Source organism: Chelonoidis abingdonii, chromosome 2 (assembly GCF_003597395.2).
Source record: "Chelonoidis abingdonii isolate Lonesome George chromosome 2, CheloAbing_2.0, whole genome shotgun sequence".
NCBI classification, from domain to species: Eukaryota; Metazoa; Chordata; order Testudines; family Testudinidae; genus Chelonoidis; species Chelonoidis abingdonii.
This window is the reverse complement of record NC_133770.1, coordinates 218,137,112-218,281,290: the sequence shown is the minus strand read 5'-3', so window position 1 is coordinate 218,281,290 and position 144,179 is coordinate 218,137,112. Positions and strand designations below refer to the sequence as shown.

Genomic DNA, 144,179 nt, shown 5'->3' with positions numbered 1-144,179 from the left:
CTTGAATGGTCCCTTACAATATGTGCTAACTGCTTATGCTAAGCAATCTGCTCCACCTTGCATTTTGCTGTGATGCTGGGAGATCCTTTCCCAAACCTGAAGAAGAGCTCGGTGTGGCTTAAAAGCGTGTCTCTCTCACCAACAGAAATTGGTCCAATAAAAGATATTCCCTCCCCTACTCTTGTAAAATATGATGCTCACAACATCTACATGGAGCTGTTTCATGTACAAGACTTGTCAGGTCTTCTTAATGCAACAGCATCCTGTAAAGAATGCTAATGCTATACTGCACATAAGCGGTGGGTTGCTGTAATAAAACCCTGCCTGGCTAATATAATGTACAGCTATAGTTCTGTGGAACAACAGTGACATCCAGTGGTCAGTTAGGACAAGGCAAAATGTGCATTTCATGTAACAGGAGTTTCTCAAGGGAAAGTGCATCTCCTACTTGACATTTCTTGTAAAGACAACAGTTAAAATACTAATAAGTATGTCACACATCAAAATCACTAATCAATTCTGAAAAGTCGGGCCTCTCTTTTTAACTGGAAAACTTCAATATAATACAGTAAACTACATCTATATATGAGAAATTCAGTAATCGAGTAAAGCCAAGAAGGAGAAGCTTTGGGTAGTACAAATTGAAAATATTTCAAGGGGATGGATAAACCACATCTTTTGAGGAGGTATGGTCTCATTGTAAGCCCCAAACCTCAGTATGTCCAACCTCAAGTGCTCCAAAATCATGTCAACCCTTCTTCACTGCCCCATCAGGTGAGCTTTTGTAAATTGAGTTCTTTTTCTTTGCCTTGTGTTTTCTAAGCCTTAAGATTACAGTCAGGTCACATTTTCAAGCTTTTCTCTACAAGCACAAGGGCTATAAAATGACTTTTAAAAAAAAATGAAAGCCAAGATTCTCATATTATCAGGTAATTCCAGGAGCTGGGTTTTAAGGAAAACACTAAATACTGTGAGACTCACAAAAAAAAATCATGCGAGTCAGCAACACAGAAACCTCTTTTTCTTTTCTCTTTTTACCTGAAGGCCCAGTCTTTCCATGTACATGGATTAAAAGACATTAACGACTGTAAAAAGGAGGACTTCCTGGAAAAATAGACCTGAGGCCTAGTGCACAAGAGACATTTTTGCCAGTATAGCAATGTCAGTTAGATGGGTGGGAGAGTTCTTAATTACATGTTTTACCAGAAAAAGCCTTAGTATAGATACAGTTACACCAGCATAAAAATGCTTATTTTATTCAGGGAACTGGTATAAGCTATACTGGCAAAAACATTCCTTTGCCAGTGTAAACCGTATCTATACTAGGAGGGTTTTCCGGTATGTCTATGCCAGCAAAGCTTTTCTAGTGCAGAATAGGCCTAAATCAGCCCTAATTTACCATTCCCACACATTCAAACTATCAAAAATTGCTAGGACTCCCCAGAAAAGGGAATATTTTGCCAGTGGAAAGTTATGGTCCTTGGCCTCTGCTTTGGCCTTTTCCTAAAATTTGAGAGTAAAAAGGCTTATCTACTTAAAGGACAATTTCACTGCAGCAGAGCCAGAAGGGCACCCAAGGCTACACTATCTGAGCCACAGTGCATTTGTTAAAGCTCTTGAGGATTATGGTAAATACATCATAATCCAGTTTTTCAATTTAAACTTTCTGGGCTTTCCTCTGGATGTCATAGCTCTAACATTAACACAAAAAAATGTAAATGGGCACAAAGAGAATCCATAACAAACAAGCAGGGGTAGCTCCAGGCACCAGTATGCAAGCGTGTGCCTGGGGCAGCAAGCCACAGGGGGTGCTCTGCTGGTCACCGCGAGGGCGGCAGGCAGATTGCCTTCGGCGGCTTGTCTGCGGAGGGTCCGCTGGTCCCACAGCTTTGGCGGACCTCCCGAAGGCTGCCGCCGAATCTGCGGGACCGGGGACCTCCCGCAGGCAAGCCGCCGAAGGCAGCCTGCCTGCCATGCTTGGGGTGGCAAAAAACCTAGAGCCGCCCCTGCAAACAAGTGTAAAGAAGTGATGTCCTAACTCCTGACAGGAAAGGAAATTAGCAAGTTCACTGGGGTCACTAGTAGATTTACTCCTTGCTTTTCCAGTGGCCAGAGTTATCCACTGGCTGAAAGAAAATTAATAACTAATTGAGAAGCAAGCATTATAAGTGTCACAAGCCACTTGTCTAGACCTCCTACAGTAGAGGTTAAAAGCTAATACTATGAGAATCCTATTCCTTCCTAGACTTATCCCTTTCAGAAAACCTGGAAAGAGATTTCTCAAAGTCAGTCTTCTTCAGTTGCTAACAGTTAGTGGGATATAAGACATATCAGAAACCCTACTAAAGCATAAGCAATCAGGGTTGCATTGAGTGTGGAAAGCTCTTAGCAATCTACTGATAATTCAGGAGATTCTGCACATGTGGCATTTTTTTAAACATTTCAAGTGGAAACTTTTAAAGATGAATATGTAGAAAAAATTCAATGCAATACAGTCCCTTGATCTTATGAAGAAAGAACTAAAATTGCTTTTTGCTGCTGCTGTTTTTGGAGTTACAGTCACTGTCTCCCCGAGCTGATGTTTGGAGAAATATACATCCTGTGTCTTAATCAGCAAAATCCTGCTGCTGCAATGTGTTTGTGAGTGACCTGTGCCTGGAAGGAGAGGAGGAGGAAGATGTCAGCTATTCCATGAGTCATTCAGAACCAGGGTAGAATATGGCTCGCAACAGTACCAGTTTCGCCTGTATAGCAATAGACTTCTAATAAGTTTGACTTGATATGTACTGGCTTCTTTTCTTCCCATGCTTGGCTGAACAAGAGCCATGAAGAAGCAGCTACTGATAAGTGCACAACAGCTACAATTACAATTAGGTCCCTCAGTCAGTATCAACACTGTGTTTCTAATCTAGAAATGTTCCTGCAACAGTTCTGTGGCTGTCAGCATGACAGATGTATGCCAAAGGTATGCCAATGCATCATTAGCCCAGAAAGACAGCTGTGGACAGAAGAAGAGCCAAAGACTGCAGAGCAGGGGGAAACCACCATGGTACCAACATTGAAGTACATGCTATAAGTGACAGTGCCATGTTATCACATAGGCTCTGAAGAGAAATGTCCTCCCATCAGGAGAAAGGAACTGCAGTTTTCCAACAACCTGTCTCCAGCTTTGCCTGCCTTTTCATGTGCACCATCAGAAGCAGAATCTCCCGTCAATTGCTGACAATAAATCCTACGGGGATGGTGCAGATGCTGTGTAACGGAGGAACAGCACAACAGGCTAGCAGTACAGTAGTGTGGCGTGTGTCAGCTTTAAAGGAAATAAGTTCTTTTGCTGAAAGAAAAGAAGTGGGTAGTGAGAACAAAGAAGATGAAAGGCGGGAAAAGGCAGGAAGAAGAAGGGAAACCTGATCTGAGGAAATAAGGGAGATGAAGCAAAGGGGGTGAGGCTAGTGATATTGGTGTGGTAAATAATAGTTCCTTTATTCATTACTGCCCCTTCCTTGGTTTTGGCTCTGTACTGATTCTGCTGATTATTCTCAGGGATCAAAGTGGGGAGGGAGGGAAATGTGATAGAATTCTACTGAAGCTTCATCACCAAATCCCTCATCACATCCGCCATCCCATAATTCCCCACTCATCACGCTGACAGTCCTGTAATTCCTCATAGACTCCCCCGGTGCCCCCCTCAACTTTGGAGATTTGTGTAAGGAATTTAGATTATTGTGCTAACAGGATTGCTTGTGATTTTGAAGCACAGGTTATCCAGATTCATACTAGTCTGAGCAAGTGTATATATGGCCCATGCTCAAAATATAGAGATGCTGTCTTTTTTCTTACAGGCTCAAAAGTCTGCTCATAGTCATCCTCTTTCATCTCTTTTCAGCCAGCTCAGGATCTTCTGTCATGACCACAGCTCTTCTAGTTCTAAATTCCCATAGCTGTTTCTCATAACCCTTTCTATCTCCCTCAGCCTGTCAAACCTCCAAGTACCTCTTACTTCCCTATATACCACCCTTTTCTCTCATCAGTTTACTCTACAAGTGCAAACTTTGATCTGTTCCATCAGCTTCTATGTCCTGCTTACTTCCTCTACTCTGTAACCTTGGGCACAAATCTCTACTACACCTCGGATTTTCACCAGCTTTGTTTCATATAGCCATGGCTCCTGTTGTTCACCTGGAAAATTGAGCCTTTTGACATTGAATTTCCACCTTCCCAGAATCCAGCAGGCTCCAGCTAGTGAACAATCATCATTTGGGCTCCCTCTGTAGAGATAATGTGCTAATTTATACCCAAAACCAAACATCTCCATTACATGTGTGCTGCAGATAGTGTGGGGGGATTTGAGAGACATTCAGGTTTTGCATTAACTGGGGGAAATCTGATTTATTCCGCTTTCACTGCAGTAGTTATTAAAGTGAGTGTGGTTGGATTCCCCTTTTCATTGGGTCTTGGAGTCTAGGTGGCACATTTGGTGAAGAAAATTTTCTCACTGAGTTATTATCTTATTCAGCCTACTACCCCAATGTTCTTTTCCCACTATCCAGAACGCACAGGTGCACAGACAGACTCTTGAGCTGAAGACGTATGTTTTTTATTTGCTGCTTCAGTGAGTGATCACTCCATCGAAACAGAGCATGGCCTAGGGTTAAATGCAAGTGCACCCCCACATTCAGAGAAGTGCCAGAGATTCCCTGAGTCCCTTAGGGACTGACTATTGCAGTTGGTTTTACATGGAAAACATTTAGGTACTATGGTGAAGGGTGGCAGTATAAAAGCTTAAGACAGACGTATAAGATAGATCTGAGCCACTATCCACTCCTCTTTCTAATCTTGCCACAAAACAAGGCTCTTTCACGATACCTACAAGATGGGATAGTTTGAAGGGGAGTCAGGAACAACTGAGGTGTTTTCTTTTATTCATTATTTTCCCAAAGTCTGTCATGTCACTATTTAAAACATCAGTGTTGTAAACTTTTTTGCTTTGTGTTTGTACAGCACCTAGCACCATGGGGGTCTGGTCCAGGACTGGGACTCCTAGGCTTACTGCAATATGAATAATAGTAATATATGATTTCCCTTCTCCTCACCCTCCATTTGTTCCTTATCTTCATAGATTGTCAGTGCCTTCAGGCAGGGACCATGTCTTCCTGTGTGTTAGCACATTGCCTAGCACAATGGCCCCAGATCCTGATTGGGATGTCTGAGCACTGCTGCAGTACTAATCAAACATAATAATATACTACAAAGCATGACTCAGACCACATTTTTCTACTCATTCTTGCCACAGGAAGTGTTAGAAAGAACAGAGGCAATGATAATGATGATGATAGACTTAATGCTGTACATATATGAGGGCTGTTAGTGAACACAACAAGGTGAAAGAGCCCTTGTTCCTGCTGTGGTCTATTTGCTCTGAGTCATTATTTACCCCAGCTCTTCACAATCCCCACTGTGCTAATGTTGTTTCAACAGTGAGTTTTAACATTTGATGAAGCAACCATATTAGCATTTACCCAACTGATTGTTAAGTTCCATGTAGCTAAATCTAATTTTTCCCCCTCCAATTTCTTCTTGAAGCTAAACATCACATTTTATTTCAGCCAAATCACTCCCTTAATAGACCAAATTTTAAGCCTGATGGAGCTTTTTGATGACTTCTCCACCAGTGGAACATAAAACAGTGTCTAGCACATATATGTTTTTGCAATTTAATTCCAAACAATAAATTAGGAACCAAATTGAAAAGAGGGTTGAATCAGATCAGGGTCTCTGTCTTAGGAAGTATTACATCCTTTCAAAAAGGTTGAGAACAATTGATCTACAGAATGAGCCAGACTGTGAATGGCCCATGCACAGGAGCATGAGCAGGACTCATGGAAACTTCCCCTATCTTCCACAGCCCATGTATATGATTAGCTACACTTACAGACCTTCTGATCAGGGGAACAGGTGGGCCACGCCCTGCATAAATCCTAATCTGGGTGGAGGGATGGGGAAGAGGCATGTCTAGTGTACCCCTGTGTGAGTACCAGTAAGTTCAGGGAGGGATAATGCATCTATGTTTGTTTACCCTTGGGTGCAGCAATGTTGCATTGCTGCATATAGGTACAACCTAGCCTAATGTGATTGTCAGTTCTTTCTACTATGTGGATAAACAAGATACCATGCTAACTTTTCTGGCATATATTTCAACTGCTTCTCCATTCTGCAACTTTAATTATCCCCAGGTAGTGTCCAAGTGCAGTTGCCTGGACTACCTTGATCTGGCACATTTGCTTATAAAATAGTCTGGTTGGTGGGTTCTTTCTGTTAAGAAAGTTGTGCTTTCCTGGCTACTCCTTAGGAAATCATTTATCTCCAAAGATCTCCCCATGTCTCTAAACTGTGTGATGGCTAATCAAAGTAATAACCAAAGCCAGCTCTGAGAACTGAAAATGTTGTCTTAGACTATCATACAATATGTTCAGCTTCACTAATCTTTCTAAACCATACAGAGAGCCGATAAGGTCTCCTCTTGTGCTGAACATACTTATCCTCTTTATTTTTCTCTTGAAGTTTAGAAGGATCAACTGAACTTTTCAGGTAGTTCTAACACCACCTACACCAACCAGGGCTTCTCTCAGAAGTTGGTTGCTATGGTTTTACACATGCCCTGGATTCACTTTCCACTCAAACTATTCAAATAGGTAAATTTAAAAAAGGAAAACAAAAGCCCTGATATAACACAAAATTAGCATCACTATTAATTTTATGAAATAGCAAGAACAGTCAAGATTCCCCACAAACCAGTGTAATTCTGCTACATCATGAGTAGTTTAAATTATTACATCATTCATATTCAGAAAGTCCTAGATTTTGATATCAACAAATATCATCATGAAAATAATAGTAATGTGACTAAATGAACAATCTTGTGAAAGGAAAAATAGCCTAGTGGCAAAGACACAGGAGTGGGATTCAGCAGGCTTGGCCGGCATTCCTGGATTTGTCACAGACTTCCCATGTGACTGGGACAAGCTGCAGATGGTCTGATTCAATTCTCATCTAAAGCAATGGGAATAGGAGTCAGTCTTAATCCCTCCTTGCCTCCGTTTCCCCAGCTGTCAACTGAGGATAACAAAATATTTACCAACATCATAGGGTGTTGTTTGACTATATTAACTAATGTTTATAAAGTTCTTTGGATTCCTGGGATAGAAGGTACAAAGGACTATTATACATTACTTACATGTATAATTATTATAGCTAAAGAGGCTTAATAATAAAATAATGTTGGAGCAATAACATAAAATTCTGGGATTGTTTTCTGTGTGGAGGGACAGCATATCCATAGAGATTAGATTTTAGGCAAAGGGATAATTGAATGTTTATTAATTTAATTGAGGGGAATTGTAAGCTTTTTTTCTTTGTAATTACAGGATCATTAGGATTAATCCATTGTTGTTATTGTTTATTAAACACTGATTTATTAATGCTTAGATGCTATAGGGATGCATGCTGCTGAAAACTCCTCAGAATACATGGATGTTCTTGGCACTGTGTGAGACTCTGAATGAAGGAAATCTCAGCCCTGAAGTGCTTACAATCTGTTGGATGGAAATGGAGAGAACAAGACACACAGAGAAACCCAGAGGTAGTGATATTATTTTTGTGTGGATTTTGTTTTGTAATACAAATATATCCCCCTTTTAATGTCCAGTTACCAGGTAACTACCATTATGTCAGAACTGACAATCAAGCAACAGGAAAAACCAGATGTTGATTTAATGAACTTAAATAAAAAGTGATCTCACAAGAACCTTTTCTTTAATTAGCATTTCACTTTACTTTTTAGCAGAATAAACCTTATAATCGTTGAAAGAATGTAAGGATGGAAAAGGACAATGAGAGTATCTGGTCTCACTCATATATTTTCGAGGATTTTTTCCAGTTGAGTTGTAGAAGTCACAAGGGATGGGGTTCCCACCATTTCCCGAGGGATACTATTCCCTGCCTAAATCATCTCACTGTCATTGACGAGTAAAATGTCAGACGTAGTTAGGACAGTAGTAATGCATTGTGGAAATAAGTTCTGTGCCCTATAGTTACTATTCATTGGCTCAGTTATAACTGAGCTCTAGTAGACAGAGGAGTGGGAGAGAGGATGTAACACAGTATACACATGCACACACGGAAACTTTAGGCTTTTGATATTTTATGATACTTTAAAAATTAAAAGATCTAGTTGACTCACATCTGAATCAACTTTAGAAGTAGTTGGAAGACCCCTGCATAGAAATTATAGAGCAGGTATTTGAAAGGTTACTGACTAACCGTGAAATTAAGGATTTATGTCCATTCAACTGCAAATGTGAAAACTTAGAATTAGTGTCTGTACAGATGAAAGATATTTTACATTTGTGTCAGAATTTTTTTTTTTACATCAACTTTGGATCCTATTCCTGCAAACACTGACTCACATGCTTAAGCATATCCACATGAGAGGATCCATTGAATTCAATGAGCCTATTCACACATATAAAGCTAAGCACATGCGTATTTGCAGAATTGAGCCTATCTGTCCCATCCATTATACACATAACGTACAGTATCATCTGAGGTTGCAGGGACAAGTTTTCATGCTTATAACTGCACAGCAATCAGTGTCCCATTGCTCATGGGCATACAGAACATCTCCAATTTGGGTCTCCATTTCCACAATGTTTTTCCCCCTCTAAATTCCCTTTATACGGTATTCTTACATCAGTCACAGTAATGTGCTATGTTGAATTCTTGTGTCCACTCTGAGTGTCTACTTCAGCCGCTCTTAACTTTCTCAGACAAATTCCTTTATATTGTCCAGTCTTAGTCCCAGCCCAAAGATAATTTATTTTTGAGGACTAATGGCTCAAAATTACTTCAGTTGTATTTAAATTATGCATGTATGGGGGAAACTGCTCTCTTTCCTTATGATCTAACTGAAATTTTTGTGATCACCAACTCAAGCATTGCTAAAGTTTGGTTTCTGTGTTGGCTTCCCCACTGAGGAAGAAAATACAGACCAGAACCCTGATCCTGCAGTTCAATCCCTGTGGGCAGATTCTTGCTCCTATGCAGAATCCCGTTGAAGTCAGGAGGGAAGGCTCCAGAAAAACACAGGTAGGGGCCGCTTCCAAGGATGAGATTCTGAGATCAGGGTCCTAGTTTGATAAACATTGATTAAAACATCCCTACGTATATATTTTTAAACAAAAATCAAATTTTGGCAAACATAGACTACACCCTTTCTCATTTCTTAGTTCATTTTGAGGATGAATCAATTTAGGACACTGAAGACGCTGTGAACCAGTTTAGATTTGAGGCAACCTAAATAGCTTGCGTGTGCCATAAATCTTTAAGATAGCTTATTAGTGGTCAGCAAGACTGTTACTAAATTGCATTAAGGGGCTTATAACAGTTCATGATCTTCTATTGCTTTAAATCCTTAAAGCACCTTAAATTCTTACGCTCACCTAAGATCTCAGAATGAATTAAGGAACTTCTCAAAATATTTAGTGAAACAAGACATGTAAATAAAAGTCAAAACTGAATTTTATTAAAGAGATGCTGATATAAGCAATACTGTTATGAGAGTCAATGGCTTTGACTTGACTTCATGGAGGCAGCCAAGTTCCATGTGAATGGCAAACTTAAGGGATGTCAGTCATTTTAGTTCCAAAGTTATGTACATTCCATATAGACTGGGTTACCACACACTTCCATTGCTTAAAAATTATTTACACCATAGAAGGCGGCTGTAGATATTTTTATACTAAATGAATCTCAGAGCACTTTAAGATTCCTTAAACTTATACTCAGCATAGCTGTGAGAGGGAGAAAAGCAAAGGTGGCTTTATGTGACCTTTGCAGCTTACTGATCCTGGGGCCATCTTGGCCCCCAATATAACTTAGAGTAGGCTCATAATGGCTCTAGGTTATGCATGGCTACCCACAGGCCCAAGAAAATCACTGTGGTATGTGTGTGCTAGAGCTGGAAGGTGTAACTTCCAACTCAAGAAGATATACCTGTGCTAGCACTAGTAGAGTTAGCATGTTAAAAATAGAAGTGTAGTCGCAGCGACGTGAGCAGCAGGCAGGGCTAGTCGCCATGAGTATGTATCCATGGCCTGGGACAGGATCGTACCCAGGCAGCTAGCCACTCATGCACCTGTGGCTATACTCTATTTTTAGCTCACTAACTCCATCCGAGCTAGTGTGGCTATGTCTAAGTGAGCTGGGAATTACACTCCAGTTTCAATGTAGGCATATCCCCACAGGCACTCCACCCACCTTTGTTGTGGGAAAGCCCTCTCTACTGGAGTGGGAGGAGGTGGTGTACAGCCAGCTGAGCTATGCCATCTCAAACTACCTGAGTGTTCCCCTCTACCAGGTACCTCCTTAGCTGGGAGAATCTGACAGGCGTCTGGCTGCTTTATGCCACTGTAGCAATGCAAAGGTGGTAGGACAGGGCTAAGGAGCTGGCTCTCTGTTTGGACAAAGATTTTCTATTTTTTTGTCTTCCCTCTCCCTTAACACCACTTGAACACAGTTGCTCCCAGCCAGCCAGTGGACAGTTTATGGTCTAAAAAACCTCATGAGACAGCAGTTCAGGCATTATTCCCAAAGCATTAAAGAGGAGGAAGTGCCTTAATTTATACTCTGAACCAGGAAGTAAATGTGACTTTCCAGGCAATAAGGAAACACCTGTTTTGATAAACCTAGAATAGATGTGATACTGACAAAAATAAACGAGTCCACCACTCAGCTTTGAACTCGTGAGGCTCAAGAGAGTTGTAAATTAGGCAAAACATGCTCTCAATACTAGTTTTACATACAGCAATGATTCAGCTTTAGAATACCTGAAGGCCTGGGATGCAAAGTTCCTTAATACACAGTGGACTCAAACTGTATCATGGACTTTATTTCATGTGACCTGCTTCAGATCTCTCTCCATCCTCCCTTGGGCTTGGTTACCGCTTTCAAAAATCACTTCATGGCCACTCAGCAGTTTTCGACTATTAGGAAAGCTAAGTTGGATGCTAAGTGGCCCGACTGCCTGCAAAGCGCTGATAATGACAATGGGCAAGGGGACAGTTTGAAATGCTGCCCTTCTCTTTGTGGGCTGCTTATCTGGCCAGAAGGCTCACCACAGCTCCTCAGGCATCTTGGAAGGTTGCCTTTCACTTAAATAAATCTAAACTGGGAGCAGTTATGGAAGAGGAAGAATTATTCATCTTGGTCAAAAGGGGGCAAGACAAAGGCTAATGGCCTGAAGCTAGGAATAAAGACAATCCGAGGTAAAAGGAATCCTAACAGAACGTCAACTGAGCAATACCGTAATCCCCCAAGGGAAGTCATCAAGGCACCATCATTGGATGTATTCCAGCCACGACTGGATTTAACACTTGCCATAAGCCAGAGTAACTCCTGCACTAGTGGTTCTGGGGAGCAAAGAGAATGGAGATGACCTAGATGGACCCTTCCTCTCCCTAATTGTATGATATAAACAGAACCAGGCTAGAATTTAACAAACGCTGCAGACGTTAAGCCACCCCTTTTTAGGTGGGGAAGTGCATAGCCTTCTACGTTTGTAAAGCTGCATTACTGTACAACAATAACTGATGGGAGGTTTTATTACCTGTTTTTTCTCTGGACATCTTATTTACATATCCAATGTATTGAAAACCAAAGAAACCATCTTTTGAGCCACTCCAGTTTCTAATCTCTCTTTTCAAAGCAAATCAACTGAGAAGTTAGTAAAGAAAAGCCAGTTTCCAATTAACCCTGTTAGCTGCCAATATCCTGGATCCCTCCTAGGCTGGTTTCAGGCCAGGCTATGGTATTGAGATGGCACTTTTGCTCACCTCTTCCTGCTTGTAGACAAGAGAAGTACATCCATACTAAATTAGTGGGATTTAGGCACCAAAGTAACTTAGAGGAACTGGGACTCAGATATTATAGTTTTGGGGCAACACGTAGGTAGGGAGGTAAATAGGTCTGTTTGTAAAGAGCTGACCAGGTGGTTAACTCTGATGCTATCATACTAGAATGTGGCTAGTGCTTTAGAGTCTGCTGTGACATGACCAAAAATACAGTTGCCCAATCAGAATTTGACACTGGACATTTGTGGCTTAATCAGAATAAGATTAGCTAATGTCTAATAAGATCAACCAGTTTGAATTTGTAGAAAATCGAAAGGAAGAACTGTGAATGTAAAAATGAAACTATAAAAGCAATGCAATAAATTTATCTGAAATAGCAACAGTAGAACAGATTGAAAAAATGTGTTGATCTGAATACACCAGAAATAAGGGGTAAAATATAATGCAGACATTTGATTAAACATGAAAGACCACATTCATCCCATGACTTCAATGGCATTATTCCAGGGATGAATTTGGCCCCTGTAGCGTAATTATGATATTTTAGCTGACATATTTTGTTTCCATTTGTTGGAGCTTTGAATCTACTTGCAAATTTCAAAAGCCAAACCGGCATCTGCAGGGCTTCTTTGTCAATATTAGGATATGGCTACACTTGATGCTGGGGGAGTATAATTTCCAGCTCAAGGAGACATACCCACACTAATGTACTCAAAATAAAGTGCAGCCACAATGGCTCGAGCAGCAGGAGGGGCTAGCCACACTGATTATGCATCTGCTTGGGGCCAGTTAGCCCCTCCTGCTGCTTGTGCCCTCATGGTTACACTCTATTTTTAGCACCCTAGCTCCATCAGAGCTGGTGCAGGTATGTCTCCACATGCTGAAAATTACCCAGTTGGCTTCAAGTGGAGACCTATCTTCAATGTCTAAATATAATTCTTTCCTAACCCCAAGGACCTTCTGAGTGAAATTAGTGGAGTTTCCGAATGGTTCTGTACTTCTCAGGAGCTGCTCAGCTTCTTGCAGGATCAATCCCCCAATGCACAGCTGTGAGTATCCCTTCACAATGGCAAATCACACACATAAGTCCAGAACCTCATCTGGTGTAAGCTGGTGTAGCTCTATTGGTTTCTTTCCCTAAGGAGCTGCCCTGCACAATCTACTTTGGGAGAAATACACTTGTCATAAGAGGAAAAGAATATATTTTTTCCAAGCTCAAATTCCAAACATCTATATTTAGCCGCATATGGCTCAAAACCCAATGCTGAGAAGTGACCTTGGGGTTCAAATGCAGAATGCAAGGCAGCTTCCACACTGGAGAACACATGAAGAAGTTCCATATTAGGATATGATTAAATGCTTCCTTTCTTTACCAGGATAATGTGTCCCCCACTAATTTTTTCTTCACCAGACTAAATATAAAACAAAATATAAAAGATTTGGTGGCTTTTTTTGGCATAATTATATCAGTCTCATTATATTACATTGCATAGGTGTTGTCTGTTGAATGACCAGCGGATCTGCAAGGTTTAAAAATACCATGTAGCGCTAGTGACATCTACTGGGGGTAGCCTGCTGAAACAGTGATAGGAAAACACTAGTCAAACTCAAGGCTCTTGCAAAAGCCTCACTCACCTACACAGCCCTGCAATTTGGACTAGAGGGATGTGAATGGCTGTGCTGTAACTCCCCCATGTGGGTGCTGCTGGTTTGAACTAAAAGGGACCTAGTTCGCATGAATGTAGTCCTGTTTGAAGAGGACTTTGTTAACACGAACTAGGGACCTTTCAATTTGCACTACCAGTGTCCACATGGAGACGTTACAGCACTTCACTTTGGTGCATGCTGCAGTTCACACACCCCATAGCCTGCACTGGGGCACAGTATTAGACATAGCCTAAAATTCAACTTTGAACCAGATTTTGTAAGCACAAGTCTATTAATACATGCCATGTCAGTGGAAGCAGCCTTGCATGATCTATCTCTACTTTATACTAGAAGAGCTATTTGTGAGAAGTAATAGAATCATCTTCAGCAGGTGTTTGTGTTGCTTCCTCCGTCAGTCCCAGAGAGAGTGAATCACAATAGACTAACATGACAAATACATGAATCAACCTTGCCAGATCCTTGTCCAAGAAGAAAGGGCAAAAAAAAAAAAATTAGCCTAAATTTATGTTTTCCCAAGGCTCAAGGGAAAAGAGGCCAGTAGAATATCAACCAGCTAAAGTATATTATTTCCATATTGAGGAGGAGGATGGATAGCAGTGCAAGGTTAGGCAGTGTGATGGGGTGCTCATCCCACACTGGTCCGGGAAGGGTTAAGACAGACTGAGAAGGGGGCTAATTAAACAGCAACTAATTAAAAAAAGTTAAGAAGAAATGGGAAAGGTTAAAAGAAAACAAGTAACCGCTCTCTGTGGGCCGGGGGAACCACAAACAGCCATTCTAGAATATAAAGTTCACTGTCTGTTCCTCACATGTCCCAGGCCTTCTTCCCAGGCCCTGGCTGTGCTTCAGGGATGCTGCGGGTTGGATACTTGCTCTAGGGGTGGCCACACGCCCTCAAGTTCTAGGTGGCAGGACCCTTCTTCCCAGCATTGCCACCCACCCCGTCAGGGTCACGATCCCCCTCTCAGTCCAGCCTGCAATACCTCTTGGCTGGTGGCATCTCCCTGCACGGAGCTCTGCCCATGGCCCCCTCACTCTTCCCAGCTGCTCACCGCACCTGGGTCCAGACTGCTCCAGCCCCAGCCCCACTCTATATCCAGCACAGCTCCCTGGGCTGCTTCTCTGGCTCTGGCTCTAGCTCTGGCTCTGGCTCTGGCTCTGGCTGGCAGGGCTCTCTGCTCCCTAGCTCATCTCAGACTGATGCTCTCTCCTTAGCTTGCCTTGCCTGCTCTGGCCCAGGCAGTTCCAGCTCACATGGAGGATGGGACCCGAGGCCTCCTGACTCCCTCTTTGGCCTGCCAACCCCGTCAATCAGGCTGACTTGGAGTGCTGGCTTCTCCCCATTGCCCCTCAGGTATGGTCAGTCTCAGGGTCCTGATTTCTCAGCAGCCCTTCCTCTGCCTTTTCATACTGGGAGAAGGCCAACCAAAAAACCTCACTAAGTTTCAGTAAGGGGCCAACAGTCCAACAAAGATGGAGGATGTATAGCAGCAGGGCAGTCGAAAGTGGGTTCGGGCTCCGGTGAAAAAAAATTTTCAGGCCCCCCAGCAAGGGCAGGCTGGCTAAACAGGACCGATGAAGCCGGGAAAGCCAGGCGCTAGGCCCCATTCTGGATCGCCAGGCCGCGGTAATTTGTACCGGCTTCCCTCCCCTCTTGTCGGCCCCGGATAGCAGTGCAGCGCTGTATGGTTTGATGGGATGTTCACCCCACACTGGCCCTGAAAGGGTTTAGGCAGACTGAGAAGGGGATTAATTAACCCAACAGGCCACAGCTGAGGGGAGTCAGGTGACTAAGCAATCCCCTGATTGAATGAGGAGACTCAGCTGAGGAGAAAGGAGCTGGGCTGGAACTATAAAGACAGGGATTTGGAAGCAGAAGGGGCTGCTGGGAGAATCTACAGTCATGCCCTGGGAGAAGGGAGGCATGTTTGGTGGCTGCAATGATAGGCTGCCTGTAGTCACTCCCTGGGAAGAGGGAGTAGTGAACCTGGCAGACCCAGAGAAGGAAGGGAGAGCCAAAAGGTTAGGAAAGAGATCAGGGAAATGCAGCATGATCTGGAGTGGCACAAACCTTGACTGCTGACTAAAGGGTCACTGAACTGCAACCTGAAGTAAACTGCGGGCCTAGATTCCCTAACCAGCCACTGGGGAAGTGGTACTGGTGGGACAGTGAATGGGAATACTGTGTAGTACTGCTGGTGAGGAAAGACTTTCCAACCCTGGAAGGAGAAAAGACATATAGTTACCTGGCCCAAGGGCTAAGTCACAAAGAGGCAGCAGCAGCTCATGCAGTCAGAGGGGCTGCAGACCCACAGAGAGAGGCAGAGGATGGGTGTGCAACTGCAAGAAGAGTTGTTGACCTTGTGAGCTATTTCCCAGAACAATTAGGAGGAGATGCCATCCTAGCAGTGAGTGGAGCACCCCATCACATGTGGGTAGAAAAACTGTGATATAAATAATGTAATTACACATGACTGTTGGGGCATACTGCGGTGAGCATTGTGAGTGCTGAATAGTGCACTGGACAATTGAACATCTGTAAATTCACATTGTTCCTTTATCTGGTTGCTAAACTACTGAATTCCACCTTCCCCCACCATACTGTGCTGCTCCAGCATTGCAAAGTGCATATCCAGTAACTCTCAACCCAATCAATAATCACGTATACCATTCTACAATAAAAGAACTGGACAAGCTTTATTCTAACATTACTAACAATCCAATTAGACCAGAACTTTTAAAGGTATAGCTCCAGAAAATCAGAAAGACCTCTGAGAGTAACTGAGTGCTTTCTCAGTTTGGACACATTTGTTGTGTTTCTTTGCTTAAAATGCTTTCTGCTCTTTTTGAAGACAGGACAAATTTTTGTTTAATAAATAATTCTTTTGCACATATATAGTGCTTTTCATCCAAGGCTTTCTTAGAACTTTACAGATATTACACCTGATCCTTAGTGAGTATAAATTGGCACAGCTGTATTTGAAATAAATAGTGCTGAGACAATTTACACCAGCTAAGAATCTGGCTTACTAAGTCAAAACACACCTCCCCTGTGAGGCAGGGAGGTATTATCACCATTTTATAGCTATATTGAAGCACAGAGAAAATGATTTGTTAAAGATCACACAGCAAGTCAGTATGAACACTGGGAATAGAACCCAGAAAATCTGAGTCCTCCTGTTTGCCCCCTTTCTTCATGAGCCATGGGAGAACAGGATTGCTTACACTGCCTTCAACATGCTCACGACACTTGCTGCTCTGAATTAAGATAATGACAATTGACTAGATGTGTTTTAGGGTAAGGGTTCACCTTCCTCTGCAACTTCAGAGATTGTCTGCAACTGGAGCTGGCACACCGGATTGGGTTGACCAGTGCTCGGAAGTGGGAAAAAGAATCTTCTTTCTTGATGCCTAGCTGATGTGTCCAGCCCACATGCTCAGATTTCCATACAGATAACCAGATTTGAAATCAGAAAGGAGTTTTCCCCCCAAGTAGATTGGCAGGGACTTCAGGGTTTTTCACATCCCTCTGCAGTATGGGGTGTGATTCATTTGCTGGGATCATGTGGGCCTATCTCACATAATTAATTCTCTGCAATTGCAGGGACATCAAGCATTGGTGCCACCTCAGTCTCCTCTGTTCTCTCCCTGTGGTACATAGTTTACAGCATTTCAGTCCTCAGAAAACTAATCTATCATTATTTTTATACAATCTAACATGACAAGCACTGTACAGAAAAAAATTGAAAGATGTGGTCCCTGCCCCATAAAGATTAGTCTAGTTTTAGACAAACAAGACAAGATGGGGATGACAAACAGTAGGGAGAGTGAGGAAGGATGACTGTTACAACAATATGATCCCAGAGTTACTAAGCCTAGGCTTGTGAAAATCATTATTTCAAAGATTAATAGATCTTTTAAGGCCAGACGGGTCCAATAGATCATCTGTCTGACGTACTGTATAACACAGGCCATAGAATTTCACCCAGTTATCCCTATATTGAGCTCAGTAAGTTGTTTGACTAAAGCATGTCCTCCAGAAAGGCATCGAGTCTTGATCTGAAGACACCAAGAGATGGAGACTCCACCACTTCTCTTGGTAGTTTGTTCCAATAACTAATCATCCTCACAGATAAAAAATGTGTGCTTTGTTTCTAATTTGAATTTCTCTAGCTTCAACTTCTAGCCATTGTGCGTTGTTATGCCTTTCTCCACTAAATCAAAGAGCCCTTTAATAACTGGTATTTCTTTCTGTGAAGGTACTTATACCAGGTTCAAGTCACCTCTTGATTTTCTTTTTGCCAAGCTAAACCGACTGAGCTCATTAAATCCCCCAATGTAATTTCCTAAAGCATTGCTTACTGAGTGAACAGCACTTGCTCATGCTTGAGGCCAAAGCAAAGACTTCTTTGTGCAAGCAAGGCATCCTTTTGTGCCTTTCCTGAATTTAAGAAATTATCTTAAAATTAATAAGAGCCAATCTCTGTGAAGAACAGAACTGATGAAGACAGTACTTTAAAGAAGACAGCTGGTTACATTGGGCACTTGATTCAGTTTCTGCCTTGTTTAAGATATTTTCTGCAACTATTAGTGAATATCTTTTTTAAATCTGGTATTTATTATTGTGTAGGTATGATACTTTAGATCATAATACAGTAGAATACTCTTGATTGGGACAAATCAATGGATGGCCAATAACCATGATTAAATGAAAGTTCTAGTCAAAATGAGACCCTTAAACAAAGGAATTTGCAATGATGTCAAATGGCAGAATACTCTTCTAAATAACAATGAAAGAATAAAATGGATATTCACTATAATTTACATTTAATATTTCTTTTTTTCTTCTTTTAATATTTATTTGGCAACTTCTGCCTCAATGCCAGTGTAACGGGATGCAGCTACTGTACACTGAATTCTAGACAGCTAGGTCTGCTTATGCCTGTGGTGAATTTGGCCTTAGATTTCAGAATTTACTCCATTAATACTTTGGAAACTGGTCCATTATGAGGAATTTAGGCTCATATTGTCCTAGTTAAACAGCCATCATTACAATCCTATATCATTAGGCTAAATTGGATCTCTAGGAGTAGTGTTAATTAGGCACATCCCCATGATGGATTGTATCCTTCATTCCTTGTACAATTAAAACTTATTAGTTATATTGTACCCAAAATGTGTAAGTGCTGAAGTGGTTAGAGCGGTGGAGGGGAGGTTTCCTCTCCAGGATGAATGGCCTGATCAGCTGATATGTGTGGTGGTGATGATGGTGCTACTGCTTCAGAAGACACAGTCTGTGCAGCTCCAAGGTACTGGGGGAGGGCTGGCGGTGGCTGCTGCCTGCATCCTGCCAGAGGGACAGCCCGCTGAGAAGCACTATTGAAAAAATCCAGTGTCCTCGGCTGTCTCCTCCTCACTCCCAGTCTTTACTAATTGAGGATACAAAGGAGTTGAGGGGGTCAATGAGGTAGAGGGATTTGATGAGGTAGTTTGGGTAAGGGGACATCCAGATGTCTTGCATTTAGTTTTCAAATCCTGTACTTGGGTTTTTAACTTTTTCTGGGAGTCCTTTAGACTCTGCACTTGAGACTCATGGAGTCTCTTTGTGGCTTCCTCCCAGCAACAGACAATTGTTCCCACTGTATGTCAAGGATTTTTGGTGATTCAAGAGCTCCTCTAAGATGTATGATCTTATCTAAATCAAAGGTACCTTCTAGTGGAAACTGTTTAGATGGATTATCATGTGTGTAAAAATTCCAGTTGTCTAGATACTTACAAGCCCTAGGACCATAATGCACATACATGTAATATGCAGGGGTGCCTTTTGGCAGTGTGGGAATGTTGTTAGATTGACCACTACCCATTTTTCAGGCACTCAGGGAAAGTTCACTGGATCACGGGGTTCCGCTGACTCCCCTTGCTTTCAGAACTCCTGCATGGGGTAGCCCTGGGGCTGCTGGAGTCAGCTTAAGTCTTAGACCTGGTCAGCGGCATTCATTCTTCACTCATTCACTCAGTCTTCTTCATTTCCCTCATACCTGGATACATCTCGTTTAACCATAACCTTAATTCCTTATGTCTGGACTTATCATAACCTTTCCCTTATTTGAGGCAGCAATCTCCTCTGCACCGCTTTGCATCTGTCCTTGTTGCAAAATCAATAAGTTCACATGGCCTGAACCCAAGACAGAGAGGGCCCCACAGGCAGTCCTCCTCCAAACCCCACTAGGGATTTCATAAGGTCTCTTACCTCTTGTCTGGTGCCTTGGGGTTCAAAGTGATTTCCACTGTATCAGCTGGGTGTTGCCATCCAAGTCATGGCACTGAATTGTGAAAGAAAACCAGTCCTCACTCTGTGTTTGTTAGCAACAAGTCAGAGACAGTTTATTAGGAGCAATTGCAAGGGAAGCCTGTGATTGGAAAGGGGGCCCCCCTGACCTTAGGCAGATCTTCATTCTACAAGCAGCATAAGACAAGCATTTATGCCTTCTGGTTACATACATCAATCAGCTAACAGTTATCCTTTGTTTATACAAACTCCCTCCAGACACTGCCTGATCTCAAGGTTTCTGCTTAAATCAGCATTCCATTCTTATCAACTAAAGAGAGGTGAGCAGTGAGGCGTGAAGCAGCATCTCTTACAACTCTCACGTTATTAGGGTTAGGGTTATACTTCACTCTATCCTTAAACCTGACTAAAACATTTGCCCTGCTTTAATTTTGCTTCCACAGTCTCTTTCCCAGGGACACTTTTGTAGCAGCTTTTGGAAATATATGTCTTGTGTTGTCACAATTTTAAATAAACAGTATTAATAAAAGAAAGGGAGCCTGCTCTGTGCCTGTGAATAAAATTCATAAATTAAAAGGACAGTGCACAATCAGGCAAAAGTTGCCATTGAATTTAACATGATATTATGAAGAGAAAAGGAAACTAATGCTTTGAAAATTATCAAACTATTGACAAATTTACATATTGCATCCTTGACTAATGCCATCTATGAAACAAACATATCTACTATATTATTGAAGATGAGATCAGAACAAGCTTAATTAAAATAAGGTGGAGGAGCTTCTGTTGTAAGTCTTCTAGTTTGGCTCTCTAAGAAGAGACTGGCAGGGCTGGTAGCTATGTCATAAACATTTTCGGGCACAATATTTTCATGAAAGCCTTCCGAAACCTAAAATGGCAGAGAGGGTAGAGGAAAGGATTTACAGAGGAATTAAGCCACAAAAGCCAAAATGTTATTTCATACAAGAATTCGTTGACACACTCTCCACAGCATGCTGCACGAATTATCATAAGTAATGAATATGGTGCCCAGCAAATGGCAAAGACACAGACAATTATGGCAAGTGACTTCGCAATTTTTTTGTCCCTGTTCAATTTTGACCTAGTCTTCGCTCTGAGGGCTACTGACTGATCATTGTCAGGGGTTATGGAATAGCCTCTGGACTGATGTGAACCGTCAGTCACCAGTGACTGCACCTGTGTCCTGGAAGTAGAAAGACTGTCCTCTGTTTCTGAATCAGGAGAAGAAACTTCTTCCTTCAAAGAGCAATGGTCAGCCATCAAGACATTTTTTCCTGTTGGAGGTACAGACACCTGTTTGCTGACGTTGACTGTGCTCTGGAGCCTGTTTCTCTTGCGTTTTTGTATATCCCGGTAGATGTGCATGTTGAAATAGGCCACAGAGATACAAGGTGTGAAGAATTCAAAGGTTGAAGCACACAGGAGAAAGTACCAGTTGTAGTAGAATTCAGCATTGCATTCTCCATCAAGTATGATGCTGTAGCCAGCCACAAAATCCCAAATGAGGATTGCGGGGCCATAGATTAAGAATGCAAAGACCCAGACTGCCACCATTTTAACAACAGTCGTTGACATCATTCCCTGTTGATTCCTATATGTCACCTAGAAGTAAAATTAAAAGACCCCATGTTAGTCACACATTGCGTTCTTTATATAACTAGTGTAAGTACTTTGTAAAAACTTCTGGGAAATTAAGAATAATATTTGTACTGTAGGTTTCCAGATGTCCAGAACATCTGTATTTTTTTAAAACCCTGAAAAACTTTATTAATCTTGGGCTCAAGCACTATAGCATACTGTATGCTTGAGATTTGGGGGGGGGGGGGAACATTTGAGATGGATACACTATTCACTGGAATGAATGAATAATAGGAAATGGTTTGATGGCATCACCACTGCAATAAGGAAATAACAAGGAGTCAGCTTCTGATTCATGAAAACATTGAATCTTAGAGGGGAACTAAGAGTTAGGGGTGGGGATGGTTACTCCCACTGTAATAGAAATGTAACATGACTGCTTCCAAGCACTAGATAGTATCTAAATGTGAATATTTGTTTTTCTTTGCCACAGAATAAAATGTATCACCCCCAGATCCCCTTATATTTCTTAAAGGAAGGAAATTCAATCATTTACATGTTGTGTTATGGTGCTTTCTTTATCATTTAAATGGCACTCAGATTCCTTTAGTTGTTTAGGTTTTTATGCCTTTCCAGATTTTATTTTTTTTAAGTATCCAGCAGCAAAAAAGAGTTGCCAGTGTAACCTCAATTCAGATCCCTTGTGTGTAAGCACTATGACATAGTCTTTAATTACATTATCTCATACTATTTTTTCCACAGGACTCCAACTCACTCAGTGCACAGGATGTATGATACTTCCTGAATGAGCAGCTTTCAATATTTGGGGTTTTTTCCCTCATTTTTCAGTGACTGGCCCCAGATAATATTTACTGCACATTATTCAAACCCAGCTCTGAAGACAGAATTAGTAATTTCCTTATGGGCTTGTCTGTGGTGCTAATCACTACAGTATCTGAGTGCTTCACCTGCGAAGTGAGATGGTATTATTATTATTCCTTTTTTACAGATGAGGAGCTGAGGCACAGAGACAATGACAAAAGCATCCAATTTTGGGTGCTCAGTCCAAAATGCCTATGGACTGGGATTTTTTTTTTTCCCAGAGACCCGTCCATTTTATAATACTTCTATTTGTTCGAAGTACAGCTCCCATTGACTTCGGCTATAGCTGCGAGTGCTCAGGACTCTGCAAATCAGACCCCAGGTGTTTCAATTTGGGACACAGACAGCAAAGAATACACAGTTAAGTGACCACCTGTGAAAAGTCTGTGAGTGTAAGCGGCTTGCCTAGTATTACATATGAGCTCTGTGGCAGAGGCAGGGGTAGAATCCACATTCCCAGGACAGCATTCAACTGCCTTAACCAGGAGACCCTCCTTTCTATTCCTGCCATCACCTGCCCCATCCATTACACACCTTCCAATCCTCCCTCTTAGCAGAGCGTGTGGGCCTTTGGTTTTGGGCAGGCCTACATCCACCTGTCCCGGATCTGCAAATAGTACACACCTTCCGACTTCTGCAACATAGGAGACAGAGGTCCTGCAGACAGCCTCCTTCACTACACTACCCTGATTCCTTTTCTGAGCAACAGCCATACTGTGCATTCATTGAGGCATAGATCCAGAAGAAAAAATAGCCTGTGATCATATAATTAAAGATTGTGTCATAATGCATATACACATATGCATTTCTCCTAACTTTGAGGGCCAGATTCTGCAACTTTAATGCTCCTTAAATATAGGGCTTTTGTGTGCAATTTCATAGGTTTTTAAAAAAGCAAACTGAAAAAAACCCAGAATTCCATCATGGGGTATTATACTGACACCCACATGGGTCATCAAAAGGGTTGGACCCTTTAGATCCAAAGCACAGAGCTCCTTGAGCTAACACAGTAAGGGATATCAGTATTAGGCTGTCATCCTCTATATGGACCAGACACTAGGGGGAGGTGAGATCCACTTTGCCAGTGGGTTTCACGGACATTTGCTGTCCACAGAGAAATGTTGAGACTCAGGAAATATGGGTTTTATTCGAGGTGGTAGATGTACTAAGGTGGTTACAGATCCTTCTGGCCGCTCCAGTCTGTCCTTGGTCCAGTCCTCCTGCCCTCCCTTAGATCTTCATCCAACATTTCCACTCACTCCAGCCTCTTGCTTGGCTCCATTTCCCAGTACCAATCTCACCTGACCCTCCATTTAGCTCCTTGTCTCACTTTCCGCCTTCCTCCACTCATCTCAGGCCCTGTCTCCCCATCACCACCCTCTTTGAGGTCTTCATTCTCCAAGCTCCTCATTCCAGCCCAATCTCCCATCCCCAACTTCTCCCTGGCCCTTGTCCCAGCCTCCCCTCTTGCCACTGCTACAGGCCTGATTTTCCACAAGTCTGCCTGCTAGGCAAGCAGCTTTCTCCTTCTCACTGAGAGCACAGGAGAGACAGTCTCCCCACTCTCAACTCTAGTGCCACAGCAGCCCCCAGCATCCATATACAGCAATTGCAGTAGAAGACCTGCTCCACCCCTGCAAGATGTTCACTGTAGACGGAATTGTCAGAGAATTTAGTTGCCAAACTAACAACTCTCTACCGAGCCTGTGCAAACAGATTTTCAGAGGCTCTTAAGTTGGACCAATTTTCACAGGAATAGCACAAAACGCACTCCTGAAAGCAGGGCAACCCTCATACCAAATTTCAAGTCTCTGCTCCAATGAACGGAGAAGCTCAAGCTTCTCAATTAAACACTCAAGAATTTTTTTATCATTGTCAAAACAAAGTATTGTTATCTAACCTTATTCAGAGAAATGGCTGAACTGTTAGCTGAAACTTTCAACAACAGCAAAAAAATTCACCTTGAAGAAGACAGCCAACACAGAAAACTTCAGCCTGGATGGTGAAAGTTTGGCAAAGTTATAAGTTACATGAAAATAGGATCTTATAATGTCAAGCAACCTTAACTATAGGCATTATTACATGTGCCACCTATAATTTAGATTAGCCAAAGTCACTGGCCTGGGAATCTGGAAATCTATTTCCAGTTCTGCCACTGACTAATTGTGTGTGACTTTGGACGAGTCACTTAAATTTTTTGTTGGATAATGCTTATCCACCTTTGTAAAGTACCTTCCAATCTATGGATGAAAAGTGTTATATAAGTGTTAAGTATTATCATAAATACACAATTACATCTAAACATCATGAGACATGCAAAGCTAACTATGAATGTTCTACTCACCGCTTTGGTAACTGACAGGAACCGATCATAGCTGATAAGGACGATGCTAAATGCTGAAGCTGTGCACATAAGATAGTCTACAACAAGCCAGAGTTTGCAGAGAAGTCTTCCAAACATCCACTTGCCTGTCAGGATGTAAGGGATATACAGGGGGATACAGAATGCACCTATAGAGAAAAATCATAAATAAACAAGTTGTTATAATCAGGACTGCAGATGATACTAACAAGAACACAGAACAATTTTTGTGGTACCCAGTTAAAAAAATGTCAGATTGGAATTTACAGATTGAAGTTCTTGTGTTCTCATGAAATTAGTTAATGAGTTCCTTACACTCAGGGCCAGCTCTAGCCATTTTGCCGCCCCAAGCACGGCGGCATGCCATGGGGGGCGCTCTGCCACTCGCCGGTACCGCGGCTCTGGTGGACCTCCCGCAGGTGTGCCGGCGGATGCTCCACCAGAGCCGCGGGGCCAGCGGACCCTCCGCAGGGACGCCTGCGGGAGGCCCACCGGAGCCGTCTGCCGCCCTCCCGGCGACCGGCAGCGCCCCCCCTCGCATGCCACCCCAAGCACGCGCTTGGTGCGCTGGGGCCTGGAGCCGGCCCTGCTTACACTTGATCTCCACAATGTTTTTATGCACTGTTAATTCTCTGGTAGGCATAATAAAGTATTTTCCAGACTTGGATCACAACTTAAAGGAAAGAGTAGCTAGCCAGTGATGGGCAACCTGCAGCCCATCCCGGTAATCTGATTGCGGGCCACGAGACATTTTGCTGACATTGTCTGTCCACAGGCACAGCCCCCCTCCCAGTGGCCGCGGTTCGCCGTTCCCAGCTAATGGGATCTGCGGGAAGCAGCGGCCAGCACGTCCCTATGGCGCACCCCTTCCCGCAGCTCCCATTGGCTGGAAACAGCGAACTCAGCCAACAACAAAAGACAAAAAGAGTCTATAGTTTCCTATACATACTCAGCCTAGCATTTTCCACTGATCATAATCCCCTTTTGGCACTGAGCTGATAAGGTATTAGACTGGAACACACATAAAACCGTCTCAACACCCATTGTTGAACCTAAATTTAGGTTCCTAAAATCACATGTAGGCACTTAAGTCTGCTTTTCAAAGATGATGAACACCTGTATTTCTCATCATCTACAATGGGATTAGATGATGCTTAGGACCTCTGAAAAATCAGGTTACTTTTTATTTAGATGCCTCGATAGGGATTTAAGAACCTATCTTTATACGTGTAAGTTTGAAAATGGTGGCCTCACTTGCAATCTCTCATCCTTAGCAAACAGGATGCACAAGATGCGAGTTGTCTGTTTCTAACACTTCTTACTGACTCAGAAGATTTCAGGCTCACAGGAAATTTGAAAGGAGAGTAGGAAACATTAAGGCAGCCTGAGGGGACTTGGAGATCTCTGCTTAGACCTTGAAACAAAAGTCTCTGAAAAAACTGTCAGCCACTGAGAAGAACAGGTCTGTAAAGAAAGCCTGAAATGTGGAACAGCAACTACAGATGGGAAGGTGGTCAATGTGGAGCCCAATCAGGGCTGGTGCTACCATTAAGGCAAACGAGGCAGTTGCCTAGGGTGCCAAGATTTGGGGGTGCTAAAAAGCAGTGACCCCAATATTTTCTTTACAGCAGTTCCTCCCCAAGCGCATGGTCGCTGCTCCACTTCTCCCACCTACCAGACTTGGGAGGAGAATTAGAGTGGGGGCAACGTACTTGGGGAGGATGCAAAGCAGAGGTGAGCTGGGGTGGGAAGGTACCGCGTGACTCCTCTGGGGGGGAAAGCTGCCACGAGGAAGGGGGGCGCCTCATGGTGGAGGGAGGGGTGGGGAGCTGCCACAGGGCTGGGAGTGGGGGGCGCAAGGTAGAAGTTTTGCCTAGGGTGCGAAACTTCCTTGCATCGGCCCTGAGCCCAATGCCCAGGATATCAACATGGACATTCTTGGTTTCACCTCTATGCCAGTTCCAGAATTAGATGGAAAGCCATCAGTAAAGGGATGCAGGACTGATGCCCAAGGTTTTAAAGGCTAAAGTGGAATGACAGATACTCTGATGAAAAGAGGTGCTACATATTCGGAACATGCATCGGGCACTGCTTGAAGTGGTATAGATGGCTCAACAGGAGGTTCTCCTTCTCCTGGTTCAGTGAACTAATGACTCTGCATTGCACTGGAAAATGGAAAGCACTGGTCTGCAGAAAGGGCTATCTTGTGAATTAGCTGAAAATCAAGGTGCCCCCATCAGGACATGTATGCCACCTCAAAATATGGTGCCCTCTCTAAACTCCTAAACCAAAAGTTCCAAAAATGGCAGTTGCCTGCTTTGTCCACTGCTTGCAGAAAGAGCAGCCCATTGGAGCTAGTTGGTGGGGGCTTGGTTCCCTGTGTGGCTGTCGCCCAGCAAGCTATCAATTGCCTGGCAGTTCAGCTGTCCCTTCCCCCACTGCCATGTGCTGATCCTGCCTCTGCCTTGGAGCTGCTCCAGGGAGCCTCCTCCTTGCTACGTGGGATGGGAGGGGGAAGAGGGCAGCTGGGCTAATGTCAGGGAGTCCCCCTCCCTCCTGCCCCCTGCTTACCCCATCTCCACAGAGCAGGAGGTGGACACGACAGGGCTCAGGACTGAGGGAGTTTGCTGGCAGCAGCTGCTGTCTCAACGTACTGATTTACTCAAAAAGGCAATGTACTTACAGTGGGGTCAGCGTACTTAAAGGGGCAATGTGCATCTCTCTCACACACAGGGTGTATGTCTCTGTCTCTGTCTGCCATGCTGTCTTCCCTCCCTCCATTTGTTCTGCCTTGTAGAGTGTGAGGCTACATTAACGTGTTAACTCTTGAGGGCTCAGCCAAGTGCTAGTTCATGATTTAGCAGTAAAGCATTCCCTGGGAAATATCCCACTCTCTTCCACCCTCTGACTTCCCCACCTCAACCATGCTTCACAATCATCATTGCTGTGTACAATATTAAATTGTTCATTTGTGTGTGTGTGTATGTGTATGTGTGTATATATATATAATATAGTCTTTTGTCTGGTGAAAAAAAATTCCCTGGAACCTAACTCCCCTGTTTACATTAATTCTTATGGGGAAATTGGATTCGCTTAACATCATTTTGCTTAAAGTCGCATTTTTCAGGAACATAACTACAACGTTAAGCTGCTGTATAATATTTAGGCATGATAATAAGTTGTCTGAATTTCAAACAAATTTTCAAATTTTAAAATGCATTACAGCAACAGGACACTGTGCATTCCTAGTGCTCCCTTACTCATCAGTACAGTATACTCGAGCACTAGGGTCTAGATTGGGGTGGGCAAACTATGGCCTGGGGGCCACATCCAACCCTCCAGCCGGTTTAATCCAGCCCTCGAGCTCCTGGTAGGGAATGGGGTCTGGGGCTTGCCCTGCTCCCACACTCCAGCCAAGGACCAGGGTCGGAGGCTGCTCTGTGCATGCGTGCCGAGGCTCCTGGGAGCAGCAGCACGTCCCCCCTCCGGGTCTTATGTTTAGGAGCATCCAGGGGGCTCTGTGCACTGCGGCCAATGGGAGCTGCTGCGGCGGCACCTGCAGATGAGTCAGTGCGCAGAGCCACCTAGCCGCACCTCCGCATAGGAGCTGGAAAGGGGACATGCTGCTGCTTCCAGGAGCTGCTTGAGGTAAGCCAGGAGCCTGCACTCCTGATCCCTTCTTGTGCCCCAACCTCCTGCTCCAGCCCTGATCCTTCTCCCACACCCCAGCCCCCTGCCCCAACCCAGAGCCTTCTCCTGCACCCTGAACTCCTCATTTCTGGCCCCACCCCAGAGCCCGCATCCCCAGCCAGAGCACTCATCCCCACTGTGCCCCAGCCCCCTGTCCCAGCCGTGATCCCCCTTCCATGCTCCAAACCCCTTGGTCCCAGCCTGGAGCACCCTCCTACACTCCAAACCCCTCATCCTCAGCCCAGAGCCCACACCTCCAGCCGAAGCCATCCCCTTCCCCCCTGCACTCCAATCCCCTGCCCCAGCCCAGAGCTCTCTCCCGCACCCTGAACTCCTCATTTCTGGCCCCACCACAAAGCCCACACCCCCAGCTAGAGCCCTCACCCCCTCCTGCACCCCAACCTCAATTTTTTTCTTGAGCATTCATGGCCCACCCTACAATTTCCATGCTCAGATGTGGCTCTAGGGCCAAAAAGTTTGCCAACCCCTGGTCTAGATCCACAAAGGGATTTAAGGTGCCTAACTGCCACTTCAGGTGCCTAAAATCCTGAGGTGTCTAAGTTTCCATGAGCAAAGTCCCCATGGCACCTACATTTCTACTGGTACACGTGTGCAAAGTCACCTAAGTTCTGATGCCCAGCTCACACCTAAGCCATGTTGGGATCCTGAAGTTGCATTCCCCTGCCTACCTCACCTGTGGGGCCTGATCCAGTTGGCAATGTGAGATGCTGCCTACAGGCAAGCCTACTGCATCAGGCCCTGTCCACAACAGAGGAGGAAGTATCACTCCCAATTATACACAATAGGCCAGTGGTTAGAGCACTCATGGGAGACTGCAACTCAGATCTGATTCTCAGAACTCTGCCTGATTCAGAGCAAGGACTTGAACCTCAGTTTCCTGCTTCCTTGCCCTAACCACTGGGCTATAGAGCATTCTGAGATAGGTTTCTCTCAATCTCTGACCTGTTTAGGTGCCTAACTCCAGGAGGGGTTCACAGTTGTGAATCTCAAGTGGAGTTAGGTGCCTACTTCTGATCCAGACTTAGGTGCCTAATCCCCTTCGAGGGATGGAATTTAAATCACACTCCTCTTTTCAGCATTTCACTCCTCATTAGCTTAAGTGGTTTCTTGCTCAGCCTGCTGGCTTCTGAGAATCCCATTCCTAGGCACCCGTCTCAACCCATGCATTGTGTAGGGAGCCTAGACACCTAACTGGGGGCTGAGGATCCAGTGGGCAGCAGGACTCCTAAAGACAAGAATTGCAGCGAGGAGCTTATATCCTTCCTACGTCTTCAGCCTCATGCCTCTGAATACCACCTGGCGCATGGAATAATCACCCAGAACTTCATTGCTGATCTTGTGTTATTGCTTAAGTAAAATAAGCAGGATATAAATATGTTAATTACAGAAAATTCATTTGTGTCTTCGAAAAATATGTAACATTCTTGAAATATTAATTCTTGTTAAAAACTATTGTTCTGCGTTCACAATGATTTAATTCTCTTCTGCCAATGATAACTCTTCTACATATTTATTTAAATACTATGGTGGTGTAATTTTGGATTCCAACAATCAATTTTAATTTATTTCAAGCATAGGTTTTTAAAAGGGGTGAGTGTGTGTGTGTAGCATCAACCCGCTGAAATGATTAATAATTGATTATTTATTTTTTTCATATGTTCTTAAGCCTGCAGCCAGATACAGAGATGAACAGCAGAATACTTGCAAAAACTGCCTAGCATTAGTCAGTTGGCTGACTCAGTAAATGGAATGATGTAGTGTATGTACTCCTGGAAAAAATAACCAGTAATTCTTAAACTTTTGGCTACTAGTTAATTTCAACCGAATACAGAAAAACTGAATGGAATTTGCAGTATATACAAGATCTACTGGTTAATATATACTGTGCTCCACCTGACAATCTATGATGAAAAGCAAAATTCCAAGTTTTAAAGATGAGTGGAGGTTAATTAAAACCAGTTACAAACAATAAAACCTAAGCAGCAATGGTTTCACATCCATTCTACATAGAATAGTTGCTCTCTTTTCTGAAGCAAACATCTTTCACTTTGCTAAAAGATCGGTTTCTCTTTCTAATACATTTCTGAGAACTAATAGCCTGCTAAAGTACTTTATGCAGCTTCCACCCCATTATCTGATCTTAGGCAAATGTTCAGGAAATTTGCTTAAGAGAAACAACATAATGAAATAAATCTTTCTTTGCTGTAAACTATAAAATGAATATTACATTTGCTTCATTATTGTAACTTACCAACTAAAAAATCTGAAATAGCAAGATTAAGGAATAAATAATTACTCCGATGCCGAAGATCTTTGTTCACCAAAAAAGCCAGGATGACCAAGCCATTTCCAAGCACTGTAATAAGAGCTATCAAAACCATAAGAACTGCCAGTAATACCAAAACAACCAATGTAAATTTAGGTTCCAAGTTTGGTGTGGATGAAGTCATGTTTCGACCTTCGCTGTACATATTGTCCATCCACTTCAGGCACTTTTCTGAAGAAACAGTACAGTAACTGTTTCTGTTAATGAAGATAAAAAAAATTAATAAGATGCTATATACTGAAAAGCAAATATTGAGCATCCAAAATGATTTAATAAAGTAAAAAAAAAATGATTGCAAGATTCTGATGCTTGGTAAATCTAGATTTTGCACAGCTTCCTTGTTTTCAAAATCATGGTCCATTTAACTGAAATGTCCCGAAAAATGAATCTGCAGAAGTATCACCAATAAACAGGAAGCAGAGTTTTCAAATGCTAATTTTAAAATGCAGTGACTGTGTGACGTTCCCCTCTGGTGTTGTGTGGACCGGTGATCTGCTAGGTCACTCCAATCCTTGACTCTGGGAGCCAGCCTTACCCTGCTCTGCTGTCAGAACCCCCACTCCTGGGCTGTTCACGCACAGCCTCTGCCATGTAAGCCACTCCCAGCTACTTGCAACTGAATGACACTAGCCAATATCTCTGGTCGCAGACACAACCCTAGGAACCTCCATCTTGCAGTGTCCAGTTGTGCACACTAGACGCTGCAAGCTTATATAAGTTCATCAATTTAACAAAGACATTGATATGTACCAGTCTTGTTATCTCAAGGGGAGTCTCTGACACTTCTCAAACCAAACACATTGCTTCAGGTAGAATAAACAAACAGATTTATTAACTATAAGATAGATTTTAAGTGATTATAAATCAAAGCATAGCAAGCCAGATTTGGTCAAATGAAATAAAAGCAAAACACATTGTAAGCTGATCTTAACACTTTCAGTGCCCTTACAAACTTAGATGCTTCTCACCACAGGCTGGCTGGTTGCCCTTCAGCCAGGCTCTCTCCTTTGATCAGTGCTTCAGTCGCTTGGTGTGGTGTCTGTAGGTGTAGATGTAAGCAAGAGGAAGAGCATTGCAAATGTCTCTCCTTTTATTGTGTTCTTTCTTCCCTCTTGGCTTTGCCCCCCCCCCCCGCCTTCAGAGTCAGTCCCAAACTGACCAAAGGGGGTGACTCACTTGACAGTTCAAGAGATCCTCTGTTGCTGCCTAGGTCAGTCTCCTTTGTTCCTGTGAGACTGGGCTGGGTTTGTCCCATACATGCCCTGATGAGGTGTGAACTGCCTCTCAGCTCTTGGAGGGTTTTTTCTGGTCTTGTTTTAAAACATGAGGACTCATTTTCAGCCTCATAACTATATACATGAAATTACAACCTATCATAGGTACTGACTCCATGGGTGCTCCGGGGCTGGAGCACCAACAGGGAAAAATTAGCGGGTGCACCGCACCACCAGCGACCAAGCTCCTCCCTCCTCATCTCCTTTTCCTCCCCTCCCAGCGTGCCGCATCCCTGCTCCCCTGCCTCCCTCCCAGCACTTCCCACCCCTCTGCTGCCTAACAGCTGTTTGGTGGTGCTTAGGACTTTCTGGGAGGGAAGGGCAGGAGCAGGGTTTTGGTGCGCTCAGGGGGAGGAGGCAGAGAAGAGGCAGGGCACGGACGGGGACTTGGGCAAGGGGGTGGAATGGGGGTGAGATGAGGGCGATGCAGGGACGGAAAGAGGCAGGGCTGGGGGAGGGGGGTCCAGCACCAGGCAGAGGGGAAGTTGACGCGTATGCAACCTATAATATTATTATAACATCAATGCTTAGTGTATTATGACCCTTCTGAAGACACTCAACATGACAAACTTTGCATTGGATACCATGCAATCATTTTATAAGGATGAACATGAGGGTGCTGGGTGTTCCCTTGAGGTACAGAATGTCACACTGTGTTTCCTTCAGGATGATCCTTATCAATGGAGGTCAGAAAAGCTGGCTTGAAAAACTGCTTTCTTGCTCACTCTTTTTTATTATAGACAAGAATTTTTGATGTTTAGCATAGTGCGCGCACCAGATTTTCTCTGGAATTTGTTTCCCATTTAAATGTATTTGCAGGAACTTAATTCTAGGGAAGAAAAATAGGTTTAATTTCTAATTTCTTCAGTATTTATTTAGCAACAACAAATTATTATTTCTACTGCTGTAGGACTGAGGTCCCATTTGCTTGATGATGTACAACCATATAAAATGATGTTGTCCATGTCATGGAGATCAGAATTTTTTATTTTTTTTTTTAAATATTTTCCTGCTTATGCAGTCTCTATAGTTCAAAGCTCATATACAGAAAAATTATATCTGATATCTCTTGGACTAATGTTAACCAATAACAGTCTAATCCTGCACCCACTGACAGGCATTGACTTCAGTGAACCAGGATCAGAAGTTTACTTCCTAAAAACGGGAGAGAAATCCTGGCCCTGTTGAAGTCAATGGGAGCTTTGCTTTTGGCTTCAATGGGGCCATGACTACGTAGGGCTGGTGATAGAAATGGAGTGCCAATTGTGTGCACACAGATTTTTATTTGTACATAAGCCATTCATTGGAAGCTGTGAAACACCTCTGAAAAATCAAGCCACTTTTATTCAGAAGCTTAAAAATGGTTTATCGGGTCTAACTTTAGGTACCCAAGTTTGAAAATGCTGTTCTCAAGCTTTGACTCAGTTACCCATCTTCAAAATGGGAATACAAAGATTTACTCTATAGAATGTTGGAGTAAATTCATTATTGCTTCCAAAATGCTTTCACATAATCATTGGCTAGAAGGCACTATAGCAGGAGTTGGCAAACTATGTCCCACGAGCTGGATCCAGCCCATTAGGAGGTTTAGATCTGGCCCACGGGATTCCAAGCCCTGTGACGCCGCTCCCTGAAGCAGTCAGCACCATGTCCCTGCGGCCCCTGGGGGAGACGAGACAGAGGGCTCCAGGACAGAGGGGAAGCTTGTCCTAGCCCCGCTGCGTCCCACTGCCACCCAGGAGCCGCTCCAGGTAAGTGGTGCCGGACTGGGGCCTGCACCCTGAACCCCTCCTGTACCCCGCACCTTAACCCCCTGGTACATCCCTCCTGCACTGAGCCCCCTGCCGCACCCCTCCTGCACCCCAAGCTCCTGCCCTGATCCCCCTCCTGCACACCAAAGCCCTGCTCTGAGCCTCTGCCACACCCCACAGTCCTCCTGCACCCGAACCCCCTGCCCTGAGCCCCCTGCTGCACCCCACCCCGTGCCCTGAGCTCCCTCCCACACTCCTCCCTGCACTCCTGCCCTGAGCCCTCTCCTGTACTCTAATCCCTTCCTTGAGCCCCCTCATACACCCCGCAACCCTCCTCTGCACCAACCGCTTCCCCTGAACCCCTTGCAGCACACCTCACCCCCTCCCACACCTGTCATAAACAGATAGCTAAGGGTTAATGTTTCTTTTACCTGTAAAGGGTTAAAAAAGGGAACCAAACACCTGACAAGAGGACCAATCAGGAAACCGGATTTTTCAAAGCTTAAGGGAGGGAATTTGTGGGTGTTTCTTGGTCTTGGGTCTTTGTCTGTTCTGTGCTCTCTCAGCTATGAGAGGATCTATTTCCAGTCCTTCTAATCTTCTGTTTCCCAGTTGTAAGTACAAAGGTAGCAAAAGTTTTGCATTCTGTATGTAGCATGGGCTTCGGTGAGTCTTTATGTGTTTTGCTATGTGAGTAGGGGGTCCCCTCCCCCACGCTCCTGAGACTGGGCATAGGCTAGGACCCTGCAGCCCCGGGCAGAGCCCAGCCTATCCCCGCCCCTAGGAAGTCAAGGGGCGGATGGAATGCAAGGCCCCCTCGGCCTGTTCCCGCCCCCAGAAGCTGGGGCGGGACAGAAGTATAAAAACCGGTCCAGCCCTCAGTTAGAAGAGGCTGCGAGAAGGCAGATGTGGGTGCTGAGCTCCCGCTGGGCCTGGCTTACCCCTTGCTCGGTATCCAGAGGGTCCTGGCCTGACCTCCCCGGGCCAGCACCCAGAGCAGCGGCCGCACCTTTGGACGCTCGCCCTGCGGAGAAGTGGACCGACGCCTGGGCCCCGGTACCCGAGGACTGGACCAGACCGCCGAGCCCGGTACCCCCGAGGACTGACCGGACCGCTGAAACCCAGGATGCTGGACTGGACCGGACCCCTGACCCCGGTACCCTGAGGACTGGACTGGACCCCTGCTGCCGAGCCAGCTGAGGAACCGATGGTCTGGGGAATCCTTGTATGCCGGCGAAGGCAGGTACCCAGGGAGGGGGAGGTGAAGCAGCCCGGGGGCACTGATACAGTCGAGCGCCAGAAGGCCCCGAGCCGATGGTCGTGTGCGTTGGCCAGGATCCCCACTGACCCTCCGGTCAGTGTGTTTTGGTGGGAACCCTGCCGCCTCACCTGGTCAGTGTGTTTCGGGCCAGGATCCCCACTGACCCCTTAGCGGCGACCGCTGCTACTAGGGCCCCGGCTGGAACCGCAGTGGAGTGGGAGGGCCTGCGTTCCCCCTGCACCCTCTAAGGTGGCAGACCCCCTTCTTTACTGAACTGATTGCCTCCAATTGTCCCTTGCTCTGCCCTGCCCCAAAGGCTGGAGCCCCTGGACTTGCTTGTAGCTCTGCCCGCCCAAAGGGCTGGAGCCCTGGACTGCTGTAGCTCTGCCCTGCCCCAAAGGCCGGAGCCCCTAACCTGTTTGTTCGCTGTCCGCGCCCACCTAAGGGCTTGGACTACAGACTCCATTTGCTCAGCCCTTGACCCGGAGCTAGCCCCGGCCAAGGCCGTTACAGGCTATAAGTACTTTAATTGATTGTTTGGGTAAAGCTGTTTATCCCTTTTCTATGTTTATTCATTTTCTATAAGTTAAAACCCTGTATTTTACATCTAGATACAGAGAACTGTTATTCTATTCTTTCTTTTTTATTAAAAGTTGCTTTTAAGACCTGTTGATTTTTTTTTTTTTTTCTAGTTGACCCACCGAAGGGGAATTGGTGAGAGAAAGGAAAGACGGGGGGAGGAGAAAACTGCTCTCTGTGTTAACTCTCCTAGTGTCCAGGGCGGGAAGAAGCTAAGGGGGGGAGAGAGAGAATCTTTTCTGTTTCCTTGTATTTGGTTTGTTTTCGGAAAAGAGGAGACATGCTTCTTGGGTATTGTGATGTAAAGAGTTGCATCAGTAAACTCTCAGTTAGCCCAGAGAGGAAATTCTGGGTGGGAGAGAGGTGGAGGGATAGTATTTCCCTTTGTTAAGAGACTCAGGGCATCTGAGTCTTGGGTCCCAAGGAAATTTTGGGGACCCAAGTGTACCAGGCACTTGGGATTCCTGGTTGGTGGCAGGCTATCAGATCTAAGCTGGTAATTAAGCTTAGAGGGGTTCATGCTAGCTTCTCAGTTTATGAACGCTAAGGTTCAAATCTGAGAAGGAAAGCTACGACAACGCCCCGTACTCCCTCCCACACCCCAGCCCTACATTATGGCCTTGCATGCACTTTCCCCACCCAGATGTGGCCCTCAAACCAAAAATTTTGCCCACCTCTGCACTACAGACATGCAAAACATTATTATTCATACAAAATCTGCACATTCTGAAAGTAATATCAGAATGTAAACTATATAAGAAGATACTCACATCTACTTTGAGCATTATCTCATTTCCAGGCATCATTGTACAAACCACAGATCTTAACAACTGCTAAGCAGTGCTGCAAACTGTTTTCTTCCACCTGCTACCATATACTGAAGTTTGATCTAAAGTAAGCTAGCTGGATCTAATTCAACATGGGATTATCTGGTTGAAAATGAAAAGGAGTAGCATCCCACTATTTCCATATATAGTAATAGAAATAACAGCTTTCATTTAGATGTGAAAATTTAAAAGATCTGCTTACCATTAGAATTTTTCTTCCTATTATGCGTACATTAGCAAAGAAATCCATTAACTTAGACACCCAGGTTAACCTTGTCAGGAGTTTGGAAACTTCTTTCTGTTGGATGTTTGATGATAAGACTCAGGCAATGCTTATAGGACAGAAAAGGCCAGTAAGCAGCCATCAGATGGATCAGCAGTGCTGGAAAAGGTATTGGGAACAACAGACTGTCTATACTAGGGCTCCCAATACTGTTAGCAACAGTGAAAAATGTTTCAAAAATATTCCTAATGTAGTCACAATTTAATCAGAGATCCATTCTATTAGTTATTAGAAGAGTTCTGCTGCAGCATTGTAACTATGATGAAACTGGGAGAGAAAATTATTAGCTAGACAATTACTAACTATACTTGAAAGCTTAGAATTAAATAAAATTGTAAATAACAAGGAGGATTTCTAAGGCAGCTAACTGGTACCTAATAGATTGCTGAACATGTGCCTCCAGCAGGATATTGTGTGAAAAGTTTAGTGACAATTCTATAAAAAGAGCAACTTTCATTCAAATAAACATGCTAGATAGTAGATGTGAAAATCTAATATGCTCAAGTGAGCACAGTCAGTTATGTAGATTTTTTCCTTGCAGGCATTCTTAGTGAAATTATTCCTGGGGGAATTCTGCACCACTGCACATGCACAGAATTCATATCCCTGCAGAATTTTTTCACCCACCAGGGGTACCTTGGTGCCAGAAAAAAGGGAAGCCGCTCCTGGTAGGGAGCAGCCAGCTGCAGAGAGGGAAGTGGGAGCAGTGCCTTGCTGATGGGGCCAGGTGAGGAGGCACAGAATATGGTGGGCACAGACAGTGTGGGGCACGTTGGGCTGCTGCAGGGGGTTGCAGACTGGTTTAGAATGGCTATAGCAGTGACAGACAGGGGTGAGGGCTGAATATTGGTGCAAGGGCACATGGGGACGGGGCAGATGTGTCTGACTGAATGATAGGCTATGGTTAGCCAGTGTCTGCATGGAGGAAGCTCTGCAACTCCCTAATAATCCCTTCCTCCTCCCCCAAAAAACTGTTCCATACTTCTCCCACCCACATCCAACGACCCTGCAGGTCCACTCCAGGGCTTCTTCCCAGCAATTACTTCCCTCTCCCTCACTACTCCATTAGCCCTGATTCCCCCAAACCTTTGCACTGCAGGAAATACATTTCTATATTGTAGTTTAAATGAATTATTACTCAAAGTTCAGTATTGATATTCTTATTAAGGAATCTATTTGTCAAAAAACATTTCCTAAATCTTTTTTTGTTGTCTCTATTATTATAGACATACTTGCTGACAGGTATTTTGAAATAAATTACCAAAATAATTGAAACTGTGATTATATTGTGGTGTTTTGACAAATAAAATATGCAGAATTTTATAGAATTTTAAAATGTTGTTGTGCAGAATTTTTAATTTTTTGGTGTAGAATTCCCCCAGAAGTATGAACTGCAAATCTAAAACTGCACAGTAATAGGTAACAGAGCTGCACTGAATGCCTTTTCAAAGTATTAAGACATTACAAGACCAAACTATTTCTACAATTCAAAATTTAAAATTTGTATGTTGGGATAATGAAATGATTTTATCTCCTGTAAAAAATGAAAATGGTTTAGGAACAAACTAATCCTTTTTAGATTTATGTACTGAAAAATTCTGAGTACATGGTAGGAGTGTTGGATTAAATGTTTATGCTTTCTTTTTTTCAACCTAAATCACTTTGCACTGAGGGTAATCAAAGCACATCCTGCATACCATCTGGCCGCAGGACCTTGCAGTTTATAAGACTAGCAGGAACTAGCTCTCAGTATTGTCATTCCTTTTGAATTCACTTTGGCTCATGGAGAACCCAGAACTTTGATAGAAAAGGCTTTTTTTAAAAAAAAAAATCTGTATCGGAGACCAGACTATAAATGTCAGAGGGGCTGTTGGCAGAATGACAGCATTTAACTTTTCAATTTAAACACAAAAAAAGAAATGCAGATACTGTTTCTAGGCACTTTGGGGTCCTAGAGTGGTCAGCTGGATTTCAGGTGCAGTCTGATTTCCTTCCAATACAGCAAAATCATTGCAATCAAAATAATAAAAACATTTTAAAGCACCCTTCTCTCCCCCTCTGTTCTCCAACTGCTGTTTGCACGCTTTTCTGGGCATATTTATATGGAGGAGGTGGCTGTATTTAATGACTTGAGTAGGGATTAATGCCATATTAATTTCTCTCTGAATGTTTTTCTAATAAACAGATCACTCAATTTTTCAAGCCTGCTGGAAAATCTTTTCACATTTATTGTATGAAATATGTATTTAGTCCATAATTTGGTATCTGAATTACAGTGGTAGGGGACATTTAACAGCATTTTGTTTCTTTGCTTGTTTAAAAGCACTATTTTATTAGAAGTATAAAATATTTGGATAATGGGTTTTAATATAAAGGAATTAGAATGACTTTTGCACATTTCTTCTTGTTTGATCCTATTTAAAAGTTAAAGTCCTTTAAAAGTTAAAGTCCTACAAGATTTGTTTAAATCTAGCTGATCCCACAGTAAATGAAGCATTGTTGTGTTCAGAGGGGGAGCATTGTTAAATTAAATTTTGTTTTGTTAATTTTTAAATTCATCCATCCAAACCCTTATGAAAATACTGTAACATTTTGCAGCCAAGTTCCAAAGTACCAAAGCTTGCAATAGTAAGTAATGCTATTGCAATGTTTGGGGCTATTACTTTAGGATACTGAAATTCACCTAATAAAATGTTTCACTATTAAAGTGAAATATAGGAACATCTATTTATTTTGGACTAGATTGTGTCTTTGCCAAAAGCCCTGATGAGTTAAGGTGCAGACCAGGGACCAAATTCTGACTTAGTCTCAACATACTGCCTCTTTCATCCCTTGCTCCATGGTGGGAGATTACACTGTGCCAACCCTATCCCTGACCCAGATTGTTTCCCCCACATGCTGGCTGGCACAGCTAAACTGGCATGGAGAGAGTAGAGTGAAATCTCCATCCATTCCCTGCCAATCTGTATGGGAGGGGAGAAAATCAGCCTTGCAGAGGCTGCTGTTCCCTTAGATATCCTGATCTCACACAGAAGAGACAGAGGGTGTTTTACTCCTCTCAATGGGTGCATACTACAGACCACAACTGTGCCTTTTATTGCCTATAGCCATATCTCAAAATCACAAAAGTTGGATTACATCACAACTGTAAAAACGAACAGACTATCACAGCTAGAGAGATTAAAGCTAGAAAGGTTCCCTATAACTTATTGATCAGAACAAAACTGACATCCATCTAGAATTTACAAGCACATTAAACTTGAATTAAATAGCACATTCTCAGAGTTACACAAGTTGTACTCCAGCAGAGTATTCTGGAACACCATGCACATCGTTATTGTCAGATTTCAATAAATATCTCACTTGTCTTGATACCTACATCAATCCTAAACCTTTTGACATCTGACCTAGGCTGCCCTTCTCTGCTTTAAAGGACAATGAAGAGACAGTTGTATGCAATCAAATGATTGAGCCCAACTCCCTTGAAGGTCTGCCAGCAGTCCAGAGTATCACAGGGAACACAAGTTCTTTGTAAGATACATTGAAGCGATGTTTGGAACAAAAATCTACTCTCATGCTTTGTTGCAAAACAAACGTTTTGTGGAAAGCCACAAGTAAAACTTTGTTCTCAATCAAGGCAGCTTTAAATTAGAAAAATAGTTTTTTAAAAAAAGAGGTGTGAAGGGGCAAGGCCAGATGGCTACAGTAAAGTACTGAGAAACAGGTATGTTAGCCTATTGGCATCCCAGGGGTGGGCGGGCGAAGCCCGTCCACTTCTAAAGGACCTCCCCCCAGCCTAAGGGGAGGATCCACAGGGCTAGAATACCAAATAATTACGTGGGACAACGAATGAAAAAAACCAGGATCAGGAGTGAGGTCATAGGGCTAAACTAAGGGAACCGGATGGGGACACCGAGCAGAGAACCCCGGACAACGCCCACTGCTCCTCAAAGGCGTCAAGGGAGCCAGTGGACGCCGCCCAGAGGAACTCCGCCCGGATGCGTGAACAGACGGAGGAACGGAAATAGGCCCTACAGTCGCAGGAAGTCCCGTCGGCCAACCTCCTCTCCCGGGTGTTGTAGATGGCTAGTTTGGCCAGGGCCAAGAGGAGGTTGAGAAGGAGATCCCGCGACTTCGTGGGCCACGGATGGGGAGTGCATAGATAAAAAGGTGAGGGGAAAAGTGCAACCAGAAACGTAAAAAGATATTCAGGAGGAGCCGGAACAGGGGCTGCAACCTGGCGCACTCCAAGTAAACGTGCGCCAAGGTCTCCTTCACGCCACAGAAAGGGCAGGTGTCGGGGACAGGGGTGAACCGCGCCAAGTACACACCCGTGCTCACGGCCCCATGAAGGAGCCGCCAACTGACATCCCCAGCGGGCCGCGGGACCAGGGCAGAGTACAAGCTGGCCCACGGGGCTTCTCACCCTCGAGAGGTGGCAGGAGGTCCCGCCATTTGGTATCGGGGCGGGACGCGAGGGTGAGGTAGTGAAGGGTGTGGAGCACGAGCGTGTACACAGATGTTTCCGTGGCGCGGTCTGGAACAGAACCGGCTGCTGCACATCGTGCAGCCGGCTTGCAGAGAAAGGGTGAGGGGGCCGATTGGGTCCACGGGGCAGGGGCCCTATAAAAATGTCCATGGGGCCCGGGGTGGAGGGTGGGCGGGGCGTGCCCTCTCGTAGGACCCGGTCGAGGTAAGCCCGAGCAGCAGGCAGCAAAGCGGCCCTCACCTCCTGAAGTACGCGCCTGGGAGTATGAGGTCTGGAGAGCCCCATGCGCCGGGCGAGCGTCAGGGGATCCAGCCAATCTCCCCGCTCGTAGTCCAGGAGGTCTCCGACCCTGGTGACTCCCGCCAAGACCAGCCTCCGGCGCACCGCGGGGGACTCCGCCACCTGCACACGAAGCTGGGATTGTGTAGCAGGGGCTCCGCGAGGAGGTCGGCCCCCACGGTGGCCGCCACGGACCTGGTCGCGGAAAAGAGCTTCCAGGTCCGGAGGAGGTCTTGGTAGAAGACCGGCAGCCCGGAGAGGTCTCGCGGAAGACCTCTCGGATGGAGGTAAAAGAGCTGCCGGTCGTATCGGAGCCCTCGGAAGCGGCGGAGGAAGGCGTGCGCCAGTACGCTCCACGCCGGACTACCCGCACCATACAGGAGCCTCTGCAGGGCCTGGAGGCGGAAGACACGGACCTGAGTGCGAAGGCACTTCAGGCCCTGCCCCCCTTCCTCCAGGGGCAGGTGGAGGACCCCTGCAGAGACCCAGTGCGTCCCTGGCCAAAAGAACTCCAGAATCCTCGTCCGGAGGTTGGTCAGGAAATCCGGGGCCGGGACCAGGGTGTTGAGCCGGTACCAGAGCATGGACAGGACCAGTTGATTAAGCACCAGTGCCCTCCCCCGAAGGGAGAGGCACCGGAGTAGTCCCGTCCATTTCCGGCCGCCCCGCCACCCTGCCCTCCAAACCGTGCCAGTTTCTCCGGCGGAGACGGATGCGTGGCAGAGAGGTAAACGCCGAGATAGAGCAGCGGACCCGCGCTCCACCGGATGGCCTGAAGCGCGGGTGGGAGGGAGCTCGCCTGCCACCCGTCCCCGACCACCAGGCCAGAGCTCTTGACCCAGTTAACCCGGGCGGAGGAGGCCGCCGAGTACACAGCCTGGCAAGCCTCCACCCGCGCCAAGTCGCCCGGGTCCTGGACCACGAGGAGCACATCGTCAGCGTACGCCGACAGGACCAGCCGCAGCTCCGGCTCCCGAAGCACCAACCCCGTCAACCTCTCGCGGAGGAGACAGAGGAAGGGCTCGATCGCCAGGGCGTACAGCTGGCCCGAGAGGGGGCACCCCTGCCGCACTCCCCTCCCGAAGCTGACCGGCTCGGTCAGGGTCCAGTTGAGCCTGACCAGACACTCCGCAGAAGCGTACAGCACCTGGAGAAAACCCACAAAACGGGGTCCGAAGCCGAACGCTCGCAGAGTACCCAGGAGATACCCGTGATCCATCCTGTCGAACGCCTTCTCCTGATCCAGGGACAAGAGGGCGAACGACAGACCATCCCTACACCCTAATTCCAGAAGGTCCCGGACCAGATACAAGTTATCAAAGATAGTGCGGCCCGGGACGGTGTAGGTCTGGTCTGGATGGACCACGTCCGCCAGCACGGACCCTAGACGTAGCGAGATGGCCTTTGCAATGATTTTGTAGTCCGTGCTGAGGAGCGAGATGGGACGCCAATTCCGTAAATCGCGGAGGTCCCCCCTCTTCGGCAATAAGGCGAGCACGGCTCGCCTGCACGAGAGAGGGAGGACCCCGCTCTGCAAAGACTCGGCCCAGACGGTGACCAGGTCTGGGCCGAGAACGTCCCAGAACACGCGGTAGAACTCCACGGTCAGCCCGTCCATGCCCGGAGATTTATTGGTGGGCATGCGACGGAGGGCTTCCGAGAACTCGGCCAGAGTGAGAGGCAGCTCCAGCCGGTCCCGGTCGCCCCGTGCCGACCGTCGGGAGCCCGTCCCAGAGTACTCTGCAAGCGTTAGGATCGGTCGGATCCGGGGAGAAAAGGGCCGCGTAGAAGGCCCTGGCCCTCCCGCACATCTCCGCCGGGTCCGTGAGGGGGGTGCCGTCCTCCGCCAGGAGGCAGGTGACGTGTTTCTTGGCCCCCTCCTTTTCTCCAGGGCGTAGAAGAAGCGGGAGCCGCGGTCCATCTCCCGAAGGAGGCGGATGCGGGATCGAACAAAAGCTCCCCGGGCCCGATGGTCCTCGAGGGCTCGAAGCTCCTCCCGCTTCTCCCGGCACGCTCCGCAGAGGGATGGATCCTCGGGGCTGGCGGCCAGACGCCTCTCCAGCTCCAAGACCTCCCGCTCCAGCTGCTCTATGGCCGCATCCCTCCGCCGGCTGGCGCCCGGGTGTAGTCACGGCAGAAGAGCCGGGCGCGCACCTTCCCCAGATCCCACCACCGCCGCGCCGAGGAAAAGGCGCGCCGCTGCCCTCGCCAGGCCAGCCAGAACTCCCGGAAGGACGCCACGAAGCCCGCATCCTCCAGCAAACTATTATTAAAGTGCCAATAGGCCGGCCCCGCCTCTCCGCGCAGAGAGAGGCTGTCACGGTGGCAAGATGGTGATCCGAAAAGGGGGCCGGCCGAACGCCGGAGGAGTGGGCCCGTAAAAGGTGGAAACGTGATAGATAAATGCGGTCCAGCCGGGAGTGGCACGACCGATGGGCCTCCACCCGGACGAAGGTGAACGTCGAAACGTCGTCCGGGTGGTGGTCGCGCCAGACGTCCACCAGGGAGTGGCGTTCGACAATCTCCCGGAGGACGTCCGCGGCGGCCGGGCACTGCTCGGTCCCCGAGCGGTCCCGTTCCTCAAGGGTGGTATTAAAATCCCCTCCCAGGACCAGGCACTCACGAGGATCCAGGGAGCCGAGGAAGGCGGACGCCTGCTGAAAAAAACGCAACCTCTCCGGGCCCGATGTCGGGGCATATAAACATTGACGAGATTAACCACAAGCCCCTCCATGCGGACCCGGAGGTGCAGCAGGCGGCCGGCACAGCCTCAGCGACCCCCAGCACCTCGGGCCGTAGGTCGGGGGAGAACAAGGTCGCCACCCCCGGCCGCGCAAACCGAGAAGTGGCTAAAGTAGCCTCGTTCCCCCACTCCAGCCGCCAGCTAGCTTCAGCGGCCGGATCCGTATGGGTCTCCTGCAGGAAAATCACAGAGTAACCCCCCTCCCGAAGGTAGGAGAGCACCTGGTTCCTGCGGAGACCCATCCTACAGCCCCGGTGTTTAACGTTGCAAAGATGATCGGTGCCATGAGGAGGGCTGGGGGGGATCCTCGCCAGCAGACACGCCCACAGCCTCCGGCAGGCCGCGCAGCAATCCGTGACCTACCCCATAGGTGACTAACGAGTCACGGAAGAGGCGGACCCGCTGGTAGGCCGCGGCGGCCTGCTTCCCGTCCTCTTACCCTCCCCCATGAGGGCCCTCGCGGCCCGGAGGACCTGATGGAAATCCCCCCAGCGCTGGAGCGCAAGATGGACTTTGTTACGGGAGCCACGGACGTCGTCGAGGAACTCCCGCAGCTCCTCCCTCAGCGCATGGGGGGGTGGGGTCACCGACCGATGACTGTCCCCCAGTGGGGCCCCCGTCACAGCCCCGTGGCCCACCGAGGCGGGCAGGCAGGGGGCAGACCCCCGACGTGGCGTCCGATGGGCCGACGCCACGCGACCCGCCCTGCTCCCCGGTTCAACAAGGGGTGGCGGAAGGAGAACAGCAGCCCCTGGTGGGTCGGGAAAGGAAAAACCAAGCGGAGCCGCACCCTGGGGGGCATTCCCAGGGGCGGCACTGGCATCACAGGAGGTGGGGGGACAAGGACAGGGCTAACAGGAGTAGGGCGGGGATCAGGGAGAGAATCTGGGAAGGGGGCAGAGACGGGATCCTGAGCCCCTATAGGTGAGCCACTGGACGGTGGCTCCTTCTGGTCAGGCTCAGGTCTCTGGGAAGTGGGAAGGGGACCCCTAATGATGCCGGGCGCAGCCAGAGTGGCACGTGGGGCAGCCTCGGCATCTGGAGATAGATGTTTGTCAATGGGGTCCCCGCCTAGGAAAGAGGGCGGGTTCTCCACACCCAAGAAGGATACCCCCTGGGAACCGGGTCCCGGCAGCGGGGCACTGGCCGTCGCCTTAATGGGCTCGGCGGCCAGCAACAGAGGGCCACCCGCAGCCGGGTCGATGGAGGAATCCAGGGGACCCTCAGAGGTGGGAGCAGAAGTAGCGGTAAGGGGAAAGGAACTCGGGGACAGGGGGACCGGGGTGAGGTCGCCCAGATCGAGGCCCGCTGGCAGAGGGTCGTCCTCCCCCTGCGTGACTGGGGTCAGACCCAGGGCCTCGATCTCCTCAAAGATGGAAGGGAGATCGCCCTCCACCACCCCAGGGCCCTCCTCGCTAGCACCCGAGGTGACACCCACCTCGGCACTCGCAGAGACGTTGAGTGGGAGGGGGGTGAGAGAGGCTCCCTTGGGGCTTCCACGGGAAGGGACCCGGAGGAGGGGCGGCGTTACCCTCCGGTGCTGCCACGATGTCCCCAGCCGGCACCACAAGTGGGAGTCATCAGGGGGCAAGGCGGAAGGCTCGTCATCGGCGCCCCCCTTCCTGCTCTTCCGGGGGGCCTCCGAATCTGCAGGGTTTAACGAGACTCGAGCCTTCCGCTTGCCCCGCTTCCCCTGCACTAAGGACCAGCCTCCATGGCATCATCCGGGGGCTGGCTAACAGGGGTCGGATCGGGGGGCAAGGGCAATGGCTCAGGGACTCCAGGAGGCAGTGGTGGGACGGCAGAAGTGAGGGAAGATTCCCCCTGGGACGAGCCCTCTCCCACGCCCGGCGGTATCCCCGCTGCACCCTCCTCTACAGCGATGGACCGAGAAGGAGGAGGAGGGGCAGCTTCGGGTGCCTGGCGGCCAGGGGTGCCGGCGATGACAGGGCCGGCACCGTGCCGGGGCTCAGGGGTCCCGGACGCTCCTCCGTGCTGGGCCAAGGGGCAATCCCCGGAGTGCCCCATCGCCCGGCAGAGGTAGCACCGGGCCTCCCCCGTCGAGTAGTGCACCCGGTAGTGGCCCCCTGGTAGGGGACCAGAAAGGACCCCTCGAGCGCCTCCCCGCCACGCGCCGCCGCGGCAGTTGAAGCTGCACTTGCCGGCGGAACGAGAGGACGTGACGGAGGGCGGGGTCCTTGCAGCCCAAGGGGAGAGGGCTGATGACGGAGATGGGGCGCCCCAGGGCAGAAAGGGCGGGCAACAGGGCGGCATTGGGCAGGAAAGGAGGGACGGAGGTCAGGACCAAGCGGACCCCCAGGTCTTCCAACGGCTCAGGGGGACGAACACGCCCCCTACCGCTAGGCCCCTCTCTACCGCCTCCTGTGCGGCGGCCTCCGATGCGAGGAAGAAGACCACCTTCCCGTACATTTTGGAGGCCGCCACGATGGCCGTGGGCCCCACCACCCTCGCCAACGCCCGCACGTAGGTCTCCACGTGGGGCGAGGCGGGCACCAGGAGGCAACGGACGCCGTGCTTCCTGGTCAAGGTGGGAAAGGGTCCCCGGCCGCTGTAGATGGTGGTGGGAAGCGGTGGTCGGAGGAGCGGTGGCAGGCGGGGGGGCCGCCGCCACCTGGGCGTATGCCTTGGGGGCCGGGGGAGGGACACCCGCAGAGCTGGTGGAGGGAATAGCGGGGAGGGATGCCGCAGCCGGGAGCGGGGCTGCGGCAGTGGGGGCAGGTTCCGCCATGGAGGGCCTGGCCTTTTTAGCGGGGCCCTTACCCTTCTTCCCACCCCCGACCCTTCCCACCGGCTGGGGGAGCTCCCCCCGAATCGGAAGGGGGGAGGGACGTGGCAGCAGCGGAGGTCTCCCCGGTACTCGCCGCTGCCAGTGCCCCAGCAGGGGCGGTGGTAGGTGGAGCGGCAGCGGCGGTTGAGGTGGGGCTAGGGCAGTGGACATGGGGGCAGGTGGAGGAGGGGCAGTGGGAGCATCGCGTGGGGCCTCCCCCGCCGCGTCCCCCGCCATAACGAGAGCGGGGAGGGGGACAAACAGCGAGGGGAGGGGAAGGAGAGGAGGCGACCACCACCCTCCCCGCTAGGCTGCAGGCAGGGGAGGAGGGTGCCAGAAAGGGAAGGCTAAAGGGGTGCGGGGAGCAGCCAAGGACCTAGGGGTGGAAGGGTGACAGGACACCGACGCAGAGGGGAGTTCCGGCTCCTCCAGTTGCACTGGGGGATCAGGGGGGACAATGGCAGATGGGCGGGGGTGCAGTGAACAAGGGGAAACTCAAATGGGGGAAGGGCACAAGCGCATGGGGGGGCGTGGGCGCACGAGGGGAGGGACCAATCAGGGCAGGGGGAGCACAGGGTGGGGGAGAAGGGCTAGCTGGGAATGGGGCAGAGGGACCACGGGGATAGCTGCAGGGCTGGGGCAAAACTAGCAGGGCCACAGAGGGAAATAGGTGGGGCGGACAAAAAAGGAAAGGGGCCAGTCAGGGGAGGGGGAAGGTGGTGCGCCCACAGGCACTTGTGCGAAAGTCAATTAATTATAGGCTGCTGCTGCTGCAGGCCCAAATGATGGCAGTGGGCGTGGTGGATCAGGCGAGCAGCTCAGTCCCAGAGGCAGGAGTCCAAAGGCGAAGGAAAACAGCCAGCAGGGGTGGTGGAGGGGGCAACGATGGTGGTGGGGGCGAAAGGGAACACAGATGGACCCGGGGCAGGCTCCCCGCCACACCCCCGGTGTCCAACAGACACAGTCCAAACCCCCACCACAAGAGCACAGGTTGAAAAAGGACTCAGTCCAGGAATACCCCCTCCACAGTGGTCTTCACGTGGTCTCCAACAGCAGGCGGTCTCCTCCTCCTCCTTCACCTCCTCCGGGCTCCAACAGCTCGCCAGCAACTGCCCCAGTAGTCCCAGCAGCTCCAGGTGGTGGTGGTCTGGTGTCCAGGCAGGAGGGACCCCGCTCAGAAGGTGTCCTCAGCAACAAGAGCTGGGGTCCCTCACACCCCCCTCTCGGGAAGCAGGCCAGCAGCCCCCCCTCCCCTCAAGGGCTGTAGGTGGAGTAACAGCAGGAACGAGGGGGGGGGGGAATCTACTAGCCAGCCAGCAAGCTGATAGCAGGGAGGGGGGTGGTGGTGGCGTCTAACCCAGCCAGGGGAGCAGCAGAAGCAGGAACAGCAGCAGCAGGAGCAGCAGCAAGCAGCAGCAGCAGCGAGGGCCCAGCGCCCAGCAGGAACAGCAGCAGCAGCAGCAGCCCTCTCCCTCTTTCCTCCACAGCAGAGCGGTCGAAAAGGAGAGGAGCTACTCCTGGCCCCAGGAGAAGCAGGGTTCTGTTCCCTCACAGGTATGTTAGCCCCAGGCTAAACAAATCCCTAGGACCATGGTAACCAAATGGCAGTTGCTCCAGGTTAATCAAGGCACCTGGAGCCAATTAAGATCTTTCTAGAAGGCAGTAGAGAGCTACTTTAATTAGAACACCTGCAGCCAATCAAGGCAGGCTAATCAGGGCACCTGGGTTTAAAAAGGAGCTCACTCCAGTCAGGCAGGGAGGAGCCAGAGGAGAAGGAGTGTGTGAGGAGCTGGGAGCAAGAAGGCAAGGAGCTGAGAGTGGAGAGAGTGTACTGCTGGAGATTGAGGAGGACAAGCGTTATCAGACACCAGGAAGGGCGGGCCCAGGTTCCCCCCAGACCTCCCAACTCCTGATCAGACACAGGAGGAGCTGATCCAGACTGTGGGTTCCACAAGAGGGGAAGATCACTGAGGTGAACAAATCCGCCAATAAGCGCAGGACCCACCAAGGTAGAGGAGGAACTTTGTCACAGAGGATATAACTTCTCTTATCTTATCAGTCCAGAAGAGGTAGTTCACCAGCAGCTAATATTCTGCAGAAGAAACAAATGCAAGCATGATGGCCACCGTCCTGGAGGTGACACAAAGGGTACTGAACTGGGAACATCCAGAGCTAAAAGCAGGAGCTGCTTGAGCTAAAGAGACAAGGCTCAGTAGCTGGCTGCTGTAACAAGTCATCTCTTCTCTGGACTGGCACAGAAGGGGATTTACACACCAGCGGTTACACAAACACATACATATTGTCATTTTGACTATTTGCTCTCAGAGATGTCATTTGCTACCTCAATTAAATGGGATTGTTTTTGCTCACTACTTTGTTGACAAACTTTTGTAATAGAAAAATAAAAGGCAACCACCACTTATCTGAATTTTCAGCTGAATAATTATTTGGGCAAAAATTCATGGAGCTTTTGGGATTCTCTAACATCTTCATAAATAAATTGGCATTGGTCAAGGTATTCAAACAACAAACCATATGACACCATGAATAAGAGCTTAGCAAAGTTACCACATTTATTCACTAAAATATTTGCAAATCATTTTTAGTATTATTTGAACAGCTCTAACTTGGAGGCTTCCATGTTAACCTTTCCTAAGGATTCTCAAGTCTCTTAGCTTTGCTAGTCTGCTTTCCAATCGCCTTCAACTTGAGGGTTGATTTGTTATAGTTTATTTTAGGAGGAATATAGACCTAAATTTTTAGAAGTGACCAAGGATTATGAGTTCCTCAATTTTGGGGTGCCTGACTTGACACTCCAGAAAGGCACTTGCTTTTTAGGGGGTAGGGGCTCAGCATTTACTGAAAATCAGATCCCTTTAAGGTATCTCAACTTGGGCATCTAAAAACTTAGACTCTTGAAATCACTAGTCACTTTTGAAAACATAAGCTAAAGTGTGCATTTTGGAAGGAGTGTATGAAACAAACATATCATGGGACTAGAATCAATAATGTTTGTAAAATATCTGAAGCCCAACCCATTTTTACATAAAATAATTGGAGCAATTTCTATCTCTAAGGAAAACACTGGAATATTGGGAATATTTGTCAACAGTTTACCAAAAGTAAAGGACAGTGTTTTGGCTTCAAATGACTCCATCTGTAAGATAACTAACCAGCTGCAAAGGGCTCTGTGGGTGTTCCATTCTTTTGGAAATGAGGCCATTAGATGACTTATCCATAACTTTAGTATGACCAAACATGTTATGAGACTTCTCCATTGCTCTGTAACACTCTGGTGTAACTAGTTTAATCAGCCCAGGTCTATGGTAGAAAAGGTTTGTGGGTATAACTGTACCACCAACTCAAGGGCAGATTAAAGTTATACTAGCAAAAAATTGCTTTTGCTGGTATGTTTTATACCATTTTGGTGAGCAAAATAAACTATACTGTCAAAGCACCTTTTTTTCCTGATACAACTACATCTACACTAAGGCTTTTGCTGATCATAGCTCTCACTGACGGTGCTAAACCACTAAAATTTTCTAGTGTGGACCAAGCCTATGAAAGTGGCTTTACTGTTAGAACTCAAACAGAAATGATCAACACCAGCAATTAAAGATCATAAAAGTTAGAGATGAAAAAGACCCTCAGCAAGTGAGAGATACAGGAAAAAAACCTCAGGATCCACATGGCAGGTCCTTAATGCACAAGAGGAATCCCATTGACTCCCTTTGCAGGATCAAGACCTAAATTTGCAGTACAGCAGAGAGAAATCTGGAAGTTCTATGAGAAAGGAAAAATTATCGGCATGAAAGATTCTACACAGTTAACAAAACAGAACCACTTGTACGGATACTTGATAATTAATATTCATTATTAGGTGCAATACATGATGATTTCAAAATTGCTGTTTCCTGTTTCAAAAACATTGGCTTTTCTAATTTTAAGGCACCTCACCTACACAGGTTTCAGCCTGACATACATGCAACAAATTCTCAGTGGACTGACAAAGTGACTTTTATAGTCTGTGGATTGCCACCTTTTCTTTTTTTTCTCCGTGATAGTTCTTGAGACTCCATCAAGCAGACTCTGAATTGTATGTTCAAGGACTAGATACACAGGAGAGCCTATCTGCTTTTTTTTCTTAGGTACAGAAAGCTTTAAAAGACAATATTCTTTACCAAAGTTTTCATGTCTTCATCCCAATGCTGAAGAAAACTGCTGACTGAGTCCCAGTCCAAGACAGGCACTTGACTAGTGACCTGATGGTATGAAGGCCAGTTAATCCATGTTCTGTCTGAATCAACTGTAGTTGACAAAAAAAACCGGCTCTGGGTACACACAGGACCCAGTTTAAAAGTATGAGTATGGAAAACTCATTTGTTTAAGCTCTCCATTCCAGAACAGCTGAGGCAACCACAGAACAGAAAGAAAACTGTTGAGTTTTCTGCTGAATAAACATATATATTTCTCAGGATCTTTTCTACAGAGAAAAGATTAATGTTTAATTTTATATAAATATGTGTAAACTCAACTTTTTATGTTATTTTTAAATGAATTAATGTTCAGTTCTCTTCTTGTCCTTTCTTACGCTTTTGTTCTTTCCCAATTGCTTAGATGATTCTTCCTGAAAGAAAAAAATTCACACAAGTATGATTTCAGGAATCTCTTGCCTTCTAGTAAAGTACACCTTGCTTTTCTGTTCACTGCTCACATTCTTTTGAGGTGACTCACTACACTACACGTAATAGTGTAATTCATTTCAAATATTCGTAATTCAGAGATTTTGTGATCATTCAGACTTGCATATTTAACAAGCTAACTTGCTTATTTAGTAAATTTTTGTCTTGAGCAACTCTAAAACCTTTATTCATAGTTACAAAAGGAATTATTGCCCTGGCTCTGACCTCACTTACAACAGCTAAGCTCTTTAGGACAAGGATCTTATCTTCCTCTGTTTGTACATCAACTAACAGAACGGACCACTGAACCTAACTGGGGGCTCTGGGCACCACCCCAATAAGCACTCAGATACTAAGGAAGAGAGCTGAATGAATAGATGAGAAACATAATAACTTCACACTGGTGTGACTTCACTGTGTTAACTGGGAGTGGATCAACATGTGTGCGTCACTATCTTGCACTTCAGGACCAAAAAAGAACGAGAGTGCTCATCCCAATAGCCAGTTGGGGTTTTAGTGGAGGTAGACGCAGTGGAAACAGTTCTCAACCAGAAGCAGCTAATGCAGTGTTCCACATGCCCCCTTACTTCCTACATTCCCCTCACCTCTGGTGGGTGGGGGATGATGCTTCATTCTTCTCCTTATTTCCCTTTCCCCAAGCTGCCTCTCCCAAGGGTGGAGGACCTATATGTTGCATCTTTGTCCAAGCTGTGGGGCATGACAGGCTCACTCCTGCTGCCACTGGATAGGTGGACGAAAGAGGGGTGCAGGGTTGGATGATTGGCTCCCATCTGGTGCAGTGGGGTAAAGGGAGTGACAAGGTTTGCTTCCCAGGTGGGGAAGCCTTGCAGGCTCTCTGTTTCAGCCCCACTTTTAAGATACTAATGCTGGATCTCCTCTGATGCCAGGGGCTAACCTGACTGCCTGTTCTGGAGGGGAGATTTTTCTCTGAAATTAGCAAGTTGCTGTGTGAGTTTTTTCACCTTCCACATGGCATCCAGGAGGTTTGGCTGTGGGAGATTTAATTACAATTGTTAAACCTTTGGCGTGATCTGGTATGCTGGAGGATTAGGAAGGGCATTGGCCCTGAGCCTTTTCGTGGAACAGCCAGGGGATATGCCTATATATCTCATGGAGCTTGTGCCTTCCCTCATGTCGTTACTCCTACATCCAGCATGGAGGAAAGGTGGGGGTCAGGACTCTAGCTTCCAGGCTGGGGTGCCTAGCAGACCTAAGGGAGGCCTTCATTCTCATGTTCAGGTTTATAATACATTGGGGTGGCTTACCCTAGTATGGTGTGAGTTGCTAATAAAAATACACCCTCCACATTTCATCACATTATGGAGTCTGTGTCTCACTGTTTCCGTGTTCAAATCAACCCACGGTGTTTACAAGCTGACCACTATGAAGGGCCTCCAGTTTCTCATGTCTGGCATAAGTATCAAACACATCTGAACCTGTTGTAAAAACCTGCTGCCTTCCTACTGGCATGCAATTCTCACATTTTATGCATACTTTACAAAATGCCTTTGATCCTTTACTGGAAACTAGCTTTTAACAGAAAAGTTCATCACTGGAACACATTAAAAAGTACTTTTGCATCCTTATTGCTACACTGAAGAAAATTAGCAAAAAAGAACACTTTTCCAAGAACCACAATTGCTGTCTACAGTACTAGTATCTTTAGCATTCATTTGATAAACAGTTCACTGAATAATGTTAATCTCTATAAAGCAGATCAAATTACACATGCCTTAAAAGGAACCGAGTCAATCTGAAATGAAGTCATTACAAAAACGCACCAAAAGTAAATCCTGACTCCCTGAGGACAATTTCTTGTTTTACAATCATTTTCCTATTTAAAAAAAAATATTTTTCTCTCCCCTGCTGCTGTGTGAACAATTCACAACGCACACAAAAGAGAGGAAATGGATTGACTATACCATATAAGCAAACAGTAAAACTCAATGTACACAAACTGCTGTGAAATGCACAAAGTAAACAAACAGAAATGGGGGAAAGAAAATTCTTATCTCTTTCAGCTATAACCATCTTATATGTACTTTGTATCAGAAGTAAGAGAAAAGTTTCCTGCAAAAAGTATGATTTTTGAAGTATCCCTTTAACAATTGGTTCCAAGAGTGTGGATCCTTTTAGAGTTTGCAATCACATATCACATACATACATGCATATTTACAAACATAATTTATATCTTCTAGAGTGAAGAGGAGGAAGGGAACAGAAACATTAAGAGACAGGAGAAGCTGGCATGGATCGGAAGGTGCCCAAAGTAGGGAACTTGAAGTTTCAATATCTGAAATGTTTGGGAAAATTAGAGGATATCATTTTGATACTTAGTACTTATAAACATAGGTGCCGACTCTGTGGTTGCTCAAAAATGGTAGGTGCAGCCAGACTCCTCCTCCCGCCCACTAGTGGCCCTGCCAATCAGCTCCTCCCCCTCTCTTCCCGCACATCCTGCCCACCGTGATCAGCTGTTCTGCAGTATGCAGGAGGCACTGGGAAGGAAGGGGAGGAGTAAGAGCAGTACATGCTCAGGGGAGAGGGCAGAACAGGGCAGGAAGAGGCAGAGTGGGGTTGGGCAGGGGCAAGGTGGAGGCTTGAGGGAAGGGGTGGAGGTGAGGAGAGGCAAAGCGGTGTGGGGGCTTGAGGGAATGGGTGGAGTGGGGGCCAGAGGTGGGGCAAAGCCAGGGAGTCAAGCACACACCCCCCCCAGCATATTAGAAAGTTGGCATCTCTGTTTATACATAACTTCTGTTTCAGTACTTTGCAAATATTAATTCATCCTGTGTGCGCAAATATTATTGCTTACACAATGTATTACGTAAGTAAGAATTATTATTTGAACTTTACAGATTAGGAAACAAAACCCAGAAAAGTTTAAGAGACTTTCCTATGGTCACACAGGAAGTCTGCGCAGAGCTAGGATCAGAACTCAGATCACCACACTTCAAATTAGCAGAGCCCTGCAAATCTGCAGGTATCTGCTTTATATCTGTGGAGCATTTCTGCGGATAGCAGCACAGATGCGGATACAAATTTTGTATCTGCGCAGGGTTCTGACGGTAAAAGACGGGCAGGCAGCCCCGCATGCTTCCTGCCTGGCCGAGGGCAGGTGGAGGGTCCGGGACTCTGCGTGGGACCCCCACAGCTGCCCACGCAGCTCTCCCCAACCAGACTCCGACGGTGGGAGATGCCTTGGAGCCTCAGCCTGGCCCCAGTGGAGAGCCCTGCTAATCTGTAGATATGTGCAGATATCCGCATGCACGGATGCGGACAACCATAGATAATTTTTGCAGATCAAATGCAGATACACATTTGTGTATCCACGCAGGGCTCTACAAATTAGATACTTTAACCATAAGCCCAACCTTACTCTCTCTCATGGCCCTGTTAAGAGTAATGCTCAAACTGGAACATTACTCTGGAAGACTACTTAAAATCATATAAATTTTATTGCTGGGATTCTATGCTAAGCACGAGTGTGGGCAGTTAAGGGAAGATATAGGTGAGGGAATATAGTTTCACCGTAGACTTGAGAACAACAGCACCAGGTGGTTTGTTATCAAGCTGTAAAATGTTTATATCAGCATTGTATAGGGTGCTAAAGTAAACATTTCCAAAAACAACTCAGTGATGTAGGAGGCTAAGTCCCATTCAAAGTCAATCCACTTAGGTGCTTTTGAAAAAATTTTACCCTTAGTTTTTTCTTTGTTCTTGATTTCCACTCTTCTAATCTAGTTTTAAAAAGGGGACAGTTTGGTGTTTTATTGTTTATGAATTGTTTACATGTTTTTCTGTACATATAAATTTCTTCTGAGAGCTGCTTTCTCTTTGATAAAGCATCAAGAATGTTGAATTGTACAATCAGTGTAGAGTGAATGGTATCATTTCTGAAAAACAGCTCGCTGTAGTTAAATAACCTGAGATTCAGACTGTGTATCAGAACAAATGAGGTGTTTAAAAAGAAAAAAGATATAAATATCAGACCAAGTCCTGACCTCTTTGAAGTTAACATGAAAGCTTCCATTGATTTCAATGGGACTAGAACTTGGCCTCACTCAATCTCTGAGTCATTTGAGGATATGTCCCGCAATGGTGCCTATTTGGTTATCAGGCACATACTCTAACTTGGGGATCTCTAATGCCATTGTCTTTACCCATGTAAGGCAGTCAGGTATTTACAAATTAACTTTTTTTTCTTTTTTTAATTTTACATTTAACAAGCAATAAAACCAAAACTACCCAACACAAGGGAAAATTCCAAAGAAGTAAGAAAACAAAGGGGAGTCTATGGAATCTTAATAAGGAGAAAAGTAGTGAAAGAATCTTTTTAACTGAGCTCTTAGGTTTAACATAAGCACTCAAAAATTACCAATGGAACAGATCCTCAGCTGGTGTAAACTGTCATAGCTCCATTGACTTCAGCTGAAGTCAACTATGACAATTTCCCCAATTTAAGTACGTGGCCCTGTATGTTCAGATATCGACATTGTCAATCTACCAGTAATAACTTACAGCTGAATTTGTATAACTGTATTCCATTAGTATATTTCTGGCACAATTGTTGATGTGTTTAAAGCGATCTGGTCCTAGCAGGATACCTCCATACCAGCGGGATACCACAACCAAAACATTACGGACATTCAAAATCTGTTTAAAAAAAAAACCCAGAACATCATTTTAAATAGATAAACACATAAGTCAACAGTGAAACTAATTTCTTTTGAATAATGAAAGCCTTTTCTTTCCCAAAGGAACTTGCAAGTGATATCCCCTGTTGAGTCACATTTATTGTTTTTAAATATTATGCATTTTTAATTACTATTTGTATTGAGGTCTGAATCCCTCCCCCATGAGCAGAGCTTCTAGCTGCATTTTTAACTTTATCCTGAAACACTGTGAGGGTTAGGGTAGGTAATTGTCTTGGGCTGGTTCTCTGAAGACCTTTGTAAGCTGCAGCTTCAGAACATGCTTCTCAGAAATGCTCCAGGCCTGGGCTGCTGCCACTTGGAGGGCAGCAACAATAGCAAATGGAGAAGACATGAAAGGTAAGGAGCACTTCATGTCCGAGTTAGGGTCTCTTCACACCCTGAAAAAATAATTCTGGTGAGGAGGACTTGATTCTCATCTCTCCACTCAAACAGAAAGTTAAGGCAAATATTGGCCGTTTGCCTCTTTTATCCCTCCAAAATACCCTTGCCTAGTCCCTGTGTTGTTTAGTTAAGTCAAGTATATCTTTCCGCTTTACTCCCCCCACACTCCCTCCCCTCGCATTCTCTTTTTATAAGTGCACTGGAGCCAGAGAATTTTGCCTAGCAGTACTTGTAGGAAGCAATGCTTGTGCCCCCGTCTCATAGCCCCTCCCCTGGCTTTATGGGGCTGTGCCGCCTCAATCCCCCTCAGTTCCTTAGCATTGAAAGCCCAGACACTAGACTCCAATGAAGAGGGAATGGAGGGTGGGTTGTGGAATACACATCTCCATCACATATTGAAGAACCACAGTGACAGTAAGTAACCATTTCTTTTTCAAGTAGATGCAGCCATGTATTCCACTTAGGTGACTCACAAGCAGTACCCATAGGAGGTGGAGTCTATCTAAATAAGGATTCCAGGATTGCCCTTCCAAAGTTTGCATCAGCTCTGGAAGATGCAGTAATGGCATAATGGTTCATAAACATATGTATGGACGACTATATGGCAGCCCTACAAATGTCCAATATTGAAACATCATCAGGGGCCGCTATTGGCATTGCTTGCACTCTCATAGAATTAGCTCACACCCACTCAGTGGGTGTAGTTGAAGCTATTTTATATGAAGACTTGATACAGGATGTTATCCATCTAAAGATCGTTTGTGAAGAGACTGCTCGATCCTTCATACGATCCCCATATAACACAAACAGGTGAGGCAAAGCACGAAATGGTTTAGTCCTGTCAAGATAGAAGGCTAGACATCAACTGACATCTAGTGTATGGAGATGCTGTTCCTCTTGAGATGAATGTGGCTTAGGAAAGAACACAGGTAAATATACTGCCTGGTTCAAATGAAACCAAGAGACCACTTTGAATAAAATTTTTTGGTGCTGATGTAAAGTCAATTTGTTCTTGGAGAACTTGCAGACTCTACTTGCAGATTTTCTCACAACCAGTAACACAGTTTTCTCGCACAAAAGTGGAAAGAAACAAGATGCCAGAGGCTCACAGAGGTCCCACTACGGCTGCCAGAACTGTGTGAAGATCCTATAGAGGAACCAGCTCTCAGACTGGAGGATGGAGACAAAGAAGCGCTTTTAAGAATCTTGCTACCATGGCACTGGAAAAGACTGATCTTCCAGGAATGGGGGGAAGAAATGCTGAAATTGCCAACAGGTACATTCTCAATGAGCTAAGCAGAAGTCCCAACGACCAATGATGCAGGAAGTACTGGTTAGAAGCCAGCATCAGTTGAACTCTGCAGGCCGACAACCACATAGAAAATCATTTCCATTTCACCAAATAGGCAATTCTGGTAGAGGACTTTCCACTGTTGAATAGAACCTGTTGAAAGCTGCTGAACAATGCTCTTCCTCCTCATTCAACGATGAAGTAGCCAGGCAGTGAGAAGGAAGGGAGCTGACTACTGGGTGCAAGCTGTGACCATGATTCTGCATGAAGAGATCAGGAGGGAGAGAAAGAGATATGGGAGGCTGAATCAGGAAGGTCATACAACCAAACACTGCCAGGGCAATGAGGATGAGCTTGACCTGATCCACTTTCAGCTTGAAGATGACTTATGGAATGATCGGGATCAGAGGAAACAGAAGAGCCAATTGCCAGCTGAGATGGAAAGTGTCAGTCAGGGAGCCTGGACCAAATTGCACGTAATGATAAATATAATGAACCCAATTTACCCCAGTGTAACTCCATGAACTTCAGTAGTTACAGTATTGCAACTCAGGCATAAAATTGGAAGTTGTCAATGGAAAACATATACGGATACATGCGATCCAACACAAATTCACCTGCAATTGTTTTATATGGCAATTTATACAGAGAAACCTTATTTATGTAATTGTAAAAATATTGTCAAATTGTTCTGCCTTTGTATGTGGAAACAGGAATTCAATAAAAATTCCAGAATAAAAAAGAATAAAGGTGCTATGTAGCGGGGTAGTTACCCGCTCCAGCTCTGACAGGGTTAAAACCAGCCATGGGAGAGGGCTGGAGGGCTGAGAGAACAGCCCAGGCTGAGTGGGAAGCAGGCTCAGCTGGGGCCATGCCCCAGTTAGGGCCCAGCTGGCCCTATAAAGGCTTGAGCCAGGAGCTCAAGCAAACAGTCTCTCTCTGGCTGTAGAGGAAGATGGGCCTGGCTGCAGGGAGCTAGAGATAGGGTACCTGAGTGGAGCAGGGCTGGGGAAACGCAGAGGAACTGGGGAGCTCCAGACTGGAAAGCCCCAGGCTGTGGCCTAGCATTGGGCTAATAGGTACTGGGGGTTGCACAGGGCAGCCCAGGGGCAGACAAAGGCAGCAGGTTCAACCCAACTTTGTCAGTGATGAGTAGGCTGATACTGCAGTCTGCCCCAGGGCGCGGGGGCTAGACAATGACTAGCAGAAGCTGTATACTGAGGTGAGGTGGGGATAGTGGGTAGGGGTTCCCCAAGGAGGGGAGACTCTAAGACTGAGGGGTTACTGCCAGGGGAAAGCACCGCAGATAACAGGGCACTGGGTCTGGGAGGGACACGGGGGCCAAGTGGCAGCGGGACACCGACTTGCAGAGGGCACTCCGGATGGCTGGTGAGCTAATTCCCGAAGACGACCAGGAGGGGGCGCTCCCAGGTGAATCTGCGCGCTTACAGGCTATCTAGAAAAGAAGCGTTGAGACAATTTCAATACAGTTCATGTTTCATAATATACTTATACAACAATTGTGAGCTCAGTGAATTAACTCTAGCAAAGCAACTCCAGATATCAATTGTTCATAGTAAGCAGGATGCCAAATGGCATTAGGAAATTTTTGAGCTCTCTATCGTTTTAAATCTAAAAAGTGTGTCTAAAATATTTTTTCTTCTAACTGGAAAGTACTATCTTGATTGAAGTTGTTTTAGTTTATCTTAGATAAGATAAGAGTCCTACAGAAGAGAAGACCACATCTTCACCAATCATAACACTAGAACACAGTGATATGATTATAGCACTAGAACCTCAGTGATAAAGAAATATGCCCAAGTTTGTGCAAGAGCTGGGGTGGTGGTTTTTTGTTTGTTTTTTTTTAAACGATGCAACACAAGTTCCCCAAACACCACACTTTCCTCAAAACTATTTTTATTCATTCTTCATGAGAACAGGGAAGCATGAGTCATAGTATAGTTATTGCATAGAGTCCAATCCTCCTCCCCAAGCATGAAGTATAATACTTCGTTCAGTTCTATTAGTGGTAGAAGTTAATTTAGTCTACCTTGTCATTTTGAGTGAAGTATCCTATAGAGCTGCTATAAGAATATGGAAGAGTTAAAAAGATAGGTAGAATTTATGAAAAAAGAACAAGGAGTACTTGTGGCACCTTAGAGACTAACACATTTATTTGGGCATAAGCTTTCGTGGGCTAAAACCCACTTCATCTAATTCTTCTCCAATGAAGTGGGTTTTAGCCCACGAAAGCTTATGCCCAAATAAATGTGTTAGTCTCTAAGTGCCAAGATGTCATTCCGTTTTTTGCTGCTAAGACTATAGCACGTACCATCTGAAACCTGTCACCACATGTGTCTCGTAAGACAGATAGCTATAGGGTTAATTTGACCTGCTAAGGGTTTACAAAGGACAAAACTGACCAGAGACCAATCAAGAAACGATTTTCAAAGTGAGGGAGGGAACTTTGGTGTGTTTTTGTCTTGTTCTGTGTTGTTCTCTCGCTATGAGGGAAGACTTTTTTTTTTTTTTAGCTTCCAGCTTCTTTCTACCTTCTGTTCCCAAGTTGTGGTACAGAAGGAAAGCAATAGTTATATTGTATTTTGATTACATGTGTGGATGCTGGAATGTTTAAACTGGATATCTTTTGAATAAGGCTGATTATTCATTTTTTTAAGTAAAGCCCTGTGTAGTCATCTTGATGCAGTGATCATGTCATGTGTTTTTCTTTCTTTTTATATAAAGTTTCTTTTTAAAACTTGTTGGATTTCTTTTCCTAGTTAAGGCAGGGGATAGGAATTCTGTGCAGGACTGCTCTCATGGAAGACTGGGAGGGGGAGAAGAGGAAGGGGAAGACGTCCTCCCTGTTTTGTGTTTCAAGGATTGAGCAGGAATCTCTAGTAACCCAGGTGGAAAATCTGGAGGAGTAAGAGCAGGAAGGAATGATATTCCTTTGTTGGAGCTCAGGCATCTAGTCTGGGGTCCCCAGGAAATTGGGAGAACAGGAGTTTATCAGGTACTCAGAATCCTTTGGTGGAGCGAGGATAAGATCCAGCTGGTATTAATGCTTGGAAGGTTCAGCTAAGCACCCAGATTCTGACGCTAGGTACAGATTGGACAGAGGTATTACATGGTGGCAGCGAGTGGGAAAGATAGAATCCAGAAGCCAGTAGAATTTGTTTCTCTTTTCTCGTAGGGCTTTTTAGCAGAGAGAAAGGTTGGGTTTAAAAGTAGCCAGAGAGAATCTTTTTTTCTGCTGCTTCGAGCTTGCATATTAAGCAAGGAACGATAAGGGACATTAGGGTCTATGTTAAGCAACAGAATTCCATTGGGAACAATCCCAGCAAACACTACAGATAAAGTGCTGTTGTTTTGGTTAATTACTATCAAGAGTAGCAAAAAAGAAAAAACGAGTTGCTAAGCCAGAACCCAGAAAACAGGAGACAACAGCGTTCAGACAATAACACCAGGGGGCACCAAGAACAAGAAACAGAACCATGAGTTCAAAGGAAGCCTGAAAAGGAACAGCACTCAACATAGCAGACAGTGCAAAAGTGACATAGAGACGATGACAATAATTAAGACCGAACAAGAGCCCATGAGGCAGCCCAAAAAGAGATCAAGAACAAAAAATGCCACCACCAAAGAAAACGAAAACAGGAGCAATCAGCCAGAAGAAGAGACCAGAGGAAAAACACCAACAGAGGGAAAACAAGAGGAGCCATCGCAGGCACGGATTAAACAAGCCTAACCAGAACCAACCACCCTAACAAACCCTGCAATAGTTTCCACAGCACAAGAAATTCCCAACTACAAAGGCAGTATGACACTGAGACCTCTTAGAAATTGAAAGAGCTGCATGGGTAACAGCATCCTCTGAAGACCCAGTAATGTTAGATGAGCTGAGGTCCATCCTCATGACCTCTAGCAAATGGTGTATGAAATGCCAAAGGACAAGGAAATATAAAGTCAGACCAATGGCCAGATAGCAGAAGGGGAAACCACCGGAACACGCTCTCGCGTTCAGACCAAAAGAACCAGATGGGTCATTTCCCACACACGCTACTACGTGGAAACATTATGAACGCCTGAATATCAAAAAGCCAAGTTCAATCATTGATCGAACTGACCTCCTCAGAAAATGGAGCTTCTGGATGGTGTCCTGAGACATAAACACGGTCACCAAGATGGAAAACCAAAATCTCACCAAGCGGGGGAGATTGGACCAATGGATGAAGTGGCAGAAGGCAGAAACTACGTAAAAGAAAAACGCCCAGGGGCACACCGACAATCCCTTGATCACCGATGGGCAACCAACCATCACCTACAACCAAGGACCAACGACACCCATCCATCCTTCACGTCACCAGTCTCCATGTAACTTACATTCAACCATGACCGTTAGCTGTGAAGATAGTATAATGTAATGAACTGAGACATTAAAAGCCACTGCCCAACAGAACCCCAACCGGTGCCACCATTACACCACCGTATCAACAAAACCACAGGCCAATACCTCTCAATCCCCTTGGAGCGAGGAAATTGAGAGTGGGGGAAAGAAGATTACCTGCGTGGAAGAGAAACGGGAAAGTGCAGCTACCACAAATCTCGTGGATCCCCAACATCACCAAAGCCAAAGTGACAATTTACCCTCATGTAAAGCTGTAGAATTACTACAGCTGAACTTCTCCCATACAAGGCTGGTCCAGAAATGTGAACTTTTGCAGTCTATGACAATTATTCCCACTCCCATAGCTTCTGGGGAAATGCCCACGTGAACAGCCAAGAGAGTGGGAATGGTTAACCAGCCAAACAGGTCAGCTCCAAGACCACTCTGTTCTGGACCGTCCCACAGGACCCATGTGTACCAAGACCACGAGGAGGTGATCAGATCCATGCAACGCGAACCAACACAGCACCTCACAGTCCAGGACCGGAACTGAACAGTTAACAGCACCATTAGTGCACCATCTTCAACCCAAGGCCAGAGGGGCACGGAAAAATAGAAGCTCACAGACACCATACTGAAAGCTCAGCCAGAGCCTGAATACCCAGGGCACCACAGAGAGCGTTCACGGAACTGGAAACAAATACATACCTACATCCACTTCAGAGGACCCAGCCAATCCACATCTGAGGAAGAACTGGTGACCCAGCTAATGAACAGGTTCCAGAGGCAGAACGATAAAAGCCTGAGAAATCTGGTGGCCACGGAGCAACCCACCACCTCTCAGCTCTTCTAACCGATCCCAGTTTGTTATAGACCAAGGACTTTTATACAAGGAAATTCTTTGGCTTATTACACATGCAAAGTAGAATTTATGGTTTAACTTCTTGCCTCATCAAGTTTCAGTAGAATAGAGACTGCTTAGACTGCAAATGATATACTAACCTGCAAAAACTGCAAACCCCCAAATGAAGATTAAAACAGAAAGAGCAGAAGTGAGTGAATTTCCTAATTTACATTATCAGTCATACGTGTGTTTAAGCAGGAAGTCAAGAGATCTCATCAAAGAGCTACAAATAAACTGCTACTACTCAAGCATTCATATGCTTTTCTTTCCTCTGGTAACTATGCTTTCCTGATCTATACAGAATAACTTTCAAATATCTAATTGATGTGGTGTTAAGCAAAGTGATGGTCCTAAGTAGAATCTTACAAGCTAGTGTGTACTGTTCCTTTGGGAACAGCAGGCCTGATAATTCAATGAGTATTCAGTGGATAAGGGGCTGGAGACTGCAGGGAATGCTCTGAGAACCTGGGAGTTGGTGTGTGCCTATCATTACCTAATAGAACTTTTCTTTTAAAGCCAGGTAATATACAGAATACTAAATCTACAGGGCTATTTGCAGAGCAAGAATTAGAATCAGCTTAAGTGCATAAAGCAGTGAGCCTTATTTATGATCCACGATTTTTAAAACACATTTAAAACTATCTAAAGACAAAGTTTGTTTCCTTTAACCTGCATAAGATGGAGAAGGCGTCCACCTGCTGCTGTCTCCCCATCATCTTCACAATCCTGTAAGTATGTCTGTTTGTCCTCACAGTATATTCTGAAAACAAGCAACAGTATTAGAACCTAATCCAAAAATATCTATCACTTAATATTTTTACAGTATGACACCCTGGCACACCCCAATATTCACCACTGTTATGTAATTATGATGTTTTATACAAAGTATGCCTTGTGAGGTATCATGCTAAAAGTCTTGATCTGCTAGACAGTAATATCTCATTGGATCGTATGTGCTATCATCGTATGTGAAGTTATGAAGTTTGGCTATGTGTGTGTTACTGAAACATGTTGTGAAGTTGAAAACACCCACAAGCAGCCTTTCAGGTACAACAGTAAAAAGGCCAAACAACATTAATAGCTTGTTGAGGAAATGCACACAAGCACAAGTATTACCCCAGGAACTGTGTACCACAGTTCTCAGAAATAGCACCTCACAATGGGAACTATTTGACCAAGGTCACGGCAAAAGAGCTTTCAAGCAAGTGAAAAGAAGATATAAAAGGGGGACAATGACATCATGATGGTACCTCACTCTCCCTCGAAACACCTGAGGGGCAAAGACTGAATTGTGGAAAGTGATGGTCCCAGGCTTGAGGGATTTTTAGCCTGTGTATGAAAACCTGCGAAAGCCAAGGCAGCTTGTGCCTTAAGAATAGACCAGTCTGTTTATCATCAGGGTGAGAATCTGCTAATTCATATCCTACCTATCAAATGTGTTAAGCTCAGTTTGCGATTTTGTTTATTTACTAAGGTAATCTGCTTTGATCGTTTGCTATCACTTAAAATCTATCCTTGTGTAGTTAATAAATTTGTTTTTGTCTAAAATCAGTGTGTGGACATTATAACTTGGGACAGAAAACCGATGCATCTCTCTCTCTCCACATTGAGGGAGGGGGCAAATTTTATGAGTTTACACTCTACAGTTCCTTGTGCAGCACAAGATGGTATAATTCTGGGTTTATACTCCAGAGGGGAGTGTGTGCCTTAGCAACTGGAAGGTGCCTTAGCTGAGCCTTCTTATGCAGAGATAATCTCAGCATGTGTGTGTGTGTGTGTGAAGCTGCAGCTCAGTATGTCCCTATCTGTGCGTATGCTGGTGAAAGAACAAGCTTGAAGAGCTTGGCACCTTGTCACAGCACCACAGTGAAAAAGGAAGCCCAGGCTGGTTGGTAAGGCAGGCTCAGTGGTACCCTAGTTCCAAGTGGCACCCCAGGGGGAACCTATCACGTACAGATTTACTGATCTCTTCAAAAACTTTCATAAACACTGTGTAATCAACAACTTTGTTTACGAAGGACATCTGCATGAAAACAGGATTCCTGTTTCTTAAGAGCCCATCTGTAGGGACTGAATGTCTCAGGAGGTTGGTAATGGAAAGCACAGTTTTTTCACTTCTTGGACACTGGCTCACATCATCCAGGTCAGTAGTGAGTTATTAGCATTTGATGACTGTTCTGTCTGATAGGACTAGGACTCACACATGGACAGAAACTTATCTGAAGTCCCAGGCTAAACAAAGAACACCCTCATCAGAGTTCTGCATTTATTTACAACTTTTTTAATGTGACCAAAATAAAACAAACTAATAGAATCTGTGGCCACATTCTCTATATGCAGCTCAACAGATTTTAAACACTAAATCAAATAATACAAACAAACCAGCTCTTATCTCTCCCATGAGAATACAGAATAAAAACACACCTTTTTTCCTATGGGTCCTCTGCAGAATGTCAAAATGTTATTTTGAGAATACAAAGGTTTGTGGTTTACCCGAGTCTAAGCTTTAAAGCACATCACAAACATTTATCTGTACCACAGAACGAACATTTGAGGAGTGTCTACCCCTGTTTTTACAAAAGCATTAACCACATCAGGTTAACAGGCAACCAATTAACCTGAGATAAAAACTCTAGTTTAAACAAATCCTTAGGTTCTGAGGCTAACTAGGTTTAGCTGAACTGAATTACATCACAGTACAGGTAGAAGTTATAGATCAGAAAGGGAGTCTCAAGTCTGGTCTACATGGAAAACATACATTGGCATAGCTACATCTCTCAGCAGTGTGAAAAATCCACATACAGATGTAGCTAGGCCAATCTAATCCCTGGTGTAGACAGCACTAAGTCAACAGAAGAATTCTTCCATCAACCTACCTACCAGCTCTCAGGGAGGTGGATTAACTACAGTGATGGGAGAACCCCTCCCGTCGCAGTAGTGAGTATCTACACTGAAGCACAACAGTGGTGCAGATGCAGTGCTGCTGCTGTGTTGCAAGTGTAGACATAACCTTCAGAACTCTAATAAAACTATTTTTTACATCAGTGGAGTCATGATTTCACTGTCAATCTGAAAGTACGACTGAGATTTAACTCAGATTCCCCCGGCCACTCTTTGTCTCTGGGGGGCTTCCCCCGCCTCCAGGAACAGCTCTGGGGCAGCATGTGTCATGAGTAATGCTCAGATTTTGTCACAGATACAAAATGGGGAGGGATGGTGGTCCAAATGGGCTGCTGTAGGGGGCAGGAGGCCCTCACCACACACCATGGCTGAGCAGATGTGGCGGGACCCCTCGCCACCCACTGTGGCTAAGCAGCTGCAGAGGGGCTCCCACCACCCGGCGTAGCCAGGCAGCTGTGGAATCCACTCACTGCCCACCAGAGCTGGGCAGCTGTGGGGAGCCCCACTGCCTGCAGTGAGTGGGAGCTCTGAGTTCCCTGTGCTGGGCTGGAGCTCCAGGGTCCCCCTGCTGCCCAGCATCTAGGAGCTGCCTCCTCTTCCTACCATTTTGCTCTTTGGTAGTACCACCAATAGATATAACTGTCTAGGTCAGTTTCCATGCATGGTGTTTCAGATCACTGGCTTCTCTGCTAAGACTGCCAACAAGGGATAACTGTTAGTATCAAATGTAGTGATGGCGGTTTTTGTGATGTGGATCTGGACTGAGATCAAGTCATATATGAAGCCTATGTGAAATGAGTTTAGGATAGGTAGGGCTGCTGGTAGCACTCATTAAGGTTGCCCAAAACTTCTCATATTAAGACCTCATTTTCAGTTACTCATAACTTTGCCAAATTTTTACCATTTGGGTGAAAGTTTCCATGGCAGATGTCTGCCTCTGGCTGAATTTTTTTGGGAAAATTTCAGTGAAAATGCTTCATCTGCTTCCAAGAACGAGGCTAAGAAATAATACTTTTTGCCCAGATTCAAAAATTCTGGTGACCTTTTTTTTTTTTTTGAGAAGTTCTAGTATCCTCATGTTTTGGAGAATGGACTTGAAATTTGGCAGAGGACTGACTTTTACATCAAGGATGTACTTTTTGTCATCCTCATTAAAATATGCCCAAATTTGGTCAAGATATAAGCCTTTTAAAAAAATCACAATTTGCACATGTTCAGCCTTAGACATAAACGGCAAAACCTCTGAAGATTCCATTCACACTGGGCATACTCCAGCCCAAGGATGAGCAGAAGTTTTATGTGCAACCTTAATTCATCCCTCTGGTGCATATGAATTATGATATAGTTCTTAATAAAATGAGGACATACTATCATTTCCACAGGATCCGTTTTATTCAGTGCACAGGATGGACAGTACTCAATGACTGACTGTTCAATATTTTGTTTCATCCTCATTGTTCAGTGTGTGATGCTAGGCCTTATTTACTGCACACTATTCAGATCCTGCTATGAAGACAGGAAACCTTAATTCTGGTATTTCCTAACTTTTCAGTGCCTGACTTTGCAACCTTAAAAATGGTTCTTTTAATGTCTTTTTTTTGCAAGTCGTATACATAAAATGTATGTTTGTGTGTATGTGTTTCTCTTTCTCTCTCACACACACAAACACATAGTTTAACAAACACACACAAATCTACTGGAGTGTCTTTTTGGAAAACAGGAAATAACCCTGCATGCAAATATTCAGCCTAGAATATTTTATCATCAAAATAAAATAAATAGAAGTGAAGACGTTTAAATGTAGGCCAGGAAAACAGTTTATGGGATGTTTTACTTTATATTTTATTTATATGTACAATAGAGTAATTGTACATTATCTTCAAAGCAATATGTCTCTAATGGATTTTGACCATGGAAACATGGCTGAGATAAAACATTGTTGTCTGAGTACCATCCACACAAACTGATTTTAGACATTTCCTGAGTAGCTTTTAAATATACTGTTCTCTATGTCCCTCTTCGCCATGCTTTGTTCACATGTATGTGGTGTGTGCAAGTGTGCATGTGTGTGTGTATATTTATGTCTATTCCCACTCTATTCTTCTGGTACCATACTTATTTATTATTTGTATTGCAATAGTGCCCTGGGACTTCAGTCAGGGATGGGGGACTCATGCAGATACATAAAACAAAAAAGAGGTTCCTATCCCAAAATGTTTACTATCTATTTTTCTTTCTATTTTCATTATGAATTAGTGGACTCTGCTGGAAGGATTGTTTTCATCCAATAGCATTCCAAAGGTGCATGAGTATATTCAGAATGATCAGTAATTTTCAGACCATATGGAATCAGTGTGTACACTTTTGACTTGTAGTTGTAGATCACTCTTAGGCATTGTTTGAATCCAAATGCAGTGTAAGAAAATTATATGACCCCATAACACAATTTCTGATTTTTATTTTATATCTGTGATCTTCATGGTTTCTATGAGCATGCGTACTCATAACAAAACTTAATACTCTTAATGTATACTTAGGGTCAAAGTTACTGAGGCTGAAAATTCTCTACTCTTCACTCACCTGTATGCATATATGTTGTGGGTAGCGCTTGCTATTTTCTTATTCTCATATAATTTGGCAAGAACCATTTTCACCTTGGAAAAACAACAACAAGGTTTGTAGGCATCATTTGTAAAGGATCTGTATAAGAAGTTAAAATAAACAATCATCTAACATTAATCTTGAATTGTTTTAATGTATCAAAAGAAACTGGTGTTTAAAAAAAATAAGTAAACTATCCAACATAGAAGAATAGATACTTCTCTCCCTATATTCTCTCAATCACCCTGATTCAGCAAGGTACTTAAGTATATGCTTAACTTTAAGTACAAGATGGGACTAGTCAGAGGTTTATGTAGCTTGCAAAATCAGGGCCTATAAGCATTTCTAGAGCCCTCATCATCCTAGAATTTAAGCACTATAGTCTACTGCATACTCCCTTGACATGCAGGTGTAACTGTTGTAACAAAGTTCCTCCTCTACCTTGGTGGGTCCTGCGCTTACTGGCGGATTTGCTCACCTCAGTGATCTTCCCCTCTGGTGGAACCAACAATCTGGGTCAACTCCTCCTGTGTCTGATCAGGAGTTACGAGGTTTGAGAGGAACTCCGGGTTCCAGCCCAGGGCCCTGTGGATTGCAGCTGTCTATAGTGCCTCCTGTAACAGCTACAACTCCCTGGGCTACTTCCCCATGGCCTCCTCCAAACACCTTCTTTATCCTCACCACAGGATCTTCCTCCTAGTGTCTGATAATGCTTGATTGTCTGATAATTCCTCAATCCTCCAGTAGCACACCCTCTCAGTCTCTGCTCGTTGCGCCTCTTGCTCCCAGCTCCTCACACGCGCTTCCTCTCCTCTGGCTCCTCCCCACCTGACTGGAATGAGCTCCTTTTTAAACCCAGGTGACTGATTAGCCTGCCTTGATTGGCTGCAGGTGTTCTAATCAATGTCGCTATCTCCACTGCCTTCTAGAAGGATCTTAATTGGCCCCAGGTGCCTTGATTAACCTGGAGCAACTGCCATTTGGTTACCATGGTACTAGGGATTTGTTTAGCCTGGGGCTAACATACCTGTTCCTCAGTACTTTACTGTAGCCATCTGGCCTTGCCCCATCACATTACCTAAAGCAAGCAGTGGTGATTATACAGAGCATGATGTAAAGAAGATACAATAATTTCTTTCTATAACATCAAAGGTGTTTACTTCTGGAAGTTAAGAATGAATTTGATGATATGTCTCTCCTACATCAATATGCAAAGCACCTGTTGTTCACATTGTTTGTGCAAAACACTCACATAACATATGGGATGGTCTTTAGAGTTGCACATTACACAAGTTGCACAAGCATAAATTTTGAAAAATCAGCAGATTACTAGAATTCTGTGATGTATTCTGGGGACAACGTGAGGAACAGTACTAATGTTTTCTTAAAAGGTGATGACCAGTTCATTCAGTTGAGCTTCATTTATTCATAGAGCTTCACTCCGAGTTGAAAGCATTTAAAATTGCTTTTGTAAATCTGAAGGAAGCAGATTTATCTCTTTTAACACATAACACAGTATGTGAATAGTGGAGCCAGGCCATCTCTTATTGACTATTGTTCCAATTGAGCATACTGTTCACATTGTAAGAAACTGATAGGCTGAAAAGGATAGACCTATTTAAATATATAGTATTGATGACTTTATAATGTTCTTGTTTTACTGTGCAGAAAAATAATCTCTTAACAAGTTGATATGTTTTTAACAAATAGCACTTTTTAAAACATTTAGTAAATCAATATTAGTTCCTCTTCTGTGTCTAATTAAACAAACTTGCAATTGTTCTGCCTTTATCAACTGGGTCTAGCAAAGAAAAGAGCTTTGCTAAAGACACTGTTTTAGTAAACAATGCATGATTAGTATTACTTTAAGCAAAATACTATTAAAGTTGTGAGAGCTTAAGCAAGCATGCCTGGCAAGCAAATTGTTAATTCAAAAGAAAAAATGTCTGTTTAGAGTAATCAATATATAGCTTCAATATTAATCGTTGCAGTATGGTGCTATTCCCATTTTTTTCCACAGTGAAATCAGTAAATGCACTGCAAAAATAGATCTAATACATCTCAACAAACCATTTACTGCATCTCGGAAGAAAACGCTGCTTCAAAAACCTATTTTCCCTCAACAATTTTGTTCCTTTTTAAAAAACATATGTTGAAGTACTATTTATATCACTTTACATACTTTCAGAGCTTTGTCTGAATGGATGCAATTAAATTATATAATGCACAAAATCACCAGTTTTGAGACTGCTTATCTAAAATAGAGCATTATTTATTATCCCTCAGGTTCTCAAAAGCATGTAAAAAAGGTTCATTCTAAAGAACCTTCAAGACACGCACATAAAACTAGGCAATCAGATAATTTTTTTGTAATCCATGTCCTCTCTTTATTTCCCCTCCCTACTGATCCTACTTGTTGCACTTTTTTGTATATTCAAAACTGTAAGCTACAAGAAGCAGAGAACCTAACTCTTTATATGTCCATCAGGCACCTAGCAAAGTTTTAGAGAACTTGATAAACAGTAACAAGGTGAAGGTAAAAAGAGGGAAAATGGGAGCACTCAGTTATCACAAAATCAAGATGTTGAAAATAAAATTAATCAAAGAACCAAAGGACATGAAAAGAAATTCTTTTGAATTGCTCACACTGCAATGCTAGGAACCTGGGTAATAAATCAGAGAAATTGAAATTGCTAATTTATGAGCAAAAATTCAGTCCCATTGATATTACTGAAACCTGGTGGGATGATCTGCGCAACTGGAATGTTAAAATCAATAGTTATAAGCTATTTAGAAAGGATCGAGTGAGCAAAAGGGGAGGGAGAATGGCACCCTGTCAAAAATAGCATTACCTGTTTCCAAGTCACTGATAACTCCGAAGAAACTGATCTTAAATGCATTTGGAACAATGTTCTAACAGATAAAGCACAAGATAGGGTACTAGTTAGTGTCTGCTACAGATCATCAAATCATACTAGAGACAGACACATAAGGAGTCAGTCATTCTATCTACAATGTGTAGGAAAAAAAGCAGCATGATCATGAGGGACTTCAATGAGAATGACATATGTTCGTGGTCTTATGCTGCCAATACTAAAACATCCTTAGAATTTCTAAACATTATAGATGAGAATTTCTTCACTCAAAAAGTGTTGCAACCAAGGAAGACCTTGCCCTAACAGATAAAGAGGAACTTATCACAGAAGAGAAGGCTAGGGCAATAAGTATGACACTGACTTGTCCTCTTTGATCTTGCGTAAGATTCTGCATATCAGTGAAATGGGCAGAAAAGCATACATGAGTGTCTTGTTCCACGGAATGAGGAACGCGTCTCCGGGGGACGTGTTCCGGAGTCCCATTCTGGAGCAGAATTTGCAGTTTTGTGATGTGGCAAACAGTGCCCCAGTGGGAGAAGAGTTGTCACAGTATCATGCGGTGCATTTCCCATTCATGTTCTTGTGAGAAGTGTCTGCTGAGTGTATGGGTGGTAGTGTTCTGACACCCAGGCAGATAGGAAGCAGTGATCTCTATGCAATGTTGTATGCACCAGTTCCATAGCTGGATGGCTTCTGTGCACAGGGAGTGCGATCCTGCCCCTCCTTCCCCCCGCTCCCTTCTGTTGACGTACAACATACATATCTGACTGCTCTAAGCTCTAGAAGATTTATGTGCAGATGCATTTCTGACAGGGACCATCAGCCCTGTGTTCTGCGAGCTCCCAGGTGTGCTCCCCAGCCTATCAGGGAAGCATCTGTCGTGAGCATGAGCACAGGGGAATTTTGATAGAAGGGGATGCCCGTGCATACGTTTCCCAGTTTTGTCCACCATTGCAGGGAGACTAATACCTTTGCTGGAGGAGTCAGCATCATGTGGAGGCTGTCCCTGCTGGGTTTGCATATGGAACTAAGCCAGTCCTGAAGGCACCTCATATGTAGTCTGGCATATTTGACCAGGAAGGCAGTGGCCACCATCTGACCAAGAAGCTGCAGGCATGTTCTTGCCTCTACTCTGGGACAAACAAATAACATGTGTATGAGGTGTCAAAATCGAGGCTAGATGAGCCCCAATGAACTCGATTTGCTGTGTGGGTATCAGGGTGGATTTTTGGAAGTTTATTTGCAGGCCTAGACTGTGGAAGAAGGAGATGGTAAAACCAGTGGCCTCTAATGTCTCGTTGTATGAATGGCCTTTGATAAGGCAGTCGTCTAGGTAGGGGAAAAGTACAATTCTTTGTTTGCGTAGGTGGGCCACCACTACTGCGAGAGTCTTGGAGAATACTCTAGGTGCTGTGGCGAGTCCGAATGGTAGCACTCTGTATTGGAAGTGTTTGTGCCCTACTGTGAATCACAGAAAGTGTCTGTGTGCTGGGTGAATAGATATATGAAAATAGGCATCCTCTAGGTCTAGGGCTGAGAACCAGTCCCCTTGTTCCAGCGCAGGTATTACTGCACCCAATGTGACCATCTTGAATTTCTGTACATGTACGAATTTGTTCAGTCTGCACAGGTCTAATATAGGCCTCCATCCCCCTTCTGGGTCAGAAAATATTGAGAGTAAAACCCTTTTCGCCAATGTTGTGGTGGTACAGGTAACATTGCACCGAGCTGTAGAAAATGAGTCACCTCTGCTTGAAGTAGGTGCTCGTGAGAGGGGTCTCTGAAGAGGGACAGGGAAGGGTGGGTAGGCATGAAGTGAAAGGGATGGAGTAGCCCAATTGTACTATTTCCAGGCCCAGACATGGTGGAAAAACTGGAGGCAGTGGCCAAATAGGCAAATAAGCAGTAGTGCCAAGCGATGGTCGCTCTGACCCCCGACCAAGGCTTCAAAATTGTTGTTTGTTTCCCGATGTGTGGGATGTAGTCAGTTGCGCTTGGTTGCGTCTGTGCCTGGGAGGTCTGTTGCGGCTCCTCCCATTATCATATGGTTTCGACTGGGGCCGGTGATATTGTTGTGCGCAGGGCCCCTGATAAGGTTGATACCATTGTCTCCTGGGGAGGGATGGGTATATCCCAAGCGTGTGCAGAGTGGCCCTGGAGTCTTTCATAGTGTGAAGGACTTCTTTTTTTTTTTTGGCAAAAAGTTTATCCTTATCAAAAGGAAGGTCCTCTACTTTGATCTGCAGATCCTTAGGGAATGCCAGATGCAGACAACCAGGAAGACCTATGCATCACTACCGCGGTGGCAGTAGTACAGGCTGCTGTGTCCGCCAAGTCCAGGGATGCTTGTAGCACCATCCTAGACACCAATTGACCTTCAACGAGGACTGATTTAAAATCTGATCTGCTCTCCTCTGGGATATGGGAGGTAAATTCAAACAACTTGTTGTAATTGTCATAGCTGTAGCCTGAGAGGAGGGCAGAGTAATTTGCAATTCTGAATTGCAGAGTGGAGGAAGTATAAACCTTACAGCCCAGGAGGTCAAGTCATTTGAGGTCCTTATCTTGTGGAGTGGTCCGGTATTGTGGTTGCTTTGTTCTGTGGGTCACACAGGGAGTTGGGCTGTGGGTGGGAAGAGAGTTGGGCTGTGGGTGGGAAAATAGAATTCTTATGTCCTTAGCCGGTACATAATATTTATGTTCAGCCCTTTTACATGTTGGTGGGATGGAGGCAGGGATCTTCCATACAGTGCCAGCGGGTTCCAGTAGGGCCTCATTTATGGGTAGTGCGATCCTTGATGGCGCGGAGGATTTTCAGGAGTCTCTGTGGTCTCCTGCACTTCCTCTAAAGCAGTGGTTCTTAACCGTTACTGCAGCCTGCACCCCTTTGGTTCTCAAAATATATTCTCGCACCTTTTATGAAAAATCACTGAAGTATGTCAGTTCTTTAAACCTAGATATATCATAACTATAGAATGAAAGAGAGAGAATTATATATTTACTTTAATTTCGCAGTTCAAATTTAATCGTTATATGTATAATGTTAATACATAGGTTTGATGAAACAAAGTAGCTGTACTTACGTGCCTGTGTTTAATTTGTGTTTTCGATGATTTACCTTCTAAAAAAAATTTGGCATATTTCACACCCCCGGAAAGAGCATCTCGCACCCCTAGGTTAAGAACCACTGCTCTAAAGGAATGTTCTGACTGTTTGCCACTCTCTTAAAAATTTCCTGGAACTGCTTAAAATTGTCCATGTTCTGTAGTTGTAGCATGAGAGCTTCATCTGCTGCTGATGGAGAATTATGATGAGATGATTCAGGGAAAGGTTCATAGCCCACTTCTTTGGGGGGGTGCTCCGGAGCTCTAGATGTAGATGGAGCTGGAGACAGAAGTGCAGAGTGAATCTGAGGTTTGGTGGAGGGTCCGTAAGAAGGATTGGCATCATGAGCAGACCAAGAGTACCACTGTGGCAACTGCATAGGGTACGAAAAGTGGGGCCCCGCCCATGGGGGGACAAAGCAGGGAAACTGAGGCTCATTCTTGTGGGGTGCCATGCCTTGAAATAGGTATGGCTCCGGAGGGGGAGGAGAGTCAGGTGCCCTCCAGCGGTGGCATGTCTGCAGTGGGGATTATTGTCAGTCTCGGTGCTGACGGTCTTGTCGGCGCCAGGATGTACCACGCAGCCGGTCCCAAGTCCATTCACAGTGCTGGCAGGTCAGTGTCGAGGAAAGTTGACGGCTGTGGGGGGTCAAATCCTTGTTTTTGTGCCCTGTGTGAGCCATGTTTGAGGTGCTGGGACGGTCGGCTGTGCCGGTTTTTGGTGCTGTCAGCACCGGGGGAAGTGACTTCACCGGAGACCTTTTTCATTTCTGTAGGTCTCTGTGTCGAGAGGTTGGGGCTTCCTGCCTCTTTGCATGAGAGGGTGAAGCTGAACTCCTGGTTGGTTCCAGGATATTTCTAGCTAACTATTTCTGCTTGTTTCCTTAAGTCACTGGGGAAGAGGTTCAGCACTGCCCCAAGTCCCATCTTCAGGCGAGGACGGCTGAGAAGGAACTGAGGAGGCGCAGGACACATACACACAGACAGACCCTAACAGACAGACCCGGCGTGAGACAATAGCTGGGTGTGTGCGTCCCAACCAGGCACTGACACCGAAGATCTCCGATCAATGGCACCAGGGCGCACTGACACCTGGAGTGGAGCACCCACAGAGACAGAACTGGAAGAACTAAAAATTAATGGTATCTTAGGTATAAACGATCATGACTTCATCACATTTACAATGTGCAAGCAGAATAAAGCCCAGAACAGTAATATATCTACTTGGTACTTCAAAAGGGCCAGTTTCACAAAGATAAAAACAATTGTGTGGCACATCAGCTGGGAGGAACAATTTAATCAGAAAAACATGAATGATGATTGGGAATCATTTAAGAACACCTTATTTGATCTCCCAAAAAAACAGAATCCCACAATCAAAGAAGAAGGTTGTGCTGCTTAAAAAAACCAGCCTCAGTTAGCAAGGAGATGATGGCAGCTGTAAAAAACAAAAAAATACTATATAACAAATGGAAGAAAGGAGAAACAATTAATGTAAATCAGAAGTTAGTAACTGTAGAACACTGATAAGGGAAGCCAAGGGACATGAGCAATATATGACCAGCAGAGTTAAGGACAATCAGAAGGAGTTTTAAAAATATATTGGGAACAAAAAGAATCTTGACACTGGTGTTAGTCTATTACTAGATGGAAATGATATAACTATCAATAATAATGCAGAAAAGGCAAAAGTGTTCATTAAATATTTCTGTTCTATATTTGAGGGGGAACATGATGTTATAGTCTTATATAGTGATAACACTCTTTCCATTCCACTAGTATCTTGGAAGGATATTAAATAAATTTGACATTTTTTAAATCAGCAAATCTAAATAACTTGCATCCAAGAGTTTTAAAAGAGCTGCCTGAGGAGCTTGCTGGAATGTTAATGTTGATTCTCAATATGTCTCAGATTACTGGGGAAGTTCCAGGAGACTGAAAGAAAGCTAATGTTGTGCCAGTTTTTTAAAAGGGTAAACAGGATGACCCAGATAATTATAGGTCTGTCAGCCTGACATCAATCTTAGGCAAGATAATGGAGAAGCTGACACAGGACTTCTTTAATAAAGAAATAAAGGAGGGTAATGTGATTAATGTAAACTGACATGGGTTTATGGAAAACAGGTCCTATTAAACTAACTTAATATCTTTTTTACGAAGTTTGGTTAATAAAGGCAACAGTGTTGATGTAATATACTTAGATTTCTGTAGGGCTTTTGACTTGACACCATACAACATTTTTATTAAAAACTGGAACAATATAAAATTCACATGGCACACTGTAAATGGCTTAAAACTGGCTAATTGTAAATGGGGAATTGTCATCAAGAGGGTCCATTTCCAGTGAGGTCATGCAGGGATTGGTTCTTGGTCCTGCACCACGTAACAATTTTATTAATATCCAGGAAGAAAACAAAATTACTACTGATAAAGTTTGCAGATGACACAAAACCTGGGGGAGTGGTAAATAATGAAGAAGATAGGTCACGCATTCAGAACAATCTGGATTGCTTGGTAAACAGGGCACAAGCAAACAATAAGCATTTTAATATAGCTAAATGTAAATGTTTACATCTACGAAAAAAGAATAGAGGCTATACTTACAGGATGGGAGAGTCTATCCTGGGAAGCAGCGATTGAAAAAGATTTGAGGGTCATGGTGAATAGTCTGCTGAACATAATCTCCCAATGTGATGCTCTGGCCAAAACAGCTAATGAGATACTAGGATGCATAAAAAGGGGAATCTCAAGAAGCAGAGAGGTTATTTTACCTCTATATTTGACACTGGTGTGACTGGGCTGGAATAGTGTGTCCAGTTCAGATGCTCACAATTAAAGACAAATGTTGATAAATTGGAGAGGGTACAGAGAAGAGCCATGAGAATGATTAAAGAATTAGAAAGCATGCCCTATGCAATAGCCTCAAGGAAGTCAATTTATTTAGCTTTACAAAGAGAAGGTTAAGGATGACATGATTACAGTCTAAACGTATTTACACAGGGAACAAATATTTAATAATGGGCTCTTCAATCTCACAGAGAAAGGTATAACATGATCCAATGGCTGGAAGTTGAAGCTAGACAAATTCGAACTAGAAATGAGGCATACATTTTTAATAGAAAGAGTAGTTAACCATTGGAACAATTACCAAAGGGTGTGGTGGAATCTCCATCTCTGACAATTTTTAAACCAAAATTGGATGCTTTTCTAAAAAGTATACTCTAGAAATTATTTTAGGGATGTTCTATGGCCTGTGTTATACAGAAGGTCAGACTAGATGATCATAATGGTCCCTTCTCCCCTTAGAATCTATGATGTACTATTTTAGGTGATATTACACATAACAGAGTTTCATCCTGTCCATCCAGATGAATCTTTGCAAACATGTTATGGCACAGATTTAAACTGTCATCCAACATATACAGACAGAGTGAGTGCAGTTATTTCTAGTACAATTCATGGAGCATCCTAGTTTTCTAGGATGCTCCATGAATTTTATTTACAGCAGCCTGTGAACAACAGCGTGAGGGTTTTTTTATTTTTAATCTCTAGACCATTATTTGGGCAGATCTCATCTGTTATTTCAAACAGATGTATCTGGAATGTTTTATATTTCATAATGATTTAATTTTCCATACTCGTTACTAGGATTACAAAATTAGAGCCCTGAAGTTCTGTTTATTTCAAATTTTGTATGCTCCTCTCATAATGAATTCTAAAAATTTCCCTCCTGTGCTTTTTCAACTTTTTAACTCTGCAATCAAGTTAAATACATACACATCTTTTCCATAACTGATTTAAATCAATTTCTCCCTTATAAAGGCATAATCAGTAGCATACAATAGATCTGAAAATTTTTCAGTGTGATTTTACTAAATTAGCTTAATCCGATTTCACACTAGTGGCTAGATTGTTCCCCACACTTCTGTGGGCAAAGGAATGGAATCCAGTAGCTCTCTCAGTTGGGACATACAGGGAGATAAGTAGCCACTGCTTGGCATTTTTTTACCTGGCGCCACCCTAGGATCCCACAAAAGCTCTAGTGGAACTCTGAAGGGTCCTTCTTCCACATTATTTTAGAAGTGGGGCCAAAGGAGGTGGAACAGCGCCAGTTTTCTGATGCATCTTCCCTAGCTGACCACGCAGATATCTAAGTGGATATCCAATTGAGAGTTAATACAGCATAAACTCCTTAAGAGCTTGGCTTCTCTGTAACTGCAACTGCACAACTCCAGAGGGACTCAACCAAAGGATGCATGGGCCCTGAAGGAGATATACTGCCAGGGCTGGGATGGAAGTCAATGGAGAACCATGGGGAGAAGCCAGCCCTTCAAGTGGACACCTCTAAACTCACAGCAAGAGGGTTTTCTTTCACTGTGAACCATCGGAATCTGCGAGATTAGGAGCCCAATCCTTACTTCCTAAACTCCTCCCAGTAGAAGGGACAATTATCTGACAATCTGGAGGGTAAGCACATATTTTCCTGGCCTTTTGCCCTCCTCCTGTGGGTAAGCGCAAACTAGCTTAGGGAATTCATTATTGCTTTTTCATCTCCCCAGAAAGAATTTATGAATAATTTTTTCATTTATGAATTATGAATAATTAATTTGTTTGGTGGAGGAAACGAGGATACTCAAAGGGAGACAACACTTTCAAACTGCATTAGTATTTTATACTTTCAAATATATTTGTGGAAAAGAAGCCAAGTAAAGATATCTTCCAGAATGATCAAACAATCCAGTTGCATAGACTATATATGCAATGTGCATGTTTTGTTTTTTTAAATTTCAAAAGAATACATTAACACAAAATATTAAGTCAGAATAATAAATAACGCCCAATGAATGTAGACCCAGGAGGGTTAGGAAGCCCCTTTGCAAACGCAAAACATAACTTTTGGTCTTTTATCTTCCAAACACCAGGTCAACTCTTTTTAGCACCTTTCAAAAATGTAAATACCAACCAGGAAGCTTTGTGGATTTTAAACACCTAATCCCTTCGGCAAAAGAAGAGTAGAAAAAGTAATGCTACAAAACATGTTAAATTGCAGCCATTACCTTTGTTTTCAGTTTTAAAATAATAATTACTATACCAATTAAAAGTACCGGTAATATTATTTAAAACCATAGTAAAGGTTAATTGAAACTGTTAAAAAATGTGAAATATTGAACAATAATTAGAAGTTACATAGCACTTTACATTTTCATAGTGCTTTACAAATATCACTTAATATTATGAGGTAGGCAAAGTGTTATGAATAGATGCTACTCCCTCCATAGTTACTGATTAAGCTAGTTTTTGCTATGATCCCAGTTTTAACCATACATACCATCACTTTAACTTTGCCCAATCAAAACCCTGCCTGTCTGAAATTTCCTAAGTATTTCGAGAGGAGGGATGAATGGAGGAAAGAAGAATTATTATTTAGTTTTCTGCATAGGTAGTTTTAAAAACCTGTTCAGATGAGTACATCTCTGTGGAGATACTATTGTGCACGTCACAAATATATGCTTTAGGAAGTGCATATCCATTGGTTATGGGCTTCCTCCAATCAGTATCTGTGCTATGCATAGCTTAAGAACTGTGACCAGTAGGTGCAAGTATCCTAAAGCAAGAAGAGGAAATAACGTTGGTGGTACTGATTCCCTCCTTTCCTGAAGCCATATTATCCAGAGGAACTTAATTTTAGTGCCTCTCTAGCCACCATAGTCAAAATAATATGTATACACCTCTACCTCGATATAACGCTGTCCTCGGGAGCCAAAAAATCTTACTGTGTTATAGGTGAAACCGTGTTATGTCGAATTTGCTTTGATCCACCAGAGTGCGCAACCTCCCCCCCTCCCCTCCGGAGCACTGCTTTACCGCATTATATCCAAATTTGTGTTATATCAGGTTGCGTTATATCGGTGTAGAGGTGTATGTCAAGTGATAAAGATTCTGTAGCTCACATTATGCCCTCCATGACAACCACGCAACTCTATTACCTCCAACAGGTTTGTTCTATATATCTTAAGTACTCATATGGCCCCTGTTGCCACAGAATCTGAGCACTTCACAATTTTTAATGCATTTTATGCTCAACATGCCTGAGAGGTAGGGAAGTACTATTAGCCCCATTTTACAGGTGGGAAACAGAAACATTGACTAAGTGATTTGCCCAAGATCTCACAAACTTCTTGTGGTGGAGCAGGGATTTGAACTCCCAAGTTCTTGGCTAATGCCCTAACCATTATTCCCCTCTTTGTAGCAGCTGTCAAAAACGTAAATGCCAACCACAAAAGTGGTTATGAGCAGAAAAGATAATGCTACAGAACTGGCTAAATTGCACCCATTACTGTTGTTTTCTGTTTTTGTTCAGGTATAATAGACACAAATGTTTTTGTTAATGATGCACTAGACTCCAGATCACTTTGCCACAGCTGTATTGGCTACATAGTACCAAAGAGACAGAAAAATAATTATTTGTATCACTAAAATGAGAAAATGTGACTAAGACTACAAAAAGATTACAGATGTTGAACTAGGAATTTAATGTGTATACAGTCCCTTTCCAGAGTAGAAACACACTTTAACTGATTTGCCCAAGGTTACACAATATGTCAGTGTCACAACTAGGACTAGAACAGGGGTTCTCAAACTGGGGGTGAGGACTCCTTGGGGATCATCAGGTTATTACATGGGGGGTCGCACGCTGTCAACCTCCACCCCAAACCCCGCTTTGCCTCCAGCATTTATAATGGTGTTAAATATATAAAAAAGTATTCTTAATTTATAAGAGAGGGGGTCACTGGTAAAAAAAGTTTGAGAGCCACTGGACTAGAAACCAAGTCTCCTCACTCCCAATCCCATGCCTAGTCCACTTGAAAGCAAGTGATAATACTTACCTTCTTCAACAGTGAGATGGGACAACTGCATTAATGAGAAGTATCACAGGGAACAGATTCAGCAAATAGTGAATCACAATGACTGGTTCTTATCAGAGCAGTATTAGCACATATTTCACAAAATAGAGATGCATTCAGATAGTTCCAAGTACAACAGTGATATTTAATCAAGCACAAAACTGTAGGATACAAGTTTGTCTTACAAGCTTTACTCACCTGTTTGGGGCTCACTATAGGAGCCAGATGTGCCTGAAAAGTACTCCTTCGGTCCGAGATTGGGTTCCCATGATTAATTGGTGGCAGTTCTTCATCTACCGATTTAAAATTAAGACCTCTTTATTTATATTTTTATTTTGGGGAGAAATATGTCTACAACTTCCTAACAGTGTATTTAGCTAGCTAGGAAATAAGGCATACCTCCAAATTCTAAAGAACAACTCAGAAAAAGCTGAAATGACAATATCTCACATACCACAAAAAAAGGATGCTTTATAGTTACTATACAGTACTATAGGCTAGGGAAACAAAATACCTATTTTTAAACCAAATATTGCATAATTATTTGATAAAATATAAAGGATGTTGATAAAAAGTAGAAATATAAAAGTTTTCTCTTCTAAATTTTTACATTAAAATTAGCAGCGATTCTTTTACCTTCTTGGCTTTCAGATATAACAAAATTCAGTGTTTTAATTGTATCTTCTTGAACTGGTTGATACTCCAGGGAATAATCATCTTCATTATCTTCATCAATCTCTTCAGTAATTTTCTCAATGTTTGGGCCTGCTGGTGTAGCAAATGGAATTTGTAACAAATTTTATCAGGGTTGTCTGGCACAAAGTATAAACTCCAATCACTTTGCTCAAAAGTCTCTAAAACCGACAGTACGAATCAGTTTTATGACTATGATTAAACTATTAAATGTATTTGACAATAACATTAATTACATTAGAACTGGTATTTTTAGTGCAATATCTGTGACTGCAATCTTGCTAAAAAGTATTATTGTAATACTGGCAGTATGGTAGACATATGCAATAGGTTATAAAACATATTCTGTTTTAATATTGGTTTAAAAAAATGAAGAAAATCGTTGTCTACTATTTAGATCAAAAGATTAAAATGTTGTTAAATGAATAGTAAGATGAGAATGAAAACTGAAGTTTAGTCATCCAAGTGTGATTCACATTAAACAGGGTTCCATACCACAAAAACAGTCCACATAATTTGGCAAAGATTATACGCTTTGGTCAAGAAAGTGTGAAGAGTGGCCTACTCACAGAATCAGAAATGAGATGAAAATGTCCTGGTAGGTTATCAAACCTATCGCCCCTACTAAAGTAAGATTGTTCCCTACAGTGCACTTTTAGTATTTTGTCTACTCTATTTTTAAGTATAAAGACTAAGCTTAGTGACTGTTAGTGACTATTCCCTCCAGCTCAGGTGATTTGTTGAGCATTGTAGGAAAGAGCTGAACCTAAGGCCCAACTCTAACTAGTATGGGGTAATAAAATCCTTCAGGTTTTTTACTATTCCCAGTTCCTTTCTGGTCACGTTTAAGTTCCATGTTGGTGAAATATGCTACACTGATAGTGTTGGAGATTGAAGTCTTTTATTCACTGGAAAGATAGTCTCTCTTATGGTTGGTGGCAGTGCCAGTTTCCTCATTAGCATAGCTACAATGGTGTGAGAGGTGCTGTCATATCAAGGCCCATAAGGTTATGGGGGCCCAACCAGTAGAGGCTGCTCTACCTTAGGGATCGTTTTACTTACACCATAGTCTACCTACAGGCTGACTAGGCAGCTGCCGATCGCCTGGGGCTCCAAGGAACAGGAAGCAGCCCCTAGCTGGGCTTCCGAGAAAAATGCTCCCAGAGGCTCTGAAGACCAGGAAGCGGCACCCAGGCAGGCTGTCAGAGAAGCATTCCTGCCCTCTCCACAGCCACTTCCTGCTCCCAGCACGGTACGATCATGGCTGTGATTCAGGCACCGAGCAGCTCAGAGCTGCTAATGGAAGCACCGCAAATGCTGCTAGGCCTTCACGTTAGCGTCCCAGTGCACATGCCATTCCGAAGTCAGACCCTATGGGCCCTCCTGCTTGGCAGTCCGCAGCCCCTGCCCCGGTTGCTGCCTTGGGTTTGCACTATAGTCACCAGTGAGAAGCTCATCTGCAAAGTTGTGTAGGGAGGACTGGTGGTGCAGGGAACCAGGCAGGCAGTATGAAGTAGAAGAGGCTGAGGGTGTTCGGGTGTGGGCTGGTGGTGTGAAGTGCAAGAGGCCAGGCAGAATATGCATGATGGGATAACCTCTGGGAGTGGAGTGTGGGGAGGCGAGTGGGGAGTACATAGTGCAAGTATGAAGAGCCAGGCAGAGGCTGGGATGGGCTTGGGGTGCAGGGGGCCAGGCTGGGGGCTCCGGGGGTAAGAAAGGGGATATAGAATAGGAGCAAGGCTGGTGGTATCCAGGTCCCATTGTGGTTGAGCTGAGTGGCTCCAGGGGCACAGATGGGAAGCAGCCCCTGATTAGAATTAATCTCTTAACTCTGTAAAAGCAGCAGAGAATCCTGTGGCACCTTATAGACTAACAGACATTTTGGATCATGAGCTTTCATGGGTGAATACCCTCTGTTAGAATGTGTTTCTCCTAACTAAGCTATTTTCACTGGTGTTAGGTTTTATAACATAGTAACCCATTGAGAAGAAAATTGACTGAGCCAACTAACATTTTTTAAAAAGCCAAGAAAATTTTGTTTTATGAGAGTAAGTAATGACCAGAGGTTGTTGCTAACACTTTTAGAGTCATTCAAGCCTTAATATCTCATTATTTATTTCTATATTATTTATTCCTACATTATCTGGAGTCATTAAAGCCTTAATAGCTCATTATTTATTCCTGCAGACATTCATGTACCGGCGTGATGTGGGACTCAAGAGCATCAGAGCCAGCCCTATGGATATCACTAAGGCAAAAAATTCCAACAGCGGTGCACGTGGACGCGCACACATCCAGAATGGAATCAACATGAGCAAGCGTTCGAAGAAGAATCTTACTTTAAAATTAAAACAAGGGTAAACCCAAAACACCACATTTTTCTACATTACCTGCATCAGATGACTGAGACTTTTCTATCAGAACTTCTCGTATCTTCTCCACCCAGAGGTAAAGGATGCTTTCACCAAGATTCTTCCTGGAAGTTATACAAAATTCACAGTAAGTAAAAGGGCCTTTTCGGAGGCTTCACTTGGGAAATTATTTACATTCAATAAATAATATGAACAAATTTTAGAACTACATTATAGAAATATTATAGATTGAAATGCTGAAGAATTTACACATGCATGTGGGAGTAGAGTTCTTTTCTGAGTGGTGGTTTACAGTCTGAAATTCTTGATCCCTTCCATTACAAGATGCTGCAACTGGTGCCTGGTCTACACGACGTATTTATACCGAATTTAGCACCATTAAACCAATTTAACCCTGCACCCGTCCACACAACGAAGCCCTTTATATCTCATAGACTCATAGACTCATAGGTCAGAAGGGACCAACATGATCATCTAGTCTGACCTCCTGCACAAAGCAGGCCACAGAACCCTACCCATCCACTTCTATAAAAACCCCTAACCTATGTCCGAGTTATTGAAGTCTCAAATTGTGGTTTGAAGACCTCAAGCAGAGAATCCACCAGCAAGTGACCCATGCCTCATGCTGCAGGGGAAGGCGAAAAACCTCCAGAGCGTCAGCCAATCTGCCCTGGAGGAAAATCCTTCCCGACCCCAAATATGGCGATCAGCTAAACCCTGAGCATGTGGGCAAGGCTCCCCAGCCAGCAGTCAGGAAAGAATTCTCTGCAGTAACTCTGATCCCATCCCATCCAACATCCCATCGCAGACCATTGAGCAGACCTATCTGCTGATAATCCAAGGACAATTGCCAAAATTAAACTATCCTATCATATCATCCCTTCCATAAACTTATCAAGCTTAGTCTTAAAGCCAGATATGTCTTTTGCCCCCACTACTACTCCTCGGAAGGCTGTTCCAGAACTTCACTCCTCTAATGGTTAGAAACCTTCGTCTAATTTCAAGCCTGAACTTCCTAGTGTCCAGTTTGTACCCATTCGTCCTTGTGTCTACATTAGTACTAAGCTTAAATAATTCCTCTCCTCCCTAACGTTAATCCCCCTGATATATTTATATAGAGCAAGCATATCCCCCGGAGTCTTCTTTTGGTTAGGCTAAACAAGCCAAGCTCTTTGAGTCTCCTTTCATAAGGCAGGTTTTCCATTCCTCGGATCATCCTAGTAGCCCGTCTCTGAACCTGTTCCAGTTTGAATTCATCCTTCTTAACATGGGAGAGACCAGAACTGCACACAGTATTCCAGGTGAGGTCTCACCAGCGCCTTATACAACGGTACTAACAACCTCCTTATCTTTGCTGGAAATACCTCGCCTGATGCACCCTAAAACCGCATTTGCTTTTTTAACGGCCATATCGCATTGGCGGCTCATAGTCATCCTGCGATCAACCAATACCCCAAGGTCCTTCTCCTCCTCTGTTGTTTCCAACTGATGCGTCCCCAATGTATATCGAAAATTCTTATTATTAATCCCTAAGTGCATGACCTTGCACTTTTCACTATTAAATTTCATCCTATTACTATTACTCCAGTTTACAAGGTCATCCAGATCTTCCTGTATGGTATCCCGGTCCTTCTCTGTGTTAGCAATACCCCCCAGCTTTGTATCATCCGCAAACTTTATTAGCACATTCCCGCTCTTTGTGCCAAGGTCAGTAATAAAAAGGTTAAATAAATTGGTCCCAAAACCGATCCTTGAGGAACTCCACTAGTAACCTCCTTCCAGCCTGACAGTTCACCCTTCAGTACGACCCGTTGGAGTCTCCCTTTAACCAATTCCTAATCCACCTTTCAATTTTCATATTCATCCCCAACCATTGTGACCGCTCTGGACAGCAATCTGGAGTCGGATGCACTGGCCAGGTAGACAGGAAAAGCCCGCGAACTTTTGAATTTCATTTCCTGTTTGCCCAGCATGGAGAGCTGATCAGCACAGGTGACCACGCAGAGCTCATCAGCACAGGTAACTATGCAGTCTCCTGAGAATCGAAAAAGAGCTCCAGCATGGACTGCATGGGAGGTACTGGATCTGATCGCTATATGGGGAGAGGATTCCGTGCTAACAGAACTCCGTTCCAAAAGACGAAATGAAAAAAACATTTGAAAAAATTTCCAAGGCCATGATGGAGAGAGGCCACACCAGGGACTCAGTACAGTGCCATGTGAAAGTTAAGGAGCTCAGACAAGCCTACCAGAAAACCAAAGAAGCAAACAGGAAGGTCCGGGGCAGGGCCGCAAAACATGCCGCTTCTACGCTGAGCTGCATGCAATTCTAGGGGGGTCCGCCACCACTACCCCACCCCTGTCCGTGGATTCCGAGGTGGGGGGTAATCTCAGCCATGCCTGAGGATTCTGCGATGGGAAGATGAGGAGGAGAAGAGGACGAGCTTGCAGAGCACACAGCACTCCGTTCTCCCCAACAGCCAGGAGCTTTTTCTCAGCCTGACAGAAATTACCCTCCCAGCCCTCCCAAGCCACTATCCCAGACAATGAAGCCATGGAAGGGACCTCTGGTGAGTGTACCTTTGTAAATATAAAACATGGTTTAAAAGCAAGCGTTTTTTAATGATTATTTGCCCTGAGGACTTGGGATGCATTCGCGGCCAGTACAGTTACTGGAAAGTCTGTTAACATGTCTGGGGATGGAGCGAAATCCTCCAGGGACATCTCCATGAAGCTCTCCTGGAGGTACTCCAAAAGCCTTTGCAGAAGGTTTCTGGGCAGGGCAGCCTTATTCCGTCCTCCATGGTAGGACACTTGACCACGCCATGCATGTAGCAAGTAATCTGGTATCATTGCATGACAAAGCCTAGCTGCGTATGGTCCCGGTGTTTGCTGGCATTCAAGCAACATCCGTTCTTTATCTCGCTGTGTTATCCTCAGGAGAGTGATATCGTTCATGGTAACCTGGTTGAAATATGGGAATTTAATTAAGGGGACAGAGATGGTTGGGCTGTTTGCCTGTGGCTTTATAGAAATCCTTCCCTGCATTTAGCCAAACGGGGGGGAGAGGGGGAGAGATTGGTGCTGAGCTTTTTCGCATTTGGCTAGCTGGGATATTCCCTGCTATCAGCCACGTGGTGGGGGAGAGAGTGGGCTAGCAGCAATCTTCCATGATACCAGCCAGGAGGTGGAGGGAGAGGTAAAGCGAGCATCCCAGACAATTGGATGGGAGCGGTTCTGGTGCTGCACGTTAACAGGAAAGAAGCAGCACTCAACGGGCTTTGCTTGCTGTTTGGGAAAGGAGGGCACTGGATATATGAAGGCTGCAGAAGCCGAAAGACAATGGTATACCATGGCCGCATGCGAGCCGAATTCTGCTGCCCGAACCTGCGTCTGTGATCTCTAACACCAAAGCAGCAGGCACTCAATATTAAGATGCAAAATGCGACCTTGTAGTGAGATAACATGTGCTATGTAAGGTGAATAGTTGTTGTTCACCCTCAAAGAGGAAAACCATTGTTCTGTAAAATGTATCTTTTTAAATACTTCTCTCCCTTTTTTACCTCTCTCCTGCAGCTGCAAATTTTTCAAGTCTCCCTCCTCTGTCCCGAAGGCTATCTCAAATAAGGCGGCGGAAAAAAAAACCCACAAGACGAAATGTTCTGGGAAATCATGGAAGTGACCCACAATGAAAGAGCTCATCTGAATGAGTGGACGGACGTGGTATCAAAGTACAGGGAGGATGCCAGTGAACGTGAGGAGAGGAGAGATGCTCGAGATGAGAGGTGGCAGCAGGAAGATGAGAGGAGGCATGATGCAATGCTGGGGCTGCTGCATGATCAAATGGACATGCTCCAGCGTCTGGTGGAGCTTCAGGAACAGCAGCAGGATCACAGAGTGCCGCTGCACCCCCTGTATAACCGCCCTCCCCACTCACCATGTTCCTTAGCCTCCTCACCCACCGGACGTCTAAGAACGTGTAGGGGGAGGCTCCATGCACCCGCCCATTCCACCCCATTGGACAGCCCAACCAAAAGGCGGTCATTATTTTGAAATTTTTTTAGTGGCCTTTTCCTTCCCTCCTATCCTCCTCCCAAACCCCATCCAGGCTACCTTGTCAGTTCTCTCCCTCTTTTTATAATTAATTAATAAAGAATACATGATTTTTAAACAAGAGTGACTTTATTTCCTTAGAGAGCAAGTGGTAATCAAAGGGGGAGGGTGGGTGGCTAACAGAGAATGAGTCAATCAAGGGGGGGAGTTCATCAAGGAGAAACAAACACAACAGTCACACTGTACCCTGGCCCGTGATGAAATTGGTTTTCAAAGCTTCTCTGATGCGCATCGCTTCTTGGTGTGCTCTTCTAATCGCCCTGGTGTCTGGCTGCGTAATCAGCGCCAGGTGATTTGCCTCAGCCTCCCACCCCCCATAAAGGTCTCCCCCTTACTCTCACAGAGATTGTGGAGCACACAGCAAGCAGCAATAACAATGGGGACATTGGTTTGGCTGAGGTCTGAGCGAGTCAGTAATGTGCGCGCCAGCGCGCCTTTAAACGGCCAAATGCACATTCTACCACCATTCTGCACTTGCTCAGCCTGTAGTTGAACAGCTCCTGACTACTGTCCAGGCTGCCTGTGTATGGCTTTCATGAGCCATGGCATCAAGGGGTAGGCTGGGTCCCCAGGATAACTACAGGCATTTCAACATCCCCAACTGTTATTTTCTGGTCTGGGAAGTAATTCCCTTGCTGCAGCCGTTTAAACAGAGTAGTGTTCCTGAAGACCACGAGCGTCATGAACCCTTCCCGGCCATCCCACGTGATGTTGGTGAAACGTCCCTTGTGATCCACCAGTGCTTGCAGCACCATGGAAAAGTACCCCTTGCGGTTTATGTACTGGGTGCCCCGGTGCTCCCGGTGCCAAGATAGGGATATGGGTTCCATCTATCGCCCCACCACAGTTAGGGAATCCCATTGCAGCAAAGCCATCCACTATGACCTGCACATTTCCCAGAGTCACAACCTTTCGTAGCAGCAGCTTAATGATTGCTTTGGCTACTTGCATCACAGCAGCCCCCACAGTAGATTTGCCCACTCCAAATTGATTCCCGACTGACCGTAGCTGTCTGGCGTTGCAAGCTTCCAGAGGGCTATCGCCACTCGCTTCTCAACTGTGAGGGCTGCTCTCATCTTGGTATTCTGGCGTTTCAGGGCAGGGGAAAGCAAGTCACAAAGTTCCATGAAAAGTGCCCTTACGCATGCGAAAGTTTCGCAGCCACTGGGAATCGTCCCACACCTGCAACACTATGCGGTCCCACCAGTCTGTGCTTGTTTCCGGGCCAAAATCGGCGTTCAATGGCTAGAACCTGCCCCATTACCAGCATGATCTCCAAAGCGCAGGGGCCCGCGGTTTGAGAGAATTCTGTGTCCATGTCCTCATCACTCTCGTCGCGCGCGCCGCGCTGCCGTAGCCGCCTCCTCCTCAACTGGTTTTGCAGGTCCTGGTTCAGCACAGACTGCACGAGAATGCACGAGGTGTTTACAACATCCATGATTGTTGTCTTGAGCTGAGCAGGGTCCATGCTTGCCGTGCTATGGCGTCTGCACAGTTCACCCAGGGAAAAAGGCGCGAAACGGTTGTCTGCTACTTACATGGAGGGAGGGGTGAGACAGGGGTGAGGCTGTACCCAGAACCACCCGCGACAATGTTTTTTGCCCCATCAGGCACTGGGATCTCAACCCAGAATTCCAGTGGGTGGGGGAGACTGTGGAACTATGGGATACCTATGGGATAGCTACCCACAGTGCAACGCTCCGGAAATCGACACTAGCTTCAGTACATGGATGCACACCACCGAATTAATGTGCTTAGTGTGACCATGTGCACTGGACTTTATACAATCTGTTTTAAAAAACTGGTTTCTGTAAAATCGGAATAATCCCATAGAGTAGACATACCCTTAGGCTTTCTTCAGCTCCAAGGGTACCACTCAGATTTCCCTTAGCATCCTAGGGATTTATGTACGTTCATGACTCCCATTACCACATTGTACATGAAACCTCTTTAAATGTCTCAATTGTGCAATTCTATAGTATAAAACCTGAGTAGAATATTGTCCCTACTCAGAAGGTGATGGTCCTATTTTTGACTTCCATGTTTTTTCCTAAGCCTCATGATCTTCAAGGTAAAGCAAGGTTGCACAGATTGCAATCCATAAGAACGCTCAGATCCTGATCCTGCAAACACTCTGAACATGCTTAACTTTAAATCAGTAGTTCATACTGACTCCAATGGAATTATTCACGTGCTTACAGTTGTCTGTGCATAAATGTCTGCAAGATCGGACAGTTAATAGTTACTATTTGGAAAGAACAAAACCTTTCCCAACTCTTTACAGATTAAGGGGAGAAATCCCAGGGAAAAGCCCTTCAACATAAACTTTAATTAAAATGGATCATCGATGGTGCATCTGTTGTACAGGATGGGTTGAAATTAAATTCTAGGAGATTTATTATTATAATCAGCTACTACTTCTATGAAAAATCTCTATATTCTTGAAATAAGGCTGCCCTGTACTTGAGACTTGGAGTTCAGTTCCTACGTTAATGAAATATTACTCTCAATTCTAGAGCTAGATCAGATTCTTGGTTTCTGAAGCTAATCCTTTAATATCTGTTTTAATTAAGCACTCCTCAACCCACCTCCTGGACTGTGATACTTCTAGATAATCTCCTATAGCGTGGATCTGCAGAGGCAATTCAGGATGAAGAAAGAAAGATTACCCATAAGTAAATGGAGTTCTGGCTGTACTGCTTCTGCAGATCCACACTGATAATTCGTCCTTACTCTATTTTTGAAGGCCTTCGGTGAATGTTTGAAGGTAGAGAGGAACTGAGAACTGCTATAAAGACTGCCTTTAGCATTTCCTGGTCCTTGCACTTTCAGATCTTAGACAGACACGAATAGCTTCCAAAACTTCATAACTATCAGTGGTTCCATTGCTCACAAGACATGGCACAAAACTTCTATGATGTGGATCTGCCGAAGAAATAAATTTGGAAAATTCCAATTATTGGTTATGAATCATGTTACTTGTTTTAATTACAGGTGAACAGACTTGCTGACAATACAGTTATTATTTCATAAGCAATAAAGGAGAGCATGACATATATACAAAAAAGCAGATTGAATGCTGCAGCAAATATAAATACTATTATAAAATTAAATCAATTAATTGTTTTTAATTATTTTGCAACCGTTGATCCATCTTTCCTCCAAACAATTCAGGAGATCCAACACAGTGAATGAGTCCCTCAATTTCTCTCTGTTTTTTCTTGTGAGTCACAATTCTATAGTGTAAATTTATTTTTATAATCATTTTGATTAAATATGGAGTTATTTCAAGGATTCATACCTCAAATGCTTTTTATTATGTATGAAAATATCCTAATTTATTAAAATTATACAAAGTCAGACACAGAAATCAAGAAAGTGTACTGATACGGGTGAAACTTACTTCCAATAATGAAAGTTAAATAATTAATTAGAAATAAGTTTATAAATGTACCTCAGTGCCTCTGGGTTTTACAGACATGGTACAGCATGCTTATCTTTACCTGTATATATTCTTTTCCTTCACGTAATCATATTTTTCCCTGAAGTAGTTAAACTAATAACTTGTAAAATTGTACTTGTAATTTACACAGAAAGGAAAATACTTATTCGGAACACTTTTGTATTTTGCACAGAATTCAAAATCTATTACAAGCTGAAACTGCATGTACTAGAAAATGAAAATTTAGAACACTGTCAAAAAAATTTCCAATTATGATTTTTTTAAAGATGTGTAAAATGCATATATGTTTGTCAGGGTCACAAGACCAAAATGCATCAAATGTGCAAGCTCAGGCTTCACTTTCAATAACTTTTTTAAAGCTACTGCCACCTTCTGGAATAATAATACATAAGTAAAATTCTGTAGCAGAAAAATAGGTTTAAAAATGTAAACTTTCAGTAAATCTGTATATAGCTACTGAACATAATCAAAATATTTAGGCAGTAATATTACTAAGAAAAGACTCAAACAAAGAATCAGGAAATTATAGACTTCTGGCTGTGACCTCAGAATCCAGACATACTCTAGAATGAGTTAAGTATAGTGAAACCTTGCTATAACGCAATGTTTGGGGTCCAAAAAATTCCATCGCAATAAATCTGGGGTCTTGGTATAGCAGAGTTTCAAGTCGGTCAGTTTAAGTCAGTGGTCCCCAATGCGGTGCACTGATGTGTGCCACCTAGTGCCCCTAGTGCCTAGTGCCCAGCAGGGGAGAGAAGCCACGGCCCCATGCCTGCCAGGGACAGAGAACTCCAGGGCTGCGGGAGCCAGTGCTCTCTGTCCCCGGCAGGCATGGGGCCGTGGCTTCTCTCCCCTGCCGGGCACTAGGCGGGGGCACATCAATGTCCCGGCGGGCGCCATGGCATTAGGGACCACTGGTATTAGGCCTTAAAGGAGAGCCAACTTATGATCGCGTTATATGCGATTTCGCATTATGGCAGGGCGCGTTATTGCAAGGTTTGACTGTACCTTGTTTCATGCTTCTTTCTGACTAGTAGGTATACCAGTACCATTAATACTTGCAATTTATTACATTCTGTATAATGAAGAGCAAGAATTTTAACTATAGCATTATGAATAATTTTGTTTAGCAGTTCTGTTCATTATATTTAATGTTTCCCACTTCATAGTAGATTTCATATTACTGAACACTCATTAGCAAATGTTTTGGAAGGGTGAGATCAGACAAATTTCATGCAGTGTCACCGATGAGTCCAGGGAACTCGCTGAGGACTTCTGGAATATTAGACACAGTGGCAGTGACCAAAAGTCAGACAGATCACTTAAAATAATTAGTGAAAGATTTGAGAATATAAGTTATTTATGTTTAACAGAAGATTATCCAAAGTTTGGATAGGTCAGAGTTCAGAGCCCTCCAGAAATAAGTAAGTGCTGTAGAGCTATGGTAGTCAATCCTCCTGCCACCAACTTAAAACTGAACCAGGGCAGGCCCAGCGTGTTAGAGACCACTGTTCTTAATACAGACTGCCGAATGAGCTAGAAGGACAGATTTGTTGCAGCAATCAGTTTCTCCTAAGCAAAATAAAGAGGTGGAAATGTCAAATAGCCAGTTACATTTCCCAGTCTGGGGACAGTTCTAACTTGCACCAGCTAACTACAGTCCACAAGGGTCCATACACCAGCTAGGAATAGTCTGAGGGCTGGTCTACACTGGGGTTGGGGGAATCGATCTAAGATACTCAACTTCAGCTATGTGAATAGCGTAGCTGAAGTCGAAGTATCTCAGATCGATTTACCTTGGGTCCTCACGGCGCGGGATTGACGTCTGTGGCTCCCCCGTCAACTCCGCTACCGCTGTTAGCGCTGGTGGAGTTCTGAAGTCTACGAGGAGCACGTTCGGGGATCGATATATCACGTCTAGATGAGACGCGATATATTGATCCCCGAGAAATCGATTGCTACCTGCCTATAAGGCGGGTAGTCTGGACATACCCAGAGTATATCATACCCTGGCCACTGCACCTCAAACCCTGTTCTAAATGCTGTCAGTCTAAAGGTGCAGAAGCCAGCTACTGTGTATCTACACATGCTGGAGACTCCCCCATGCCAAACATTATCCTGACTGAGAAATCTCTGTTCCATCTGCACTGCTGGAGAATGTATGGTCATTAAAGGTCCCTATAGCACTTTTCATAGAACTAGAGCTGTTAACCCACATGCTGTTCAAATTTTAACTTTGGTAATTACATTCTGCCTGCCTAGCTTCTCCAGGGCTTAGTTAGATAAGGTATCTGCTTCCAGGCCCAAACTAACTACTGTGTTGTTTTGTGCCATTTAAAAGCAACCACAGTCTCCACCAAAGGTGTTTGTATTTCAGTACTCAATGACATGACTTCTGTGCTTAATGTGTATTTCACTTTTGTTAGGTTCATATCACACTTTAGGATCTGATTGGATAAAATAGACTATATAAAATTATTGTTTCTATTATCCCATGCTAATACCAATAAAACCCACAAAACACAGTCTAAGCATTTCTAAATATTTATTTATTCTCACATATTATGAGAAGTTCTGTTATCTGCACATTACGTTAACAAGCCTCTTCTAGCTACTGAGTGGCTTTATAGTTAATATTTTCTAAAGCTACTTTTATTTAAAATTCACTTTTTCTGTAGCTGAAACATTTGCTTTTAATAAAAACTGGTTTTCTGCCTGCGTTCAAAGGCCTGAGTAGATATTTTCAGATCCTGCAGTTTAATATATGGATATAGATTGGAATTAAGGAATTTGACTTCCTGGGACCAAACTCTAAAAGTAACCTAACATATATTATAAGTCAAAATAAAGAATTCTATATCAATGGTACAAAGAGTTTAAAGAATATAATTATGATAGAAATTATCCATCAAGATTAATGCTTGTAACTTTATATAATGCCCTGTTCTCAACATAATTTAAGATATGTACAAAATGTACAGCAAATATCTATTCTAGACTGTTTTATTTATGCACAAGTCTTATTCATTTCAGCTGTTGCAGCAATTACCTCAATCCTTCCATGTCATGCATCTAGTACTCCTGGGGGAATTTTGCATCACTGCGTGTGTGCAGAATTCATGGCCCCCGCAGATTTCTTTGCTTATCTGCAGAAAAATGACTTTTGACGGTGAAGCAAAGGGAAGTCACAAGAGCGGTCATGCATCCACTCCCTGGCAGTGCACACAGGTCAGTTTGAGCACCCAGAGCAGCCAGTAGAGACATAAATCACCGCTGGGGAGGCGTGGGTGCTGGGTAGTCATGTGTGTGAGAGAGAGAGACTTTGTCCCTCTTGCTCACTATTGCAGCACACTCAGTGTGGAGGGGCAGGGCTTTGGGGTATTTCTAAAGAAGTAGGCGTGGGGCAGGCTCTGTTCCCTGAGGCAGAGCAGAATTTAGCAGCCTGCCTGCTTAGTGAATTGTTCCCATTGTTCTTAGTGAATTTCCTCAGAAGTATAAAACAGGTGTAAAAATGTTAAGGGTCCTTTACATTGCCAGAGTGGCGTAAAGGAGTCTTATTGTAAAGGACAGTATGACCTTATAAATGCTTATGGTGCTTTAGTGATTAGAACTGGCCAAAATTTTTTGACTGAAAAAATTTCCTATCAAAATGTGCTCCATGAATTGTTTGCTACTGACCTTTTTGGAGGTGGTCAGTAGCCAATATTGTGATTTTGATTCCCCAGCCCTCCCTTGCCCTTCAGTTACCTATGATGTAACACTGAGCATACGGCTGCATATATTTGTTGACTAATAATTAGAAGTAAAGGGTCAATACTAGCTACATTACCATTAGACAGAGGGGGTTTGGAGATTTCCTCCAATGCTCCCCACTCCCATTCTCCATCCATTGTATTGTAGTTTAAATAAATTACCAAAATAATTGAAACTAGACAGATTATATGGGATTATTTTGATAAAAAATGCAGAATTTTAAAGAATTTTTAAATATTGTGCACATAATTTTTAAATTTTTGGCACAGAATTTCCCCAGGAGTAGTTTTGTTAACATAATCGGTTTAGAGAGATGTACAACTGAAAATACAGTAAGTAATTTTTAGAATTTTCCATCTTCTGCCACTTACACATAGATTTCTTCCAGGCTATTCGTTAGTTCGATATAATCCTGTCCTCGAAGCCAAGGGGCACTAGAATGATAAAAAAAATACAAGGAAGTTAGTGCCTACAAACTGAGTTTTGGTGTCTTTGTTTAGCTCGAAAAATGATTGATTTAAAAAAATTACACTCAAAAGTAAAACCTTTAAGACAAAATATTGTCAGCTGTTCCCATTGATAAAGATTTTGGTTTTCTAACATCTCAGGGTAAGCAGTCTTCCAAGATATTCTACTGCTCCCCTCTAATGCCCTACTTTGGGATTACGCCATCACTCCATTTGAAGAAGGTTCAACTCACTTTCCATTAGCATGGTTCCAGAGTTGCTCTGAACATAACGTAGGCTCTCTCCACTGCCTCCCCAAAAGCTGTGCATGCTGCTGCTTTTTGTTCTCTCTGTCCCTGCTGCCATCCTGGCCTAACACACTTGCCCAGTGATCCTTTAATCCTGTAGTGCTAACATTTCAATCCCATATTAAACTGTAAACTTTACAAAAGTTTGTTAACATCTCTAATTCCCAGGATGTATATGCAATTCAACCAGAGCTATCTTAAACTTCTACAAGCAGCTGCAATAATAATAATTTGAAAAAAAAATGCAGTAAATGTATAAAATAAAAATCTGTTAACAAAGAGACATCACTTACTTCAGTTGATAAATAGGTGGGGCTGAAGCTGGATATTCAGAAGGGAGAATCACCTAAAAAGAATGTTAAATACAAATATTCATCAAGTTGGACCTCCAAAACTAGCTAAATTAAAAATGGACCATGACAGAACCAATTAGAGTATTTGGATAGTAAACAGTGTTATAAAAAGGAGGAAATAGGTTGCTCCGTTATTATGTGATGATACAAAGGCTGTATTTCTATCATGAGTGTATAATTCAGGCTTTTGCCCATCTGTGATACAAACAAAGTATCACATGGTCTACTCTCTGTAAACAGATAAAGTGGCATACGATATATCCTTTACTATAAGCAAAAAAGGTTAGAAGAAATGTAACTGTTTAGGTGGCTATTTGATTTATTAAGAAGTATACATAAATACTTCAGCCCTGTCTACGCTAAACAAAAACGTATTGCAACAAACTATTGCTTGGAGTTCTCTTGGCTTGTAATACTGTACAAAGCCATGTAGGACAGATATCCTAAACATTTTATAAACACTCATTGCAACACCTAATAGAAAAATCTTTCAGTCAGGTCAGGCTGAACTGTAGTGCAGTCTAAAATGGTTTCTTTCTAATTCTTGAATAAAGAAATAAGAGAACTAGCTGCAACAATTCAGACAATCCTTCTATGCAAAATACAGTATATAAATAGATAAATAGTGAAAGACACTTTTAATTAAAATATTTAAAGGTGTGGAATAAGCAAAAATAATTACTGAAAATGTTAGCAGATAGTGATATTTTATGGAGACAATAACTGAACAGATTGTGAAAAGCCTTTATCCTATGACTGGATCCATAGGAGCAGACCCTTGAGCCTATATGGAGCCCCATTAAAAAAGGCACAAAAATCCACCCTGCGTGATTCCAATAGCTGAATTTGGGCTAAACTCTGTACTAACACCATACCTGCAAACAGACAGTCCATTTTGGCTGCTCCAAAGAATCACTAATCTTAATGCAAAATATCCTTTCATCTTCATCAACGACACACCAGTCATCACCATATATAGATGAGAGAGCGTCAATTTCATCAATCTACAAAAACAAGATCAAGAAACTTAAAAGTGATGATGATTAAGCTGCTGCTGGTTGTTTTTTTTCCATGTACAGTCCGTGATTCTCATTGGCATTGCACTGAAGACTGTATGCTTTAGTCAACATAATCTAAATTTTCTTTGTTAGAGGACGTACTACAAAAGTCAAATAAAAATCAGTCTCCTGTTTAAAAAAAAAAATCAATCTACAAAAAAAGAATGTTAAAAAACAAAAAAACCAATCCTGTAAGGCAATGGTTCCCAAACTTGTTTCACCACTTGTGCAGAGAAAGCCCCTGGTGGGCTGGGCCGGTTTGTTTACCTGCTGCGTCCGCAGGTTCAGCCGATCGCAGCTCCCAGTGTCCACGGTTCGCTGCTCCAGGCCAATGGGATCTGCTGGAAGCAGCATCCAGTACGTCCTTTGGACCGCGCCACCTTCAGGCGAACCGTGGCCAGTGGGAGCCGGAATCGGACAGACCTGTGGAAGTGGCAGGTAAACAAACCAGCCCGGCCCAGCCCACCAGGGGCTTTCCTTGCACAAGCAGCGAAACAAGTTTGGTAACCACTGCTCTAAGGTGCTGAGCACCCTTGATTCCCAATCACCAGAATTGTGCCCCTATCTGTTCATGAAATGAAAGTTGTCAAATTTTCTGCACTGATATGATTTTTGCATCTTTTCAGTGTAACACATCAAACATTTTAAATGGACACCATCAACTTGAAAAAAGATGTCTAAAAATGTCATACTATGGGTATCCACGTGCATGGAGCCCAGTTAAAGTCAATGGAGCTGGCTCTTTGCAGTTCTCTGCAAAGAACTCACTGCAGGATTGGGCTCTATGTGAACACATTACTCTGAATTTACCAATTATATTGACAGGACAAATGGTTCTTCAAAAATGATACAGCAGACAAAACATTTAGATTAGATATGGGGTCTCAAACACACAGGCCCAGAGTTATTTCTTGCAGCCTGCCAAGCTCCCATCTCCCTCTTCTCCCTTGCACCCGCCCAATGCGCTGCGTCTCCGCTCACCCGCCTACCTCCGAGCACTTCCTGCCGCCAAACAGCTTTAACAGAAGTAATTCTAAGGCCAGGTCTACACTGCGACTTTAAATCGGTTTAATGGCCGATATACCGATTTAACGCTGTATCCGTTCACACGACGTCATCATTAATATCGAGTTAAACGGCTCCTTAAATCGATTTCGGAACTCCTCCCAAACGAGAGGAGTAGCGCTAAATTCGATAGTGATAACTCGGATTAGGGTTCATAGTGACAGTCCGCGTTATTGCCTCCGGGCGGCATCGGGCATCTTGTATCTTATTGCGGCAGCCAATCTGATAGAGATGCATGGCGGCCAGTAACAGGAAGCCCCCGAACTTTTGAATACATTCGCTTGCCAGCGTACGGGGAGATCAGTCTACGGCTGGCGATGCGTCTGAAATCGAAAGAGCTCCAGCATAGACCGTCGAGATGGTCGGTCGCTGTATGGTCTGTGTATCCAGCCCCGTTACGACACGAAATGCCAAACGTTTAGGTGAATAAAAAAACTCCAGGATACACAGCGCTGGCGTGACAAGCACAACGGGAAGCAGAGACGTCAAATGGAAACGCTCATGAAGGAGGGAGGGGGTACTGAGGACTCAGCTACCCAAAGTCCTACAGCAGTTCTGAAAATTATTTGCATTCTTGGCTGAGCTCAATGTCGTAGGTTCAAACACAGTGTCTGGCGGGTTCAGGGGAACACCAGCTCCCAGTTTATTTCCGCCACCACCACCACAATGAAAAAAAAGGGAAGATTGCTGTGCTATGGCGTTTGCTCATGCACCGCGCGAAAAGGTTCCAAAAGGGTTGTCTGGCTGCCTTCACAAAGGGAGGGGTGCAGCGCTGGTACCCAGCACCAACCTGGGACATGTTTCTGCCCCTCAGCACTGTGCTCTCCAACACGGAAGTGGAAATATAGGATAGATGAGGAACAGCTCCCACAGTGCACCGCTCCTGAAATCATGGTAGCTTTGGACCATGACGCAAACAATCGATGTTCGGGATCCCACTGTGGAGCGCAACCGATTTTATTAACTCTTTGTATATCATTTACTATTCAAATATATCGGGCAGGTAGATCCCCTAAATATTAAAGTGCTATGTTTGCCTTGTTGAGTTGCATTACTTGAGTGTTTTTTTTTATTAAAACCCCTCGGAATTCCTTAGGCATCAAAAAAAGAACACTCATGAACGAAGAGAGTTCCAAGCAAATGGGAGATTATACATTTTTTGTACAGAGGTAAAAGATAAATTCAATCCTTAATTTCCAAGCAAATTATTGCGTTCAGAGTATAAACACTCTCTATCAGCCAAATCTTCTGAACTAAAGTGTTCAAACTTTACTAATTTGAGGCACTGAGAACGAAAGATGCTTAAATGTTGATTGGCTCATCTTAGCTGTTGGCTCCAGACTACAGCAGTGGATTCCAGCAGGTATGTAGGGTTTCCATGTCTGTGACCGTCAAAGGATCTTGTCCAGTCTTCTTCTGGAAGGTGATCTTGTAGCCCCTCAACTCAGTTGTGTGAGGCAGCCCTCAAACATCATTCAATGATCCACAGTGAGTGGAGACGTTCCATTGATCATCGAAGACGATCCTTAACTGTTTTGCTGCATAATGCAAATATTTGCCATCAATTCCAGTTGTCATGCAGCCATATGAATGAAACCATGACAAAGAAACAACTTGAGGTGCATAAACTAGGACCAACCTCAGTGGAGCTCCTGTGGAATTGAAGGTTTTGCTCTCTTTGTTTGGTCTGCAGACGATACACAAGTACTGCTGTTTTCTCTGCGAATGGATAGTCCGTGCAAAGAATCGCCACTACATCAAGAAATGCCCACTCCGACAGTCATTGAGAGCCTGGAGGACAAAGTGGTCAGCATCCACCACTTGTTAAATCGAAGGAAGTTTTGTACCACCCTTACACATCAAGCTGGGTCTGAATATGAAAATTGCAAGGCCATTGACAACTACCAAGGCAGCTGTCACAGTACCTCGTGTGGAAAATTTCCAAGGCTTAATTATGAAAGCTAAGATAAAGGAAGTTCGTTTGTGGTCCTCAGATTCGTGACTTCTTCGAGATGATGCAATTTCACATGCACTGCGTGGCAAGGAAAAATGGCATGGAAAGCCTTCCAGTTAGTGGCAATAATTTTCTTGAAATAACAAGGCAGACAACTACAGGTTGTGTGGAAAACCTCCTCAAGGCATACAAAAGCCTTGGTTTGCAACATGTCACTAAAGATACATTTTTGCACTCTCATCTAGATTTTTTTCCACCGACTGTGGAGCGGTGAACGACGAGCACGCCGAGCGATTTCACCAGGACATTGCAACAATGGAGAAACGTCTATCAGGGCAAAATGGAGCCCATCAATGCTTGCAGACTATTGCTGGACAGTGACAAGAGATGCTCCATTTAATGGATACAGAGACAAGCAAGAAGCGCCAAGTAGACACTGAATAGACTAAACTATGTACAAATATTTTTTGCCTTTTGTTTCATAATAAATTTTATTTATATAACCCTTTGCTGATTTTAAAAGTGTTACATAAACAGGACAGGTGAAATATTATCATGTAAAGCAACCCTAAACACGAAAGACCTAGGTTTACAATTTATGATTAAACTCACTATCTACACAATATAACATAGACATAAATGTAAAAACTTAAATATCTTAAGAAACAGTAGCCAATCAGTTGTTTTAATTGTCATATTTGAATTCAGCACATCAAAATACATAATAAATACCACATTTTATCTCTGAAGCAGACGACTTCTCAAAAACTGTAGACCAGTGTAACATGCATCAGCACTGCAACATGATGCACCATGAAAAATATGATGCATTCACCGGAAAAATCCAAGAGGAAAAAGTTCAGCAATTTAAAGCAGCATTTGCCAAGCAAAGAAATTTCTTTTCAGAGTTGAACAAGTCTAGTGAAGATTCAGTAAGAGCAAGTTTTGTGATAAGCGAAGTAGCTAAATCATCGCTACCTTTTACAGAAGACCTATTCATAAAAGAATGTCTTGTGAAGGTGTGGGGGACCACGGAAGACTGTGTTATGGCCTAGCTAGGGTACTTCCGCTTTCTCGGCGGCCGGTCATTGTACGGCACGGCATGCCAGTATAATCCGCTCCTAGCTGGTAAGAACTGCTGTGTATGGCCTTAAGCCACAGGGCGGATTCAGCCGGTGGAAAGCCCCTGGCCGTAGGCCAAGGGGCGGACACCGCCTGTGGGAAGCCCCTACTTGTTTATGTATAAGCTGTTTTTGCATTTGGTATATATAGCTGCAGGGCATCAGTCCCACCTTTGGACTCCATACCAGGCTGAGCTTCGGTGCGCTGGGTTCCCCGCCTCCGTGACAGCAACGCCAGGAGTCCCCATTGCGGGTCTGTCACTTTACCTTCATTAAAGCCAAATAACTCACAGTGTGTGTGGGCCTCATTCTTGCAGAACACCCTGAGTAGGCCCGTAACCTCCCAAGAATCTTACATTTGGCGCAGCGAGCAGGGTGCTCTGGGAGACGATGCCGTTTTGGCCGAAGGTAGGGGAAGTAGGGAAGCCGTCGCTGTCCTTACAGCGCATACCCGGGTGGCCCCAGACTGAGTGCTGGGGGCTGGAAGCACGGGTTCTGGCCGGGTGGGCTGCCCCGGCTGACTGGCCGGAATTCTGGCAGCCTGCTGGAGTTACCCCCGCACAGCTGATGGAGGGCTTACAGCGGCTGTGGGGGAACCGGCGTTCTGGGACGGAACGGTGAGGCATAGGGGAGCTAGGGTGGCTCCTCCTGACCGCCCTCCGAGCCCAGGATGAGGAGGTGCTCCGCTTACAGCGGGCCCTAGAAGAAAAGACGCTGGAGTGCAGGGCCCAGGCGGAGGCCTGTGTCGTGGCCCAGGAGGTTGTCACCTCCCAGACGGAGCGTGCCCAGGAGTTGACGAGGCGTTGTGAAGTCTTAAGTGGCCCGGGTTGCAAACAAATGGCGTCTCAGACTCGGGTGGCGGCCGGTAACCACGGCCCAGGTATGTGCGGTGACCGCCGTCCCCTTCTGGGACCCCGAGGCCTGGGACGGTAACATCTGGGGCTCATCCTCCTCCTCCGAGGATGAGGAGGAGCCGGGGCCTGTGGTGGCGCACGCCCGTCTTGTGAGAAAGCTACGAGCCGAGGGCGGCGAGTTGCAGCTGGAAGTTGTTCGAACCTTCAAAACAAGTGAATTGCAAGAAATTGTAAAGACATTTCGCCAGGAGCCCAGGGAAGGTGTCCTGCGCTGACTAGTCAGAGCCTGGGACAATGTGGGTAATACGGTCATGCTCCTCCAGTATGAGCTGCAACAGTTGGATGTCCTGTCACAAGATTCACAGGTACGTGCACAAATGTCCAACCCCCCGCAGCCCCATGGGAATGAGGAGTCGCCCTCCCTGTACCGCTGGTTGGCAGCAGCTGTAGGCACGGCCTACCCATCGATAGGGGAATTGGAGGCACAAGCAGGCCCCTGGAAAACCATCGCCAAGGGGATACAAGTACTACGGCAGTTGGGGATGGCCTGGGCCATAGAGATGGGTGGTACGGACGGACCAGACGACACGCCGGTCACAAAATCCATTAAAGCTACCCTATTGTGCTTGGCCCCAGACGAGTTGAAGCCCTCACTCCTTGCGGTTGTTATGGCAGTGGATGGGCGGGTCGGAGATTTAGCTGCCACCCTTATGCAATTGGAGACCGCCCTGGCCGGGGCACGGCCTAGGGCCATCCGAGCTGCAAAGGGGCAGCACAGCAAGGGACAGGCCGGCGGGGAACAAGAAAAGGGAGAGCTGCGGGTGCCCCGGAAGGTTTTGTGGTTAGATCTCTTACAGGCTGGAGTCCCTCGAGAGGAAATCAATGGGAAGCCAACAACGGACTTGTATAAGCGATGGATGTGGCTGCCCGCCGCTAAACGAAGTACCGGAAGTGAAGGGGACAAGGGCGTGGACCGAAGCAAACCAGTAGAGCCCTCTGCTCCACCCACGGAGTGGCAGTTGCCGCGCCCCTATTGAGGGCGTGGCGGGTCCTCCGTTCCGTGCGTGGCTGCAGCCACATACGGGAGGGAGGCGGGGGACCAACGCCCCTACGTACCCCTAGTAATCCACTGGCCGAGGGGAGGGGTTCAACATGTCTTGGCGCTCCTCGATACAGGTGCTGAAGTCACAGTCTTACATTCTGCGCAGACCCAGGGCCGAGCCACCCTGGTGAAAGGCCTTGGAGGAGCTGAGACCCCGGCGTATGAGGTCATGGTCACCTTGACCCTGGGGAAGGCCCCTCTGTTCCAGGCCATGGTCCTGGCAGCTGCCATCGGGGAGTACATACTGGGCATTGACGTCCTACAGGGCCACTCGGTGGACACACAGTACGGCCTTTTTGCATTCGGCCATCGCTGGTATGTAAGCATGACGCGAGCGCAGGAGGTGCAGACATTAACGATCATGCAGGGCACCCCTCGCTGGGAGCCCATGGTGTTGCCCCCCCGCAACCGCCGTGGTTTCTAAGAAGCAATACCGCCTCCCGGGAGGGGAGGAGGAAATTACCCAAACAATTAAAGCGCTATTGGAGGCCAAGATTATCCGGCTCACCCTATGCCCCTACAACAGTCCCCTCTGGCCCGTACGGAAACCGGATGGGACCTGGCGTATGACTGTAGACTATCAGGAGCTAAATAAAGTGACCCCCCGCTGATGGCTGTTGTACCAGACATGGTGACCTTGATTGAGCATATCGCGGCGGCCGCCCACCCATGGCACGCCGTTCTTGACTTGGCTAATACCTTCTTCTCCATCGCCATTGCCCCGGGTAGTCAAGAACAGTTGGCCTTTTCGTGGCAGGTCCGCCAGTACACCTTTTGTGTGCTGCTGCAAGGTTGGAAGCACTCCCCAACCATATGCCACCAGCTGGTCAGCGCCGACCTGGCCCGGATACAGTTGCCACCGCTGGCCCACCACTATCATTATAATCAATGTCATGGTCTCCGGCCCCTCTCGCGAGGTGGTAGCGGACGCCTTACACGCCGTTGTGGAAGGCCTGGAGGCACGTAGGTGGAGTCTGAATCCGCAGAAGGTACAGGGCCCCGCCCAGACGGTGGTCTTCTTGGGCATTATGTGGGTGGGGCCAGAACAGCAGATCCATCAGAAAGTGTGACGAACTGTGCAGGGCTATCCCACGCCCCAGACAAAGAGGGAGCTGCAAGCTTTCCTTGGTTTGCTTGGGTTTTGGCGTGCGTTTATTCCCCATCTCGCCTTCCTCATGCGGCTATTACAAGCCTTAGTGTGGAAGGCGGCGCCCTGGCAGTGGGCACGCAGCCACCAGACCACCTTTGATTTGTGCAAAGACGCTCTGCTTACGCACATTCGGCTCCACAGCCGGGGGTCCCGTTCGAGCTTGAAGTCACCACAGTGGCGGACGTGGCCTCCTGGGGGCTCTGGCAGCCGGCAGGGAGCCAACAGAAAGAACCCATCAGCTTCTGGTCCCAGGCCTTGAAGGGGGTGGAGCCCGGCTACAACCCTCTGGAAAAACAAATCCTGACAGTGGTCTGGGCACTACAAGACACTGAGCGTGTGACAGGCCCTACGCCAGTGGTGGTGCACACGCCCATTCCCTTGGGGCGCTGGGTATGGGAGGACCCCGCCCAAGTGCAAACAGGAGTCACACAAAATGCCACCCACTTCAAGTGGAAGCATTACTTACAGCAGCGTATGCTGTTAGGCCGGCCCTCTATCTCTACCCCCCACGCTGTCTTGGTGGGGGCGATAACCTTTGAGCACGTGCCCTCTCTCACGGACGAGCTGCCACCGGTGGAGGACCCTGTGCCCCCCTCTCCGGTAGGAGAGACCCCTCCTGTGGACCAGCTGCCCGCTGAGGAACGGGACTACGCATGGCTCACAGATGGGTCGGCGGCCTACAACGCCCAGGGGACCTGGCAGTGGAGGGCGATAGCGTATGCCCCCTATGTGGATGTAGTAGCCATGGGGTGGGGAACAGCCGGCTCCAGACAATGGGCTGAGCTGTGGGCCGCCACCCTGGCCATCGAGGACTCCCCACCACGGGCGTATATTTATACAGACAGTTGGGCCCTGTATAAGGGCCTCCGGACCTGGGTGACTTCGTGGGAAGCCAAGGGATGGGAATTGGCAGGCCGGCCCCTGTGGGGAACTGCACTATGGCAGCAGCTCCTCCACTATGCCCGGCAGGCCCCCCTGGCTGTGCGACATGTAGACGCCCATACAAAAGCCCAGACTGCAGAGGCCCACTGGAATGCGGCAGCCGACGACATGGCCCAAGAGGTCGTGCAATTGGCCAAGTGCTACCATGTGGAGGGGGCCATCGTGGAGCCCGTGTAACGCAGTACGCGGCCCTGCACCAGGGCACTGCCCTTCCACCGGCAGCGTGCCGTACTGCCCGGGCAGGCTGCCCGATCTGCTCCCGTTTGGCGCCCATTGCCCTTCCAGGACCGACCGGTCGGATCTACCGAGCCACGGGCCCTTGCCAAGATTGGCAGGTCGATTACATAGGCCCTCTGCCTCAGGAGCGGCGCTGGCAATATGTCTTCACGGCCGTAGACACCTATACCAGTCTGTTGTTTGTACATCCGAGTACCACTGCGGTGGCGACAACCACACTGACGGCGCTGCAAGAATTGTGTTCCCGTTATGGGACCCCACGTACCGTGCAGAGCGACCAGGGGACCCACTTCACGGCCCAATCGGTTCGAACCTGGGCCGCCGATGTTGCCGTGGACTGGCACTTTCACCTTCCCTACACACCAACAGCCAGTGGCCTCATCGAGCGCCTAAATGGGCTCCTAAAAGACCAGATCCGTCGCCTTACGCCCACCCACACACGGCGTGGCTGGTCTGGGGTGCTGGAGCAAGCTGTCTGGCTATTGAATAATCGCTTCTTGGTTGGAGGCCAGATACCCCTCCAGCGTCTCACCATGCCCCCCCAGATGCCAGCACATCTGCAAATAGATCTTAGGCATGCACCTGGGGTAGTTGATTCAGCACAAGGTGTAGTAACCTTATATGCATCGCACCCCCACACTTTGCAGGCAGAGCAGACAGTGACTCCTTGGACCGCCCAAGCACAACTTTGGTGCGAGCCACCCTGTTTGTTTTGTGTGCTTCCAGTGAGGGAGGGCCTATGGCTGTATTCCCCGTATTGGTTGAGCTCAGATCGCTCTCTAGCCCTCCTCTGATGCACCAACGCGGGCGCCAAGCCGCTGCAGTGGGAGCGAGGGGAGACCCTCCGTAAACTTGTTCCTTTGCCTCCTGCAGGTCTGACAAGCCGCAGCCCAAGTGAGACTGAAAGGCACGTACTAGCGAACGTCTGGTGGACAGTGCCGCCGCGAGAACAGCAAGCTGCAGTGATCCTGGCCACTGGGGAAGGATGGGCCTATGTGCTGCCAGAGGGAGAGGACTATCCCCGTATGGCCTCGCTCTCCCGATTGTCGCAGCGCTCCTTGTGAGGGGAGTTACGGCCGAGGGGGCTGTTGCCTCTCCAGTCAACCCATGGGTAGTACTTGCCCAAACTGCTGTTTATGCAACATCTTTTTGCCTCCCCCGCATGTATGCTGTGGGCGCCCTTATGGAAACCTGTTTTATTGGCGTTTGTGCAGCCCCGGCCTTATTGCAGGAATTTTCCCTGTTAAAAACAATTGCAAGACGTATAACGTATGGGGACTTGTATGCACTGGGCCCCGCCCAGTATGCTTTAGATACAGCCATGTATTCCTTTCGTCTTGCTAATGTTACCCCTGCCGTTGTTTGTGTATATTTTGTAAACGCCACACGTGTGGCAGTAGATCATACCAATAGGGAGTTATTTTGTCAAAGCAGGAATAATGTTTCTTTTGCTTATGGACATATGAAATTGCCTGTGGGGTGGTTTTTGCTTTGTGGCAGGGTCGCGTACACCTATGTCCCTGCCAATAGTTCTGGGGGCTCCTGCACCCTCGGCCAAGTAGCCCTTTTGTTTCCACATCCCCCAGTGGGTTTTGCCCGCCACTGACAAGAAACCATCCCTCTAGATTCCACCTGTAAGGCTGAGGTGACCCTTTTTTCCGAAATGGAAGCTGCAGCCCTTGTATTTTCCCTGGTGGGCATACTGGGTCTAGTGGCACATAATTATCATGCAGTAGCACACCTTGCATGCACTGTTGCCAAAGCCATTAATCTGACCTCCACAGTTCTTACACTGCTTATGCAAGAGCTTGGGGAAGTACGCCAGGGAATGTTACAAAATAGGCTGGCCGTTGATTACTTATTACTCTGACATGGCCACCCCGGCCAAGATTTTGCCAGCATGTGCTGCTTTAATGCTACTGATGCTGGGCCCTCTGTAGAAGCCGCTTTGGAGCACCTTCACCATTTAGCGGAAGGCATCTCCCAGCAACAAGGGGATTCCTGGCTCTGGTCCTGGCTCACCTCCTTACGTGGTTGGGCTGAACACTTGGTGCAGGGCCTTTGTCTTGGCCTCCTTGGCTTGTTGAGCTTATATGTTTGTTGCATGTGTGGCCGCCATTGTTGCCCCCGGTGCCCCACACCTACCCCTTCGGGGTCCTCATAGTAGCTGGCGTCGCTCGAGAAAGCGAGGGGAGGAATGTAGGGGACCGCGGAAGACTGTGTTACGGCCTAGCTAGGGTATTTCCACTTTCTCGGCGGCCGGTCATTGTAGGGCACGGCATGCCAGTATAATCCGCTCCTAGCTGGTAAGAACTGCTGTGTATGGCCTTAAGCCACGGGGCGGATTCAGCCGGTGGAAAGCCCCTGGCCGTAGGCCAAGGGGCGGACACCGCCTGTGGGAAGCCCCTACTTGTTTATGTATAAGCTGTTTTTGCATTTGGTATATATATATAGCTGCAGGGCATCAGTCCCACCTTTGGACTCCATACCAGGCTGAGCTTCGGTGCGCTGGGTTCCCTGCCTCCGTGACAGCAATGCCAGGAGTCCCCGTTGCGGGTGTGTCACTTTACCTTCATTAAAGCCAAATAACTCACAGTGTGTGTGGGCCTCGTTCTTGCAGAGCACCCTGAGTAGGCCCGTAACCTCCCAAGACCCTTACAGAAGGCCAGCAAAATTTTATGTCCTAATAGGAAGGAAGTTTTTGAAGGCATAAGCTTGTCTGCCAATACAGCTGCCTGCAGGATAACGGATTTAGCAGATCATGTGCAAAAACAATTGATTCAAATGGCAAACAACTGAAGCATTTTCAAGTTCTCTTGATGAGAGTACAGATGTATCAGATACCACACAGTGTGCAGTGTTCATTAAAGGCTTGGATTGCAATTTGAATATAACTGAAGAATTGCTAGACTTATTGCCACTGAAGGGTAGCACAACGGGATGTGACATATTTCAAGGACTGTAAGAGTGCATTGAAAAAGCTGCGCTGCCATGGAACAAACTCGTATCTTTGGCTACAGACGGAGCACCATCAATGTGCTCCGAAAATGTTGGTGTGGCTGGATTATTGAAGACCACACTGAACAACCTCAATATACCAGGAATTAGCTTCACCAGTATACATTGCATTTTGTACCAAGAAGCCCTATGTAGTAAAAGTCTACAAATGAAGGAAGTTATGGATGTAGTTGTTAAAACCATTAGTGCAGTGGTCCCCAACACAGTGCCTGTGGGTGCAATGGCGCCTGCCAGGGCATCTATGTGCGGCCGAGTACTGTCTGGCAGACAAGCATCTGCTGAAATGCTGCCGAGAAGCAGTGTCATCCAGAGTCGGCGCCGCCGAAATGCCATTGATTTTCGGTGGCATTTCAGCGGCAACACCTCTGGATGACGGTGCCTGTTGGCGGCATTTTGGCAGCGATGCCTGTTGATATTGCCGCTTTGTCATAAAACATAAGTCCCAATTCTGAACCTTTGCGTCCAAAATGGGTGCCTGCATGAAACCTCCAAGCTTAATTACCAGCTTAGATTTGATAGCGCTGCCACCAGCCAGAAATTCCAGTGTCTGGCTCACTCTGGTCTCCCCAAAACCTTCCCTGGGGGACCCCAAGACTCAGATGCCCTGAGTCTCACAACAAAGGGAAATAACCCACTTCCCTTCCCCCTCTTTACCTCCTCCCAGATCTTCCCGCCCTGGGTACACTAGGAGATTACCCTGCTTCAATTCCTTGAAATGCAAAGCAGAGAGATCAGGTTTCTCTCACCCTCACTCAGAGTCCCTGCAAATGCAAGCTTTGTAACTCTCTAACACAAAGAGGTTTTCTCTTCCCCCATGTCTTCTTCCTCCCACCAATTCCCTGGTGAGCTGCAGACTCAATCCCCTTAAGCCCCAACTAAAAAAAATCCCACAGGTTTTAAAAAGAAAGCTTTATATAAAAAGAGAGAAAAAGACATAAAAATGGTCTCTGTATCAAGGTGACAATATACAGGGTCATTGGCTTAAAAGAAAACAAACTGAATAAACAGCCTTATCCAAAAAGAAAGACAATTTAAACATTCCAGCAAACTACACACATGTAAGTACAAAAAAAACAATATAAGCCTATTGTCTTCTACCTTTGTACTTACACTTGGAAACAGAAGATTAGAAAGCCTGGAGATAGAGAGATCACTCTCAGAGCCGAGAGTGCCACAGACACAGACAAAAGACCACACACCCAAAACTTCCCTCTCTTGAGATTTGAAAAATCTTGTTTCCTGATTGGTCCTCTGGTCAGGTGTTTGGTTCCCTTTGTTAACCCTTTACAGGTAAAAGAAACATTAACCCTTAGCTATCTGTTTATGACACGCTTCTCGGCGGCATTTCGGTGGATGCTCGTCCGCTGGCCATGGTCCTCGGTGGCTCGTTGTCCAACGCCCGCCAGATGAAAAAGGTTGGGGACCAGTCCATTAATGTTATACATGCACGAGGGCTGAATCACTGACAGTTTACTTCTTTTCTAGCAAGTATGGACAGAGAATATGGGGAACATCTGTATCACACAAGTTAGATGTCTGAGTCGTGAAAATGTTTTGAAGCATTTTTTTGCATTTAGAGAAGAGATTGATTCCTTCATGAAAATGAAAAACAAGGAGGTTCCACAGCTTGCTGATTCCACTTTTATCTGCAACCTTGCTTTTCTAACAGATGTACCTGATCACCTGACTGAACTGAACTTGAAGCTCCAGGGTAGAAAACAGGTGATAACACAGATATATGATGTATGTTAAGTCACTCAAAGTCAAGCTTACTTTGTGGGGGAAATAGCTGACTGCTGGCAATTTGGTCCATTTCTCGACTCTGAATTCCTTAGGAAAAGCTGAATCTAAATCTTTGAAAGAATATGCAGATACTTCTAATTTATGCAAACAGTTTGATGTGCAGTTTAAAGATTTCAAAGCACTTGAACATCATTTGCTGTGGAAATTGACAATGTTGCAGAGGAAACGCAGATGGAGTTGGTGGAGCTTCAGTGTGATACTATTTTGAAGCAGAAGTATACAGATGTTGGAATTCCAGTATTCTACTGATTTCTTTCACAAGAAAGATTTCCCATGTTATTCTCCGCTTCTGCAAGGGTAATGGCAATGTTTGGAAGTACATATATATGTGAACAGTTTTTCTCTTCCATTAAGATTAACAAATCTGCGTTAAGGTCAAGGCTCACTGATGAACATTTGAAAGCAACACTGAGATTGGTTTCGTCTCAGGATATCAAACCTAATATTGCTGCTCTGGTTTATGCAAAAGGTTGCCAGCTAAGTAGCCAAAATTAGAACCGACTTTTCACATTACAATTTTTAAAACGTTAATATATCGCATGCTATATTACTCTTAATTTTTTTTTCATTTTTTACTATACTTTTGTATCGTTGTATGAAAAGGTTGCAGTGATGCGGCCCACGGGCCAATGTACTAGTCCTCATGTTGCCCTCGTGGTGTTTGAGTTTGAGATCCCTGGATTAGATGCTGGTTTCTTGGGAAATAGTAACAGTTTGACAGCTTTAATTTAATGACTTTTCTGCTTTTAAACTCTCAACAACAAATTTGCTTTACTGTACATTTGATTTCCCTGCTTGTACATATTTTTAATAGACAAAAACAAAGGTGGTGCCTACTACAGTAGTGTGTTTAGTAAATTTCCCATTGTCCCACCTGTGGTAACAAACTGCACCATTCCTAGCATAGATGAGGCTCCTGCAGTGACTGGCATTTTTAATACATAGTGGCTCTACATAGCATAGCATTGAACACACAGACATGCAAAGGTGAAACTGTGCCAGTGGTAGCAGCAGTGCTGGGAAACGTTCCAGTGGTTCTCAAGCTTTTTGAATTGGGAACCCTTTTCACACAGCAAGCCTCTGAGTGCAACCCCCCTCTTATACAGCTCACGATCCCCCAGATAATAACCTTGTGACCCCCTGAGGGGTTGCACCCTCCAGTTTGAGAACCCTGGTTAAGAAAAAGCTTAGTGGTGCCAAGGACATAGACCCAGCGCCCCTGGAGAAGGCTTCTAGGCCTTACAATACACATGATAATGTGAATGGGGACCGGACCGGCCCCTCGTCTCATGTAACAGCCATGGGGGAGAGCGCAGGGGGAAGAGGCTGGCGATGGAGGGGCAGGGCTAAGCCTCTCAGGACACTAGGGGGCGGAGGGGACTGAAAGCTGCATGAGGGGCAGGGCTTGAAGGGGTCTATGGCGGGAGGGTTGGGGGGGGGTAGCCTGCAGGGGCTATGGTGGGAGGCTGGGAGCAGGGGGATAGCCTGGCAAGGCTCGTGAGGGCTGTGGCGGGGGGGAGGGGCGAATAGCCTGGCAGGACTCACGGGGGGGGACTGTGGCGGGAGCCGGGGGGGGGGGGGGTGCGAAGCCTAAGCAGCGGCTAGCGGGGGGCCGTGGCGGGGAGGGGGCGAGAGCCTGGCTGGGGACCTGGACGGGGTGGGGCTCGCAGGAGGAGCCACCCTCAGCAACGGGGTCAGCGCGCCCAACCCAGCTGGGGCCAAGCCCCGTGAGTTTAACCCCCGCGCCCCCGTCACTCACTTGTCTCTGGGCCGTTTCCGGGTCACTTGCCGCCATTGCCTTGCTCCCCACCCCCAGGCGTGCACGGTGCGAAGGCGCCTGCGCGGCTGGACTTACAGGTGGCGAAGGAGGCCTGGGCTGCTTCGCTCGTGCACAGCGCAGTGTCTCGCGGGCAGCGACGGGAGGCTGGCCCGGGCGGGGGCGGGGCTCAGTGACCCCAACAGATGGAGCCAGTGCAATCGGATCTGCCAATTAGTAACGCGGCCGCCTGCGTGACTGGGGAGGGCTGCGCAGTTCGCTGTGAAACGTACCTAACCCTGCTCAAATGCATCCAGCGCCCACGGCCCCGCGTGTGTGCGCGCACGCGGTCGTGTTGCTGTTTCCCTTCTTGCCCACCCAGTGTTTGCAACACTAGCCTCTCTGAATTCAGTTGTAAACTCTTCCAGACATGGACTCTTTTAAAGTGATCTCCAAACACGCAGCACGATGGGGCCCGATCCTTATTCTAGCCTCTAGACTTTAAAATATGGTGACAAAACCCTCAATGTTTTAATTTCATTAAAGCTGCCACATAATTCGGAGGCAGCCATAGCAGAAGGCAGGGAACTGGTGTCACAGTCACAAGGCAGCTGCACCTCTGTCCCCTTCCCCTGGTCTCTCTCAGGGCACACAGTTGTCTGGCCTTGTGCCCTTACCTTTTCTGGGACTGAATTGTGCAATTCTCCCACTCCTAGACTTGTCCCAGGGCTTCACTACTCTTTATCAACCATGTTTACGCAGCGATGAGGGGTTGGGACATGTAGCTCTTCCTTTCAGGAGTGTGTGACCAGTAGAATGCAGTTTCAGGCAACCTTTTTAAACAAAAGACCTGTTTATTTTAACAGTAGGGAAAAGCATCTATTATTATATTACTGTAGCATTTAGCAGAGCTAGTCATTGACTAGGACCTGGTGCCCAGCAGTGCACAAGCACAACGAAAATACAGTCTCTGCCCCCAAAGAGCTTCAAACTAAGTATAACACAAGAGATAACAGACAGAGACAAACAGATAAGTGAGTACAAGGAGTCAGCATTATGGGCAATGGTCTCAATCCATCAGCAGCCTAACTTGTCAAGTTTCTTGTAGGCATCACAGCAGAGGAGAGTTCTGAGAAGGGGTTGGAAGGAGGATAATAAGACAGCTTTGAGAATGTTTATGGGGAACATCTCCCAAGCATGAGGGGCAGCATGGGAGAAACCACAAAGGTGCTTATTTGAAAATGTAACGAGTGGGCAATGGAGGCTGGCATGGGCTGATTGGAGGTAAGCATCAACTTCTTGATAGTGAATGAGAGAGGATAGGTAAAGTGGGGATTACTCATGAAGGACCTTGAAAATGAAGACAAAATCTTATGTTTAATGCAATAGAGAAGGGGAAGCCAGTGGAGGGATGCAAAGAGAGGAGTGGCATACTTAAAGCTACAGCCTATGAAAATGATCTTTGCCAAAGTATTCTGAATGGATATGAGAAAGCCAAGATGGCATTTGTTATGTCCAGAAGGATGTTGATGAGAACTTAGATGAGAGTTTTAGCTGTGTGAATGGATAAGAAAGGCTGTTTTAGAGGCGTTATGCAGAAAGAATTAGCAAGATTTAGATATAGTCTGGATATGGGGACCTAGAGAGAGAGAAAAGGACTTTAAAGTAACAAAGTCTACACACATTTCTAATTTACCATTCTATGATAGTGACCAAGGCAGACCTAGCTTCTTCAGACACCATAGGTCAGGAGTGGGCAAACTATGGCCTGCGGGCTACATCTGGCCCGGGGGACCATCCTGTCCAGGCCCATAGCTCCTGGCCAGGGAGGCTAGCCCCCAGCCCTTCCCCTGTTGTTCCCCCTGGCCTGCAGCCTCAGCTCGCTTGCTCCGCCACCGGCGCAATGCTCTGGGCAGCAGGGCTGTGAGTTCCTGGGGCAGAGCCCGGCCTGACTCGGTGCTCTGTGCTGCATGGTAGCGGCGGCGGCACCGTGGCCCAGCTCCAGCCAGGCGGCGCAGCCGTAGCACTGCCAGCCACCGATGCTACAGGCAGCACTTTAAGGGAGCAGGCGGGGTTGCATAAAGGGCAGGGGAGTTTGGGATGGTGGTTGGGGGGAAAAAGAGGGATGAATGGGGGATGGGGTCCTGGGGGGGGGGCAATCAGGAAGGAAGAGGGTTGGATGGAGCATCAGGGGGCAGTCAGGGGCATGGGGCACCTGTGTCTTAGTCTGGCTGTTCCAAACAACTACCCTCCTCCTGAGAGAGTCCTTTTTTAAACTGTTACAGCAGTCATTGTGATCCCTGGCATGTGCGGATTTTTTCCTAGATATTCTAGGCGCTTTCACATCCATGAAAACATTACAGTAATGCAGCTGGGCTAAGTATCATTCGGAGTCTGCAGCAGGACAGTAATTGTGGGATACAAACATAAGAACTATTGGTATCATGTTCCTTTTGCTGGCTCTGAAACAGGACATGGACAGATTATACCTTTCTAGCATATGTATTTTAAAAACTATTCCTGGGTGGGAAACATTTAAAATCATAGAGATGCTGTAAATAAAATGTAATATTTACTAAAAAAAAAAAACACCCTACATGAAATGTTTATGCCTTACAACCAAATAGGTGATGCAAGCATTCTCTTTTCATTAGGAAGAGAGGAGCAATTTCTTATGAGTGTTTGCCAACATTCAGAATTTGCTCCTCATCTAACCATACAGGCATAATGTATTATGTAATGGGGAGCATTAGATTATTAGGGTAGTTACTTGGTGAAAATTCTTAGAGATCAGGAATGGGCAGGATATGTAATGCAGTCTGGAGGCAGTGAGTAGATGTGAGATATTCTGTTGCGTTTGCATTGAGTTAAGTGGAAGTTCTGTGTTTGCAAGGAATATACTTGACCTAAATGGAAAATATTGTAGTTATAGACAGAAAATACTCCGATAATTGAGTCCATTTCCCTGAAAAGGTGGAACACATTCCTCCAGTTGAGGACTTTTAAAATATTAAACTGATACTTCAATCTTAGCAAAAAAAAATCCTCAGCAACGTTTATATAGCCATTTTGCAAATAAAATGTTCCTTGAAGGAAGAACTTTTTAAAATTGTATTTGTAAAACTTCTGTTTAATTAATGTGTGTGATCATGAGTCAGAAACGTACTTTAGCATTGACTTCACCGGGACTTCTCATATACTTAAGTTCTCTTGAATTGGAGCCTGCATGTATAGTAACTGCAGCTATATACAGATCAGGGATCAAACCAAAAATCTTCAGCACCAGACTTTGAGAGATCTTTCCTATTTGAGCTAATAAAGAATTTCTTTAGCTGCAAGTAGCAAGCTATTACAGTTGCTGGTGTCATGCACCAGAGAAAGATGTGATTATACACAGTGAGGATTTGATCAAAAAAGAAATAAAGGAAAAAACTCCCTTTGACTTCAGTGAGAGTCAAATAGGATCCTATATCAGTATTCCATATACCTAGTCTGTTATTTAAATCTTCTGTAACTACACTGTGCATGTGTAATGTAGACTGATACCTCTCTCTCATGTGCAGTTTTAGAGGCTCTTAAAAAATATGGTATGTTGTTCCTTACATTGTTCTAGTTCTAAATAAACGCCAATATAAAAAAGAAAACAGTTATGCTCTGTGCATGTTATGCAATTTTATAAATTAGTAGAATCATACACAGTGCAAAAACTGCTAGAGACATTTACACTTTGCTATCAAAATAACTGCTCTGAGGGCTAGGAGCTCTTTGTACCAAATGCACATATACACCACCAGCCCACAGGGCGGGTAACACTGCTCTACAGCCAAAATGCTTCTGAAATAAATGTAGTCAAACTTTACTAATTCTGGGTCACTGAGAACGAAAACGATGCTTAAAATTGTTGATTGGCTCTAGTCTAGCTGTTGGGCTCCAGACTACAAAAGTGGAATCTCCTGGCAGGTGATGTTAGGGTTTCCATGTTCCGTGACCGTCAAAAGGATCTTGTCCCAGTCTTCTTCATGGAAGGTGATCTTGTAGCCTGCAACAACATCGATGGTGTGATGGCAGCCCTCAACATCGTTCACGATCCAGATGAGTGGAGACTGTTCATTGATTCATCGAAGACGAGTCTTAAAGCTGTTTTGCTGCATAATTGCAATGTTTTGCCATCAATTCCAGTTGGTCATGCAGTCCATATGAAGGAAACCTATGACAACATGAAACAACTTTTGAGGTGCATAAACTATGACCAACATCAGTGGCAGCTTTGTGGCGATTTGAAGGTTGTTGCTCTCTTGCTTGGTCTGCAGACTGGATACACAAAGTACTGCTGTTTTCTCTGCGAATGGGATAGTCGTGCAAGAGATTCCCACTACATCAAGAAAGATTGGCCACTCCGACAGTCATTGGAGCCTGGGAGGAAAAGTGTTCAGCATCCACCACTTGTTGAATCAAGGAAGATTTTGTTACCACCCTTACACATCAAGCTGGGTCTGATGAAGAACTTTGTCAAGGCCATTGACAAAACACAAGCAGCTTTCAAGTACCTCCGTGGAAAATTTCCAAGGTTAAGTGAAGCTAAGATAAAGGAAGGTGTCTTTGTTGGTCCTCAGATTCGTGAACTTCTTCAAGATGATGCATTTGACCATGCACTGCGTGGCAAGGAAAAGACGGCATGGAAAGCCTTCCAGTTAGTGGCAATAAATTTTCTCGGAAACAACAAGGCAGACAACTACAGGTTGTTGGTGGAAAACCTCCTCAAGGCATACAAAAGCCTTGGTTGCAACATGTCACTAAAGATACATTTTTTGCACTCTCATCTAGATTTTTTTCCACCGAACTGCGGAGCAGTGAGCGACGAGCACGGCGAGCGATTTCACCAGGACATTGCAACAATGGAGAAACGCTATCAGGGCAAATGGAGCCCATCAATGCTTGCAGACTATTGCTGGACAGTGACAAGAGATGCTCCATTTAATGAATACAAGAGACAAGCCAAGAAGCGCCGAGTAGACACTGAATAGGACTAAACTATGTACATAATAGTTTTTTGCCTTTTGTTTCATAATAAATTTTATTTATATAACCCTTTTGCTGATTTTTAAAGTGTTACATAAACAGGACAGGTGAAATATTATCATGTAAAGCAACCCTAAACACATGAAAAGACCTAGGTTTACAATTTATGATTAAAACTCTACTATCTACACAATATACGTAGACATAAAATGTAAAAACTTAAATATCTTAGAAACAGTAGCCAATCCGTTGTTTTAATTGTCATATTTGAATTCAGCACATCAAAATACATTATAAATACCACATTTTATCTCTGAAGCAGACGACTTCTCAAAAATTGTAGACCAGTGTAATTATACATGCTGCACTCAGCACAATACACTGGATAGCCTCCACTCTGCTGCTGGGCTTCTGCCTGCATTCTCTCCTACAGCTACCTAAGTTAATGAAAGGGTTTTGTTTAAATCAAGAAGTTTTGAATATAGTTTGGTTTACAGGTTTTAAAGAACAGCAAGTGAATCTTGCTCACTTCCCACTCCCTGTTAGCAGCTCTGGTTGTTTGCTCACTGCTTTATAAAGCCCTGGCCTTCTTGATAGCCCCGCCTTCTGACCAAGGCTCAGCCAATTAACAGAGGCTTTGAGCTTTCAGCCCTTACTTTGAAGTTCACAGCTTCCAACTACAGCCCAGAGTCCTTCAACTAAACAGACAGACAAAGAAACACAAACACAAGCTCAGCACACAGTAAGTAACCCCCAAACACAAACACACACTACAGACAGCCACTTACCCCAAGGGCCCTGTATTTGCTCCTCTTTCACCTAGAGAACTCCCTTGCAAAACTCCCTGTTAGCAGTCTTGGTCGCAGGGTGAGGCATGATTTCACTTTACAAAAACCACGTTGACTCTTCCCCAACAAATTATGTTCATCTATGTGTCTGACAGTTTCAACCAGTTTGCCTGGTACTGAAGTCAGGTTTACCAGTCTGTTTAAGGATTAGGTATTTCCTCCTTACGTACAGTTTTATATTTTTCCAGGAAGAAAAAAAGTCGTAATGGCCTTTCATTGTTCTCTGAAGGTCTGGTAATACTGGGTGTGCTAATCAGTTGATTTCTTTTGTGTGTTTTTATGTTGTGGTAAATGTGCGTGTTGGAATAGGCCACAGATAAAAGTGGTATAAAAGTGCTAAAGACTGAAGTATAGAGATGAAAAGACCAGGTGAGATAATGGATTCAGAGTGGCATTTGCCATCTGTTACGATGCTGCAGCTAGCCACATGTTTCCAAATGATAACTGCTGAGTCATCATGGGGTATGAATGCAAAATCCCAGTTGCTACCATCATAGCTAGGGTGTTTGAAATCCTTGCCTGTTGAAATTAATAAGCCACCTAAAATAATATTAAAAGAGCATAAGCCATACAATGAAAGCTTGATAGGGCTGGTGCAGACTATTGTGCATATTAGCGCAAAGGAAAAAGGGATTAAAAAGAGAGAGTGGAGTAGAACACAATCCTCAATTAGGCCCTGATCCAGTAAAGCACTGAAACACTTGCTTAACTTTAAGCATATTAGCAGTTTCATTGACTTCAATAAGATTGCTTGTTTAAAGCCAATAGGACTACCAGAGACATACCTGATCTGGCTGTTGGCCAATGTGCTGCCTCAGTTTCCCTCAATATCACACCTTATTTTCTCCTCAGATGGTTTTCTGGCTCTCAGTACCATTAGGTTGCAGAGGTAACTTAGCCCTCTGGCTAAATCATGAAAGTCTACCTCTTCAGAGAGTTAATACAACCTCCCAACAGAAACACAACCCCCACTCCCAAATCTTCTGCCCCAGCCTGTGCCGGGGTTAATTTCAGAGATGCAAAACTAGGCCACAACTATCTACCACAGAGTGTCCTCAAAATTTTACTTCCTCTCTAAGCATTACTGACAGCAAGGAAATCAGGTGGCTTGGGAACCATATCAAGATTTTAGAAATACCTTTTTGACTTTGGCAATTAATTAAAAGGTTTGAGCCATATTTGACAGAAGAGGCGGGGAACACTACCAAATGCAGAGCAAGTTCTGATCTCTGCTCTGATTGCTCCCATTTTAGTTCAATCTTTGTGTAAATAAATATCTTGCCCAACTCTTGACCCTATTTAAGATTGACCTCTTGATTTACACTGGCAAAGTCATATCTTCTTGCTTTAGCACCAGAATAAAGTTCCTTTTAACAATGTAGGCAATGCTTTGAGACATAAAACTAGGTTCTGTTCTGGATCATGCATAATTAGAATGATTGTTAAGTAAGTTCTCATTGCAGGGCCAAATCTTGCCCCAAGTTATCTCCATGAATCTATACTGAAGAGAATGAGATTGCAAGGGTGTATCTCCTCATGACTTGAAGACAATGCGTGACACAGACACACCTCTACCCCGATATAACGCTGTTCCCGGGTGCCAAAAAATCTTACCGCATTATAGATGAAATCGCGTTATATCGAACTTGATTTGATCCTCTGGAGCACGCAGCCCTGCCCCCCTGTAGCGCTGCTTTACCATGTTATATCTGAATTCTTGTTATATCGGCTCGTGTTATATTGGGGTAGAGGTGTATAAGTGAGGGAAGAATTTGGATCAGCATTTGGAACGTAGTGAACAATTCTGCTGAGATTTCCTGAGTCAAAAAGAACAAAACTGAATCTGATCCCAGGCTCATTTGCAGGGATGGCAGTTTGAAAAAAATATGTTTTTATCTGTAAACAATCAAATCTGATTTGAAAACAACCAAGATACAAAAAATGTAGAACCTTATATGTATGGAGAAGTGGGTTTTCTACCCGCGAAAGCCTATGCCCAAATAAATCTGTTGGTCTAAGGTGCCACCGGACTCCTTGTTTTTGAGGATACAGACCTCCACAGCTACTCTTCTGATGCTTCTAAGCAGTCACTTTTTGGAGTAGAAATGCACTTTAATGTACATAAATACTAAACAGTAGAACCTCACAGTTACAAACACCTCAGGAATGGAGGTTAAAAACTCTGAAATGTTTGTAACTGAACAAAATGTTATGGTTGTTCTTTCAAAAGTTGACAACTGAACACTGATTTAATATAGCTTTGAAACTTTACTATGCAGAACAAAAATGCTGCTTTTAACCATCTTAATTTAAATGAAGCAAGCACAGAAACAGTTTCTGTCTCTTGTCAAATCTTTTTTTAAACTTTCCCTTTATTTTTGTATTAGTTTACATTTAACACAGTACTATACTGTATTTGCTTTTTTTTGTTTTGTTTTGTTTTGTTTTTTGGTCTGTGCTGCTGCTGCCTGATTGAGGACTGCCATTTCCAAATGGAATCTGCGGTTGACGGGTCAGTTTGTAACTCTGAGGTTCTACTGTATTCAGCTTTCCCATTCTAGATTATATATATAAAATATCTTCAATACTTGGTCATTGGGAAGGTAATTTTCCCAATTTGGGCAAAGCTTCAGATTCGACCTATGACCGCAATGCCATGATTATTTGGCCACATTTAATATAACTATTCTTTGAACTGTTCTTTTCATTTTTGTTACGTTCTCTTTGTGTATAGTTAAAGGGCCAAAACATTCTTTCAGTGGCCTAAATTACCGCAAGGAATGCAAGCTCTTTGTTCGGTGTGGTAAGGGTAAGATAATACATTGGGTCAAAGGTGATGCTGTTTGGAACAGGTCTGTTCAAATTTTTTAATCCTAAACTTAGAACACACAAAAATCACACAAACCTTAGATTGGATACAATTCATATTTCTTAGTTATAAATAAAATATTTACATACAGATGCATAATCTATCGATTGACCATTTAAAATGCAAATTGGTGTTATGAAACAACACCCTCTTGTGGAAAACCGCATGTAAAACCTACCAGAATAAAAATTATAATTTAGAGGAGAATAGGAGAATTTAAAAAAAATTTTTTTTAGTTCTTAATTTCTATTACCAAACATACACAAAGGAACATGTAATTAGTCATCTCCTTATATTCTTACAGAAGAAAAGGAACACTCAGGGACTAGATAGATAGATAGATAAGATAGATTAGATAGATATCTTTGCATCACATGATTTTACTCTCCAAATGTCTTTTATCTTTGGTAGACAGTTTTCTAATCTCATGGGTGGGCTTCAGACCTAAGGATCAATATCATATAACTCATGTTAGGAGAACCATATTTCAGTTTGTGAAGTCAACGTTTGTGCAAAATGAACGCAAAGTGGATTTGAAATGCCACACCTGGTGTGAACGGAGAATTCTGATTTGGTAGTATTTATGAACAATTTGCAGAGGTATAAAAAAGTTACACAAGGTGAAAGGCAGTAAAAATCAAGTGCAGAATACCCAGTTTTGCCATTGACTTCAATGGGGCCAGGATTTTACCCCTAGTACTGAGGTGGCCAAACTTACTGACCCTTTGAGCTGCGTACAATAATCTTAAGGTGTTTGAGAACTGCAAGAGACACACAGCCTGCTCCCCAGGGCAACGCCTGCTGGGAAGTGGGCCTCCTTCACTGTGGTGTGGCAACTGCCGGGCATGGGGCTTCTGCACCGACAACGCCCCCACCCATGACTCAGGGGCTGCCCCAGGGCCTAGGGGTCGCAGGGACCTGATGGCCACTTCCGGGAGCTGCGCAGAGCTAGGGCAGGCACGGAACCTGCATTAGCCCTGGGCCCCTGCTGCACTGCTGACTGGTCTTTTAACAGTCCGGTCAACAGTGCCGACTGGAGCAGCCAGGGTCCCCTTTTGAAAATCGGACACCTAGCAACCCTAATGGGGGGAGGAGAGTTAAAATGGAAACAAGAGACTAATACATATGTATAAGAAAGGAGAACAAAAAGTTAGAAATAAGTTTGTGTAACAAAGGGAGGTTGAAACTGTATTGTCCAGTGCAGCTGACTGTGATGGCATCGTCCTAATGAGCATCCCATTTGTAAGTAATGGATCACTACTTGCTGAGTGTTTTGCCCTAATACATATTTGTTAGACCCATCTGTTGATTAAGTGAATCTCAGTCCAACTTCAGTACATGGTTAAGTACTTTGGTGAATTAGGGACTAAATCACTGTGAAACTGCTGTAACACCATTGTATGCACACCTTATTCACTATCTTGTATTTACGACCAAACCAAAAGTGCTTCTGTTATTTTAGCAAAAAGACACAGTAAACAGGGCCAGATCCTGGTCTGTGGCCAAGGACCATTTGGTGCATCTCAGGAGAATTGTGTGTAAAGGTGGCTTAAAGCCACCTTTATGACCCACACCCCTGCCTCTGATCTTGGGGCCATCTGTGTGCCAGTCCAATCTTCTATGTAACTTAGAGAAACCTGAAAGCTTTTCTAAATTGTGGTGGCTGTCAATGGGCCCCAGGGGCCACCCCAGCTACTGAGCATTAGTAAGTACGGGAGCCTTGGCCATGCACACTTTCCTCTGGCCATGCCCATGTGTCATTTGGGAAGGGCAAGGCATAATAGCCAAACCAACAGCTCTATATCACCTGATTCACCTCTTCTGGGGGCCTCCTCTAGCGGCTGGCTAGGATCGCTTTAGTACTGTTTTGCACAGTACAAACTAGTCCTACCCCATCAGTAAGTTGGGCTCACAGTGTTCACAAATAGACCATATAGCAGGCCTTTCCATTTTGTCTTCCTGTTGGCATGCATTCAGATCTACTTTACAAAGGTTCATAGAGGGTTCTGTTGGAGAACATGGGCCTGACTCTTCACTCTGTTATGCCAGTGTAAATCCCTACACTGGCATAAAATGTGTGTATTGGAGTAGAGGACTAGACCTCATGTTTGTATCCTCACTACTATGCTTTCCAAGCAAAGAGGAACTAGAAAAAAGGAACAACTTTCCCAGGAACTATACGCACAATGGCTACATACTAGCTATTAGAGCAAGGTTTGTCACACTACCATTTGACAGTTCATTTAGTAAACATTTTACTGAAGGATAGCATCTGTACAACAGATCAAATTGCAATATTTTGATAGTGAATTACCAGTGTCCAGTAGAGTTGTAGAGTTGGCAATAGTGAATATATGCGACATATATTTTTTCTAGTTTGAATATGAAAAAGAGAACAAGATCTGGAGAAGTGCACAAAGAAGATGAGGTGTCGGAGGCAGAACTGTGGACGTTTTGTGGAGAATACAGGGAGATATAACACTTAGTAAATCTTAACCCTTTTCAGTTCAAAACACTTTCCAAATATTATTCCTCACTTCATCCCTGTATAAGCAAGTATTAGTACACTTAGTCAATTGTGCAATGCTATAAAGGGTGTACGTGCTTTTTCCTGGCCTGTCTAAGCTATCATTGGTGCCCTGAAGCATGATAAATTATCACCCTTATGCCATCTTGCCTTGTATGGCTCCTATTTTCAAACCATATCCAAATTAACTAGTAAGTAAAACGATTATTTTAAATTGTCCAACCCTTTTATAAGTCTTGTAACAGGATTTGACCTCCTGCGGCAGTGAATTCAACGATTATGTGCTGCATGAAGTAGAAGTTCCTTCTATTGGTTCTGCATTTACAACCCTTTTAGCCAAGGCTCTCTTTGGTCTTGTATTCTGGAGCAGGGTAAAGAGATGGCTGGATCCTTCAAAATTTTGAATTCTGCAGTCAAGTTTCCCCCAATGCTTTACCTTTCCAGGATAAATAAGCCTGGCAGAGGAGATGGTGTAAAATATGTTCTGCTACAAGAAAATCATTGACAAAACCAATTCACATCATACACATGCAGTTTATCCAAAGGTGGTTGCCAACACACTCAACCCCAACATAGCTTTTTGGATGTTCCACTTATTACTAACTGCAGCAGGCCACCTGAAAAAGAAAGAAAAAGATATGCCCAAATCATGGGAAACCCATGGTCATGGCAACACTGCTTCCAGACTTTAAAGAGCAAAACGCACTAGATTATTATTCTTTATACAATGCTGGAAGTGTACAACAAGGGGCTGTCAAACTGGTAAACTATGATGAAGAAATAACAGGACCCTGCCTTGAAGAATTTAGAAACATGAGATAGTCTAGTTAGCTGCACTACAGACACTGTGTTGTGTGATAATTATAGCTGGGAAGAGCTAAATTATTGACTTTTTCTAAAGTGAGAATCTGGGGCTTGGCTTTAATGGGAGTCTGTTCCAGGCAGTCAGGGTGTTGTGAAAGATGGCACAGAGCCATGAGTGGGCTAAGGAGACAAAGGGAGAGAAGCTTAGGTGGAGCCAAGGGTGTGGCTGTATATGTGGGAGAGAGGTGCAGGCAGAGCAGTTACAGAGTGCTCTGAAAATGAGAAAAAGGTTGGAGTTAATATGGAAGAAAAAGAGGCCAGTATGAGCATGGAAATAAGTGAACCCCTTCAGATAGTATATACTAGAGCTAGGCAGGAAATGGGTTTCCTGTCCTGGGAAAATGTAGATTTAAAAAAAAAAATTTCATACCGAATCAGGACAAAAAGTTACAATGTCAAAAATGCTCACAAACTAAAAATTAAAAAAAAAAAAAGTTAGGTCAATTTAAATGTTTCATTTTGATTTCAACCTTTTTATTTAATTTTTTTACTGTAAATTCAATTTCAAAATGAAAAATTGTTTTGAAGTAAAAAAATTGAACTTTCTTTTAGAAAATGTTAACATTTGTAGAAATCAAACCTTTCCCATGAAGTTTTGGTTTTGACAAATCAGCATTTTTTGACATTTAGTTGTAAAATTCCTGATCAGCTCTATTGGATACCCATTGCTAAAGCCCATCCGCAGAATGATGCCTTACTTAAGATCAGAAAGAACTCATTCTCTAGAGACGACACAAACCAGAACACGAGATCAGCAAATTCTGATTATTCATCCGTATAGATAGGGAATTACTATATTTCCTCTTTTTATATGCTGCAATTTCATTTTTAGAATTACCATATTTTAATATATAGAAAATAAATTAAGGAGAGACAGTAATCTACAATAATACATGCTTTCTTACACCCACTTTATGTCATCTTGGTTTCACAATAATTGCTAAGGTTTAAATTTGCCCATTCCTGGAACCCGATGATCCACCCTACTGGGATGAATGGATTTCTGACTGCACTTGTAGCTCCTGACCTTTCACCAAATGCAATACAGAGTCACTAATGTCTCAACACTGTATACTACTATAATATTTAACGACTTCACATGCTCCTGCAAGCCTTCAAGCAGCATTGTGGGAGCATTGTCCAGTGCGGAAGGCAGAACTACAAATTGCCAGATATTATGAGGATTAAATATGGGCAAAAAAGTGGAACAGATCTGGGAAGAGCGTGGTGGAACTTCAGCCTCTATGGCTGTACAGTCACTCAGAATTTCCTTTCAGTGGTATTGTATTTGTATATAAACTGAAGTAACTGAAAAAACCCAACCAAAAACGTATATTTTTTCTGATGACTTTATTTTCTTTTTTGAGGGTTTACATTTGTCAGAGTTCTTGTATCTTCAGTGTTATTTATATCTGGATCTGATATATTGTGCCCTCTGTAAGATAACACTGGTCTACAATTTTTGAGAAGTCATCTGCTTCAGAGAAAAAATGTGGTATTTATTATGTATTTTGATGTGCTAAATTCAAATATGACAATTAAAACAACTGATTGGCTACTGTTTCTAAGATATTTAAGTTTTTACATTTTATGTCTATGTAATGTGTAGATAGTAGAGTTTTAATCATAAATTGTAAAACCTAGGTCTTTTCATGTGTTTAGGGTTGCTTTACATGATAATATTTCACCTGTCCTGTTATGTAACACTTTAAATCAGCAAAGGGTTATAATAAATAAATTATTATGAAACAAAAGGCAAAAAACTATTATGTACATAGTTTAGTCCATTCAGTGTCTCCTCGGCGCTTCTTGGCGGTCTCTTGTATCCATTAAATGGAGCATCTCTTCACTGTCCAGCAATAGTCTGCAAGCATTGATGGGCTCCATTTGCCCTGATAGCGTTTCTCCATTGTTGCAATGTCCTGGTGAAATCGCTCGGCTCGTGCGTCACTCATGCTCGCAGTTCGTGGAAAAAAATCTAGATGAGAGTGCAAAAAATGCATCTTTAGTGAATGTTGCAACCAAGGCTTTTGTATGCCTTGAGGAGGTTTTCACCAACAACCTGTAGTGTGTCTGCCTTGTTGTTTCCAAGAAAATTTATTGCCACTAACTGGAGACTTCCATGCCGTCTTTCCTTGCCATGCAGTGCATGGTGAAATGGATCATCTCGAGAATTCACGAATCTGAGGACCAACAAAGACACTTCCTTTATCTTTAGCTTCACTTAACCTGTGGAATTTTCCACGGAGTACTTGAAAGGCTCTGTGTGTTTTGTCAATGGCCCTTGACAAATTCTTCATCAGACCCAGCTTGATGTGTAAGGGTGGTAACAAAATCTCCTTGATTCAACAAGTGGTGGATGCTGAACACTTTTCTCCAGGCCCAATGACTGTCGGAGTGCCAATCTTTCTTGATGTGGGGAATCTCTTGCACGATATCCCATTCGCAGAGAAACAGCAGTACTTGTGTGTATCCAGTCTGCAGACCAACCAAGAGAGCAACAATCTCAAATTCTCCACAAAGCTGCACTGATGTTGGTCATAGTTTATGCACCTCAAAAGTTGTTTCCTGTTGTCATAGGTTCCTTCATATGGACTGCATGACCACTGGAATTGATGGCAAACATTGCCATTATGCAGCAAAACAGCTTTAAGACTCGTCTTATGAATCAATGAACAGCTCCACTCACCTGGATCGTGAACGATGTTGGCTGCCATCACACCATCGATGTTGTTGCGGGCTAAAAGATCACCTTCCATTAAGAAGAATGGCACAAGATCTTTTGACGGTCAGGAACATGGAAACCCAACATCACCTCGCCAGGGATTCCACTGCTGTAGTGGAGCCACCAGCTAGCTAGAGCCAATCAACAATTAGTAACGCAGTTTAAGCATCGTTTTCGTTCTCAGTGACCCAGAATTAGTAAAGTTTGACTACATTTATTTCAGAAGCATTTTGGCTTTAGAGCAGTGTAATAGATGGTTGGGGCCAAGACTGATAGATGGGAAACCTAACTCTGTTCCCCACTCAGCCCCTCAGTGTGTGTCCTTAGGCTAATGACTTAACATCTTTGTGCCCCTTTCCCCCCCTCCCCATAAAATGGGAATACTCATAATTTTAAATGGCTTTGAGCTCATCAAAGGAACGATGCTAGATAAGTATTATTTATTATTAAGGTCACTAGGCCGTTTTGCGTCGGTATGCCGAGCCTCCCTCACGCAGCAAGGTCTCTTATCAGTTCATTCCCTGCAGTACTCTCCCAGGGCGTTCACATGCAGAGCTTCTGGAGAGGGCTCACGTGAGAGCCCTCCTGTTAGGATCTGCAGCAGAACCACCCCTGTGAGTGTGTGTCTGCTGGAGGGCGCGGACGCCCAGCCTGGCTCCAGAGAACCCAGGGCCCAGCTGCTGCGGCTCCGAGCACGCGCAAGGGACACGGAAGGGGCTGCGGCGCCGAGCGGAGCTTTGCCCTCTCTAGCTTCCCGTTGGGAGCGTCCGTCAGCCGGCGGGGGCGGGGGTGGGAATCCTCCCAGCTGGGGAGGGCGAGCCCCGCGGCCGGTCACGTGCGGGTGGTTGAGTATAAAGCACTCGGGAGGGCGGCCCGGCGCGTGAGGCCGGTCGGGAGCGAGACGCAGTGGCTGTGCGAGGGAGCCCGCCTGCTTGCAGCGGTGAGGCGGCGGCGGCGGCCCGGGGCCGGGAAGGGGAGGGGGCTTGCTACTCCAGCGGCGTTGTTACCCCCTGCCCCCCCCCGCCCCCCCCGTGCGTCCCAGCCTGCAGTGGGCGGCGGCGGCAGCAGCAGCAGCAGCGGTGGTTACACGGCAGTGATGAGCCGTATTGTGCAGGGGGCTGCGGAGCCCTCCCGCATGGCAACTGCTGGGAGCTGCTGCGCGGACCCCAGGGCTGTGGGGAGCGCAATGAAAGCGGAGCGGCAGGTTGGATCTCCGCGTCGCTTGCTGCCCCCCGAGGGACTGCTTTAGTGACCCGTCCCGGGGCTGAGGGATCTTCACAGTGCAAGCGTCTGGTCCTTGTGGCGCACAGCTGTGTGCGTGGCTGGGTTTACAGGGCTACTCACCCCTGTGGTGTCCAGTGTGTCCCCCCCCGCGCAGTCAGCCTTAGGTGTCTCAGGTGCCCAGTTCCCCTAGTTAAGTCAGAAAGTGTTGGAACAGTTTGTATAGTGGGGGCTGCTCAGAGCCATTGACCCAAGCTGTAAACCCTGTACATAATGGCAACCACTTCAAGCCAGAGGATGCTGCAGCACACCTACTTCCAGCACCTATGAGTTACAGACTAACACAGCTACCACTCTGAACATGTATCTGCAAAAAGAACCAGGAGTACTCTTGGCACCTTAATTACTCCTCGGTTTTTTTTTTTTTTTGTTTTGTTTTTATGACCTACGTGAACATCATCTTTACAAGCTGGAGGACTGTCCTCAGAGTGAGCTCTGTTTTTTTGCAAGAGGAAACATACCCTCCTCTCTGACTGATTACAACATACTGCTGGTTAAATGTTCGTTTATAGTTGCAGGAGAGGATGCAGGCACAACGTGAAGTGGTATTGGTCTGTCAAATCATAAGACTTGCTATCAGTAAAAAAAATCTAAACTGGCTGCTTGATGCTCAGGCCCTCAGGAAGTAGCTGACTGTGTTAGGCTAGCCCCTACACATGCACACACAAAAGAAAGTGAATGTACAGTTCAAGTGATTCCTCCCCCCCTTACTGTATAGCTCAAACAATAGGAGTTATTCGCCTGTTGAGTGGCGAACTGTCAGGGTGGAGGTGTCCAGTATTGCCGGTGTTTGGGACATGACAGTCCATTGTCTAGTCTTGAATGTGCTTGTGTGTGTTGCAGCTAATATGATCTGCAAACTTGTTAATCTTCCAAAGATCACTATAAATAATTGTTTCCAAAATGATTGAAACACCACTACCAAAGTAAGACTTGAAGTCAGTTTGCTGCTTTAGGACTGATTGAAGATCTTTACATCCTCAACTCTGAACTTCCTTGCAACTGTACTACCTTCTGCTCTGCTATTAGCTTTCTGGGTGAACTCAGGCAAATCACTTTTCTGTGCCTCAGTGTCCCCATCTGTAAAACGTGATAATGGTACTGACCTCCTTTCTAAAGGCTCTTTGAGATCTGCTGATGAAAAAAGCACAATGTAAGAGCTAGGTATTTTGCTGTGATCCTGATTTGATCTTGTTAACTGTAGTACAGTTGGTCAGATTCTTGGCTGTTTTTAGAGTTATAAGGTTCTGCATGCATTAGTGCTGGTGGCTTCAGTAGATCGCACTCTTCCCATGGCATGGAAGTGAACCAGTACCTCAGAGTGGTAAGCTCACAGGCCTGAGTGAGGAACAATCTTCCTGCAGAGAGGTGAAGCATCCTGGCTATGTGTGAAAAGAGCCACTAGGTCTTTAAGAGTATAGGGATTAACCTAAATATCTGGGCCAAAGTCAGTGTGATTGCTGTCAAAGAGGTGCATTGTTTTCACCCAGGTTACTTATGCTTCAGATGTGAGTGAAATTATTTCTATATAGTCTGACACTGAGTACTCTGAGAATGTGCTATGAAAGTGCACATCTCTGGATTTTAGCCTCTTTAATTTGAGATGGAACACATTGCTTGCAATGCAATATAGTTGACACTTCAAACTTCTCTCCATTGCATATCTAGTAGCAACTGCAGCAGCCCTAGAATATTTGTGGGTATGGCTACACTTGCGTACAGTGCTGGGAGTTACTGCTGTCTTCGTACAGCTGTGTAGGGAAAGCGCTGCAGTGTGGCCACGCTGACAGCTATCAGCGCTGCAGTGTGGCCACATTTGCAGCATTTGCAGCGCTGTTGGGAGTGGCTGAACAGGCATTCTGGGATACCTCCGAATACCTCTGGAGGCCAATTACAGCGCTTTTGGTGACCACACTGGCAGAGGAGCGCTGCATCACCAGCGCTGCAATCGTTATACCCCAGGCAGAGCAGGGGTACAGCCAGCGCTGCAGCCAGGGAGATGCAGCGCTGTATGTGCCTTGCAAGCGTGGACGGTGAGTAAGCTGCAGCGCTGTAAACCCACCACTAGTGCTGCAACTCTCCAGTGTAGCCAAGCCCAGGGTTAGTAGACTATTTCGGTTTGTCCTTTATTAAAGCAGGGGCAGTAGGTGAGTGCCATCAAAATCTGCAGAACTTTAACTTTCACTTAACTCTGTTTGAAGTGTCAGGTCCTCCTGGTGCTGTGTGTGTTAATCTACCAGAGTATAAATCAGTGTAGTGTTTTAGGATTATTGTCCATTGATGTAAATGGAAAGCTTCCCATAATGTCAGTGGTTACTGGGTCAGTCCCTTTGTGTAAGTATGGCCAGTTTCAGTTCCACTGTTGCTCCTAGTCTTGTCAAGCTGCAGCAGAGTGAAAAGCAACCAGATTCTTGTCAGCTTTTAGTGCTCTCCACAGAGCTGTGAACAGCAGCTGTGAAACAGAGAAGAATCTGGTTGGTGTTCAAATTAGGGCTGTCAAACGATTAAAAAAAATCACAATTGTGATTAAAATTGTGATTAATCATGTGATTAATTGTGCTGTTAAACAATAATAAAATACCATTTATTTAAATATTTTTGAATGTCTTCTACATTTTCAAATATATTGACTTCAGTTACAACACAAACCAAGTGTATAGTGCTCATATTTTTTTATTACAAATATTTGCACTGTAAAAAGAAACAAAAGAAATAGTATTTTTTCAGTTCACCTAATACAAGGAGTGTAGTGCAGTCTCTTTATCATGAAAATTGAACTTACAAATGTAGAATTATGTACAAAAAAATAACTGCACTCATATATAAAACAATCTAAAGCTTTCTTTAGAGCCTACAAGTCCACTCAGTCCTACTTCTTGTTTAGCCAATTGCTCAGACAAACAAGTTTTTCATTTGCAGGAGATAATGCTGCCCGCTTCTTGCTTACAATGTCACCTGGAAGTGAGAAGAGGCATTAGCATGGCACTGTTGTAGCTAGTGCCACAAGATATTTATGTGCCAGATGCAGTAAAGATTCATATGTCCCTTCATGCTTTGACCACCATTCCAGAGGACGTGTCCATGCTGATGATGGGTTCTGTTTGATAATACAAAGCAGTGCAGACAGATGCATGTTTATTTTCATTATCTGAGTCAGATGCCACCAGCAGAATGTTGATTCTTCTCTTTTGGTGGTTGTGTCCATAAAGAGACTTTTGTGTGGGAGAAGAACAGATGCTTCTAATAAGGCAAGAGAAAATACAATAAGGAGATGTCTTGCTCGTACAACACATGGAAAAGAAGCCATCCTCTACCTTAAGAATTCCAAAAGCAAGAGACTGTGTTTTGAGTAGTATTGGATATAACACTTGACATATGCCACTGATCTGTTAAATTTATTCTGACAAATACTTTCTTGCAATATTAACATAAAACTATTGCATTACTATTGAGCAAATACCTTTTATGCCTTCATAGCTACTAGCATTCAAATACTTTTTTAGCATTGATGGGCAATATTACACTGAAAGATTAGTACACACTTGCCTTAATCCTTTAAATTGTTGGTAGTATGATGGAGTTATGGGTAGGCATAGTTGTCAATACATATTTTACCCTGGCTGGTCGGTTGGGTTCTCAAGTTGGTAGGTGGAGGGGGGAGTTACAGGGGATTACTAATTACAAGTTATAACTTACAAATTCTTTCTGTGTTGATCCACATTAAATAAACTATGAATCAGTCCTTCAGCTTCAGTTGGACTGTACTGCCTTCAGGTGGCTGGATGGTTCAAGGAATATAGAGTTCTTTCACCACTAAACCACCTGGCTTAGGAATTGCAGCCTCACCTACAATGGAGAGTTTTGGGTGTGATTAAATAAAATTGACCTGTGCATCTCCTAAATGTTACCCTTACCCAGTGCTCTTGTAATGAGAGTTACTAGTGCAGATAAGAAGCATTGGCTGTCTGCTATGAGTATTACAAATGTCCTGCAGCATACCAGTCATTCAAGGGCATATTAATTTTCCACAAGCCAAGGCACATAGTGCCAAGAAATGTGGGATAAGTTTCCAGAAGGCAATGCACTTGCAGTGTCTGTGGGGATAAATGAAAGCAAAATAGGATTGATGGTATGAACTCCCTGTAATGTGTCAGGTACACATGGGCCAGTAATAGCACTTCAATTTCATGTGGCACAATTCTCCAGTGTAAACAAGACTTAAGCTGCCACCATCCAAAGACTCTTTCTGTATGTGAATGGTCTCAGCCTTCATATTAGTGAGTGCGCACATTAAATGCCCACCACTGGCTGGCATTTTGGTAGTTTCAAGAGAGGACTGAATGCAATTCAAATTTCCCTTCACTCATATTTTTTTGGCCTCTTCAGGTAAGGGATAAGGCAGTCTGATGGAGGACTATAATCTTTAGTACTCCTGCCAGGCTGTATACCTGATCTGTAGAGAGAACTTCATTAACCAGGCCTGTCAGTGTGGCACCTTCTCACAACTGGTAAACTTGGTGAGAAGGGTTTGGGAAGCACAACTTTTTCTCTTTTCGTGCCTGCCCTTGCCCTTGGAATTTCAGGGTTGCCTTTAAACGCATAATACCTGTAACTTGTATTGACTGTTACTCTTTGCTCTCTATTAAAACTAGATAGGTTTTCAAATAGGGTGTGAAAGTCTATCTTCTCAGTCCCTTGTCATAAACTATGCATTCTGGGCATGCATACTAAACTGAATAAATGTCTTTTGTTCAAATTTAGCTCAAATCTTAAACTGGAAGAGTGACCACAGGCAGATTCACTTAAATGTGTAATTTTTTCCATATAAATAATCCCTGAAGTGGCTATGATGAATAGCCAGTCATTCTTCTGCACCAGTTCATATTTTAGACTGTGGCTCTAGGTGCTTCAATAATACAAATAAATAAAGCTCATTCTAGGAGGAGAAAAAAGCAATTAGATAGGGAAGTTTCTGAGTAAACAAACCTTGTTTAATGTTAGCACAATATTTTTATTACTCTTCCAGTGTATACAATTGCAAGAGCAGAAATTGTTTACCTTGAGATAGTAAACAAACTGAATTCTAATGTCCATTTCTCCTAGGCAAGTGATGCTTGCCCAGTGACTCCAGAGCCTTGCTGGTTCTCAGTAAGTCTTGTAACACTGGATTTTAGCAGAGTGCTGGTCAAAAGGGCATCAATTTTTGCTGCTGCATAAGCACGAAGGAGTGCTGAGCAAATGGACCATTTACAGGGTTCCCTTCCCAAGTTTCCAAAGGCAGGGTAAGGGAAGACATAGTGCCAAATGGAATGGCAGAATTGCAACAATTTATGTTGAAAGTGCACTGCAGTGTTTGCACATTGTCAGCATCTCTTGTTGACAAATGATGCAATGTTGTGATATAAACATTACAGTGGAATGTCCCTCTGACTTTAAATGGATTGAGAGTATACTTGAAGAACTGACTTTGTTTAGGAAAGGTGGCTTTCCTGCTTTTTTCATTCTGCTGACCTTTCCATAAGAGGTTTCCCTTCTCATGGCTGCCTCCTCCTAGGTTCTCACTGCATTCTGGGAGCCACCAGAAAAGGCATCGCGCTTCATAGCTTGAGAAGCAGTGTTCCAGACTCTTCACTGATCACACTTCACTCATATTTTCTTGTCTTAAAATAAGACTTTTGTTCCATGACCTCTGTCGTGGTTTGGGTATTCCTAATATACCTGTCTATTATTTCTTGTGTGTACCTGTTCTCAGTGTGTGGCAGACTTGTCTGTGGAAGAGCTCCTAGTCTGGTTTGATGGTATTGTTAAATTGTCTGTATTTGACCGGCATGTGATTATGAGTTCCTTCCCTTTAGGAAGTGAGTTTTGTAACATAGTTTCTAGTTATGGGTGTTGCATGTGTTTAATGGATACAGAAACTCTGCAGTTGTACTAGTTCTCAAAGACAAAGTAAAGAATGGTATCTTACTGAAGAGGGCTCATTCAAGAAAGGCTAGTTCCAGGGCCTGAAGATTACCAGAAACCTGTTAGTCAGAGAGAGACATAAAAGATGAGGAATGGCAAAGCCCTGCCAGCAAGGTCCAGTGGCAATGCCTTCTGAGAAGACAAGTTGTGTGCACGATATCCCCCTTACAATTCTAATCTGCTGGGGTTTAAATCAGGTTACTCTTCCTGGACCCTGCTTCGGGGAGAGGGGTTGCTCAATCTTCCATGCTTGCTTCTGGCCAGGAGGCTTTTGATTCAACCTGAAGATTCCTCTTTCCCCCTCTCAGCTGCTCATCTGTCTTCTTCAGAACCAGTGTCTTTTGGGAGGCTTTCCTCTGCTACTGTACATTTCCCCAGCCTCTTAGAGTGCTGCAACGTATGTGGTTTTATGTGACTTTCACAATTTACCCCCCCTCTCTTCACCTTCCTTTTTCTGGGTCCTTCCCATGAGTAGCTCCTGGGCAAAGGGGAGGCCCTTCTCTGGCTATGGTCCCCCATTGCTGTCCCTCCTCTTTGGCTGGTGCAGTGAGAGCTCCCTACTATTGCAATCTACTGTAAACACTGCTCACAGAACTGTGAATAAGTGTTATGTAACTCATCAGTCTTGCTAGTTTTCCCAAGCACCCAAGTGAAATTATGAGAAGGAGCAGAACTACTGGAGATCTCTGCTGGCAGGAAAACTATGCTGAATAGTAAACTCAGTTAACACTTGGTAGTCTCTTTGCAACTATGGGGGCAAAAAGTTAACTTTCACTTACTGGAGATTTGCTTCTGCAGGATTCAGCACAGGCAGTCCTTGCATGTATCTAGTGATCTTGTCAAGACCTGGTTTCTTTCCTCTGTTGATGCTCTTGGCAACAGTAACTTACTGCATGTTGCAGAAGAACACTCTTTGCAGGCTATTGTATAAAAGTTGCTCCCTGACTTTTCAAAGAGGTCACACTTCACTTATGATTTGAGGATTTCTTGCAGGTAGTTTTGAGTTGTGCTGTATCTTGAGGCAGTTTTGTTGTAGTAAGCAGCAAGCTAGGAACACATTTTCTGGTGTATAATTCATGGGACATGTGCATGTGTGAGGACAGCAAATGGACTCAGTATTGTTTATATAAGAAAAATGCAACATTTGAGAGAAGTATTTGAGTAAATGGTACTGTTGCCCACCCAGTTGCTTAAATTTTTCCATTGGGTTAGCATTGTGCTATTGTCCCTTTTATGAGGTCCTAAGAGTACAACAATCATACAATCTTGGTAATACAAAACTCTCTAAAAAAGCACCCAACAGTGCTGAGCAGGGCCAGTTTTAGTTCCTCTCACTGATAGGCCTTTTTAAAATAAAGGATTAAGTCTCTCGTGATCCTTCTTGTCACCTCATGTAGCCAGTGGACAATTGGAATTTCCATGCATTCTCATCCCACAAACGCTAACTGGCTCCATTCTCCAGTTGACTTCTGTTACTAAATGGACTCCAATTAATCCCCAGCCAAGCACTCAGACTAAACAGTATAAACTATATATGTAGTCTCAAAGCTTTAAGAGGTGGGTGGAGGAAAAGGGGAAAGTCATTGATTATATATAGATGACATCTGTAGCAATAGTGTTTATTTGTTCATTAGGTATCTGAACTGAAAGTGGCCAGTAAGTAAAACATCTTTTTCATCTAAGCTATATCTGTGCAGTCTTCAGTATTCTAAATATTCATATCCCTAGCAGAATGAGCCTAAGAGCGCACAGCCAAAAGATATGGTATACCCTGTTTTATCTTGGCGTGAAGTTATAGTATAACTTTTGTCCTGGGGAGAAGAGGGGGAATAAAGCTATAACAACTAACAGTCAGTATTTATAATCTATTAGGTATGATCACTGAAGAAGAACAGCAGCTTCTCCATGATGCTAGAAATGGAAACTGTGAAGAGGTTAGACAATTACTGGAAACCATGGACAAAGGAGAAGTGGTTGTTGATATCAACTGCAAAGGTTAGTATGATTAACTCTTAGCCGTTAAGGTTTATAACCTTAAGTGATGTAGTGCCCTCTCATTTTCCTCTAAAAGGTACAATATCAAACTATTATATACCAGGCATGTATTTTTGTTTGGATGTATGTACATATAGAGTAGCGTGTATACGAGCTTCACATAGGGGGTACAATACAATGCCTTGAGAGCACTCTTGTAAAAGCAGAGTGAACTACTATATAAATGACCAGAAGGACTGCAGGAGTCCAATACGTTGGACTACATATTGTTTCTTGGCTTCCGTGAGTAAGTGGTGCCATTTGCAGAGAACACTGATGCCATCTGCCAGCATTTCCAGTGATGGACATGCCCTAGTAAGTCTTGAACGTATTCTGCTGTAACTGCTTGTCTGTATCTTGCGTCTTTCAGTCTTTGTAGTACAGCACGCCCCCAGTCAATACTTTATTTATAACTCACTGGAGAGATAAGTCTACATATTTGATATCTGTAGAAGTTTGAGATAAATAGAACTTGTGCAGAGTAAGAGGGACTCTAGAAAGGGAGGGGATGGGAAGAGGTAAATAGCTGATAATGTAGTGTTAACATTACAGTAGGGCCTGGAAATGCCAACTGAGACTAGGTACCCCACTGTGTTATACACTGTACAGACACATGACAGTTGCTACCCCAGCAGCTTATGGTCTAGTTGGATGAGACACAGGGTGGAAGAATAAATGGAGGTTTCAGAGAGGTGAAGTGACTGACGTGACCAAAGTCACACAGCATGTCACTGGCAGCAATGGCAATAAAAGCCAGATATTTTGAGTCCAATACAGGGCTTTGTCCCCTGCACCATGTTGTCTCTTCTGTCCATTAATAGGCTATGGATGCTTCACTTATTAATGCCTCCACCTGTAATATGTCTAACTAGCTAATCACCAAAAAGAGAATATGCATTTGTTCCACTCTTCTCGCTGGGAAGTGGGGAACAAATGGCTTAAGTAGCAGGGTTTTTTGTTTAAGGCTGATGGCAGGATAAAAGCAAAGCTCTCTTAAAAAAGAATCTTGTGTATAACTCAAGCCAACAGTATGTACAGTGAAAACTACACTTATAAACAAATGGAATACTAAGCATAAAGATTCTTTCCTCAGCTGGATTTGTCATAACAAAAAGGTACAGCTATACCACCATTCAGCAACGCATTATGAATTAACTTCCTCTGTTATACACATGTATCTATCCACTATTCACATGGTAGTCTTGTTTATTTTCAGGTGTGAACATTGAGACTAATGCTATAATGTTAGAGGAAAAATGTACATGCTTATCCCATTTTTGGAGTTAAAATTTTGGACAAAAACAAAGTAAGCCCTGTAAAGTCCACTGCAAACTCCACCTTGGGGAAGAGCTGGATCTCTGCTAGAAAATCAAGTCTTTATAGTCTCCCTCTCCCTCTTCCTCTTGCTCTCTGTCCCCTGCCCCTGCAAACAGAGGCAGCAGTAGATGGACCAACAACCCTGATTTGATCTTCCAGTGCATCTCAACCTTTCTCTTGAAGGACCCTCCTGAGATGTGGTTCAGGTACCATGCTAGTTCAGTTCTGGTCTCTGTAGAGATTGTCAGTACCATCATTCCATGTGGTGCTGCTTTTATGAAGTGCATGCTTGTTCATTGGAAATGGACTGAAGGGTCAGCTTATTTTTCATTAGGCTAATAAACATAATTAGCCAGTAAAAACCCTGGAATCTATATTTAATACGAATCTCAAGACTGTACTAGGCACTGTAGAGTTAATAACTTCCCTGCTCTATATAACGTCCTGCCTAAAAGAAAAGAGGTGAAGGGATACAATTTTAATTTTTGATCCTATGCTTTTTTCCTTATCAGCTTTCATGGTCTGACTCCTTAAACTTTTTCCACACTCCCTCCCAGTACTCATTGCCTCTGTTTATTCCAACAAAATGAATTCAGTGTAAATGAAAAGTAGTGCTGCTGACATTGGTGTGCTGTTCATAAATTCACTGTCAGTTACTGCCTTTCCAATTTCATATGTTTCTGCTGTCCATTTAGCTACTCTGTAGCAGATGTAGTGACTTGCACAAAATGTAAACAGGAAGGATGATCTCTTGAGTGGTGGCTAATGAGAACTTCCTGAAAGTAATGTTTCTATTTGAACATCAAAGGCTTTGATGATCAAGAAAGCTTGTGGTTTTCAGTTCTAGGGTTTTCCCCTTGACACCTTATTGTATTGTCTGCTCTTCTTGTAAAACACAAAGTTTTAATGTGGAGGTATGTCAGCCAACTTCATTCTTTATTTTTGGCTACCTGTGTGCTCCACTAAGCCTTCTCCTAACGGATGGTTTACACATTACTAAGCAGTTTGAGATGGCTGATGGAAAAACATTGCTGACCCACTTCAGCCTGGGTACCAAGATCCAGACTCCACTGGAGTTGCAACAGCTTGCACCCACTGAATTTGGCTTACTCTTCTGTGAAGCAGTTTTATCCATGCTACAACATCATGACCCTTCCGATGAATGCAGCATGATACTCTAAGGTCATTTGTGCTAGCTTCCTTCTCATTTTACGTACAAGCACTACAATAGAGCAAACTACAGTAACTTGCAGCAAGAGCTTTCAGACACTAACCTTAAAGGGCTTCAAAAATGCTAGACAGTAATCGTGGGCTTTTAATAAGTTTACTTATAGGAGGCTTATTTGGTAAAGAAGTGACAAATCACTACTATAAAACGTAAGTAATGCTTCACTTTGCTAAGAGTCTCTTTCCTTTATTCTGTACAAATGCCCCAATGGCATGTCAATATTGCATAAAGCTACATTTTAAAAACTACCTGAGTGACAAGCTCTGCCCCCCACCCCCCCGCCACAGTGTTTCAGACTTTAGAATGCATAACATGCCATTTTTCCCCAAACTACCTCTGGAGTGAGCAGTGCTTCTCTCTCTAACCCACATGGAGGAGGCAGGCAGGATTTAGTAACCAGAACTAACTGAACTGTCAAAGTGAACTCTGACTGAAGGCACTGCAGTTCTTCAAAAGATGGACAAGACAAGGAACCTGTTGAGTCTAACCAAAGGGTTCTGCATGAGGTTGAGCTGGGGAAATAATCTCAAATCACTTTCATTTGAGAGGAGATTGCACAATGCCATCCAGGAGAAAAGTAAAGCAATAGGAGCTGTAGAGATACAAGGAGGAGAGCGTGAGTTCCTGGTTCACCTGTTTCAGGGTCTTGGTCACAGGAGTCATAACTAAGTTTGACTTAAAGTGCCCAGTTGCTGCTGTGGCATCACAGCCTCTTGGATAAAGGGGTTGATGATCCAACTTTCTTGGATGAGTGAGTTAAACTGTGCCTGTCAGGGTTCCTTTCCCACTCTGAACTCTAGGGTACAGACGCCGGGACTTGCATGAAACCCCCCAAGCTTATTTCTGCCAGCTTAGATTAAAACCTGGAACGCTGCCACCACCAAGTGATTTAACAAGGAAAGGACCACTTGAAGTTCCTCTTCCCCCAAAATATCCTCCCAGGCCTGTACACCCCCCTTCCTGGGGAGGCTTGAGAATATTATCCTGACCAATTGGTTATAAAATGATCAAAGACCCAAACCCCTTGGTCTTTGGACAATGGAAAAATCAGTCAGGTTCTTAAAAGAAGGATTTTATTAAAGAATGTAAAAATCATCTCTAAAATCAGGATAGAAAATAACTTTATAGGATAATCAGATTGAGAGGAACTCCCTCTAGCCTAGTTTCAAAGTGACAACAAAGCAGGGATAAACTTCCCTCCAGCAAAGCTAAAATTCTCAAGTTGGGAAAACAAAGTAATACACCTTGCCTGGCTGTTACAAGTTTGAAATATGAGAGACTTGTTCAGAAAGATTTGGAGAAAATGGCTTGATGTCTGATCCCTCTTAGTCCCAAGAGCAAACACCACTAAAACAAAGATCACAAACAAAAGCCTCTTCTTCCCCACCTTCTCCCCCTCACACCTCGGAAGATATGAAAATCTCTTGGTCCTTTGGGTCGGATATCAGCCAGGTTACCTGAGCTTCTTAACCCTTCACAGGTAAAAGGATTTTGGTGCCTATGGCCAGGAGAGATTTTATAGTATTGTATGCAGGAGAGTTGTTACCTTTCCCTTTATAGTTATGACAGTGCCAAGACAAGTATCAGAGGGGTAGCTGTGTTAGTCTGGATCTGTAAAAGCAGCAGAGAATCCTGTGGCACCTTATAGGCTAACAGACATTTTGGAGCGTGAGCTTTCGTGGGTGAATACCCACTTCGTCAGACGCAGGTAGTCGGAAATTTGCCAGGGGTAGTATATATATCTAGCAAGCAAAGCGGAGATAACGAAGTTAGTTCCAATCAGGAGGATGGGGGCCGCTGTATATGCAACCTTAAGGTGGCCATCCTGCAGCAAAAAAACTCAGGACCAGACTCAAAGAGAAACTGCTGAGCTTCAGTTATGCTGCACATTTTGACACCTCAGCTCTGGACTAAAGCAAAGAGTGGTTCTGTAATTGGCAGACATTCAAGTTTCTCCTCCTTGGTTTTCACACCTTCTACTGCTAGAAAGGGCCTTATCCTCCCAGACTGAACTAACCTCGTTATCTCCAGCTTGCTTGCTAGCATATATATACCTACCCCTGGAAATTTCCACTACCTGCGTCTGATGAAGTGGGCATTCACCCACGAAAGCTCACGCTCCAAAAAGTCTGTTAGTCTATAAGGTGCCACAGGATTCTCTGCTGCTTTTATAGTGCCAAGACAGTGTTTAGAGGAATGGCTCTTCAGCAGGAACATATCTAACAAGTGCTAGAAACTGATAGCACCAGATGCCTAATTTGAATTGCTAGGAAAAGTTAGTGTTTTGGTGTTTGAAAGTCTGATACCCTTGGTCGTATCATAAATGTGGGTTGTTTAACAAAAACACAACTTTTCACTATAGCTGCTTCTTGCCCTTGAACTCTTGAAAGTGTCTCTTGTGCAGAGAGGGAAGACTTTCCAGATTAACACAGTACTGTTGGGTGACTTGTAGAAGTAAGTGAGATTGGGGTGTGTTTTGCATTACTCAGACTGGCAATGAAGTCTTGGGGTTTTTTAACCCTAGGCTTTAAGTTTAAATGAAGGCTTCACACTATTGGCATCTGGGACTTCAGAATATGCTCCTTTCAAAACAATACATTGTAACTATATTTCTGCATTTGAGTTATTGCAGCACAATTTGCTGCTACCCTTTTAAAAAAAAAAATCAGGGTGGATCAGTCTGTGTCAAACTCTCTGGTAAAGGCTGGCCAACATGCAGTTCGGTTGAGATTCTGCCCTTGGGCCTTAGCAATGACTGTTCTCTCATGCATGGCATTCCAATTCTGTGACATGGCTGTCATGTTTTGTGTGTTGGGATTTATAATAAGGGGTGCTGGGTGCAGGTTTAATGCTGTCTTAATAGAGGTTGTAGCAATCCATTTACTTACATTCTACACTGAACATACCAGCAAGTGATTAGATGGAAACAATACAAGTCCTGCCTGAAGAGAACATTGTTACAGGCTCATGTTCTGTTTACTTCAGTTGCTTCTATGCTACTTTTGGCAACTCTTATGCTCATTCTTCTTCCTACCCCCTCAATGATTATGATCCTGCTTTAAATAGTGAAAATAGAACATTTAAAACCCTACAGACCTTGCACTTCTGTTCAGTAGGGTCCTGTTTGTTGTGGCTGATAGTTGCTGCAGAACTAATATACAACCTGCTGGTGGCATTCAACATGGAATACAGTATGTCTTGGTACTAGAGGAATGAATACTTTTTCCCAAGAAGCACAATGTCAAATTGTAATGGACAAAAATCAGCAGTAAGGGAGAACAAGCAGAAAGTCAAACATGCAGCAGAATGCACAAGTCCTAGTAACATAAGATGGTTACCATGCCTTATTCAAGATTACATATAGCATTGTGTTCCAACAGAACATAAAAAGGCAGCCTTAACAACTGTGCTTGCTTTTGTGGGTTTATATTGGGACCTCAATGTTACATATAACTCTTATTTCTGCTGGGCTGTCACAGTGGAGGATGGCTGATCACTAACCAGTCTGCTTCTACCCTTGACTGAGGATGTTACCTCTTTTTAAAGCATGGAAGCCAAAGCCCTGAAGTTGGGGGGTGGGAGGAGGGACAAGGGAAGAGATGCTGAAGCCCACCTCAGGAGGCCTGCAGCTGAAGCCTGCTGCCAGAGTCCTGCGGCTGCAGCTGGGTGAGGGGGGACTATAGCCCATTGCCGGAGCCTCTTGCTGAGCCCGGGGTGGAGGGAGGCTGAAGCCTGCCCCTGAGCGCTGCAGGGAGGGGCCACTGCTTTGCTCCCTCATCCATCTCTGCACAAGAGGCTGTTGTGGCCACAGGAAAAACCTCAGGTGGCCACATGCAGCCACAGTGGCTGCATTTGAGAAATGCTACTCTGGTTCAACCACAAGCTATGAGCTTGGTGCAGTAATAAGTGTGTGGAAATCTTTATTTTATTATTCTGCAAAAGGTCTGACTAGATATTTGTAGTCCTTTTTGGCCTGAAATCTATTAAATGGCTGCTCTCGCTGTAGAGACTAAGTACGCCTGTTATCTGTGTGAGTTGGCAAGAAGTTACAGTTTACACTGAACTGTTCCTCCTATCTTTTATTACAAAAGCATTCGTTTACCTGATGTTCTGTTTCATATTTTTAGGCAGAAGTAAATCTAATTTGGGTTGGAC

The 144,179-nt window shown here is 44.7% G+C and overlaps 3 protein-coding genes across 8 annotated transcripts in view; 1 reads left to right on the top strand and 2 right to left on the bottom strand.

Annotated features, from left to right (window-relative positions):
* Nucleotides 1-19,936: 19,936 nt before the first annotated feature.
* Nucleotides 19,937-31,333, bottom strand: HRH4 (histamine receptor H4). Its single transcript, XM_032799056.2, has 3 exons — nt 30,669-31,333; nt 24,689-24,855; nt 19,937-21,486 (listed from the first exon to the last, which is right to left on the bottom strand). Exons 1-3 carry the CDS (start codon nt 31,102-31,104, stop codon nt 20,701-20,703), a joined length of 1,389 nt encoding a protein of 462 aa, XP_032654947.1. The 5' UTR covers nt 31,105-31,333; the 3' UTR covers nt 19,937-20,700.
* A 19,528-nt stretch (nt 31,334-50,861) lies between these two features.
* On the bottom strand, nt 50,862-113,504 carry IMPACT (impact RWD domain protein). Of its 4 annotated transcripts, none has more exons than XM_032799024.2 (11): nt 113,352-113,504; nt 98,164-98,292; nt 97,229-97,281; nt 96,553-96,615; nt 84,872-84,957; nt 82,425-82,553; nt 81,987-82,081; nt 68,883-68,956; nt 64,071-64,161; nt 56,239-56,373; nt 50,862-51,644 (listed from the first exon to the last, which is right to left on the bottom strand). In XM_032799024.2, the coding sequence occupies exons 1-11, from the start codon at nt 113,385-113,387 to the stop codon at nt 51,576-51,578; spliced, it is 960 nt and encodes a 319-aa protein (XP_032654915.1). In that variant the 5' UTR covers nt 113,388-113,504; the 3' UTR covers nt 50,862-51,575. The 4 variants fall into 4 exon arrangements, with proteins under 4 accessions (XP_032654915.1, XP_032654914.1, XP_032654916.1 ...); XM_032799023.2 differs by having other exon boundaries at nt 82,425-82,556; nt 113,352-113,503; XM_032799025.2 differs by lacking the exon at nt 98,164-98,292 and having other exon boundaries at nt 82,425-82,556.
* A 15,539-nt stretch (nt 113,505-129,043) lies between these two features.
* The window catches only part of OSBPL1A (oxysterol binding protein like 1A), a 160,999-nt gene continuing 145,863 nt past the window's right edge, over nt 129,044-144,179 (top strand). For 2 of the 3 annotated variants that reach the window (XM_032799011.2, XM_075062973.1), the window contains exons 1-3: nt 129,044-129,140; nt 137,318-137,440; nt 144,152-144,179. The exon at nt 144,152-144,179 is cut by the window's right edge and continues 58 nt beyond it. In XM_032799011.2, the coding sequence (XP_032654902.1) occupies nt 137,320-137,440; nt 144,152-144,179 (149 nt within the window). In that variant the 5' untranslated portion in view covers nt 129,044-129,140; nt 137,318-137,319. The remainder of the gene's footprint in view (nt 129,141-137,317; nt 137,441-144,151) is intronic. The other variant, XM_032799010.2, reaches the window with a different exon arrangement.

What these genes read in the sequence shown, in the direction of transcription:
- IMPACT (XM_032799023.2), bottom strand. Translation starts at nt 113,387, where the DNA reads ATGGCGGCAAGTGACCCGGAAACGGCCCAGAGACAA. An exon ending in CCACCTATTTATCAACTGAA is followed by an intron (nt 96,616 to 97,228) that starts GTAAGTGATGTC and finishes TTATCATTCTAG; the next exon opens with TGCCCCTTGGCTTCGAGGAC. An exon ending in ACAGTTATACAAATTCAGCT is followed by an intron (nt 51,645 to 56,238) that starts GTAAGTTATTAC and finishes TTTTTCTTTCAG; the next exon opens with GAAGAATCATCTAAGCAATT.
- HRH4 (XM_032799056.2), bottom strand. Translation starts at nt 31,104, where the DNA reads ATGGACCATGATTTTGAAAACAAGGAAGCTGTGCAAAATCTAGATTTA. An exon ending in TATTTCAGATTTTTTAGTTG is followed by an intron (nt 24,856 to 30,668) that starts GTAAGTTACAAT and finishes TTTTCTCTATAG; the next exon opens with GTGCATTCTGTATCCCCCTG. An exon ending in TCCTGTCAGTTACCAAAGCG is followed by an intron (nt 21,487 to 24,688) that starts GTGAGTAGAACA and finishes TTTTACTTCTAG; the next exon opens with GTGACATATAGGAATCAACA.